At 38.7% G+C, this 113,580-nt stretch overlaps 1 protein-coding gene across 3 annotated transcripts; it reads left to right on the forward strand.

Annotated features, from left to right (window-relative positions):
* Positions 1-339: 339 nt before the first annotated feature.
* GAB1 (GRB2 associated binding protein 1) lies at positions 340-103,152 on the forward strand. Of its 3 annotated transcripts, none has more exons than XM_061993947.1 (11): positions 340-1,096; positions 58,358-58,652; positions 70,090-70,303; positions 79,660-80,264; positions 82,400-82,485; positions 82,705-83,008; positions 95,374-95,463; positions 97,467-97,560; positions 97,908-98,031; positions 100,935-101,057; positions 101,307-103,152. In XM_061993947.1, the coding sequence occupies exons 1-11, from the start codon at positions 1,025-1,027 to the stop codon at positions 101,463-101,465; spliced, it is 2,166 nt and encodes a 721-aa protein (XP_061849931.1). In that variant the 5' UTR covers positions 340-1,024; the 3' UTR covers positions 101,466-103,152. The 3 variants fall into 3 exon arrangements, with proteins under 3 accessions (XP_061849931.1, XP_061849933.1, XP_061849932.1); XM_061993949.1 differs by having other exon boundaries at positions 82,798-83,008; XM_061993948.1 differs by lacking the exon at positions 95,374-95,463.
* The last annotated feature ends 10,428 nt before the right edge of the window (positions 103,153-113,580 follow it).

The following is a 113,580-nucleotide window of genomic DNA, read 5'->3' on the forward strand; positions in this document are numbered from 1 at the left end:
TCAGAACCCAAAAGACACCAGCCCCGTCCAGGGTCCGTCCCTCGGCCCCTTTTCCCTTCCGCCGGCAAAGCGCCGAGCCCGTTCCCCGAGTGCCCCGCTCAGGGCCGCGCCGCCGCAGTCCCCGCCGGCCGCCGCCGCCCGCCGACTACAGCTCCCAAGATCCCTCTGGGAGCCGCCGTCTCCTCCCCTCTCCCTCCCGGCCCTTGTTGTTTGAAAAGGCTCTGGCGGAGTTTCGGGGGGAATCGTCGCCGCGCCGTGGCTCCTCCGCTCGGGGCGGCGCGGGGACCGGCGCTGGGGGCGGGGCGGGGAGGTGCCGCCGTTGGGCGGCCGGAGCTGTGGGGAAAAGTGGGATGGGGGTGGGACGGCGGGGGACACACGACGCCGCGAATACCAGGGCAAACTCCTCCCACGCTCGGCGGGAGGGAGAAGACCCAGCCCCAGTGCTAGAGGCAGCCGCGGCCACCCCCTCGCCCCGCCGCTCCCTCCGGAGGTGAAGGCGAAGGAGGCAGGAGCGCTGACCGATCCCCTCCTCCCGGAGCAGGGGGAGGAGGAAGGGGAAGGAGGGAGCCCAGGGAGCCGTAGCGTCCGGCGCTGAGCTCGGCCCGGCGAGGAGAGGGGAGGAGAAGCCCCCCGCGGCCCTTCCCCGGCGGGAGGGTCTCGGCGGCAGGGGGGGCGGTGCCACCGACGCGGGGCGGCGGCTGGATCCTGCCCTGGGACGCCGGAGCCGAAGTTGCGGCGGGGCGGCGGCCGCCCCTGTCGTCTTTCCCGATGTTCGTGTGACTCGGCGGCAGCGAGGAGGAGGAAGGGGGGAGCCTCCCACCTCAGCCCCGCTCTCCGCTCCTGCTTGTTGTTGTGCGTGAGAGACAGAGACACACACACGGCTCCCCCGTCCCTCCCCTTCCCTCGCCCCGCAGACCCGGGAGGCCGGAGCGGGGCTCCCTCGGCCCGGCCCAGCCCGGGCACCGCTGCTACTGCTGCCGGAGAAGAAGAAGAAGGACTGCCCCAGCGGGCAGGCGGCCCAGCCATGAGCGGCGGGGAGGTGGTCTGCTCGGGCTGGCTCCGAAAGTCCCCACCGGAGAAGAAGTTGAAACGCTACGTGAGTGTCCGCTCCCACTGGCGGTCCGCGCTCCCCCTCCCTTCCGCGCCTTTCCCGCGGCGGAGCTCCTCGCTCGCCTCGCGCCCGGCCCGGCCTCCCCGCGCGGTCCCTCCCGGCCGGGCCCGGCGGCGGCGCGGCGGACGAGCTGCCCTCTCGGCCGCCTCCCCGTTTCAGCCAGGACTGCTGTCTGGTACATCCCGCGGGGCTTCCCGACCCTTTTCATTTTCTTCCCTTTTCCCTCACCCCACTTCCCTCCTCCTTTTTTTTTTTTTCCTCTTTTACCATTTTTTTTAATCGCCTTCATAAAAAAGGGGCGCCGAGCCGTCAGATATTTCTGCCCTGCTTTTATCGCCTTTCTGAGTGAGTCGCGAGAGGGAAGGGGGCGGAGTTTTTTCCGTCTTCCCTTTAGATCCAGGCTTGGAATATATATATATATATATATATCTGTATTTTTAAACGTAAACACTTGCCGTCCCGGTGGTGGTGCCTGACAGAAGGTCGGGCAGGGGGCTCCCTGTAACGCCCAGAGCCGCTCCCGGCGGGACCGCAGCCTGAGCTGTTGGCCCGGAGACGGGGATGCCCCGGGAGCCCTCCCCGCTGGGGCCGGAGGCGGGGGGAGCTTTGCCCTTGGGACTAGAGCCCTCTACATCGGGAAAAAGCGGGGGGTGGGAGGAGTGGAGGAGGGAGTTGCAAGAAAAGTGCCTTTTTTTTCTCCCTTGAAGTTCAGCCTGGTGTTGCTCAGAAGTTAATACGTTAGCAGAGGCTGTAGCGGAGCTGACACCGAGTTCGCAGGAAAATGGAGCGCGTTTGCTGAGCGGGCAGTTTTCGTGACAGGGCAGCAGAGGGGCTGCTGGGCGCTGGAGCTCCCCGGTGCTGGTGGAGAGGCTGTCAAGTCACGTAGGAGGAATGGGTGATGCCAGGAGTCATCCCTGCTGAGCCCTTTTCCATTGGCACCCGTCTTGCTTCACGGCATCTGTGTTGGGCCTTTCCTTCTTTTAACTGTCGTTTAGCCAGTTAAGTGGTATCAAAATAGAAATGGCCTTTGCAATTATCGGTGATTTGTTGTGTTGCATATTTTTTTAAGTAGCCAAACATTCAGAATCGTTTGAGAAATCTGTGAATGTGAGTCCAACCATGTTATTTTCATCTGTTAGCAATTAACAATCACTTCTCAAAGAACTGTTGCTGTTCTGGATAACTTTTTAAATACCAGGAAATTGTTGAAATGAGACTTTCTTTAAATTAAAGAGTAACATTTGGGGTAGCCCATTCTTTGGTTCTCAGTTGCAAAAATCCTGTTTGTGCAAAGGACAGAAGATCAGACTTGCAAAGAGCACACCCTGATGGGTCATGAGAGAGCTGTGGAATTGGACTTGGACTTCTTTTTGGCCTGTTCTCCATGTGTAGTGTATGTCCACAAATGAAGCTTTACCGGTGTTTAGGAATTAAAAGCAGTATCAGTGTGTTAAAAGTTTGAATAAACTTCCTGCCTAAACTCTAAAATCATGTACGCTTTTGCTGTTAGTGGACAGAGTTGTAAGCAAGAGATTAGCCCTCCTGAATCAATACCATAAAGCAGCCCCTAAATATGCCAGGTTTTTTTGCATGTAACTGCCCTTTCACTGTATTTATAGCTCCACTGCTATACTGGAATAACATCAGAACCTTTGAGGGGAAAACCCTGACAACATTGTTGGTCAAGTGGCTCCCTGTCCTAAAGAGGTCATTCCTTAATTTTCACTTGAAAGGGAGATCTGCTTTTGAGGAGGCAGTTATGTGAGTGATAGTGAGGCATCCTTAAATGAGCACAACTTGGTTTAGCATTTGCAGGCACTGTAGGCTGTAAGGTCCTAAGTTTAAATATTACCTGTTGTTTTAGACTGTTTTCTGCTTGTATAGAAGAAAGGTACCATTGAAAGTATTTAAAGCAGAATTCCTCCTGCTTGTCTGTAGTGCCTGCTAAGCTGTAGGTTAAAGGTTCACGCTCACTTCAAAGACCTAAAAGTGACCTTGGCATCATGATCGCCATCTTCAAGCAAACAAAAAGTTGACGTACTCGAGACGATGAACTTTAACTGAGTGCCTTGATGGAAATCTTGGCTTATGCTCTCTGTAATTCTATACTTAGGCAAAGGCACAGCAGAGCTGTTTTTTTTAAAGCTGTATTTTATGCTAGTGATATTTCAAGAGGCTGCACCAGATGAAAAGATGGGAAAGTGATCTCAATAGGAAACTACTTTTCTGCAACACATACTTTTCACATATATATATGGAAAATTGTAACTTCACGCTTTGTTAGTTTTTGCATGCAAGTGTTGGGACAAAACCAGGTTACCATCTGGGAAGGGAGATAAAAAGTCTGAAATTGCAGTTAAATGTGGTTTCAGTTCTTAGGAGGGGTGAAAAGGAGCACTTTGAAGCTAGTACATAGACATATGTTTCACAGGGACTTCAGTTTTTAGTTTGAAACAGTTGGATGTGGTATTAAAGCTAGCTTACAATCATATTGAAGCTAAAAAAAGAAAAAAAACTCAACCAACCCTGTTCTGCAGGTGGAAATATCAGATTTTCTTGAATATATGTCTTAATGCCTTGAATTCCTTCCTTCCTTCCTTCCTTCCTTCCTTCCTTCCTTCCTTCCTTCCTTCCTTCCTTCCTTCCTTCCTTCCTTCCTTCCTTCCTTCCTTCCTTCCTTCCTTCCTTCCTTCCTTCCTTCCTTCCTTCCTTCCTTCCTTCCTTCCTTCCTTCCTTCCTTCCTTCCTTCCTTCCTCTCCCTTTAAAAAAGAATCTTGGTTTAATGTCTCATTCATACATTTTTGGTACAGAAGTAACTTTCTGATAACCACTGGCACCTGTTGTTGCTTCTGTTGAGCTGCTATTGAGAATGATTTGTTTGCAGAACCAGACTGATAATTTCCAGCAGCAGATCTCAGGAAAAGACAAGTAACTTTTGGTGTCAGCTGAGAGTCCCAGATGAGGACATGGATGTAGTAGATGAGCGGGGGAAGGGATCTGCAGCTCAGTCCTGCACAGTTCTTTACAACCTGTGCTGTAACTTGTTTGTGCACAGGGATGGAGGACTGCTAAATTTCACAGCTTCTGCTACCCTCTGTGTCATTTTCTTAACTCATTCTGTTGCCTTCAACTTTGCAAATGTTTATGTCCTCACCTTAACCTACTATACTTTTTTCACTGTAATCCCCTTAAAGATTTGAAAAGGTTCTTCCTCCCCATCTGTCCTTTAAAAAGTGATAGTAAACCTTGGCTTCATGTTTTTTCTGCTGTGCTGCAGTTCTGCTGTGCGCGTGCCAGTTAAAATAGCTGCTTCTCTGTGGTAGCAACGTAGAGGATTTTCTTTACTCCATTATGCTAAGAAACCACCAGATATTTGAACACAGCTGTCCTTGTTAAAGCAAGAGAGAAAAACTTGAGAGGATGGGAAAAGTCTTCTAAATGCTGTCCTAGAACCACTGTGTTTTCATCTGGGGGTTGGCTAGGGCTCAGCTTGACACATGGATGTGCTTAAAATAAGGATTTATGAAATTGGTTTGTCAAAAGTCTACTGGTGTAATATAATGACTATTCTACTGTGTCCCACTTAGAGTGAAATACATTTTATTTGATAAAAAGTAAAACTTCATCAAAAGCATCTCACGTAAACTATATTGGAAGAGGAGAAAACACTGTTTTGTGTGAGTTGGTTCATATCTTTCTGATAGACTTACCTGTACTTAGGGGAGTTCATAAGATGGCTTTAGAAGTAGGAAACCTTTGTTTTGATGTATTACTAAAAATCCTGTGGCTATTTTACTGTTCATATTTATTTTGCATTTAATTATTTAAACCCAAAGAGTTTAAAAATGACAAATAGGCTTGATCTCCCCAAGACATAAGGAGCACTGATATCATTCTGACAAGACTACGTGTAGCATCATCTTGCATATTCTAACGTTTTCAGCTGTAGACAGTGACTAAAGAAGTGCCAGATTGTTAAACTAGTTATTGAGACTTGGACTATAGGCTCAAACAGTGTTAAAGGTACGAAAGTAAAAGAAGTGGAATGTTTTACTGTGCTTTTGTTTGGCAGTTGATCTTTGGCACTAATCACATAGGTGCCTCTTCTGTCTTGAGTAATACTTAAGCGTGCTAAGATATGTAATGGTGTTAAGAAATGTTTTATTCAGCAGAATAGTTGTAATCTGGTAAAAGCCGCAGAGCCTGACAAAAGCCCTTTTTCTGGAAGCAACCTGTTCATGTTAAAGCTTTTTTTTTTTTTTTGGGATCTTGCATCAGCATCGTGAGCAAATTGAAGAAGCCATTTGGTTTACAGAAACAAAAAACCTCAAAACCAAGAGGAGCTTGTTTGACATTATTCAGTGCTGTCCCTGTGAACCTAGTTGAGTTAGCTCAAGATAAATGAGTGTAATCAAGTAATATTATGTAATGTCTTCATATTCTAGACTTGATTGTGCTTATGCTCCTCCAGGAGTTTCTGAAGATGTTGCAGGAATCGATGCTTGTGCAGAAACCTTTCCTTCTGGAAGGAAGTCTGTTCCTTCCCTTCTCCTATGCACTGTTTGGGAACCAGTATTTTGACTTTTGATATTTTTAAACTTGGGATAGTAAACACTAAACTATGAATTTGAAAGCATGACTAAATGTAATGCTTTTATTGATGATGAAAAGAAGTCGTGTTGTTTTCTGAGCCAACTGAAGATGCTGAAACAATCTCAGGTGTGACTTTGAGTGTATACCTACTTCCTAAGCTTGCTCTTTGGACATAGGTCTCGGTTGAGGTGCATGGAACTGATTGTATAAGTATTTATCATCTTTGACAGGACATTAGCAGCTGGTGTTGACTTGACTGCCAAAGCCACAGCACTGTTGGTCATTGACCTACCGTGTATGTTCTGAATTAACTGATTTCAGAGGGCGAGGGCAGGCAACGGTGTATAAAACAGATTAAGAAGTCTAACATACATACAATAAGTAAGACAAGTATGTTCTACTAGTTGCTCTAATTTTCATGTAGCATATACTACATGGGTGTACACTCTTAATTTAAGTGTTTGTGAGCTTGGATGCTCTTTTTCGTGGTGCACGTAGGAAAGCTGGAAACTCGAGTAACAAAAATTGTCCAGTTTCTCGTGAAGTTCAGGTGAACTACTGGGCATATTAAATGAGCCAGATATTACAGAGATATTTCTTGATATGAACTTTTTCCTTAACAGCCATTAAATAGTAACCCCTACTTTAGGACTGTAATAGCGGATAGATAGTCAAATTTTGGCTCCCTGTGGTTTCAAGATAATTCTCAATTGGATGTATAACATCTTGTGGATACTCTTTCACTTCTGATAGGTGTGTTAGTGGGATTTGTTGTAACTAGTTATAGCAGGTTACAAGTCTGTGAAGAACTAACAGGGAGCCAAGGGAAGGAAGTCAAGAGGCAAATTAATGCCTCCTGCTTTCCTGATGCTGCATAGTGGCTGCTCCTCCGTGTAGGCACCAGGTCTTACAGCATTGAACATTCAGTATAAGCAACATCTGTACTAACCAGAGGAAATAACGAAATACCATGAATTTAAATTACAATTATATGCGAATAACCTTATTTTTCATGTCTGTTTTAGTCAGTTGTAAAACTCAAAGCAGCTGTGTGAAATATGAATTGGTTTTATTGAGAAAATAATGTTTTTGTTGAGCAGTTTACCTTTAAAAAAGAAGAAAAAGTATAGGCTTCAACTTTCAAAATGAACATCAGTCTGGAGATGGCTGGTTGACCACATTAATTCTTTGAGATGAGAGATAATATTTTCTTTTTCATTTATCTTTTTTGGCATTTGACAATCCCTTCTTGAGAAAGAGTGGGAAGTGACAGCTAGAAAACTGTTTCCAGTGTCCTTTTCTCTCCTTTGAAGTTTTACAAGTCTTGAAATGATCATTTGGACACTTCTGAGGCATGGATTTTTTTTGTCTTTTTTTGATATGGCTTTTGGATCAGATTGTTGGAACCGAATGTAATCTTTTACAGACATCTAGAACACATTTATTTCTCATTAAATATGTCTCACAACATTGACAAAAGTCTTGGCAAAAAGTGAAAGGAACATCAGTGATTCAAAATGTAATGATTTTAAGGGAGAGAATTTTTTTGTGTGTTGTAGGTTGCTCTGGTTTAAGTATCCCATACATCTTTAATCTTGCTATCATATCTTTCTGATTGAAAAATAGATACCACCAAACTATATTCGGTTAAATATTTTCTTAAATCAAGGAGTACAACTGGAGAGCTGCTATTTTTGTATTTTGATATAGAACAAATGAACTTAGTGTAGTGCTTCAGTGATAGACTTTTTGAGACTTTTTCAAAAATGACCTTAACATTTTATTTGTTTCAATGACTAATCATTTTATTGCCAATAGAAGCAATTTCAACTGTTGCAATGTAATTGCAGAGTTTCATTAGGAGCTACAGACCTTATGTCATGCAAATTACTTGAGCAAGGCAGGCAGAAAGATCAGACAGAAAGGGATAATCTTGTCAAGGCAGGTGTGTGTTGAGTACAGGTGAGTATTACTAGTCCAGTGTATTTTGCTGCTGTTTTAGGGACGATTATGTGAATTCAGCACCTTTTGTGGATAAATACATATTTCCAAGGTAGTACTGCTTTCTTCTCTTTTTTTTTTTTTTTTTTTGGATTGGACACAGAACTTTGCCATCTCTGGACCAAAAAAGATAATATTTATTCTCAATTCCTCCTTTACCAACTCTTGATCGGGCTTTTGCAGTTCCTCTTTTATGAATACTCTGGCTTGTTTACTTTAGGAAAAGTGTTCATAGTTGTAGAAATAGTGTTAGCTTTGTGAATACTACTCAGTGCAATATGCTACTTTAATTTTTGAGCTCTTTTTTTTAAAAAAAAATCAAAACCCCGGTTTCCAGTAAAAGGCTATGTAGTCTCTTTTTTTTTTTTTCTACTTGTGTTGGTCTTGCTTCCAGCTATTGACAAAAGTTTTGTTTCCCATGATTAACTTTGGAGCTCTTGGAACATGTCAATCTGCTTTTAGTTGTAAAAAAACCAAATCTTGTCATGTAGTATCTGACTATCTCCTTAGCAGTATGCAGTAGGGAAATGTGTGTAAGGTACTTTTCTGTGATATCAAAGAGACTGAATTTACCATTGAACTGTGGAGAAGGAATATATTTGTGTTTTATGCACCAAAATTACAACTTCAAGACTAACTCCCTGAGGTTATAGTGACACATTTTTCTTTCTTTTGTTTTCTTTTTTTTTTTCATGTAAACAGCAGGTTTTCCAGTAAATGACAGCATGGTAGTTGTCACTTTTGGAACTGGTGATAGGACACTGTGTAATTAAAAATGTCAGGCAATTATATTCATATGGCTGGTGTACTAATATACATAACATCTGCACATTAATATAATTCCGTATATAAAAACATACACTGAAAAAGAGGTGATACTTATGCTAAGAGTCTGTGTCAAATTTAGTATACTAGCTTGTCTCTTCTGGACAGCTGAGTTTAGACCCCATGTCTAAATTAAATGAAAAGATTTTGCCTATTGTTACTTTGTACAGCAATTTATTGGTGCAGTGATTTTAAAATTTTCTTTATTTATTACAAAAATGTTTTTTGGGAGCTGGGCTGGTTCATTTCTCTGCAAATTTCTAGGAGGCATGAAGAAAGCTTTGCCTTCTCTGCTTTTAATAAAGAGGAGTTTTGGGTTTTTTAAATTCTGCCACATGCTGACTAGCTCAAATGAGGAACCTGAATGTGGAGCTATGTAAAGGCAAGGCCAGTGACTGTACCTGATGGCTGGGGATGGCGACAGCATATGGGGATGATGTTGCCTACTAGGAGAAAAGCAACCTTGTCTCTTCACCTCGTTCCCACATAAGAGTTTTCCAACAGGCTAGCTGGTCCTCCTGCTTTATAAGGCCAGATAAACCCCTCATTGGCAGGGGAGATAGTGGCTGTCACAAGCTCAATCTGCTTCCCCACCCACTTTCCAGCACAGCCAGCCTTGGGGCAGGGTGATGGCAGATCTGCTGCCTGCCTTCCTCTGGGGTAAGCCAGTCTCCACCCCGGGAGGAATGCGATGGGTTTCACTGGTGTGGGCCAGCACGTTCTTCTCTCTGTTACCTCCAGGCTCTTCAATATTTCTGCCTCAAAAGAAAAGGGGGGGGGGGGGGGAAAGTAAGAGAACAGAAAAATAAAACAGCTTTGATTTATTTTTCTGTATTCTCTGAGGCTTGCACTTTAAAAAAAAATAAACCTTCTGTAGATGTTTGTTGCTGACTGTAGGAATTCACAGGATTAGATTTAAGATATTGCATACGAATTCAGGAAGCTATTCAAACATGGTTAATACCCCTGCCTTCAAATGGACCTTTGATGCAATCAACACAAGATTGTCCATTTGGGAGAGTTATTAAAAGGGTCAACAAACTAAGAATACCAGATAGATTTTAAGTTTCAATATTAAATTATACCTGTTTATAAAAAAGCAGCAATTCTGCAAATAATGTCAGTTTGTCATTTTCCCTTTGTATGAAGAATAACTGCACTGAGTCATGTAATGTGCTAAACTAATGTTCCCATTCACACTTAATGCATGTTTCCTTTAAAGTTTTCTGACGTTTTTGTTTCCATGTAGATTCTTAAACAGGATCAGATGTAGCAGAAAAGCTGTGCCTGGCTTTAAGATCATGCAGAGGAGGATAGATGTTGCAGAAGAACAGCTTTTTGCGACCAAACAATGTAGAGCATGTGAGCAATTGTTACTGTTGATGAACTCTAAAGTTTGCATGCAGAATCTATCAAATAGTTGCGAATTTCACAAATATCTATATGGGTTTTTAAAAATTCTTAAAAATGCAGTGAAATACTGACAGCAAGTCTATCCCTTCCCAGCAAACGCTGAAAGGTAAGGAAGATGTTAAGGAAGAGATGATGGGGATAATTCATCTGCTGCTCCTAATGGTTATTGTAAGAGTTGGTGCTGTGTTCTTTTTCTCAAGAACTGCTGAGAGAGAGGATGGCAAAATAAAAAAAATCCTTTCCAGTTGCTAAGGAAAATAATTTTAAGAAGTTCAAGAGTAGGTATAAGGTAAAACAGTAAGCATTTCTTCCTGAATCTTGCATGTTCTTATGTGTTCCCATTTACTGTTTCTACATAATTATTGCTGAAATTATTTGCATCATGCTAGGTGGATAAATTTTGCAGTTTAATGACTTGTTACTCAGTGTGAAATAATGCCCTTAAAGCTCAAAACTGAGGTCATGTCACGCTCTTAGTTATGACCTATCTAATTCAGTTGTCTGTGTGCACAAAGTAAGTTTAATTGCATAAGCTTTGCAGCACTATGAAAAATAAGTTACTCTTCACAACTGAAGGTCTGTTGGGAGTCAGAACACAGATCTGTGCAATCAGGAGTCAGTCTTTACTAAGATAAAACCTTCTTCTTTTTTTTCTTTATTTCTGGAGTTTTTGGGAGGAGAAGGGAGAAATGGGGCAGGAGGAAGATGTCAAGTGAAGAGTGACATTCAAGTGACTCATTAGTGTAGATTGGGATAGTTAACCCTGGTTCCATTCCAGGGTAATTTTGTCCCAGGACAAGTAACACCAGAGTTTTCTGCTATGGTGTGTGCTTCAGTGCACCCACTCTGGCATTTTTCCTTGAAGTGATGACTTTGTCTGTGAATCTCTGCAGCTCTAGGAAAAAAAAAAAAAAAGTAGGAATTTATTGTCTGATTTATAAAGTGTGAGGAAAATTTTTTATTGATTACATAAGGGAGGCAGCATCATAATTACATAAATTTGATAAGTATTCTTTGATGGCATTTTCTTACAGTGCTGCCATAACAGACTGTGACTCAAATCTTGTTTGCTGTTTTAGCCTTGGTGGAATGGGCATGTAAATTACACAAACCTTTACTGCAGTTGAACAAACTTAAAACTTCTGTTAGATATGTGCTGCTGAGAGTCGATCTAACAAACTGTGAAGGGGAGGTACAAAGTCGTAAGCAATGCTGCTGAGATGCTCAGTTGCTTCCAACAACTGCTGGGAAGGCTGTTGCTGTTCCCATCGGAGTGCTGCTTCTGCTTTCTGCTTACGGGAAGAGGTTTTCCCATCAATCTCTGCAGCCAGCATCTGACAGAGCTGAAATATGTTCTTACGTCCCTTAGCTGGCTGGAAAATGAGCCTTCTTTCTGTTTGCCTTTTGATTCTTTGCTTCTGGTAGCTGTTTTTTTAGAGGGAGGGTAGATGGTGTGCTCCTCTATGAAATCTCTGTCTGGTTAGACAAAATAAGGAATAAGGAAGACCATGATCTGTCTTTTCCAACTGGGAGACTGAGCTGGACAGATGTTTCTTACTCAGTGCTAAGGAGGAAAGTCCCTGGCTAGGGGCTCTAGGATGGGAGTTAAAAGGTGAAGAAATCCTACAGGAGCCTTCTGCTGTGTTGATCACTTCAGCTCAGCACAAGTGAGAGAGATGATCCAGAACTTCAGTCTATTGTGTCCTTCCCTCCTTGCTGTCTTTTCTCTCGTTGCAGATATTTTGTGTTTATTTTCCTACTTTTGAATTGCATAGTTTAGTCCTTCCTGTCACTTCCTAATGTCTGAATCATAGGTAGCTCTTCCTCCCCACAGTAAACAAATATTATACTCCTTGGCACCTCTCCAAACATTGAAATTGTATTTATGGAGGTTGGGGGGTGTCCCTCTGGCAAGATGCTTGGGAAGCTAATTCACTTGAGTACAATTTGGATAAGCTGCCTACTGCATGCTGCTGTGGCCAACTGATTTCCTTGTCTCTCCAATCTTCTAAACTGATGTAGCTGCTTGGTAGATCAGGACAAGCAGGTGAATGGTAGCAGATCATAAAAACAGTATAAACAGTGGATTACAAGCTTCTGGAGTTAGTAATAATAGCAACTAGATTGCCTCAAGTTTTCCTGCTATTGGTGTTACCTCTTCACTGTGTCATACCTTGCATGAATGTACACTTGAAATAGAGCATTTGCTGTATAACCAGTTACTTGTGACAAGCACTGTCCAGTCTAATGTTGGGGCTTTGCCTGTTTTTTTTTTCGTTCTTTCTGTGCAAGCAAGAAGGTAACACAAGGTGCTTCGGGACACGCAGTCCATTTCCATCTGCCTTCTGGACCTCTTTTTTTTTTAAAAAAAAAGGCAGAAAGATATGAATGTGTTGTCCTCACTTTTTGTCTTAGTAGTCTTATTTTTAAGCTTTGAAAATCCTTTCTTTTTGACTTGACTGTGACTCCAGAAGGATGCAGAGAAGGAAAGATCCTGTCCTAGTTCTGGCAACTTTCCATTTATACCTTCCCATCTGTCTGCACATCCTCACTGCTCGCTCTGATTCCCTCTGCTAATATGAGAAGAAGGTGAGAATAAGTCAAATAAATGTAGGATGGACTTTGAGTTAAGAACACTCTGAATGTTATATTGACTTCTTAATTGTGCTTTCTTGTAAAAGAGACGAATGCCTCCTTCTCAACAGTTACAACTCTACCTTGATTTTTGGCTGTGGTATGTATAGCATGGGAAGGTTATTCTCCATGCAGATAATTTTAAAAAAAAATAATAATTGGCAGGCTGAGCCAGTAAAACAAAGCAACAGAATATTACTGTAGCCTAGTTTAATACCAACTACAGAAAAGACAGCTGAAGCAAAAGAACCCTGCTGCTACATGCCACAGGAATGTCTCATGTTCCAGTTTCTCCTGGCTGAGGTTGCATATGCACAAGGGCACGGGGTTTTCCCTTGTGCCATTTGTTCTCATCTGGTCAGTAAAGGAAAGGACGGAATTTCTCAGAGAAGTTTGAGAGATTTTGGACCTCATGGCTCATCATAGAAGTTATGAACAGATATCCTTTCTGTTGTCATTGCCTGTTTATGTTGAATTTACATTTCTTTCTGCAATAGTGGGAGGAGTTACTGATCTGTGTGGTTGGGGTTGAGTTTTCCGAATTTGGAGTAATTTTCTTGGGGATGCCATTTGGGTAATGAGCAATGCTATGGAATTGGAAAGAAAGAAGTTATGATAGAGACCAATGTCCTGTTTATAATATGCTGTAGTCTACAATGATGGTAACCTGTTTCTTAATACACTGTACAATATGGGAACTTTATGTGGAAACAACTGTATAAAAATATTTTTATTTTATGTATTTGTTATGTGCATTTTGGAATTCATGAAGCTAAATAGTAATTAATTAAATAAATGCTATATGAAATAACATAGAAAATAGTTTTGTGTCTTTTGTACACTGTATGGTGAAAGTTTTGCTGAATCAGAGGCAAAAATGTAAGGGTTTGATCCTGTAATACTATAATTACAGGACCTGTCTGCTATTGCCTTTTAATTTAAGCTTACAGAATTAAGTATTTCTGGTTAAAATAAAGATAACACTGATCAAAGTAAAATGAAACACGATTTTTCAATCATTTGCATTATTTTAAGTTTCCTTATGGTATTCCACAGTACTGTTTTATCAGCTCTAGTCAAGAAATACATTAGTGTGCAAATCTTTTAATTTTAACTTGAAGTTATTAAATTATACTCTTGCATTAAATTTCAGTGATTGCATTATTGTCATTTATCTAAGACAATGACAATTTTTATGCCTCAAGGGATGCTGGGCTTATTATTTCTTTAAGAAGACACAAGTTGTGTTGAAGTGAAATCTGGTGGAGGATTGTATGATTTTTAGCAGATAGTAAAGCTGTACTTTGGAGAGTTGCTTGTGAAATTCCAGTAAGTATAAATTAAAAGTGCAAATATTTCTCTAGGCAATTGAACTACACAGCCCTAAGTTGCTATAAAACACCTTTATGGTGTTATGGAAAAAGTCATGTTAAGCTTTATACCAAAACTTGTAATTCTGCAAGCAGACGTAAGCCAAGAAAATGGTTGAGACTATAATAGAAACATGCTTTCCCACGAAATAAAGTCCAGGGATGTAGCCACCATAATTGTGAAATAAGTTATCATAAATGTGATGTCATAGTCTCTGCAACTTTTGAAGGGGTAGTCTGATTTTGAAATCAACAGAGTAGTGAATAACAAGCCTCTGAATTGGCCCAGACAGCAGCAGACACGTCTGCATCATTTGGGGAAAGCAGTCATCTCCTTGGAGAATTAAACTATTTCAAAATAGAAGTTGTTGACTCAATGTGTTAATCTTGGCTTTTCATGAATAAGTGCAGCGTACCACACTGATTTTTTTTTTTTTTTACAGATCTCTAAACTATTGGCTCTGTGGGCAAAAAAGAGATTGATTGGAATAAAGTTCATTGAGGCCATTAAACGTAGTTCCTCTGAACTGCAATTATTCCCCAGTAGCATTCAAACACCTTATTCATCTGTGGGAAAAGGTCCTCACATGCAGATGCAATTGCAGGACTGTAGGTTTTGATTTACAAGGATAGCTTCACATCCTTTCCCAAGGGCATATTGTCGAGGTTAGGCAGAACCCAACCAATCTTTAAGGTTTCAGTACTATAATTCAGAAACTTTGTTTTGCATAATCCTTGTATGTGATAACAAGGACCTGTTTCTTGAACCTTATCTCTGATAGTCATGTCTTAACATAAAAAGATGAAATTAAAGAGGCTTCTAAGTTTGTTAGGGTCTGGATTAAAAATCAAGCATTGTTATCGAAGCTCAACATACTCTTTCAAATCTTCATTGAGTGTGGTAAAACTTACCTCAATGTCCAGCTAAGTATGTATTCTAAATACAATGAAGCACAATGTATATTTTTTCAGATGTTACCATGAAGTCTTGGTGGGTATATATAATAATTAAAACAATTTGAGTGACTTAGTGACATGCCAACAAAAGCTATTTCTCTGCCTTCGTACAAGGAAAATCTTCACAGTTGTCCCTGTATCCTTCAGGCAAAAACCTGGGTAAATAAATAAGCCTTGCAGTCTACCCAGAAGGTCATCTGTAAGAGTAGGTGGGAGCAAAATTCAGAGCCAAGAGTATTCCCAGAAGAATGTCTACTGCTGCATCTCTATGTTTGGGAGTCCTTGGCTTCTGCCTAGTTTAGTCTTTCCTCATGTCTGCAGAAGCCTACAGGTGACATTTCCTAGCTGATTCTTGTCAGTACTTTATTCATTTTTTATATTTTTCCCCCTTCATCTTTGTTCACTTTAGAAAAAATCAGTAAATCATCGTTTGAGCTCTTGTATTTAGCTTTGTGACATTATACTCTGCTACTCTGGTAACTTGATTCATGTCCCTACTAAAAGGTAATAGTCTCTTTTCTCCTTCCCTTTTCCTTTTGGTCTCACTTTCACTTGGCAACCTGCAGCTTCTATGTTAGCTTATATCTCTTAATCCATACTCTTTTTGACATTGACCTTTCCATGGATGACTTTCCATACTTATTTTAAGTAAGCTTTACATCAATGGTACATGCTTCAGTCTCTCTGCCCCTAAATGCTGCCTCTTCTCTGATACGTCTTCTGTCTACAGCTATCATTACATTACCAAATCAAGTCTGACTTCTGTTTCCTTGGAAGTTGCCTTTGCATTTCATGTTCTCGATTTCTTTAAAATATACACACGTTTTCTTAACACTTACCTCTTGATTGCTAGAGTTGCTTATTCCAGGAACATGTAGATGACATGGCCCACACTCGCCATTGGATGGGCATTTAGATTTGAACCAATTATAGCTGGTGTCATGGGGGGAATGGGGGTAGTTGTCAGGCTTTATAAATGTATATATCTGAATGCAACAACTATTTTCTTCATGAATTAATGAAATTCAGGCTTGTTGAAAGTCATATTTAAAGCATTTCATAACTGCAGTGTATCTCTATTAGAGACTTAAATCTTGGTGGTTTTTTGCCCGTCTGCTCGACATATTTATCTCTGTTCTTAAACTCTGTGCTAAGTGTGGTAAGAACTGATTAAACTTTCTCTTGAACTATCATCAGTTGAGTATTTTTTTATTCCATTCTTAAATGAGGCTAATTTATAACGTTTATGAAGGATTTGTAGGTTATTCTGTTTACTGGAGTATTTTTGTGAAATGCTCTTGTGTCTAGAGACTTGGTTTTAGACAAGTTGTATGTTAGCATTGAATATATTTGGAAATCTTATTTGTCCTGTTTAAAAATTATAATTATAATCCCTCCTGCTAAATGGACATGAACAGCTTATAGAGCAAAATAACTATTTTATCTGTTTTATTTCTGGTTTAGATCTTTCTGAGATTGTACATTACCAATAGAAGGAACTGTGGAGAAATGTTTTCAGGAGGGTTTCTACTGAAAAGCAGTACCATCTCTCTCTTTGCTTGGAAAGCATATTACAGGCTTCAAGTGTTACTGCTCTTTTTTTTAGTTTAATCTGTGCATAGTTATGGATTTCTTTCTAGCTAGGACTTTGCCCATATGGAGATCTATTAAGGCTGATATGGCTTGAATTTGTGCTTAGAAACAATTGACAGCATACAGACTGGAGAGCATGGGAATTATCTCTGCTCTGTTAGGAGTGCTGCCAAGATAAGCTGCTGTCTTCTGTATCAGCTGTAAAGTTTCTTTGTGGTCATCCCTCAGTAAAGCCTCAAATAGTGTACATAATTCAAATTCCACTGAGATATAAAAGCAAACACAAATATGAAAGCTGACCCCTGAAAGAATGCAGTTTAAACTATGAAGGTTTTTTTTCTTTTGATGAGCTCACTACTCTAATCATAAAATCTATTTATTTATTTATTTATCTATCCATTTATTTATTTATTATTTATTTATTTTAAAAAACCCTGAAACCTGAAGCCAACAGCACCTACCACATGCATTGCCTCATCTGAAGAGAGTGAAAGCTTTGGAGTCTTCAAGGGTTTCTTACAGTATCTGTCTTGTCTTCCCTGGACTAAGTCTATCTTTTCCCAGCTGGTGACAGGCATGTCTGAAGTAACTTGGAGCTGGGAAATACCTTTACAGTGACCACTGTACAGTGACCTGTACAATGACCACTGGGACTACTGCTTTTCTGTTTTCCCAGGTCTTTAAAAAATACTCTAAAAATGACATGTGACAAAATAGAATCAGTTACTCTCCATAGAAGGTAATCTCCATATCCCAAATGCCAAGTGGAACCCAAGCCTCTTGGTGTGCAAGAGGAAGAAGTGGTGATCCACCTTACCAAGGTCCTGCATATACTATTGTAGTTCAAGGTATCAAAGGCAGCTGCTGCTGGAGTTAAGATGGATAAGCCTGTATGTTTGAGTTTTGCAATGACTGTGCTTAGGGGAAAAAGAGAGCTGTCAGCGTGTGGATGTGAAAGTAACCTGGAAGTGGTTCAAAGCTGCTTGGGCACTCTCCCAGTTGTTCTGCTGCATCTCTCTGTGTAAGGTATTCATGTATCGGGGGATGGAGAAGATGATGACTTACTATTTTCTGATCTTGTTAACCTGCAGTGTTCTTAATGGGAATAACTGGAAATGAAGAGGCTACTCAGGTGTAATGAGGTTTAACTAATGTAACCAATGTTTCAACTTGTTCTACTGCATGTTTGCTCTAAGGCTTGTTTACGTATTGTATAAGCCAAACTTGCCTGTCTTGTTAGGTGAGTGTGGTTAAAGTCTGCAGAGCTAAGTGAATGTACTGTAATATCTTACATAGAATTAACAAAATATGCTGCTGTGTTGTGACACATTAATGGCATATGAAATCTATATGCTTTTTGAGACACACCTCATAAGGGTGATATCACTTTTTTTGTAGATTATGGGAAATCAGACATTCTCAAAAAAATACTGTAACAATCCTCACGTGTTTAAGAAATAAATTGGAAATGGGAGTGCAGAGAGGGACCTGAGTTACTAAGGAAGGTAAATAGAAGTTGAAGGTTTTCTTATTGATGGTCTTTTGTCTTGTTCTGGATTTAATTCAAAATAATTCATATTGATGGATGGTTTGTATTAAGTGAGGTGATTTTTTTTGACCATCCCCACCCCAGATGACTGCCGCCTTGGTTTTTGGTGAGTTTATCGAGTCCATTTTAGGAAGATCCTTGGTATTCCATACAATATGGCTACTGTCAGCAACTCTTTTTTCACTGAAAATATTTAATTTGAAAATATTGTAATAGTCATTCAGCTTAACACTTTTGAGGCTAAAAGAAAATTGTTCTGGTTACCTTTTTTTTTTATTTTATTTTTACCTTTTCCTCTTGGACTGAGCTTAATGACTTAATACTGAGCAAAACTTAGTAACGAACTTTTCAAGTAAGCCAGTTAATTTGAGCTACTGGAAGTTGGTCATATACTGTTAAAAAGATAAGTCTGCTTTTGAGTTATGTGCCTCTAAGAACATCAAGTTTCTTAAACAAGAACGCTGAAGTTTCCAACGAGTCATATTAGAGATTTTATCTAGATTAATTGGAATATTTTGTTGTAACCCATTGATTTAATGACTTTTTTTTTATAGGGAACTGTTTTGATGAAATAGAAATATTTAACATTTACTTATCTCACAGTAAAAAAACCCTTGGTATTTTCATTTTAACATGAAAACAATAATAAAATTTCTCTATAAGATTAAGAATGCAGCTTCACTGAAACAAAACATTCCCTGGTTATTTTTTCCCTTCTGCTCTTCCAGCTCTCCTGAAAGATTAGAAGGAAATGTGGCTTCATAATGATGAGGTTTCTTGAGTTTTTTCCTGTTTTGATAGCTTTGCTAATGTGCATGTCATGGTTTGAGTAGACTAGATCATCCAGAGTTGTTCAGGGTGACTTAAAGCAGAGACAGTAAGCATATACTTGTGTATAACTTACCTTGTGGCTTGTATCTCAGTTTTTTCCATGTAGTTATCTGAACTTCTTAATCTGTGTGACTGGAAGAAGGTTTGTGCAAAACGCTGGCTTTTGTAACAGGAGGCCATGACCCATAGTGATTTTTATCTAGATCTAATGGCTAGAAGGGAAGATCTTCTCTTGTTTGAAACTTCCCAGTAGTTTTGTGGATTCTTTTTTTCATTATTTTCATTTTCAGTCCAGTTCATATAAGTTGTTAATGTTACACATCCAGTGTTACGTAAGAAGCCAGAGTCTTCGTCTATACTGATATTAGCCCAGTGTGTGGGTACCTTAGTGATGAAAATCTGTCTTTCTTCTAGAGTCCTGAGGTGATGGTGCAGCTAGCAAGGACCTTGGAGCACTGTGAAGATGGTAGACTTCACACTTCTTTATTGCACTGTCTGACATTTCTGCCTGTCTTAGGTGGAGAAATCTGCAGAAAGAAGTTCAACCTTGAAGTAAAGGAGATTGTGACTAGAAAACTTTTCTTTGGAGTAGAATAGATTTGTTTATTGAGAAAAGCAGAGGTTGTAGAGGAATTCCTTGCTATTCTTATTGCCCTAAATTGAGGAGACGCAGACAAGAATTGAATAATGTGGGCTGAATGCACTACGGGTGATTGGATGGCCTTGTGTATTTACATTTAACTTATTATAGTATAGTCATTCTTCTTCGTCTTCTAAAATTAGCAAAGCACAGCACAATTATAATACTTTCATGCTTCAGGATAAACTTTGCATTTCATTAGTTCATTGGTTCTTATTTATGCTACATCAATTCAGGAAGAAAAAATGTTAAACTGGACTAACTTGTTTTGAAAGTTCAGTACAAGTGTGTGCTTTCTTCATCTCTAATTTTGAATCTCCCACTTCTTCTCTTAATGTGCAAGTCTGTTTGCCTCATCCTCTATGCTAAGTTACAGACTTCACTATGGAGTAGCATCAAAGTGGTTTATTTGCCTCCAAAAACATGTATGTATTTGATTAGAAGTTTTTAGTTGACACCCCACTAAATATTCTTTTTTTCTCCTCCCCCATGCTAATATTTTTAGGGCAAGATTTACTGGTAAAAATAGCAACAAGTTAGACACGCCTTGCTTTAGCTTAGTTTTGCTTTTCATTTGACATTGGTGTCAGTGCATCTCTGAGGTGCAGTGGGGTTTGTTGCCCAAAGTGCTGATGCCAGGCTCAGTGCTAAGGCCTCTGCAGAGCTCCGTCTTACCCTTCAGAGGAGACTGCTGCACAGTGACCAAGTGAAGCTGACTGTCTGGAGTCCCAGAGTGTTCACCTGCTTTGGGCTGGCACTGGCCATTTCTTTCTGCACCTTGTATCTCTCCCACTTTGTGCTCTGCTGGTGGGAATGGTGGATGTGGAAGATGTCTGCCTTCTCATAGGAAGGCAGACTATGGTTTTATCTTCCTTAAATGCTACTTGAAAGGTAGCTGGTGAAGAATGTATGCTCTGTAACGATCACAGTCTTGTAATATTTTTATTGATACTTCGAAAGGGAAACGAGTGTTCAACTGGGTTAGTGGGCAACTAAATCTTTGTGGCCCTGGGGCCTTTTGCTTTGTTTGAGGGTTATGCTAAAGTACCTTTCAGACAAACGCAGGAGGAGATTGTCAGTAGTTGCATTTCTCTTCCTTCTGTTACTTGTTGCAGAGACCAGAGTGAAAGATGAAACACGCATGCTTCAGACCACTCTTCAGAGGGTGGACACATACTTCATCTTAGTATATTTCCTTGCAGTTGATGTTAATGGAAGTAACCTTTTTTTTGCCACACATTTTTCATGTTCACAGGCTTCTACGTGACCTTGTAGTGAAGTCATAAAAGCTTGAATCTTTGCTATCGCAATCCTTGCCATAGCAACATGCGTCATAGCTGTATAATTATTTATTTAATGGGCTTAATTATGAAAACTGGGGAAGGCACTTACGAAAACTGGATCAGGTAGGAAAAAAGGACTAGTTATAAAAAAACAAACCCCAGAACAAACACCCAAACAAAAAAACCCCAACAAACCAACAATCAATTTCATGATAACCTGAAACAGGAATAAGTTAAGTACCTGAGCCTTTGTTTTAAACTACCTTACTTTCTTCCCTGTCTGCTTTTCCTCCTTTTTTTTAACTGTTCAGGGTTTTTTGTTCTCTGTGCAAGAACCATGCAGCTGCTTCAGTGATTCCTACTCCCGTTTACAGACCTATAAATACACTTCCTTTGTCATGCTGTTTCTGAAAATATTTTCTTCCAGATAATTTTACTATTTAAATTTTTTCATCTTTGAATTTCATACTACCATGTAAAAAAGAACTGGAAATTCTAAAAACAAATGTTCTTTATTAGTCTTTAATTTTCTTTCTACATCTTTCTCTCATGCTCAGAAATCAATTTTGCTATTGACAGGCCTTCCCAGAACTATCTACAGGAATAAAATTTAAGTATTTGAGCACATATACACACTAGTACAGTCCAAGAGTAGAGAGAGTATGTATTTTTTATAACTGTTGATACACGATGGTGGATTTCTTCATTTGCTAACATCAGTGTATACACCAAAAGCTATGTGATCTACAGCATCTTGTGTGCTGCTGGACTGATATCTGATTAATAGGTTTTCCTTTTCCTTAATTCATAAGGGAAGAATGAAATGAGACAAATAACTATTGATTCCACTTGAGACTTGCTGACATGTTGTGAATCTTTCAATTTAAATCAATAGGTACTTCAGTAGCCATAGCAGAATACCTGGACTCCTGGCAGAGATGCGCTTTCCTGTGTCTCTGCTATCAGGCTGCACTGAGCTTTTGAATGAGAGTGGGAGCATTGGAGCAGGTCTTGGCAGCCTAGGATTTTATAGATAGTGCTTGCTACTAGTACATTAAAGGCTGGTTGCAAAATATGACTTGGTGGCAGTGAATTGTTAATCCAGGATAGGGCTAGAATTTCAAATGTGTGATTTTTTGGCATGGAGGGAAGGGTGGGGTTTTGGAAGGAATTTCATTAGTTGGATCGTGATATAAAATGCAGAGACTTTTAACTGACTAGCTCCAAAACCAATTTGGAAGAGCTTTTCTGTTGAAGTCGTTACTTGACTCAGAAGCTGTCATTAGTGAATATTCTTGCTCGGGCCTGATGCATGGAAGCAGAATTTCCTTTTTTTGTTGTGTGTGTTTGGTTTTTTTTGCAATGCTGAAATGTGAAACCTTTCCCGTTGGCATGCTGTCTGACTTAACCACTTCTTTGGTAGTCTCTTTCTTGCTGTGTAGGAAGGGGAGACATCCACTCCTGCTGTCTGTAGACAGCTTTGTGGAGTATAATCTTTTTTCCTTGAAAATTACTTTTTTTGCATTTTATTCCACAGATGTGATGCAAGACTGTGTACATTATGTTGTGAAAACAATCTGCCTGTGAGATTCTGCATTTCAGAGTAGCAATGCATTATGGGAGAGTACCTTAGTCTTGGGAGGTGCCTTGTGGAATCACTCTTCCTAAGAAGAATCAGCAAAGTCCTTTTGGGTTAAAAACGGCAAGGGGGGCAAGTAATTCTAAAAGTAGACTGTGGGCTGGTGAATGCTTGCTGGTCCAAATGCCATGTGAGTGATGGATGTACTGTCTGACGTGTGGCTGCATACCACCTGAGGACGACTTCACTATCCCCCAGGCAACAATAGTGGAGCCTCAGAAGTGCTGTTCTGGAGGTTTGGTGGTGGTTCAACAAAGCGTGCTTTCAGATTCCTAATTAATCTTTACCCTGCCTTGAATCCAAGCATAGATTTAAAATTCACAATATTGCTCTCTAAGTTTCTCTAGGCCTTCAAAGAAAAAGCCATACCAAGTTAAAAGTACTGATACAAAGGGATGCAGCACTGTGCACAAACTTGAACTGTGTCTCTCTCTGCAGCTGGTTTGATTTAAATGAATACTGTCTCCCATACTCAACCATCCAAAACTTGGAGGAAACTTCAAGGGAAAAGTCTTCAATAAATAAAAAAAAAATAGAGCTCCTTCTTGAAATTACTACACAGTATTGTCGAATTGGATAAGCAAGAGCTGTCCAAGATCTTCCACAGAGTGTTGTGGGTATTGTCACTGTTGTGGAGGAAGTCAGTTGGCTGGTGTCTCCAGCAAATGCTTCTCTATTAAGCAGAACTTCCCAGGGCTCAAAAACTTGTTATTTGAGTCCAGTATAGCCTTTGTATTTTGAAAGGCAGGTGAAATTCTGAGTGTGTCCTTTCTTCATAAGCTTCTCCTCCTTTTTCTGGAGCAAATACGTCCTTCTGCAAGTCTGTGAATACCAGAGTTTGTAGTTACTACAGGAGTATGAATGTTTCTGTATTTTTTTTTTTCTGCAGCAGCAATGTAGCACATCCACAATGGAGCTGTGCTGTCTCATTGAATAGCATTTTAAGAAAATATGGTTGTGTAGAGTAAGATACACAGATGGACTTGTTTCTTTGCTGTTCCTTATCTCTGTTGGATTCCTCTTCTCTTGACTGGATGAACATTTTTCCTTCAGATGAAAGCTTTTGTTCTTATTCTGGACTCTTAAGTTTAGAAACTTGGAGAGTAGCTAGCCTGCAATTGCAAAAAGGCTGTGCTTGAGAGGAGAGGTGTTTACTAGGACCTTTGGAAGTGAACCTACACTTGGTGAGAAGAGTATGAGGAGTAACTTGCACCCGAGAAAACAAAGAAAAAAAACCCTCAAGAGGATAAGGAGAACTTTCTAACTTATAGCTTCTTCCCATCTGCTTAAGGCAAGGTCACTAGATTCATTTTTTGCCTCCATAAAGCTTTCACTTGATGTGGGAAGCTTTAGCTGTATAATCCAGAAGCTACTGAAGAAAAACTGTTTTTTCTATTGCAGTGGTTGGTTGGTTGGTTGTTTTTATTTTTTCTTGTCTGTGTCTTGACAATTCAATCGTATTTCTTCAGAGGAAGATGTTCTTTTAATGTTACAGCAAAACTGTACCACTTAACTATGTTTTGATGCATAATGTAATCAACTTGATTGCTTTTCAGTATATCATTCAGACCTACAGTTGCTGTCAGCTGTGCTAAATCTGTTCTCATGGGGAATGTCAGTAATACTTCTGGTGGATCACAGCACCTGATGGTAACAAGTTTTGGTGTTTTTTCAGGGCTAAATCTGTGTCCCAGGGGTAAATAGCAACTTTTGCGGGGAAAGCTGAAGCAGGTCCTGGAAATATTACTGGATTCCCGTCTTCCTCTACTTGTACAGTTGGGAGAGAAGGGCTGCATGACAGATGTGAATGATACGTATTACATACCTTGCAGCTTTTCTCAGGTGGAGAAGCTGAGTGTGATGGAGTGGCAGTCTGGAAACTGTGCTACTGAGAAGTCTTCCTTCTTGGATATTAGTTGTGCATCAGTCACTGTGGTTTGATCACTGCAGTACTAGTACTAGACTTTAAACATGGTTCTGTTCACTTGACAAATCACAGTGCCAGGTTGCATTAAGACACACTGTTTTCCTTTTTGAGTGTTGTGTTCTTGAAAGGCTTTATTGACAGTATGAGGTGTGGAAATAAGGCATGTACGTGACTGTTTTTTTAATTTTTTTCTTCCCCATCCGAGTGTGGTACCATATCAGCTTTTATGTGAATATAATCTCACTAAAATACCATCTGGTTGAATGTGGGATCTTTTAATGTTATGCCTTCTTGATTAATTGTGAACTATGCAGACTTTAGTAATCAAGATTTTCAGTTTTCTTATTGGTATGTGCTGGTGGTAGAAGACACAGGTGCTTCCATGTCTCCTTCATTAAAAGGAAATGTAAAAAAAAACCAACAAAACCCATGTGGGCTCATTAGAAATCTGCAAATGAGATTGGTAAGAAATTACATAGGGCATTTTCATGTGTTTGCTTGCTTAATCATACTGTTTCAACTTAAGCAATTCAGAGATCTTTCCCCTAACAGCAGTGTGCCTAGTTTTAAATTTCTGTGGCAAGATGCTTGGCTGCATGTTGAATGAGTTTAAAATGGTGAGTAGCTGCTTTATATATACTGGTGGGGGGGAGAAGGGGAAGAAATACTGACATAATAAAGTACTTGTGAAGTGTCCTTTAGGGAAAAAAAAGTTCTCTGTGTGGGAGTGTGAGGAAGGATTAAAACTGAGACAGTCAGTAGTCCCCCTCCTCTCTTTTTAAAAACAGATTTTCCAAGTAACACTGAAGAAAAGAATAAATAGTATTAATTAGAGTTAAAAGCAAGACTAACAATGTTGTTTAAAACAAGAGTAATAACTCACCTCTTCAGGCAGATGCTGCACTGCTTGTGACTTTATTCACTATAAAATACAGATACTGATTTCTTAATGTCATGCCTGCTTCTCTGGTCTTTCCTCCTCCCCTCTTTTCTCTGTAGGAAACTTCTTGGCGAGGCCATTGATGCAAATTTGACCTTTATGTTTTTGACTGAACAGCTCATGTACCAGGAAATAGCTCAGAAAGTGCAAGATAATTTATTGCAGGAATTTAGTGTGTTTTATCACTCTTTGAAAACTTTCAAGGCCTTTTAAAAAATCTGTCTGTCTATAATCTTACTCTTTACTGCAGAGTTCAGTTATCAAGTGTCCATGCAGAGTGCTTAATCAAGTGGCTGGTGTACCTTGATACGCTTACTGTGGTGAGGCTAAGGAGGCTGGATAAAGTGTTTGAACAGTGTCAGCTACCCAGCAGGGAGGAAGGATATCTGTCTGTCTGCCTATGTCTTTTGTTATGAACCAAATTGTGGTCTGTATTAGGTGGCACAGCAGGTGCCAGCATTGATAATGCTCCAGTGCTGGTTGGTTGTGAGACAGCAGGTTTCTTGCTCAGCTGCCTCCTCACCTGGGGAGGGGCTGAATGAAGGGTTCAGCCCCCTCCATTTTCTCTCTGTCCCCTGTCTGTTGCTTCTGTGGCCGTATTAATATGGAGCAGTTGAAGTCACTCAGTTGGCTGTGGGCCAGCCTGTGCTGTATGTGCGGCTTCTGTGAAAGACCACTCTAATGCGCGGAGTGGTGATGTGAGTCAGACAGGGGCAATGCTGAGGAAAAGGTATGTCTTGTCTTTCTGTCGTACTTCTTGGGTGTATCCAAATCCTGTTCATGCACTTGACGTTTCCTTTCTTCTCCTTGCTAGTCTCTCTTTCTATCCCACTGGGATAATTTTACTTTCTTTCTGGTTAGACAAACCGACGCTGTTTTGTGAGCTAATGGTCTGTCTCCATTAAGTCATTAAGCAACCGCGTTTCATTGTTGAAAGTCTCATTCAACAGACTTGGCGTTTAAGGTCAGTAGACTATCTCTATGTAACAAAAGGGCAGGTGTGCAGCTATAAGCTTATCATAAATGCCATTTTTAAAAAAAGATCATAAGAATGCCTTTGCATATCAAAGCTACTAGTACAATAAATATCAATAGCAGCTCAGTTAATCTTTAAAGTTTTTATATTTACTTTTTCCTTGGAAAAAGGTCAAGCTTTTGCTGTCAAGCTTTTTGCCTAAAATATTGTAGAGGTTAATAAACTATGGTGAAAAAAAAATCATGTGAATACTGAAGTTCTCTTGATAGAGATATTGTGTTATGACTGTTTAAACCCATTTAATGAGCCTAGAACGTGGTATTTTTCTTTGCTTGTTATCTTGGTGACTTTTTATTTGGATATAAAGAGACTTTAAACACTAAACACAGTTTAGTGGAAAAACACTAACTGAATTTACTGCATTGTGTAATATGCTTTTCCTTCAAACAATGTTAGTCAACCTTGAGAAAAAACAGTTCTTCAATCTTTTTATGAGCTCTTCTCAAGGACTAATAAAAAGGAGAATATTGGAAAACATATCTTAGAAAGTTAACAAAATACTCCAATGGATTATGCTTTTTTGGAACATTTAGCTCAGAGGGGAAAAAAAGGTCCTATTGAGGGGTATGCTATTAATCTAGGTTCTTGTAACTATCTGAAAAAGCCTAGTAAACAATTGAAGTACAGTCTTTGCTGTTAAAGTAACTCTGAAACTTCTGTGATGATGCAATGATTTGTGTTTGGGTTTAAATCTGTGGCTACTAGTTTACCAAGACTGTTGCAAAAACATTTTTTTTTTTTTCTTCCTAATGCATTAGATAGATGTATCTGGTAAGTGACTCTCTCTGTGCTTTAAAAAAAAAATCCTGTGATAGTCCAAGAGAAAAGAGGAAGGAAAGTGTATTTTGGACATGTCTTAGACATTTTGTCTCTCTCCCTGTCAAGAACAGACTTATTTTCCGTCTCTCAGGCAGCACCTGTGTTAAATAAACCACTGTGACATAATGTATTGTCCAGAGATACTCGGTGTTAACTTCTCAAGCGAGGAAGGGTAAAACTAACCTTGGCAGGTGTCATGTTCCAGGTACTGGTATTCTCATACTGAAAATCAACTATTGCACTATTTCTCCTTTTAAGAGTAATTAAACTGACTTTACTTTGAAGGAGGAACTATGTGCTGACTATGCCTTCAAATTCACCCAACAAATTACATAGCAGAAACACTCATGCAGAAGATTATGTGGGGTTTTCTTTTGTGTTTTTGTTTTGGGTGGGGTTTTCTGTTGTTCTTGTTTGTTTTTTAACTGTAGACTTCTGGATATGTAGCTGCCTCTTTTTCCTATAAAGTGTGAACAAACTTTCCTCTGAACTGCATTTCAACTATCCAATTAAGAGCATTGTAGAAAAAAACTGAGGTATGTTCTGAGTAGCAGTGCTCTATAGCAGCCCATGTGAAATATAACTAAGCTTTCTTATATGGGTGTTGGGATCTGATAGTAATGTAAAATGGGAATATTTATAGAGAGAAGTTAAATAGTTTCCAGTAATCTATTTCAGTGTGATTCTGTCTTGCTTAGTAAAAAGAAACACAGGGCATTAAATCGCAAAGAGAAGGGACTGGCAAAGATAGAAAGGCCTCACCTTCTCAATCTGTCAGATCAAAGCAGTTAGCATAAAAACTGTTTGAGCTCTCTTGTGATTTTAAGTATTTCCTGTGTGCATACTTCTTGTGTATAAATATTTTTATAACAGTTTGTAGGAGTACCAGGAGTATCCCATGTGCTTTATTACAAATAGTCTATGTACTCTTGGCACAAATACCAACCTCATTGCTTCACCCCAATATGGATTTGTCATCAACAAAAATTTGTGTTTATGCTCTGCTCTTACCTATATGTCTTACATTAATTATTCACAGCTCTCATTATAATTTCCTGTTAAAACACATAATTCTTATAGATGTATTTCTTCCCATTCTTTCATGATCTAAAGAGAAGGGATATGTGGTACATGGCAGGAGTGGGTAATTTGTTTAATACTGTGATAGCTGAGAAGTCTTACCCAGATGCAAGACTTGTTACAGTTTAGACTCTGTGTGTCACCTCTTGTGGTCACTGTTGGTATTCCACACGTGCGAACCCAAAGCCAAGAGGGCACCTTGGTTTTTGTGTGGTGGTTTTTATTTTTTGGTTCTGAAAAGCCCAGAGCTTAGTTGGTTCTTGGAGCTAATGCTGTTTGTGCTGGGCTATTGAATGTATAAAAACGGACCAAGTTTGTGGTAAAAGCAGTGGCCTATAACCAAGCTTTTGGAATTCACAGGTGTGGGCATAAGTTCTCTTTGAAATTGCCATGCTGTTTTTGAACCTGCAGGTAATAGCTAGAATAGTCCTGCATTCAGAGGATATTTCAGAAAAATTCCTTACATGTATTGCAAAAGGGAAAGAACAGTGTGTAAAAGTTGCTTGAATGTTTTTGCATATGTGCTGCGCAATGAAGAGCCATCTGTGCTTCACCAAATATACAGAACTTGTTCGAATTAGTAAAGCTCCTTTCTGGGTAATCCATTTGTGGAGCTGCTAGTTGTACTGTGCAGGAGAGGAAAGGGATTTTAAAAACTCAATACCAACAGACCCTGCCCAACCCCCCCCCTTTTTTTTTTTAATTAGGCAATTAATCCAACCACTTTTTCTCTTAACAAGAAATGTTTTCTATGCTTAACCAAAAAGAGGATCCTTAACTTTGTATGTGGCTTAATTTTTAACTCCTTGAACTGTTCTTGGTTTTATCAAGACCAAGAAAGTAAGTATAAAAAAGGAGTACTGTCACTAGTACATACTGTAGTAAGCCTGAGCAGCATTGAATCAGTCAGTGTAATTCTGATTGTTTTGATTAGCTCTTCATTTTTAGGGGACCCCTCATCCTTCATTTAAATTCTTTGCCTGTAATCATTAATCCAAGGAAAAGAGGCATCCTTATGAACATGAAACTTTGTAATTCTTCAGAAAAAAAATCAAATTTAATTCTAACAGGATATTACTGTGAAAATTTACTCCTTACTTTTTGGTTTTTTTTGCATCGCAGTTTCAGCTGGGCAATTCAGTTCAATCTACATTAGATTTAGTGTGTGGAATTTATTCTCTTTACTTTTTTTTCCCGAGTGGTTGGGACAGTGTGATCAATTTATCTGTGACTTAATATTCTAATATTAATGGTAGCAATGAGGGGATGATCAATTGAGGCAGCCATGTAAAGTAACAATCACTTTCTTCTCTAAATAAGAGTTGTGATGTTAAAATACACCAGGAGCAGACACAGTCCAAAAGAAACACATCAGTAATAGTTTAAAATCACAGCACCACATCTCTGTGCATCTTTTGTTTTTGTAATGGAAGAAGTGTCATCAGCCTCTTACAGGGCTAGTCTTATTCACCCATTCTTGCAAGTTGGTAGCAGAAGACTTAAAAGATTACTTTGTTGGATCTGAGATGTAGGACACAGCCGATTTGCAAACTCCTTCATTTGAAGCTTCTTCATTAGCGATAATGTGTAATCATGGTTAATTATAGTATTTATTATAATAGTGTATTGTCTGGAGCTGCATCAAATAGAGGTTTGTTACTCGAGTGTGCTGAATAATTAGGCTGTTCCAGTAATCAACCTGTCCATCGTCATTTCTTACAAGAACATCTTGTATTAGAATACTTCTGTCTGGCTTGTCATACGTGCACTGTTAGAGCTATAACTTGATCCTTTCTTGGACACGTGAAATGCATATATGATACAAACCATCACCCTGTTTCCTGACACCTGCTCAAAGCAGTTCAACTGTTGAATGTTTTCTTAACCATACCAGAAATAGGGCAATTCTTAAAGAATTCATCTGTTCTATCTTGCAGGATCTATCAACATTTTCCTCTTGATTTTTCTTTGAAAGATGTATGTTATCTCCAAGCCAGACTAATCTTAGGCTTGTGTTACTGTGTAATGGCAAAATATACCGTGCAGAATTTAGCCACTAACTTTTTCTATACACGCCCAACTATTACTACAGTTTTGTTCAGTTTACACAATTATCTTATGTAGATAAAACAAATTACTTTTTATAAGTATAATTTAATAAATGTTTGCACAATATAGTTTAGCTTAGATGACCCTTAATCACTTGTGATTCAATTTCTTGCGTGAGCAAATTTGACAGTACTTATTTTATGGAAAACACAGAAATGAAACTTCAAAATTAGAGCATATGTTAGCACGACTGCATAATTCAGACAACTGTGCGTCATATTGAGCAATGCTAGGAGGACAGTTGATTGCAGGAAGTCTAAAAATACTTTGTATAAGTTCGTTGCCTCATGCACACTTGAAGTGGCTGGAAACTCAAATGTATGCTCCTTAATGTTCTACAGCTTGCAAATCCGGGATTTGGAACAGAGAGCCCCCGTGGAAAAAGTAGCAAAGCTTTGAATTTGCATTTAGAATAATGTACTGAGGCAGTCAACTGTCTCTTCCTGTGCAGAGTTACTACAGTTTCTCTTTCCCCTTGTAAACATCTGGGATTGTGATAATTGTCTAGATCACCTAGGAAAAACAACAGGATGTTACACTTGCAGGAAATCAACTGTTGTTCTCCCTCTCCTTTCAAAATACATGTCCACTACTGTGTGTGCACCCCTGTGCAGCTGCTGGGAGCCTCTTGAAGGATGAGCAAGTGTTTACTTTATGATCTTAAGAGGTGCCTCTGATCATGTGTAAATAAATACAACTAGCTTTTCCTTTTGAAATAGAATCATGAAGACCAGGTATCAAAGACACAGCCATGTGTATAGAGGGAGCTTTCTTACAAATGGCCTCTGAAAACTGCAGCCTTAGAATTATGTTCAGTAGGTAGTGAGTTGTGTGCAGCAGCCCATCTCTCCAGGGCAGGGGAGGTCACAAAGCTGATCCTTTGTAGCCAGGGCTTTGCACAAGTAATCATGGTGTATTATTGTTTGCTAACACTAAGTTAACTTCTCAGGTCTCTCTCGGAGCTGATTCTCCCTCTTCTTGCAGGTCTGCTTCTGCGATGATATTTTGCACCTGGAACAGCTTACCAGTACACATGTCTTGTCTCTTGTTTCATGCATGCACTTTAATACTTCCCTCTATTCCCCAAAACACACTATACTTTGTGAAATATTTCAAGTGTGCGTTGAATCAAGTTAAATTAATGAGTCTGTTCTGTTTTGCTTCTTGGCTGTAAATTTATACCATAAAATCTTCCGTAGTTTCAATTCATATGGTAACGAGTAACTACTTGGTAGTTTTGGAACAATGGCTGAAATCACCGTCTTACCAAATGTCGGTGATTTATAATTGTAAAATCATGTTGTTTCTGATGTATGCATTCCATATCTCTGTATGTAATAATGTATCACAGAAATTAGGGGCAGGAGGCAGAGTCCAAAAAAAGATGTTATCCTTTTATTTTTCAGACCTGACTCTGCGCTAAATAGATTAGAAGATACCGCAGGTTGCTTATTAGCAGCATCTTAGGTCTAGGGTTCATTCTGCTAGAGCTCTGCTGCCTCTGAAGACTTGTCTAGGCCAGCTTTTTATTTTGCCTGTTTGTAAGGCAACGCCCTGGAGCTTGTTGCTCTTCAGATGGTCTGTCCCCTGATAATGGTTGTTCACTGCTTGCCTGGGAGAGTTGGTCAGGGAATAATATCAGTAGAAGTGATAAGACTTCCTTGCTCAGAGTTGTTCAAATACAATATCAGCCTATATATTCTCTGTGTGTTTGTATCTTGTCTAGTGCTGTTCATTTACGGTTTTCAATATACTAGACAGGAACTGCAAGGGCAGGCTGAGATATGCCTTTTTGCAGTCGTGGTCTTGGCGGTGCCATACAGCATCTATGTTGAGGTTTGTGGTTCTGAGCTATAACCATTGTAAATCCTGTAGGTGAGGTTTGAAAGCATGCTGGCCTAAGGAGCACCTGCACTTTCCCAGGACAGACTCTTTTAAATATGCAAAATTACAAAAACACACAAACAACCCCAATCCCATACGTAATGTGGTCAAATGTCCATCTCCAGAAGCATTTTCTCATCTTTAAAGTTTTCTGTGGGCGTTAGTTCCAGTGCAGCTTCACACTTTGCTTCATCATAATGGAGTCAGAAAGAAATTACTGTCAAGTGGGAAGATGTTTCTTAAAACTTTCTTTCAACATTGCTGCCTGCTGCAATGCCTAGGTTGAAAGCGTGGAGCAACCTGTAGGCCCTGACCAAAAAGAAATGTGCCAGAAATAGCAAGTTTTTGATGACCCAAAATTACTTTAGACATTGAGTATTTATTATGATTTTATATACCAAGCTTTAGATAACGATTTCTTTATATGTGTCAGTGATTGGAAAACTCGATTATTTTTAAATTGCAATTTCTGAATCCATATTTCCTGCTCACCATGTGCTGCAAATCAGTTTCTTCCTGTTTTTCACTCCTTCCCATTCCCTGGTTGCTTATGTGTTTGTGCAATTTTAGCATTCTTCTAGAATACTTTGCAGTAGGAAAAATATTTTAGGACCTAAGAGATCAATAAAAATAAGCCAATTCAGGAACTACATCAATCTGTTACTTAGTTTGTATCAAGAAGTCAATGTTCTTTGGTTTAAATCTGTTCTGAATGATAGACATGTATTACTCTTCCCTATATCTCTCCCTGCTCCATTCTATGTCCTCAGGAAAAATTAGCACAAAGAACAACAATGACTTGATATGTTCAGTACACTTTTTTTTTTTTTCCAAAGACAACATCTTTTCCTTTCTTATCCTCTGAGCACTCTTTGTGATTCACTAGTGTTTTACCATTATGAACAAGTACTTGGGTATCTGTATGATGCTCGGACTTAGTCAGCAACACAGTGTGCTTATTTGAGAGTGTGTGCCTTTCTGCTGTGAACAACAAAAATGATTGTGGGGAAAATAATGATACCACTGATAAATGAGTGACAGAAACCCGGTAAAGTCTGCACTCTACCATTAGAAATGAATTCTTGCATCCTAATGCAGCTTCCCTAGGCCCTTTGTGACTCTCCTGCATGGACTTAGAGTTACTTTAATGTAAATGACCTTTTCATAGAACATCAAACAGTGGCGTTAAGCAAAATTAGGATGTATGATAAACTTCATATGAAGTTGACCTCTTTTTGGTAACTTTTTTTTACACAGAGTGCAACTCACTTTTTTGACTCTTCATTTAATTAACATTTGGGATCCCTATGGAAACTAACGTAATGACATCAGGAGTCAGATAGACCAACCAATAAATTTAAAAGTTTAAGGTTGCCTAACATCCATTATAGTATTGTCTTAGTTAAATCATGTTTTGACTGGTTGTGCTAATGACTTTTTGTCCTGGATATCTGTTGTAAGCTGACTATGTGTGAGAAAAGTGAAAGTGAGATAATTAGTAAGGAAGGTGTCCTTCCCCATCTTCTGCCCTTTGTTGTATTAATTCACTAGCAAGTCTGTGACATGCTGAGAGACCTTTCAGTGTTTTTCAACGGGAACTTTCTGGTAGGAGGTGGGAAGGAACATCTTGGGTTCAGAAGGCTGTTAGAAGACTTTTAGAATATTGTTCAAATTTGAAAACAGTATTAAGTTAGGTAGGGCAGAATTAAATGTTTAGGTCTATTAAAGGTACAGAAGCTTAAAAACAGACACTTGTGCATTGCCAGTGTTCTACGCTTACAGAGACTAATGTTGCTTTAAGTGGACTTCAGTGCTGTGGTAGTGGCAGAATAATAATGCTGCTTTTAATGCCAATATTTGATATTTTAAATCTAATATAACATCAGCTTTTTTTTTTCTATCGTTATTTCTTTTTGAAGCTAATTCAAATGCATTTTTCCTTTTCTGTCCTATCTCCTTTCTATCAGCGTGGCCTTTTTTTATGAAATAGTAGAAGAAGCAGTGCTGATTTGTAGGGGGGGGTTGTGTATTTTTTAAAAAAACTGTATGATCAGTTTAAATGGGAGAGGTCAGGTTTTGTAGTAGCTTGTCTACTTGTCTTGGTGTTTCAGGTGTATTCACAGTTTGAGATGTCTCACAGACCGTTCAAAATTGCTTTGTGAACAGTAAGTGACTTTATTATTTCCAGAAAGCTCTTGCTCAGTAGATGGTATTTTAAGGGAGAAAGGATTTGAAGGTTATGCTTATGCAAACTGTCCTTTTATGTGTACTTTTATGACTTAAAAAAAAGTTTAAAACAGGCAACAAATATGATGATTGACAGTTGCTTGATTATTTATGTATTCACAGAATTACTGAGATTAGAAGGGATTTCTGGAGATGTGCTCCAGTTTCCTTGCTCAGAGCAACAGCGAGTTACTCAGGACCATGTCCAGTTGGGTTTTGACCATCTCCAAGGATGGAGACCTCTCTGGGCAACCTGCTCCAGTGTTCAGTCACCCTCACAATGAAAAGGCATTTCTTAGGTTTAAATTATATTTCTCATATTTCAGTTTATGCCCGTTGCCTCTTGTCTTACTGGGCACAAATGACAGAAGTCAGATTCCATTGTCTTTGCTTCCACACATCAGATGTTTATATGGGCGAATAAGATACTTTTCTTCTCTAGGCTAAACAGTTCCAGCCTCTCCTCATATGAAAGTTACTCTAGCCACTCTAATTATCTCTCCAGCCTTTCCCTAGACTTTCTCAAGCATGTCCATGTCTCTAGCATAGCCCAGAACTGGACTCAGAGTTCAAGATGTATCTTATCAAACTGAGTAGAGAGGAAGGATCACCTCTCTTGATGTGCTGGCAATGTTCTGCCTAATTCAACCCAGGAAGCTGTTGGCTGCAATGGCCATGAGGGTACACTGCTGGCTTATGGTCAGTTCATCTACCATGCCCTTCTCTACAAAACTACTGTCCAGCTGACTGTCCTTCAGTTTGCACTGAAGTCTGGTGTTTCTCCTTCCAGGTGTAGGACTTTGTATTGCTCTTTGTTGAACTTCATAAAGCTCTCAATAGCCCATTTGTCCAGCCTGTGATGGTCCCTCTGAGTGCCAACACAGCTGTTTGGTTTATCAATTGCTTCTCTGTTTTGTGTTGTCTGGAAACTTGCTGAGGATGCACTCTGTTCCATCATTAGCGAACTCAACAGTAGGAGCTCCAGTACTGGTGCCTGGGATATGCCACCAGTAACTGACCTTCACCTAGGCTTCATGCCGCTGATTACAAGCCTCAGAGTCTGGAAGTTCAGACATTCTTCAGTCTGCCTTTATCTAGCATATGTTTCGCTGGGTTTGTCTATGAGGTTGTCACAGGAGACAGTGGTGAAAGCCTTCCTGAAGGCGAGATAATAAAAATTTACTGCTTGCCCATAATCTCGTAAGGTAGTCATTTTGTCAGATTGATCAGGCATGATGCTGACTACTCATATTTGTAGTCTTGTCCTTTATTTGTTTTGGAGTTTGAGAAATCAAGTGTTAACTCAGTGTAAAAATAATCAAGTCTGGGCAAGAGAATCAGCATGACCCAGTTTTATATTTGTTCTGGAGAGTTAGTATGCATTTGAATACGAGGGGTAGATTATTTGTAAGTATTTTCTACTTGAAATGGAGAGCTAATTTGCCTTCACTTAGAACATGCAAAGGTGATATCCTATAAAAAACCTGGTTATTCAGCTGCTTGGGTTGAGTCTGCTTGTGCAAAAGCAGAGAAGAAAATATAGACGATTTATGAAAGATACGTTTTATCTGGAATGTCAGATGCCACAAGGTTACCTTTTGGTATCTGTTCCCTAAAAACGGGATTGCTCAGCAAATCAAGAGTACCGAGTCAGATTGTGCCTTCTGGGCCAACTGAGTCAGTCAAGGCAGTTAATTTTGGATGACAAGATTGAACTACTTACTTCCTGAGATTGCCTTGCTGATTTTCCCTTTTTACGTTCTCATTTGAAATTAATATCCTGGCAGCGCAATGAGATGGTTTCAAAAGAGGTTGGGCATACTTGGTCTAGCAAAAAGGGGCTGGTAATCAGCACCAGGGTTGTAAAGGCCTAAAACTGCTTCATTAGTGCATGTTTATTACTTGTGTGCATGTTTGGTTTCTGTTCTTCTATATTTTTGGTGGGCTTTTTTTATTTTGAGATGGTTTTTTACAGATTGTGCTAAGTTTTAAGTGGTTATGTATATATTATGTATATATGTGTATATTATGCATATATGTATATTACAACCTAAATATGACAAGATTATAGCCGTATGTACTCATCTGGCCTCCTTTATTTAATTTTCCTTCATGTTGTTGAAAGCAGGTAATGGTAAAAGAATACCCTAGAGAAGGTGTTTTGGGCTACAGAGACCTGTTTTAGAATGTCCAGTCTAGATGTGTGTGGCCTTTAAAAAAACAAATCCTATTGTTAACTCTTTGTTAATGTCTGTGCTTATGCTTGTGTGGTTTTTTTCTTGCATTGAATGAAGATGTGTTGAAATTCTGGTAGCACTAATATTTTCAAGTGCTTTGGGGAAAGTGTAAGAGGCAAAACAAAGTATGATATGGTATAGTAGTGTTAATATAACAGGTATGTCTTAGATTTTTGCCCATGGTTCTTGGCACTTCTTTGGACAAGCTGCTTCATCTCTCTTGTATAAAGTGCTGATACTAGAGGAACTTGTTTTGTTTGTGTTTCAAACTGTGTAATGGAGGTAGGTTTTTGCAACAGTGTGTACACCAACTGGATCCCTGTGTTACTTAGGAAGACAGCAGAACTCGCGTTATTTTTTTCCCTTGCAACCAAAGAAGAAAAAAAATACAGGCCAAGTTTAGTTTTAATATTAGATTTTCTCATTAACTTCATGTGTCAGAACAAGTCTCATTTTTACATGCCTTATGTTTCTTTGAGGTTGGATGCTTCTTGTTTTGGTAAATGAACAGCATTAATTACTGTAACACAATAAATATAAAAATATTAAGAAAATTAAAATCTTGGTAACAGTACAGCCTGCACTGTGTTGTGCTTTGTGAACTGTATTTGATAACTAGGGAAATTTGTCTTTCAGAAAAGGCAGTTACTTATGTTCTATGAAGTTTTATGATTTTCTACTTAACTGTAAACAAGTAAATTGTTATACGTGAACTTCATTTTCTCCATAAGGGAACTGTTGTATTTTATGATGACTGAATATAGAATTTATATCAAATTTTAAAATGGAGTGTGGCGCTATAACCTGTTAGGTAGAATTGACATTAATTTTTGGATTGAAACTAGCTATGTTTACTGTACTGTCATGGCAGTATTTAGTTTACTTTTTTTTTTTTTTTAACCCTTTGAGGTAAAAACTCCTCACGGTTTTGGTTTCTGTGCATGGCAGTGATTTAGCTGTAGGAGTGATAGCAGAGTAAGCCGATTAGTATGATTGATATTACATGTCAGGGGACTGGCATAATGGGCTGCCATTGAGACTGCATTGTGAAACCACACATGGATGAGGTAATCTCATTAGATGATTAAAACCTTCATTGAATCTACCAGATTGCAGAGCTTTCAGTTGTATTGCTGTTGGGAACTGATGCTAAGTAAGTATAGTGCTCTCCTTGGAGTGATGCTGAGATGGAGATGTGACTGGGTTTTTCTCCTGGATAATAGTTGCAGCAGCTGAAGGGTGATGAAGGTTTTTTCCATTTTTCTGTGTTTTTAAAGTAAGATTCTGGATGGTGGTGTCATTTTCTTTTGAAGTCGCTGTCAGACTTGTGCTAGATTCATTGTGCTTTGCTGGTTTGTTTAAAATTCTGTAGTATTAGTGTTAAACAGATACGTTTCTGCTTTGTGTAACTACTTATGTCCCTTCAGCAAAGGGGAATATCACAGTGCATAGTTGTTTTTTAATAAAGTAACAGGGGTTTTTTTCCTGAATGTCAGCTTTGTCTTTTCCTAGGATAAGGTGTAGTTTAAGCGGTTCTCTTTATCCTCTTGTTTGTAAACAGCGTGGCAGGCAGCACATGCTTGTACTAGAACGGGTGGTGTACAGAAATTCTGTCTGGCTTGGTCATATGCTACTAATTTTAAAGAGTTCATTGAAAAACATGCAATTTCGAATGAAATGTAGTTGACTTGACTAGTCCTATACTTGATCTTTGTGTTTGCTTGCAAGCTAAAATGGGAAGTAAGTGTTTTGCATTCTAGGACTCCAAAGTTACAGTATTTGTAATTGAAAGGTTACTAAACCAGAATTTTTGAAGATTGGGATGACTGTTCTCAGACCGGTGGCAACTACTGTTGCTGTATACTCGTGTTTTTCTCTATTAACAAATAATCCAGTTAATCTGTGGTGGGGGACATAGGACACAGGCAAACAGAAGAAACATTGATTATCCATTGTATTATTAGCAGTTGATCTGTTTCTGTTGCTTAGAGAAAGTACTATAGGACATAAATTAGCTCATATGCACATACAATGAGACAACACCACAGAAACTGTATTGTTTTAGCAAGGGAACCCCAGCAATTTAATATATTTTGAACTCTGTTGTCAAATGAGGTCTATATATTCAGCAGTTCTGCAAGGAAGTGATCTTTGTGTAAGAGCTATTTAGAATCTGGTGTCAAAAAACCTCACCAAAACCCAAAACCACCCAAAACAGAAACAAGAACAATAAAACAACAAAAAATAAACCAACAAAAAAAAACCAACCCAAAAACAAGAACCCACAACAACCTGTTCCAGCGTGTGAAGTGCAGAAATATGCACACTGCAAGGAGAATATTCTTTCATGTGTATTTGACCAAAAATATAAAATAGTAACTTGCACGAGTTACCTATGGGTTATAGACAACGGTATTCTGGGAACTGTGGTTGACAGAGCAATTATGGACTAAATTTTCATGTTAAATTTTCCTAATTTAGTAAAAATGGCATAACTTTATGATAGGAGATGTCACTTTGTGTGATGGATTTTAAAATTCAGGGTACACTGGGTATGAATGATATGCAAATAAGAGACAGGCCAATAACTTATATGCAAAATCAACTTGAGTTTCATTAAACACTAAATGCTTAAGAAAATAAATGAACTGACAAGCATGACAAATTCGTTTATTGCCTTTTTCCCCTTTAAAGTGTTTACAAAGTATTCTTTTTGTGTAGTTGAATAAACATTTCTGTATAGTAGACTAAAGTGAATTACTCAACTATTACAATATCTGTTATGTACAAGTATGGAAATGTTTTTCATTTCAGCTTTAAGTTGCTCTCCAAGTGTGCTGGCTGAGTTGAAATATTTCAGGATCTTCTCTTTGGAGACCTTGGTCAAGTCCAGACGTTGCCTGACATGTTTGAGGGTACTTCGTTAACAGCACTATTTGGCAGTTTTTTTCTACTAAAGGCAAAGCAAGGCCTTGGTATGCAGCTGTATTTTGCTGGTGAAAGACCTGTTACTCTGGAGAGGGTTTTAAATTATAGAGGATTTTCAGAGAAATAAGGCAAGTGTTTTAGTTACAAAAATAGTGATCTCCTTTGTTGTTGTGAGTGCAGCCCAGCTTTCCAGAGTATCTGCTGTGAACAGAGAAGGGCAAATAATACATGATAAATCACATATGGCCCTTTTAAAGGGAATAAGTTACCGATTTGACTTCTTTAGGCCAATTTTCTTCTTTCTGCATGTTGTGTCCACTTAGAAAATGTACTTGGGGGGGATGTTAACTCAGCCCTTTTGGCTGTTGGAATAGTGAGTGACTTCAGGTCCACCAAGACAGAGAGTCTAAATTGGGAATATTAATCTATAATTGTGTTTGTTATTCTGCCCTCGTTATTAAAAGCTGATAAGCTTTTTTTACTTTACATAGGCAGATTGTAGTATGTGAAAAATCTGTAATCTCTTTTGGCTAGTATATACGTGCTTTTAACTCTGTATCTGTAAACTAAATGGTAAATAACTGTCATGAAACACCTTTAATTGAAGTGAGAGGGAGAAAAATAGATTTTTTTTTTTTTTTGTTAGAGAAATGTTGGGTAAAATGTAGAATTGGAGTCAAGTGCCTGAGCTATTGCGAATGGGAAGGGAGCAGGACTGAGCCATTCTCATTAGAGACTAAATGAGTGATCTGAACTCCCCAGAAAGTGTATTTTATCTGTCTTCTTTGTTCATAGGGAAAACAAATAACTTTCCCTGTTGACTGAAATTTTGCTGATGGTGAGTGATGCTTTGAACATTAATTTTCCTTTCACTGTAAGGAATCTGTATTCAGTGTTCCTTTATTTCCAGTGCCTTAAGTTAAGCATGCTGATGGAAACTGCTTGATGTTTTGGAGTTATTTTGCTGAGTATGAACTCCTGAGCTGTTTTTTTTGTCTTTCCAGAAACTTTCCACACTTCTTGAAATAGAAGTGTTCACAACATATTTTGCTCCACTGTTGTTCTGTGCTGTTTTCTTCCTTCTTGATCCCCCCTGCCCTCCCCCCTCCTCCATAATAGCCCAGTGGGTGAACCCAAGCAGCAGCTTATGTTTTACCTCTTCACTGTTTCTTTTGTAATCTGTTTGTTGAGCTGACTGGCTTGCCTCCAAAAGTGCATGAGCATGTTTATACATCTAGTCTAACAATAGTATCATAACACCAATTTGTTTAACCTCGTCTAGAAATAACAATCTAAATATTGTGAATCAAAGAGAAAGCAGCTATTTGTAAATGGTTCTCTACCCTGTCAGCTCTTTACACTTGTGTCTGATAAAATCACTGAAACCTCTCTCTGCATTCTAGGGTAATTTCATCCATTCTGTCAGTATGCTGCAATAGCTCTTTTAAATGCTCAGATTAATTCAGTTGTAGCTTTTCCTAGAAGCGGCATCACATGCTGTCATCATGTTGCTCAGGAAGAAGATGTTTAATTTGCTAGTTCAGGCACACGTTATTGAAGGAAAATGATTTATCTCTGCCACTGTGGGGATGACATTCATAGAATAGCAAACTATTAAAACTGTCTATGCTTGTATTGTTGTATTTGAACACACAGGTGGAAAGCACACAATTAATACTTGTTATGCGTATTTGTTATTCACAAAGTGGCTAACAAATTGATTGAATGACATGTTTTGGTCAAGTTGGCAAGACTTAGGTATAAATGTTCTTGATTGTTACTTTGATTCAGTGACTTTGATCACTGAATTTTACCCTGGATTTAGAACAAAATTTGGATGGTGTTCATCAGTAGCTGATGTAAGCCATCCTAACGGTATTTAAAATCACCTTTTCGAGTTTACAGTTTATGAAGAAAAACAACATAAAGGCTTGTATTTGAACAAAAATGGATAATAAAATTTAAATGCTCTCTCTTCATCATCCCATCTTCAAAATTTTCTGATCTTCACTTTAGTAAAATCCCAGTTAACTTGCCTAGTCTGCTTATATCTGTCTTGTTTTTTCTGCAAAATTCTATAATGGAGAATAAGAACAGATGTTCCCACCACTCTGGCACATCAGCCTATTATCAACAGCAAGGATATATTTGTTTCCATATCACTCAGTCTTTGACCTCCCTGCCTATCAAGAAAAATGAGTGCTCTCAAATCATTTAGTAGCTTCAATGAAGTAGCACCTGCCTGATGAAGAGCTGACTGCAGCAGTACAAGTAACATGATGTTAGTAGGTGTCTTGTCTTTGCAATCGGTGGCACTGAAGATGCAATCATTCTACATCAGTGGTTTCTAAAATTATGATTTAACGCTGTTATTGGTCTTGCCAGTTCTTTTGTCACGATTCAGGCTGTAAAAAAGCAGCTTGACTTCTGCAGCTTTCTAGAGGGAAGAGACTTGCAACAGAATCAAAACCAATGTGTCCAAATGTGAAGGTTGTGTGAGCATTGCTTAAAGGAGCTATTTCAGTTTCTTTTCTGTATTTTTTTGTTAGCCTTACAGTTTTGGGAAGGTAGGGTAGATGATTGGCTGTGGAAATAGGTGAGCCATCCACTTTGAGATCTCAATATGTGCCTTCCATCTGTTTAGCAGTGAAGGTAAATGACAGCTTAGGAAACATGCATGAGACCTGATGTTGCATGTACAAGTCCACTCTTGACAAATCTCACCTATTCAGAACAGAACACTGTGCACTTTCTCAGGTCAGGACTGCTGGTGAGCAGGAGGGGAAGGTGTGCTCAGAGAACCTGGTCAGCGATGCCTGGCCAGGCTAGCAGCATTCCTCTTACCTTGCTGTAGCCCACAGGCAAGCGTATCCTTGGCATACAACCTAATATGGGTGACACTAGGATTTCCTAGAGGAGGAAAGACTTTAGATGCCACTGAGTGGTGAGGAAAAGGAGAAGCTTCCTTTTATTGCTTGAAGTCTAATCTGTTGGTACAGTGCTGTATCTTTTTTCTATCTGTTTTTAAAATCACATGAAATCAATTGTGAGTTTTACCTAGGTTCATGCAAATGACGTTGTGACACATTTTTAAGAGCTGGAAAATTTGTACAAAGTATTAAGGCTTCTTTCTACTTTCATGCTGTTGCCCCAAAGCTCTTCCTATTTTAAGGATTAAAAATTAGTATCTTTAGAAATAGAATGTACTTTTTCAATATCGTTATGATACAGATATTGAAAAACCTGAAAGTTATATAGCAAATCTGTCAGTCATTATTACTCATAAATAGCTCCAGAATGAAAATGGTTTAAGCTACAAGTTAAGACTAAGTACCTGCTAAGATAGGTTGTTTTGTCCATTTGAGATTACAAGCTAGTAAAAATATTTTCATTCTGGTGCATGTGTAGCTTATAATTCTGTTAGATGACAAACAAAATGGAGAAAAACATGTTTTTCTGTTTCCAGTTACATTGTTCCTGAAGTGCTGGCAGTAGTAAGAGCTTCCAGTAAGTAAACAAAGTAGATGCCTATAGAGAGCTGATGAAGAAAGTAACAAGGCATTCAGTTTTAGAGTTCCTTTGCTGCTTGTAAGTTAAAAATTAAATATTTTTGGAGTAACTGGAACTATCTGTGAAACTCTCACAAAATGTGTAAAAAACAGATGAATAATGCATTACTTGCTTTTTATGTCAAAGAGCAAAGCTTAAAAATGTGAAGTACTTTGCAAGGCAGATGAGGTAAAGGGACTGTAACACTTCAATCTGCTTAAAACCCCATAAATTTTTTATTATTAAGTTCTTACAGCAGTGTTGGTGGTTTAGTGGTAGATTTTCTTTGTTTAAGCTGTTTTTATTCTTTTTCTGTATTCCATAATGCGATCTGATATAAACAAAGAAATGAACAATCTCCCTGTACTGAGCAAACACCAGGCTAATTGTTCACTCTTTATCTAGTGCAGAGAGAGGAGGAGGGGAATAGTTTGTGATGAGATCAGAAATTCTAGGCACTTTTTGTTTTCCATGGTTCTCTTAGCCACTTGTGGAAAGGATGCTGTTATTAAAAAGAACAAGAAGAAAACATCAACTCCAAAATGATAAATGCTAATAAGAAGAAATCCTTGTTAGCACTAGAAGGTAGAGATAAATGGTGATATTTAAAATGTCTGGAGTTTCTGGGCATTTCCTAGATGACAAACGCAATGTTAAAGGACCTTTTACCTCATCTCATTTGTTAGCCAAAGAAATGGCTGGCATAAGAATTGCACTTGTAGTCCACTGTTGAAATGATGCCATTTAAAGTATTTATTCTTATACGTTTGTGTTCATCATCTGCCCAAAGTATAACTTCTCTTATACTTAGCTGAAGCCTTAAATGTGGGATGCTTTTAACTGAGCTAAATACGGAAACACTGGCCATTTGGTAAATTAAATGCCCTTTGTCTGTTAGGTGGTGAGATGTAAGGAGCTGTTCAGCTGAGAGCTCCAGCACAGCTGTGGTAGCTGGCCTTGGAACTGAGAGCTAAGAAACAAGTTCCTTCTTTTGTGATACAGATACATGATTTTTTTATTTTTCTGTGTTTACTTACTTTTTGTCCTATGATGCTTACAGCAAAAGAGTATTAGCCAAAATGACAAGCTCTGTGAAGTAAGATTACTCCCAGGCATTGTTGAAGGAAATGCTTAATTTCTAGAGAAAAATGACATAAAACTTCCTATCTTTTCACTTACTTAAACTAAGCATACAAGCTTAGTTCATGTTGGCTACCTTGTTGTTTGTTTTTCTTCTTTTCTCCCTCTCAAATACACTTTTTTTTCTCTCTATGAAGGTTTCATAGACCCTGGGGATTGGCCATTAATTTTAGGCCATTGTGTGAATGGGAACTACTTAAAAATAGTCATGGAGCCAACCTTGCTTCCTCTCAGGGTTTATCAGTTGGAAGCATCTTCTTTTTATCCTATGTGTAAGCAGAGACCTCTCTGGATTGATCTGTATAATGGAAAATCTAGGCAGGATATCCTTTCTCTGTTATTCCTTGGTGTGATGGCATCAGATTGTATCTTAAAATGGGGGAAGGGAAAAGCAGGATCCCATTAGCAGATGAAGTGTTTTCAAGGAACTTGTAAACTGCAGGCTTGCAGAGAACCTCATATTTACTCTCCTTGTTGAACCATTTGTGCTGCAGGTTACTGCGATAATGTCAGTGGTGGCTTCTGTTGCTATGCTCAAAAACTTCCACATGTGCAATATGGAGTCTTATATCTGGAAGTTGTTGTGGATACCGTTCTGAAGTATGTAATGAGGGGCTTCTCTGTAGTTATTTTCAGAGCTTACAGACCTTAATGAAATACTGCATTGACAAGCTAGATCCAGTCTTATCCTGCAGAAATGCAGTACCTGAGCTTCCACTGCCAAGAAAATAATATTTCTAGTGTAATTCTATTATTAAAATGCCTCTAAACCCGAGCAATGCCTAATGTGCAGTGGAAGCACAGTGAATACTTGATAAAGTGTATGCATGGGGTAGCAAATGTACTCAATTATATTGGAATGTTATTATGACTTTACATTTTGGTGTGGTTGTAACTATTCCATTATAATCTAGGCTGAAATTTTGCTTATTGTTCACAAAGCAGAGGACATTACAGGGTTTCATGATTGTGGAAAAACCTTTGATTTACTTATCTTGTGTTCAGCACAAGGAGTCAGTGTAAAAATGACACTGAATTTTATTCTCTTCCCCTCAGCCCTTCATCAGCAAAGACATTATAGCTCTTACACAAGAGGTGAGTCCCTCTCTGAATTTAGTTCATTCTGCTCTTATCATCATGACCCGTATATGTTGTGGTATAACCACGAAAGAGGAACCTGAGGGCTGACAGACCCAGAATATGATTGTGGGTTTGCAAAATCATAACCATCTGGTTCTTGGGGAGCAAGGAAAAAAACGTGAAAACTAATGAAAAGAAATGCTTTAATTCCCTACCTGGACTTTGGAATCTGTAATCCTCAAGTGTTTGTGCCAAGATGTTAGTACAATTTAAAGCACGTAAATTTTTTACTGGTAATGAAGATAAATCTGTGGGGTCACTGTTTGGACTTTAATGTGACGAGGAGATAACGATCCTTTCTTATATACCACAAAGTACACCTCAGCTACTTAGAACTAGCAGAGGTCTTTTCCATGTTAGCAAACCGTTCTGTGACTTTCCCTCACCACATTTTTAGTAGCAGTGTTTAAATGGACTGCTGGTTACATTTCTTACCAGAGTGTTATATTATTCTATGAGACGCAGAATTATACCTGTTACTGATCTGTAATAGCTCAGATAAATAAAAATGTTTGAGGAAAAAATGACAACATAATGCTGTAAGGAACTCCTACCATTGTTTACATTGTCAGAAAACTAAGTTAATTGTATATAATAGCGTAATGACTGTCACTTAAATGCAGAATTGCAACACAGGCAAGAATTAGTACCTCTGTGCTCTTAATAGTGTATTTCAGTTTTTAGCCTACATTTTTAGCCAATTTGGTATCTCTCACAAATGTTGTTAGTATATGCAGCTAACGTGTTTTAAGCAACTGTTGAAAAACCACAGCACAGGATTTTTTTTTTTTTCCAAATCTTAAGCCCACCCCTTGTATTAAATCATTTGAAATCTCACAATTGCTGTTATTTTCAGTCCATTGTGTCTGCTTCCTGTTGGTCAAAGGTTATGAGGATAGGGTGGTGTAGAGGGAGATGGAAGCCAGCAGGAAAAAGAAAGCTTTGCTTATTTTGGGGTAGACACAACTACAGAAGTGGCCAGGACATTGCTTAAGTTTTCTGAAGACTTAAGAGGTAAACTAGAAAAAAAACCCAAACAAACCTGTTCTTGGGGGTTTTTTAATTTTTATTTTTTTTTACTGTTCTGCTTTGTAACTCGGTTATATGGTGAATGAATTGAGAGTAAGTAAACAGGGGCTTCCTTAAAGAATGTTATTATCTTTTGACTTGAAAAATGTTCTGTGTTCAAAAAGAGATCTAGCTTTTGTTTTGGTTTACAACTTGGTAATTTCTGAAGCGAAGCGTGAGCATAAGCCTCCAGCTGTTTGTTCACTTGTATCACTAACTCAGGAAAAAAAAAAAAAGGAGAAATTTTATGCCACAGAGTGCAAATAGAAGCTCTGTGATGTATCACTTCAGTACTTTATGTAGGCATGCGTAGGTGTGTTTAATACAGCCCTTTTAAAACACTTAGTTTATCTTAATATTTGTATTGTTATTCAAGAATCATCTGTAACTTCTTGGCTGTTAAAACAGTAGTGCAAGTGCTTCAGTTTTGTCAACATGGAGGCTTTCAGGAGTGAGTTGCCCTGAGCAGACTAAGTTGGACTTGGTCCTGGCTCTCAGGTTCCTCTGGCGCAGCCTTTGTGGTAAGAAACTGCAGCATCACTGTTCGAAGGTTTGCTTTCAGAACAAATGATTTTGAAGATGACTCTGGAGTGGGAGAAAAAAGACAAATTAATTGGTTGTGGTGGTTACATTCTGCAAAGCTGTTGATCCATGAGGGTACTGTTACAAACCAGGAAATAGTAGAAAACTTCTTAATGCAAGTTGATGAGAGTAAGAGGAGTGTTTTGTAAAGTAATCAAAGTAATTGTACTGAAGCATCTTAATTTTCAAGTAAGCTGTTTGTAGTTAAATTTACTATTGCTATGTGGTGTTGCCAATTTCTAAATTTCTTAGCCATTTTGTTACTAGCAGTGAGGTATTTGAATCTCAAAGTATATTGTTTGCAGTGTTGGAAAAAAAATGTATTTTTGTCACAATAAAAACTTAATTTAGTTAGCAGAGTAAAAACAATGTATGTATCATTGTCTCACAAAGAATTTTGACTTTGTGCTTGTTAATTTCAAGATTAATTTTTCTCTGCAGTTCTGTTCAGAAAAAAACTACTGAGCTGAGTCAGTAAATATTCTCAGTCACATAAAGTGAGAACGAGTACTGAACAGAAGGCTGACTTTACATTAGCTTTTACTTTTCTTAGCAGCTCTTTCTGCCATATTCCAACCTTTAAGATTCTGTGATCTGCAGACTTGGCTTATGAGCATTGTAGATCTGATGTTTTGTAATGGAAAAGGTAATGATTTTGGTCGTAAAATGTAAACACTGAGCATGCTCTTCCTAATTCCTTCCTAATGTCTTCCTTTGCTAGACAGAATAAGGAATCCCTTGCAATGCTTCCCAGTATTTTAAAAGTACTGTGTTGATTCTCCCTATAATACCTTGTCAGAATTGTAGATTTATTGCAACTTTCCCTTTATTATGCCTGAGTAAAGTGACTTGAATAAGTATCAGTCTTTTCATTGCTGTAATTGTGACTGACTCATGTACAAAAGAGGCTTCTGCTTTGGTCTACAGATACTTGATTTGCAAAACCATCAGCTACTGTATAGTCTTGCTCTCAAAAGGAATGGGTAAGGATGGACTGCTAGCATGTCCTAAATTTTATTTGTAGGGATTGTTTAAAATGTCTGAAACTTCATTCAGAGACTTTTCCATGTGTGTTTAATGGATGTGTGGTAGCTTCTTCATTATATATATAACTAGTAGCTTATACCAAGCTAGTTAGTTGGGAAGCAGTTTGTAGAAATTATAGGGTGTATTTGCACCATCCTCTCAGTCATTGCTAAATCCCACTTAATTCATCATTCCCTATTGAAGCTGGGGAAACTGCTGCTTCTGTAGCTCAAATGCCCTTTCTTTTTTGAAGACTACAAAACACAATATTTAAGCCTATAAATATTTTGTTGAAGAGATGATTCCTGGGCTCTGTCATCTGTAGAAGTCTCTATTTTTTATGTAATGTGAGCATGCTTGAGTGATCCAAACACAAAGCAGTGAAGCATATGTTGTATGTTTAAACTGCAACGACCTTTAAGAGATTCAAAACAGTGTCAGGAATTGCATGTTTTTATATAGTTTTAGTTGGTTGCTTTTCCCTGTATGTAAGCCTTTCACAGAGGGTGAAGGTGATTATCTACACGGGCAAGTAAGAAAGAAACAAAACAAAACCACACCTGAAACCTATGAATCTATACAACAGAAAGCACTGTGCTTGTGGAATAATGAGGCATTTTTGATACTATTACAAACACCACTTCAAAATTACTGTCATGGTAGGAAATGAGAAATGAATGCACAAAAACACATGGTGAAATATTTCATCTGTGGCCATTAGTGTGTAAGCAGCTGTTGATATCAGTGGAGTGTAAGCTCTGCATTTCAGCTTTGGATTCATCATGTCTTTATGAATCCTAAATGTTTTGGTTTTATGTGTGGTGTTGTCATGCAACTTCACACAAGGTACACTCATGAGCTCCTAATAGTGGAACTGAAGTCAAACAGCACAACTGGTGTCTACTCTGGCTTTTCTGGGTAAGAGGGTCAGCCCTGTGGTAATCCTTGTGATAAGTAATGTATGCTTTTTTAAAAAAAAAAAAAGAAAAAAACAAACAAAAAAAAAACCTGCCAGAAGCTATCCTGAATGTTTTGCTTTCTTAGATGAACTTATGGGGGGAAGTGACATTTAATTAAGAGCCAATGAAAAGACTGAAGCAACTTTAAAAAAAATAAAAACAACAAACAAACCTTTGTCTGATGAATACACACTACTTCTAAAACAAATCCATTTGATGTGAAGCCAAACTGTAATTTGGTTGGGTGATTTAAGTACTATCAAAGTGGCTGATCTTTAGGAGGAATCTGGAGGAAGAATTCCTTGATTGTTGATTGGAACAGCCTTCAAAATCTCAAGAAAGATGAGAGATGCAGAAGAGAAGGAAAAATGAATCAGATCTGATATTGGTGTTAGAGTGATAATAGATGACTTGCAGTAGGAAGGGAGCCAAGTAAGTGTATTCACTTTCCAAAGAAGAACAAGCCTAAAAATACAATAAGAGGCTCAAAACTACAATATAGCAGGTTAATGAATAGAGAACTTTAAAGTAGAAGGTGATGTGACCAGAATAATAGAAGGGAGATTGTCCTATTTTAAATAGGAGGGATATGGGAAAGACTAGAGGGAAATGATCAGAATATACTTGTCATAGAATGGTAGGGGTTGGAAGGGACCTTTAGAGATCATCTAGTCCAACCCCCCTGCCAAAGCAGGTCCACCTAAATTGGGTCCCACAGGAATGTATCCAGGTAAGTTTTGAAGACCTCCAGAGAAGAAGACTCCTCTACTTCCTGGGGCAGCCTGTGCCAGGGCTCCCTCAGCCTCACAATAAAGAAGTTTTTCCTTATGTTTAAATGGAACTTTTTTGTTCCATCTTCTTTCCATTACTACTTCTTCAGTAACTAGATACAACAGAGAAAAGTGATGCCCCAACCTCTGACACCCACCATTTAGATATTTGTAAATATTTAATGAGATCCCCCCTCAGTGTCCTCCAGACTAAACAGCCCGAGTTCCCGCAGCCTTTCCTCATAAGGAAGATGTTCCAGTCCCCTGATCATTTTCATGGCCCAGCGCTGGACTCTCTCCAGGTGTGTTCTCTCCATCTTGAGCTGGGAAGCCCAAAACTGGACACAGTACTCCAGGTGAGGCCTCACCAGAACAGAGGGGAGAAGAACCTCCCTAGTCTTGCTGGCCACACTCTTCTTGATGCATCCCGGGATGCCATTGCTGGCTTGTGGTTAGTTTATTATCAACCAGGACTCTCACATCTCTCTCTGCAGAGCCGCTCTCCAGCAGGTCAATCCCCAGCCTGTACTGATGCATGGGGTTGTTCTTCCCCAGGTGCAGGACTCTGCACTTGCCCTTGTTGAACCTCATGAGGTTCCTCTCTGCCCAACTCTCAAGCCTGTCAAGATCCTGCTGAGTGGTAGCACAGCTTACTGGGGACTCAGCCAGTCCTCCAAGTTTGGTGTCATCAGGGAACGTGCTGAGGGTACACTCTGTCCCTTCATCCAGGTCATCCATGAAGATGTTGAACAAGACTGGCCCCAGAATCAATCCCTGTGGAACTCCCCTGGCCATAGGCCTCCAACTCAATTCTGTGCCATTGATCACCAGCCTCTGGGCTCTGTCATTCAGCCAGCTCTCAATCCACCTCACTGTCCGCTCATCCAGCCCACACTGTGTGAGCTTTCTGATGAGGATGTAATGGGAGATGGTGTTGAAAGCCTTGCTGAAGTCAAGGTAGATGACATCCACTGCTCTCCCCTCATCTAGCCAGTCGGTTATGTACTCATAGAAGGCTATCATGTTGGCCTAAGAGGATTTCCCTTTAGTGAAGCCATGTTGACTCACCCTAGTTAAAAAAAACCTCAAACATTGTAAATGTTCTGAGAAACAGCGTGACAAACCAAAGACCATGTAGATGGGCAGGTAAGGGACCTGCAACAGATAAACTTCTTATGCTGTGACAAGCATTGTGCTGACAAGTATTTTCATTGCTGACAAAGCAGTGAGAGGAGATGACAAATCTGATAATCTGTGGTAGGGAACAGTTTTCTGGCAAGACTGTGAAGGAGTTATTTCTTGGCTATGCAGGGTGGGTGCTATGTAGCAGAACAAGCTGAAGTGAAAAAGTAAGTTTGCAAGTGACCAGAAATGATAAGACTGCTAATAGGCACAAGAAGTAAGTGAAATGATTCTGGAAAATGGAGAGGTGATTTGGTCACTGGTCCTAGCTTGGAGACAGTGAAATGGGGGCTCAGGTCCTGGTGTTGCTGCAGATCTCAAGTATCAGTTTAACATGATTTAAGTGATACAGACCTGGCTGCACAATATGCATAAAGCTTTAAAAAAAAGGGAGGGGTGATGGTCATGGATTAAAAAAAACCAAAATCAAGTACCTCCATCCAAAATGGAAAGGACTATGAAAATATTCTATTAGTTTTATATTCACTAAATAAAGCAGCAGTTAGTGCTACATTGGCTCAGTTGTATTTTACGCCTCTTTTGATGCTTTAATCAGTGGCATAATGCTGAGAGACTAATTCACTTGCTGAAACATCAGTTATGAAACAGCGCTCACAGTATATCTGTTGGAAGTATTGTTCTTCTGTATTTTCAGTGTTTTGTTTATTTAACAAGCTAAAGTTAGAATCGACAGCACAAGACTAGAAAATGGTGACAATAGTTTGAAAACAGGAAATTTTGGCCTTGTGTGTATTCGGAACAGATGATCAGGATGATGGCCAGGAGAGTGGAAACTTCCACTGAGACTGTTTTTTCCTTATTTTGCTCAGTGAGAAAAGATGGTGCTTCCTGGAAAACAAGTCTTAAGTATTTAAAGTAAGTGGTAATATATTCAGTATTTTCCTCATATCACATGTGTCTATTTTGCAGCAATCTGTTTACACATTTTAGTATTTAATGCTGCTAAAAGTAGAATGTTTAGACTGTTGTCAAAACTTGGAAATGCAATTTTTGCTGTTAGAATTGAGACACTGAATGTGCTTTTTCTGTGCCCAGTTTAGTTGTTGTGTCTTATGTTTATTTGTTTGTTTTTAAAAAGGCATTTTTAGGGAAGAAGGTGACAGTTGTGAGTCAGTGTTACGACAATGCTTTTCAGAAGTAACTAGTAATGACATCGTCTTCAGGTCTGGTGCTTACGATAATGGTCTTTTTGGGGGGAGGAGGCAGGGCAAAGATTTTTAAAGATTTCCTGGAAATGCTTTCTGGAAAACACCTTAATTTATTTGCTTGTAGAAGTATACAAGTGTTCATTTCCTGGGGAGAATGTCAGCTGAAATTTAATAATTTCACCATGTTTGACTTAGTTCTGCAACCTGGAAGAGTAGCAAGTGAAAAAAGTCAAGTACTCTTAAGTATCCTTACCTCGTGTGACCTTTTTAGGCTACTTACCGGCAGTCTTCCCAAATATGTACCTAGTGGGATGAAGCTCATCAGCAACAGTTGTCACTGGTCTATGTCTGCCACAAACAGGATTTAAAGAGAAGCATAGCATGAAGGCAGACTTGTTTTGATTTAACATGAGCTTCTAATGAGATGCAGAGCACAGGTCTAATGCATGAGTCAGGAAGCTGTGCCAGGAGTTGTATGTGCCTCTTGCGATGAGCAGAACACTTAGACGCTAGAAACGTGGAGGCAAAAAGAAGAAAAGCTCAGCTTCTGATTTTGATCCTTCTTCCTCTTGTTTGTCAAAGATGTAGCATTTTCAGTACTACTTAACCTTTGCGTTGAAAGAAGGGAGAAGGATAGATGAAATAAACGGGAGTAACAAGCATAAAGGAAATGAAATCTTGATCCCATCAGACAACTGAAAAAACCTCAATGGTAGGCTCAGGACTTCAGTGATCCGGAGAGCATTCTGGAGTCTCCTTGAGCTGTCTTCCTCCCCTCTGACCCCTTACTTATTTCTGGTTCATACTCTGTGTATCATCTACTGACTTTATAAGTTATTTTGGAGCAAGGAAATTTTGTTATGTTATTGTAAAGCTTTCATGTGTTCTTTTGGAGCCTTCTCTGTTCCCCTGATTAAGTCACTTGTTTCTTTGAAATCTTAGTTGACTTCTCTGGGAAAGGAGGATGCCAGATACTGCCCTTTTCAAGTGCTCTGTGGCATATGGAGATGAAAACCTGAGCACAACTGTCTGCACATTTGAGAGATGAGGAGGGTCTGAGATGGGTGGCTTTATTTCTGTGTCTACTGGTCATACATGGAAGAAAGATTTATTAGCAGTATTACCGGAGCAGGATGTAAGTGATACCCTTTTTGACTTAGTCAATGCTCAACAGTTTTGGATATTTTTTTTTTTTTTTACTGGATGCTACTCAAGAGAAAAAAGTGGTAACTGTGCAAGAAGAGGAAAATCACCTTTAAATGCTATGATGAATGTAATACTTTGCAAACTTAGGAAGGACAATTGACCAGTTTATCAGTAAGCAGTTACTCAACCACATGAGAGGAAATGCTGTTGAAAAATTACTAGGAAAAAGTTGTCTTTGATTTATAATTTTCTAAGCTTTTATTTATATATTTCATCTAAATATTTCGGCCTCTCAAGAAACAGCTTGAGGGGATCCAAATGGAAGGTTAAATCTTTTCTAAAGTATGAATGTAAATTATCTACTCTTTCCTGCCCCTTCCTCCTTCCTTTCCCTCTCCATTTACACATACATCCCCTATTTACTACATGTTTGAACTACAGCCAGCAACTGAATGAGGTACATTTCAAATATGTATGACCGGGGGGGTGGGGGTGAATAATCCATAAATGCGAATGTGAAGGGAGATATAGCTACAGCTCCTTCAACAGAGATATCTCTTGTAAAGAGATGGTTGCAAATTGTGTACTACATACGTATTTAGCTACAGTCTCACAAAAAATCCCTAAACCAAACAAAAACCCCACCAAAAAAAGCCCCAGCCAAAAGTAATTTTCTGACAATTTCTTAGCTGATATACTTGCTTTTAAATCGAGTTTGTGTATATGTGAGTGGAAGAACTAATCACTGGAATTTTCTTGGTTTTCTTTGTAACCTACTTGAAATGCTGCATGAAAAATACAGAATTCCACTATGCCTTTGATCATTTGATGCACTGTGGGCGAGCAGCTTGTCACATTTTAGACTACCTCAAAAACAAGCAAACAAGCTTGTTTCTATAGTTATGATGGTCTCATGATACGATGGTCTCATGATACAAACAAGACAATGTTTGGCAAGAATGGTGATGTCCTATGTTAGGCCAGCTGATATGTTTTGCAGCTCAAAGGAGAAAACAAGCTGAGGCACACAAAGTCTTTCTTAGTCTGAAACAAAGGGAGCAAACCTCATTAAATCATGTTCTGTGGTAATTTACAAAGCCTACAGGGGCCTTTGGTGAACTTGATTCTCATGGTGTTTCCCATACTATGCTTTTAAAAGGAACAATTTCACTTGAATTGGGTACTTGATCTGCCTGCAGTGTTCCATAACTAGGTGTTAATGTAATTATAAAATATATTTTTACACCTTCTATTTATATTAATAACACATTTTATACAGAGAAAAAATATATACTTTAAAAAAATGTACCTTGTCTCTTTTTGCTCAAATATCTTTCTAAATGATATTGGTATTGTGACAAAATGTTTAAATCCCATGCTGACCTTTTTGTTTTGGGGTTTTTTGGTTTGGTTTGTTTTTTTTTGACCAACTTAGTTGACTTTTAGCACAGAAAGTCAGTGTTTGATAATGTATGGCTGATAACAGCAGTAATGTGACAGATAATTAATACTTGTCATTTTCCTGTGATTTAAACAAGTTGCATATCTTTTGGTGATTATGAGAAAGTCTGCAACATGCTCTGTAACAAAAACAATAAAAATAAAAACAAAACTTTCAAAGAATTCCAAGAGAGGTTGAAAAAAAAAGATGGAATTTGTGTCAATACATATTTGCACATGTGTGCGCGAAAAAGAGATTTCTTTTTCGAGAGCCATTGCTGAAGAAGCTCAGTTCTTTACACACATTAACATAGTATTCTGTGCTTGAGTGAGGCAGTGTGCAGCTTTTATTTCAACAACAAATTCTGAAATGTTAAAAATAGATCAGGCTTTAAGAATCCCAGATATTTTCAAATAACAAAGAGTGATTTATGTGGACTCATTTTGCACTTTGACAAAATATAGAGGCGCTTTTGTACTATGATTAGCAAGGGTGCTGATGTCAGTTCGCTTGTCTAGCTTTAAGCTTTATTCTGCTGCTAAATTGTGCTTTGTACTGTAATCCAGAGATCCTTTGTATCTGCCTTATTAGTGTGTAGTTTATGGAATTGCTTTTGTTTTTGAATATAATCTGTGCCAGTTTCAGTGAGTGTGACTCATTATATGACTGAAATAAATGTTCACATATGCACTATGTGAGAACTCTTCGAAAATAGTCGCAGGTGCTGGTGGGCTAAATTCAGTGTTTTAAGTACTTTATGGTTTCTATTTTGTAGCCTGAGGGGTTGAAAGCAAATTCTGTTTAGCTGGTTGATTTTTGGTTGGTTGGTTGGTTGGTTTTTTTGAGTCCTAATTATTCATTAATGCACAACAGAGATTGTCAGGATTGCGAAGAATTTTTTTCTCCTTAACATAGTACTAGAAATAGGCTTTTGGAAGAGGGAAAATCGGTTGATGGAGAGGTTTTGAGTTTGTTTTTTTAACACAAATTCTGAGACAAAATGCAGCACGCTTCTCAATTACTCTTGTCCCTTTCCTATCTCTGATCTCTTGAAAATGTCATTTGAGTGACTGAAGGCTGACGTTAAAGATAAAGCTGGTTTCTGAAGCAGCAAATTTTTGCAGTTTTGTTTGTAACAGCTATCTGTGATCAACCTTGTCCGGAGAGAAAGCCTCTGATAGTGAAGTTTCCTGTTATCCCTGCATCTAAGTTGTCACTTGATTTGGAAACAGGAAACAAACCAAACTTTGGGTTACTGTTAAACACTGCTTATCAGCTGTGCTTCTAGAAGTTGCTCACATTTGAAATCTAAATTGAAAGGATTTCATCTGATACATCTTCTACTTCTGTGTTTTACTGTTCACCCAGTTAAACTTACTGCTACTGTGAAATTAGTTGTTTGAGACATTGAGTTGATTCACACAGTTCAGCCTTTAAAGGCAGATGCTGAATTCATGTCTACAATAAATATACTTGTCTTATAAAGTGTTAAAGTTACTTAAATAACTTTTAGAGGCTTGGTAGTTGGAGAATGGATCACAAGCTTTAATTAAGCTGTCTGGCATTTCCCCTTTCTCCTGCTTGCTGTATTATCTTTTCATAATAGCTTCCCAAGCTTGATACCCAAAAAAAAGCACACTCGCTTGACAATGAGGGTTTTGTGAGTCTCTAGCGCAAAGCTGACGATGCTAGTTTGGAGCTAGGAGATGGTAGTGCAGTTCTCACTGTCAGGCCTTTACATCTTCCCTCCACTCCTTTGTTTGAAGGTTACAGCTACATAAAAGTGAAATGGCAACACTCTTGTGCCTCAAGGAAATGGATCTGAGTCTTTTACTAATACACAGTAAGAAAGTTATTTTCCAAGCCATGTGCCAGTGTGTAAAGGACATCTATAATGTCTTGACCATTTCTGGGACCATCCTTGCTGGTTTCATTCCTTACCTTGGTTAGCATGTGGCCATGGCTGGCTAAAGGGAGAATTCACTCACCTGTTTTACTTTTTAATTTCTTCTTGGTTTTACTATTTTGGTTTTTTGGGGTTTTTTGTTTGTTTGTTTGGGGTTTTTTTTGGCGGTTTTTATTTTTTTTTCAAGCTTGGTGACAGTGTTTGAACATCCTACAGAAGTTTTCAGTGGAGTGCCTTGGGGTATGGTGTGAGTGTGCGATGTAATGCACAGTGGCCTGACTCCTGCATTCATTTGCCTTGGTCTTCAATATTGCTGAAAAATGTAAAAGCATATTGTCAAAATAGTGATGGCTTCCCGCTCCGTGCAGGCTCTACTTTGAGATTTCTAACTGTGAATGCAGTGCAGCTCTTCTAGTGGGCAATGGCAGTATGTCCAGTTTCTTGTACTGTGCCTATTATCCTGGCATTTGTGTATATAAGGAAGCTTGTATAGAATGTGGTATTGTTGGTAGAGCCAAGGAACCAAAATGCAGCTAGGTGGGGCAATAAAGATGCTGTTGATTATGCCAGGACAGTTGTATGCAAACAACTTGGTTTCTTGATTTGAGTTAGCATCTTTGACAAGAATTATGCCAGGTAACAGATGCCCATGAACATGCAAGGCAGCTGAGGATTAGATGGAAGATGAGGCATTTTAGTTGTGCTTTTTTCCTGGGCCAGCTTTTTTCTCTCTGCAGCATCTTGAAGACTGATATAACAAGCAGTGTGTCAGATTGTGAAATGTACATTTCTTCTGCGGACAGACTTTCCACAAAGACTGGTTTTATGCAGAAAAACTATAACATTTGGTTATTTGTTCCAACCTCATCTCTCTAATGTTTTCCAAAATAATATGTAGCTCTTTTTTCTACTAGTGTAGAAATATTACGAGGCTCTGAGGGCAGAGTACCCCTAACATTGAAGTGAGTGTACAGTGTGAGCATTGTCTGTCTTATAAATGGAGGTCATTTTAGTTGAGTATCAGTGAAAAACTAAGAGTTAAATGCATCTGCCTGAAGGTGAAGCAAAACTTTAGATGATTAGTGAAATCATAGAATGGTAGGGGTTGGAAGGGACCTCCAGAAATCCTCCAGTCCAACCCCCCTGCAGAAGCAGATTCACCTAGATCAGGTCTCATAGGAACCTGTCCAGGCGAGTCTTGAAGACCTCCAAGAAAGGAGACTCCACAACCCTTCTGGGCAGCCTGTGCCAGTGCTCCGTCATCCTCACAGTGAAATAGTTTTTCTTTATGTTTAAGTGGAACATTCATCCCATTGCCCCTTGTCCTGTTGCTAGCTACTATAGAAAAAAGGGATGCCCCAACCTCCTGACGCTCACCATTTAGATATTTGTAAATGTTAATAAGATCTCCCCTCAGTCTCCTCTTTTCTAGATTAAAAAGCCCCAGTTCCCGCAGCCTTTCCCACTGCTCTAACAATACCGAAACAGGTGGCATTCAATGCAAGTGACTGGTGTGCGATCTCTTAGAATTGTAATTGAACTTTCTATTACTTGGTTCAACCCAGGTTGAAACCATACACAAAAAAGTAACATTCTTAAAGTATAATTTCTTCCTTCTAATTTTTCTGCCTTTTTTTCTCTTTCTAATTATCAGGCATGGAAGAGGAGATGGTTTGTGCTTCGCAGCGGCCGTTTAACAGGGGATCCAGATGTATTGGAATACTACAAAAATGACCATGCCAAGAAGCCTATCCGTATTATTGACTTAAATTTGTGTCAACAAGTGGATGCTGGATTAACGTTCAACAAAAAAGAGTTTGAAAACAGTTATATTTTTGATATCAACACTATAGACAGAGTTTTCTATTTGGTAGCAGACAGCGAGGAAGAGATGAATAAGTGGGTTCGATGTATCTGTGATATCTGTGGGTTCAACCCTACAGATGAGGGTAAGTTCTCATGGTTTTTCTGAGAAAGTTCAGTGCCTATATGAGAAGAGTATTTCAAAGATAAGATTACTATCTGTAGCTGGCATATGTTTTAAAACCTGTATGCATTTACTATGGAATTTTCTTGTCACTCACTACACAGAACGGAGGGAAGTATTAAGAATTTTTTACAAATTAAGTGCATGTAGAACTTGGATTATGCTCTTCTGTTTTGCATTATGTTAGGTCTTGAGAGTATAGGAAAAAACTTTAGGTAAAATCATGCAAAACAAGATCATCACAATCATCAAAGGAATCCCATTTGATATAAAAACATACATTACACAAGGAGGAATGAGTGCAAAATGTCAGGTTTCTAATATTACCATTTCTCCATCTGCTTTGGAACTTAAAAAATAAAAATCCACCCCTCACCAGCAGAAACCAACAAAAGTTAACTTGTAATTCTCCACTGTCCATCTCTAATCCTACCAAAACACACATTATGTGACAGCACCTTGTAGAAAACAGGATGGTGTGTTTCTTGAATCCATCCTTATTTATTTACTGATTCGTCCTCATTCCTTGCAGAGATTAGTGCATTGCATGACTTGCTGTAGTCATGGTCCTGAGAAACGACTAAGTAGAAGCAGAAAGAGGGTTATGAATAAAGCATGCCTGAGTAAAGGAGCTAGAATTAAATTCCTGGGTTTTTTTGTAGCATTGTGGATTGAGGGAAGTGTGCATGGGGGGGAAAAGGCTTGGATCTCTTCTTCTCCAACCAAATCTTCAAAAACAACTGGAATATGTTGTTTTCTGAAGAGGGGCTCTTTCCTTTCTACTTACTGCCATTTTGAACTAATATGTTGTCATGAAAACTTGCATCTATGAATTGCCACTCTAATAATAAATTCAGTGAAGGGTGCTTGTTTTGACAGTTCCAGCATGTTTTTATGACATCCTGAACATAACCAAGACTACCCACGGTATGTTTCTAAGGGTGATTGCTGTGTGATTCACTATTCAGTCTGCCAGGCATCCGTTACTTAACAGGAGAGAGGTAGGCAGGTGGTTGCTCTTCAGTGGGTTATACACTACTGCAGCCATGTGCAGGTCGTGCTCAGAAATTGTTGGTTCTTGGAAATAAGGAGGAAATGTGTTTATCTGGCAGCTCCTGTGTTTGTGAGACCACAAAGCACCTGTCCATTGCGTGTAACAGAAAGGCAAGGTCGTCTCAAAGCCATGAGGCCTTTTCTTGCTGGTAGCTGGTGTATTGCTAATTCATAATTTTCTATTGATGTTACGTGTGTTGAACTGAACTATGAATGTGGAGAGAACTAACTATGCTTTCACTGTCTGGACCAAAACTGGGTATTTCTCCAGTCAATTCTGTCAGTAACTTATCTCCATCGTACTGTCATTGCATATGTCGTCTTTTAGGTTTATCTGAATTATCCCAGCAGCTTTACTTCACATAAGTGAAAGTTGACAGTATTATCTGGTTTATGGGCTTAGTAATATCTTGCAATATGCTGAGAAAGATTTTTAAAAGGAAAATGCGAAACCTGCTTGTTAAGTGTCTGTCCATTGCCATATTCTTATTTTTACAAGATAAGTCTTCCTGCTAATGGAAGAACAAGTCATGAACATACTTTATGAAGTCTGTGTTAACCTACAGTTTATTTTGAGAAGTTAAAGAATAGGTGTAGTTCACTGCAGACCATAAAAAATTACTATTATTTTAAAACTAAACAAAAAGAGATTGTATGAGGCATAACCAACCTTCAGGCCCATCAGGGAACAAAAGACCACGATTAGCCTCAAGTACCAAAGACCTGAGGATTGCTAAAGGGCAGGGAGAGCTTAATTGCCACTTAAGATCCAGGACAAAACAGACCAGGCTACTCGGCTTGGGGAAGAAAACAGAAAATAATTTAATGCAACACCAACTAAAGCATAACCATAAAACCTCAAAACACAACCAACATAAAACAGAGTGGTACAGCAATGAAGAGTCCGACCAGCCCTTTAAGACCACCTTCCCCCCACTCTTCCCCTCTTCCCAGGCTGAGAGCCATGATCCCGGTGTTTTTACCACCTTCTCCCATCAATGGCCCAGGGGGGCAGGGAGTGAGAGTTTCAGTCAGTCTGTTCCTGATAGCTTCTGCCATTTATCTCTCCTCAGGGCAGGTGGGCTCCCTGCAAGTCCATGGGGTACCTCACACACACGGCAACCCTCCACAAGCTGCTCCGACGTGCATTCATCCCAAAAGCTGCAGCTCCTTTCTGCCTCTCACGTGGGTCTGCTCTGCAGCGCACAGGCTCTCCAGCACGGCCTGCATCATGGCCACCTCCTCACAAAGTCCCTCACCCATCTGGGTGCACTCACACAGAGCTACTGGTGGCTCTCAGTCCTGCCATTGCCCTGCATGGGTTGCAGGGGTACAGCCTGCATTCTCACCACGGCTTGCAGAGGGGTCTCTGGTCTGGTGCTCCTCCTTCCTTCCTTCTTCTCTGACTGTGGGGTCCGCGTGGTCGCCTCCATCTTGTATCACTCTTACACCTCCTACCAGCACTTCAAATTCGCGTCCCTCAATAGTCGTCGCAGAGGCACCAGATTGGCCCAGCTGAACCTAGGAGCCGGGGGAGAGTCCAAAAACTATTTATCGCGTCTTCACTGCAACCTCCTCCCCCTGTTACCAAGCAAAAGCTGCTCCTTGCTAAACCATGACATTTAGCCTCTGGAAGCAGAAGATAGTTTTCTTTGAAGCTGGCCAAAAATGTCTCTTGCCAGACTGGTTAAGGGTCTTGTGAGAGAAATGTCATGGGCATCCTTTGCTCTATCAAGGATACGGGGACACCACTGGAGACTATTGCTTCTGCTGCTGTTCACCTGGAAGCCCAGTTCGATTGCCTTCTTGGATTTACAAAGAAAGATTATGATGAGGTGATGGTTAGTGCTATTAGAAAACGAATATGAAGTTGTTTTGTTGCTAGGAGGAATGAGGGAGAAAGTTCACCATAACTGTGGAGAGACATTAAAAATAAGGATCACTTCAGACTAGCTCTGAGTTGCTCTTCTCATAATGAGTGAATACTCAGAAATGCCTATGATGTGACGTTACTATTTTCTTTTATTTAAAAAGAGTATTCACAGTAATTTCTAGCTATCTAATTCTTTTTGTGACCTTCCATCTAGAAATCAGTTTGTGCATATGAAATCTGTTAATTCTACAATGCTACAGTGGCATTTGGACTGAGTAAATAACGTTAGTCATGTTTACAGTCCATTGTGTCTCCAGCTTCCTGGTTGTGTCATGATATAGTGGAATCTGTAATGATTACGTCCCAGTTAGATTATATGGCTTTTTATAGGACTTTATTTTGAATGTTTACAGTGATTCATGTATTTTAAACTTTCAACCAGGCAGAAACAAAAAGAATTTTTTCTTAAAAAAGGCTAAATAATTCTTCCATAATTCTTTTATAAACAAATTTCTGTGTACTTTTTATGTTTTCTTCAGCTAATTCTTCTTGTTTTGAAATAGAAACTGTAAACAGTTTCTGTTGCATCTTGGTTTTTTAAAATGCATGTTTAAAGTTGAGGGGAGCCTCACATGAGCATGGACTTAGTTTTACCACCAAGTTTCATACCACACTTCTAAAATTCATGATTTCTCTGTAAGGTCATAATATAATAGATCATTTAGAGGTTAAAATGTAACTATGAGTAAAAATGTGGTGCCAGTGTTTTGTGCCCTTTGAACTCCAGTGAGAGACATTCTGGGATGGAAAGACACATGGGAAATTACAGTCCTCCTATGCCTGGTGCTGTTGAGACCTCAGCCAAAATACTGTGGCCTGAGCTTCCAGAATGAAGAGAATAAAGGTTTAAAGAACAGTAGAAACAGAAAATTATTTTAGATAGTCATTGATGGTGAGAGAAGTTTGAAGGATTTATTTTTTTCCCATGAAGAAAATACTGACAGTAGAGCTGACTTTCCAAATGTAAACAGCTGTGATAAGCAAGACATATATCAGTTACCTGAAGACACAAGTAATTTGTTTCTTTCACAGTGAGCAATGTAATTATAAAAACCTTCTAAGCTCATCCCTGGAATTCAGTAGACATACATGATTAATGTTTTCTACATAATCTAGCTCCATATTTCTGTAATTTAGTGGCTTGCGTGCTTGGCCAAGCAGGGGAAGGAGGAAGTAATCTTACTATATGCAAACTATATGTTGCTCGCATGTATTCATTTGAATAAAGGTAGCTACAACAAAGGAAACCAGAAGAAATAACCAAGTAAAACAGAAAAAAAAAAGAGAAGGGAAGACCAAGATGTTGAAATTAGATTTACACAAATAACTTAACTTGGTAAAACAAGTTTTTGTCATTACAAGGACCATACTTTTAGGAAGAGCTACAGCTTGCCTGACACACAACACTTTCAAAGTTTACAGGATTTCTGTTCAGGCAGCTGCTATCTAATATGTTTCTTATGCCTTCTGGGTTTTGAACAGTAGAATTATTTTGAGATCACGCTTTTTTTTTAATCATGTTCTGGCAATACATGCACTGGGAGTTGATCATAGCTTGGATACTGTATCAATGACTGGCAAGATGAACATAACTCCTCCCCCTTCTGATCCCAACTCCTTGTATTCTGTCTAATGCTGTGTGGCCAGGCATCACTGCTGTGATGCTGTGTTGAAGATGGCTGTATCAAGTCAGGATACACCTGTGCTGCCTGTAATGTAAGCGTGGAACAGAAAACAGGCTCTGCCACTAGGAACTTATCTGCAGCAAGAGAGATGAACATAGGCATGGCAAGAAGTGAAAGCAAATAAGGTGACGTTGACCATTGTGACAGCTACGTGGTCTTAGTGCTTCAGCTGCTTCCGGTATTGTTGAACTTGGGGATTTTGGGAATTAAATTTTCAGAGGGTCTCGGATAAATAAAAGGTATTAGAGATGTTTAGGGTGTTCTTCCTGCATGAAGGATCTGCCAGTAAGAAATAAGTAAATGTTCTCCTCTGACAGCTTTAACAAGAGTATGATAGAGGCTGGCATGCTTGGCAAATCAAAATCACCGTCTCAGAAACATATGGTGAGTGTTAGAGATGGTGGTTGTGAAAGGGATCAGAAGTGAGAAGCAGCAGCAGCACAAGCTTTTAGAAGTAAGACTCTGGAGGAGTACAAAGCCAAGTGCAATGACAGAGTAGTAAGCTTAAAAAAAAAAAAAGTCTTTGCAACCATGTTGCACCAAAGAGATGATGTACTTAATGAAGAGTTGAGATGGATTTGTATCTCTTGTATATGAGTAACTAGCAAGATGACATCAAACATGACATGCCAGGAGAATGGGTGACTGGAGGCTTTGGAGTACTGTAAAGAATAACAGGAGGGGAGGTAGTTAGGCATTAGAAGGACAGTGGATAAAGGTTGTGGGCCTGTTGTCTTAGAAGTCTGAGAACAGCAGCACAAGGGCATCTCTTCTCCTTGGTTTCTTTGAGTAAGTAAAAATAGGGGTTATGGCCACCAAGATACAAAAATGGGAGGGTGTTTGAGGGTGGAATTACTGAGAGGAAGGTGAGGATAGACTGTGAAGGAGGCTGTCAGTGTTGCAAGTTGTCTGGTGAAGAAGTGGGACCTGCGGAGGACCTGAGATTTGACATAGCAGGTTTGGTAGAGATGGTAGCTGGTGGCTAAAAGAGCTGAGTAAAGGGATTCACAGCTGAGATAATCGTAACTTCTTATCCAAAGGAGGACAAGACAGCAGAGAAGGTGAAAATGGCATTTATTTCAGATGATGTGGTTGAATAATGATGAGATGATGCATAGGGCCCCAATATACAACAGTAGGTCTTCTCTTAGAAGTACGTGACGAATAATTATATATATTAGAAAGGTATAATTTACTATCAGAGATGCAGTAGAATCTTAATCAGTGTTTGGGATTATCTTAATTTGCCAGCTGCATATTAGGAAAAAGAATCATATGGAAGGTGATTCTGTTCTTCCTTGAGGAAAAATAAACTGAATCTAATATGACTAGGTAATTAAATTAGTTTTCCCTGGTTCCTGCAGCACACGTTTTGTGGCATTAACATCACCTGATGAGTTGTTAAAAGGAGATTGGAAGAGATTAGGCTGGAAAACTGTTCTGCAGTTTGCTAGTTCTCAAGTCATGAGGTGCTGTGGGGCAGCTCATGGAGCTCTGAAGCACAGAGGTGCTAGACAATGTACTGCAGCCCCGGCTGGGTAAACTCACTGTGTGGTTAAAAGCAGCCTCTCTGGCAAGGAGAGCTCTGAGCCTTTTTAGTGAAGAAAAAAAAAGAAAAACAACCCAAGGTTTTTCTTGTGGTGGATTGCACTGTTTATCTTCACAAGCACCTACAGAAGTTCATCTGTAACATGACTCCGTGATGATTTTTTCCTGCCTCACCTGGCCTGTGTACCATCTGAATGTGGAGAGAACAGGCTGCAGATGATTGATTTTCTCCCCCATTTTGAATGAGCAGCCTTTTAAAATTGCAGGTGGAGAGGGAGAAGAAATTCTGAGTGGAAATGCTTTTGGTGTTTTTAATTTTGAAATAGATAGCCAAAAGTGCAGTTTAAGTTACATGTGAACTGCAGATAATAAGTACTAAGTTTTAGATATGAGCTCTGAAAGCCAGAAACCTGAGCATGTGATAAGGGCTTGGAACAGTCATGTTTGTGGTTTGGATGCAGGAGGCAGGGTTGTCCTGAGTGTAATGTACAACAAGTAACTGCTAAGTTGTTCTTTACTACTCTTTAAATAGGGTACTATGTTTAGAGAAGGAGATATGTTGGGTTTATCTTAAACTAAGAAAATAAATATATAGGGACTTCTAAAGCATTTGAAAGTCTTTTCTTTGGGAATAGCAGAAAAGGTTGAGAATCAAGGCTCACTGTATGGATTTCATATTGATTTTAAACTGATCAGTTATGCTGAAAACCAAACCCAGACTAAGATGTCCATGCATCTTCTGGGCTGGATCTGGCTTGCATCTGCTAAGTATGCAAACAGATCAAGTGCTTGCTTGTCTGTGCCAGTTAGCATACACATGCTTGTGTTCTGTGTGTACACATGAACACACGAGGCTCTTTCATTCCAGGATCCTTCACTTGAGACGCAGTGGAAGCTGACACTAGATGAAACTCCAGCAGTGTGTTTCAGGATGCTTAATCAGGATGCTTAAGCAGCACAGATAATTACTTAACAGACTTAAATTAAAAAAAAAGAAAAGAGAGGGAGAGGGAAGCCCTTTTAAGGATTGAAGTGAAGTTTGTTGGGGGTTATTGTAGTTCTGCTGTTGTAAGTGTAAACTTTTGTTCAAGGTTATTGCTGTAATACTTTGTTGGCCATTGATTTAATGATAACATCTGCATCATAGTAAATGGATTGAATGAAACACCTCAGAGGAATAGCAGAATCACATGACTGTAGATCTGTTTCTTATTCAGTGTTAAAATGGGAAGATCCCATTTCTATTTTAATCTTTCTACCTGCAGTCTGCAAATAATGCTTTTTTCATATATTGGTTATGATTGATGTTTAAAGAAATGCTTGCTTTAATGAAGCTTCGCTTTTGTTCACAATGTGAACAGTTCAAGTATTTACATAATTAGAATATTAAAACATTATGTATCATCATGTAGAAAACTATTTGTTTTGCTCTCAATAGAAACAAAACCAAAAACACAAAACCAGCCCTAAATGCGAACTCCCACACTCAGATCTTCTATACTGTTTGTAAAGCACAGATCTAGCAACCTGTGGAATTACAGAAGCTTTAAATAGATGAGAAGAAAGAGAGCAGAGCCCTTTACTGTTCTTGTTCAGAAAATGTTGGTATCTCCTCATTGTTTTTGTGATTGTTTTATTAGTGAAGCAAAACCAAAATATTATTATGGGGAAAAAAAATCTAGCAAAGATGTTGCTCGTAGCTACTCTTATCATATTAAAGGAGAGAAAATAGAACTCTGACCCTGTTTTGAGAAAGCTGCTTGTTATAGCTGTACTGAATGCAGGAATTACAAAAACAAAATAGGATTCCTATTGTGCTTGTTTGCATCTTAAATGTCCTGGGTGTTTTTCCAGCTCCCAGTTATTTCAAAGTGCTTTGAGTGTCTGAGCTCTGGGAACAAACCAAATAACTTACAACGCTCTTTGGTGTGCAGATGACCCCTTCCCTAAAAATCTGCTAGTCCAAAGTGAAGCAAGTTGATTGTACACTTTGAAATCGTAATAGGCTGCTGGGAGAAGCTCTTTCCTTCATATCAGTTTCTGAAGTATGTGGCAAAGAGTATTTCACAGGGTACAGATAGGCAAACAGCATTCATTTGCTCAGTGAAGAAAGTCGTTAACATTACTGTTTTCTTAGTAGTCAAATTTGAAATAGCTTGAATGTATAAAGCTATAAAGTAGCCCAGCAGTGAAGTGCTTTAGACAGAGTTCAGTTGCTCTTTGTATTAGGTATTAGCTTACAGCATTTACAGATCAGAAGGTTGGTATTTTAATAGTTTAGTGCTCTATCCACTGAAAAAAAAAAATCCAAACCAAACTACACAAAAACACCTCACAACAGATCTGTAGGAAGACTCATGGATTTTGTCAAATGGTATATGTCAAAATAAGTGAGGCAGCACATCACAAGGAAAGTATCCCTAATGATCTGTTAACAGTAATGGGCTCCAAATCCTTGCCCAGAGAAGAGATCATGAACCTTCTGGGTAGTTGGTGTCACCTTTAATACTCAGTAACAAAGGTTTATGAATTATTGTTATATCTTTGTAAATGAATCAGTGTGTTGCAGACTTGGTTTTGTGTGTTTTATGCAATGGATAATTTCCCTTCTCAGGAAGGAATTAGTAGAGCTAGGAAAGGTGAAGGTGAAAGGAAACCAGATCTATATTGAAATGGCTTCTGTACCAAGAAAAATTAAGCAGCACAAGCTAGGTCAAGCTGTGACAAAGTTGTGTAACGTTGGGAGTGGGGATTATGAATGGGAGGCAACTGACTGTTTCTCTGAATATGGGACCTGAAGGATATGATGTGAAATTATCAGACAGCTGGCTTAAAATAAAAGGAAGTGAGTTTTCATGCCACACATAAGGTGTGGAGCTCATTGCCAAAGCATGGTGGTAGAGGTCAAAATTATAAGTGTACTCAAAGGGGTAGGCAGTATATTTAGCGTAAGAGTCCTTACCACCTTGCCTCCTTTCACAAGTTACAAGTTTTAGCTAGCCTTTAACTTCTTTTTCTTATGCACACATTTTTTTTCTTGCTGACCCAAAAAAGTAACTGTCCAAACTTGGAGGATCCATTGGTTCTCTCTCAAGCTTCTTGATTTTATTTTTCCCCTGGAAAGATACCTTTGAGTCTTATTACTCATCCTGGGAATGCTAGTGCGTGGTTTGCTTAAGTGCATTGTCCTCACGTAGGCATGCATCTTGCTCTATACCTGTTGAGCCCTCCTGACTAGCTGTGGTCTAGCTGACACACCCATCTTCCTTGGAAGCTGCAGGGATGTCCTGTTTGATTTCTTTTTTCACCTTACATGAACTTGGCACCAAGCAAATCTAATGATGTGAAGGTCGTGTGTAGTCAGGGATGAGGAACAGGGGTGTGGACTGTGATATGCTGAACCCTAGATCATGTCTATGTGTGGCCAGATATTTTATCTGGCAGGAAATGGTTCTCTGTTCTTATTCATGCATAAGTTTACTTGTGTTCCTCAGTTCTGGAGGGGACAGGACAGAGAGCTACTTGTCCTTTCTCTCAACACCTCTTTTACGGGAGCAAGAAATACATGCTGGTGGGTCCATTCAGGCACTTCTCTGTTCCTGCTGTTGAACCCCAACGTTAGGAGAATGAAAAGTATCAGTAGGTACCTCAAATAGGTTCCTTCAAACTCTTAAAATTATTTAATTGTAGAAAATTGTTCATATTTTAATATTTTAGCATGCAGGAAAGCATTTTATTTTTGTGTGTGTGATCACTGGGTGCAGTCTGGTTTTGCCTTTGTTCTGCTGACTAGTTTGATGGATAGGTCAAGCACAACCTTTTTATGCAACTTTTTTTTTTAAGTTATCCTACCTTTTCAGGTAGGCTGAGTTGAAGAATTTTCATACACATAGACTTCTTCCACCCACATGGGTGTGGTGGGATTTAATTTCTCAGCCTGTGTTAAAGTGCCTTGAGAGTTCAAAGCAAATATTGCTGTTGCTATTTCTAGGTCTAAGTCACTTGTACCTGGTGTACACAGTACTGGAAACAGGAGGGGGCTATATTCTTATCTGCTTCTTCCCAGGATAGTGCTGGGAAGCAGAAGCTGGATGAAATGACTTTGTAGTGCATAGCTGGCCAGCAGGCCTAACAGGAGCAGTCTGCATTGGATAATAATAAGTTCAGTTCAACAATGCTAATAATCAGTGTCGATTCTTGGGATGTGTAAATTGGAATGTACAATGAGTTGCAAGTATAAGGGAGCCTTGATAATTCAGGAACAATTTGCTTAATTATGTTGTTCTTAGTCAATATAGCATTAGAGCAATGAAGAAGTTAAATGATTGTTTAATGTTTTACAGTGTCAATATTTTCCAGTCTCTCAGATAATTTCATAGTCATGATACATGTATTTAGAAGGAAATAAGTTATTCTAGAATCTGCATAAGAAGTGCATAAGAATTAAAAAGACAAAACCCCCACACTCCTTCCCCTCCTGCCCCCCAGAAAAAAAACGTGCCCAAAACCAACCAGCCAACCAACAACCACCACAACTACTTTGTTTATTGTACTAAAATAAAAAGTTGGGATATGTAACAAGGGAATTAAGTGGAACACAGTACCCATTGTACCTCTGACTTATTTTTCTAGTCATTGCAAAACCAGCATTTTTTTCAGTTGCTTCTCAGATATTGAGAGATGTCAGTTCTTGACTGGTGACTAATCTCAAGTGTTGAAGTGACCTTGGTCAGAAAGACATGAATACGTGCAAGTGTTGACTCGGGTTACCATATTAAACTAATAACCTATGTGCCTTCATCTGCTCTTGATTAAAACAATTGAATTATGTTCTGCAACTCTGAGCATCTCCATTCTTTTTGTGACCAGAGAACAGGTTAAAGAAGTCATTGAATAAAGGATGACTTCTCTTTCCAAGGCATACCTGGGAAATTGATTACAGTTAGGAAAAAAACAGAGATTGTAAAGATTAGGAAAGATTATTAAAAAATTATTGTAAATATTAAAATGGAAATACTCTGAAAGAGATGTTAATATACAGATGCTTTTGAGTCCACTGATTTTACAATTTTGAATCAAAACCCCTCACTTTTCTCTTCCTCCATATGATTTTGTTTTTTTGGTAGTACTGTAAAGACCATTCCTTCATTGTAAAAATAATGCTTTGCCTCTGTTTGCAGATGCTGTGAAGCCACCGGTCAGTTCTTTACAACCATCTGCTGAGTTACCCTTGCCCATCAACACTTCACCGCCTTCCATGCAAGCAGAATCTTTCTTACCTCCTCCTTATCAGCTTATTAACATCCCTCCACTGGAGCCTTCCTCTGGTCAAGAAGATCCTCAAGACTACCTATTGCTAATAAATTGTCAAAGTAAAAAACCTGAACCTATGAGGTAAGTGGCTTTTTTCTTTTAGCAAGTTATTTTTAGTACAGACCAAGAATGTTTGTGCTAAAAACACTTATTTATTGCCAAGTCATTGAACATTTGGATACACGTAATCCTATGGGGAGAAGCTGCCTGTAACTTCTGCTACTTTTCTTTCTGTGATTGAACTTTTTACAGCAATAGTAAGTTGTTTGATCAGCGCTAGGACCATATTGCGTTCTTCAAAAATGTGGACAGCAATTGCCAACATGAAATACCAGATAAAAGCAATGATACAAGCACTTCATTGTAACTTGGACTGATGAATGGCACGGAGCAGAGAAGTACCATTTCTTTGGCCACAATCTGGTGTGCTTAGTCTGGTCTAGAACTAGAAAAAGCTGGGGAAATTTAACCTGTCTCCCTTTGGCCTAGTTTTGCCAATTAAAGCTCTCATGGAAGGGATTCAGTAGAACATGCTGGTGTTTATTATCACCTGCCAGGTTACTGCATCGCTGGGTGTAACAATCCTCATATGGTATTTGTTGACTATTACTAACATGGTTCAGACTCTAAAGCAAGATTAAAATAAAATTACAGTAAGTAGGAGTGCAGGAGACTTAAACCAATCACTTTCCATGTCACAAATTTTAACTTTTTCCAGATAATAGATGTTTAAAAACAAGTTCAAATAAGCCTTATTTCTTACTGAATAAAGAGTACCCACACAGTCAGTTTTCCTGAGAAGTCTGCAATAGGAAATTTTAAGGAAAGCCTTTAGAACTTCTACAGAATTCAATATGTATTTATTTCTCCAGCTGCTACTTCTGACTTCAGTAGAGGTACATTACTTTTTCCATAGGAGGATATGATCTTTATGGTAGCTACCTGGCAAACACTGCAATGGTATTTCAGTTTGGATCATGGTGGCAATCCCTGGAGCAGTCTATCCAGGACTTTAGTTGTATATTGGTCCTCTGAGATTTGAAAAAAAAACCAACAACAAAACCCCAAAACTCAACCACAATTGAATGGGACTGGACAAGCTCCCAAGGAGCATCACCTGACTTTGAAGTTGACTTTTCTGAGAGGTATTGGAAGAGTTGGACCAAGTAATTTCCATAGATCCCTTTCAACCTTGAGTGTTCTGTGGAAGAACCTTATAAATGTCTGTGGTAAACTCCTTTTCTGCAGTAATTTAAAAAAAATGTGTTGAGGTATTTTCAGAAAAATAAACAAAACATCCGACTCTTTTTCTGATTGCTGACAAGTACATGGAATGCTGAGGAAAGCTTCCTTTGAAAGTGTTTTCATGAGTATTTCACATACTCCCTTAGGGCCATACCTTTTAGTGGCGGTGCCTTCTTCATCAACACCTTGATGCTCTGCCAGCTTTACCTTTGCCATGTGTGCTCTGCTCCCTTGGCATTTTTATCTTGCTCTGTAGTGCCTGAGGAGTTTCCTGCGCTGTTTGCTGATGACTACATGGTTGAAAAGTATCCACCCTTTACAGTCTAACTTATAAAATGGAAGAATGAACCTACAGTTCCCTCAGAGTATGGAGTGTGCAGATTGCAGGCAGCACAGTATGCCCCGAAGCTTCCTGTATGAAAAGGGGAAACCCAGTGTCTGCTTTCTCCATGTTAAAGGTTTCAGTGTTTAGTGATGTTTAGAAGCTGATGGTGCTCAAGAGGTATGTCACCTCTCCTGCCAAAAGCTAACAAAAAGTTTGGTATCATTTCCAGAACAGCTTGGCAGAGAAACCATGACTTTCCATTTCAGCACCTTGACTTACCAGTAATGCGCCTGAGTACCCATTTGTTTCTGCAAGGGATGGCCACAAAGTAGATTTCTACCACCACCACATGAAGCATGTTTTTGTAGGAACGAGTATTATTGACTTTTCCTGACTTACACAGTTATGTGACATGTAGGTTAAGTAGGGGGAGTGAAATCTTGAGGAGACAATAAAAGAGGGTACAAAACATGGCAAGGTATAGAGTCCATGAATAGCCTGCAAAATTTCTTGAAAACAACACTGGTGACACAGGAAAGAAGTATTTGAGTGTTTGGAAAGGCAGAAGGGGCAATGTAGATAAAATGCTGAAGGAACTGAGAAAGAACTAAACTTAAGTCTTTAGGATTGTAGAGGTTGTTTATTGTATTTCCTGTTTAAATAAATGTTGTCTTTCTAGGAGTATTTGAAGACACTGAAATGTTGGCATTGTGATTACTTAGAAATTATATGGACGACTTCTAGTATATTATATTTAACTCCATTCATTAAATAGCTATGTCCTTTCATTAAGAAGGCTGTAGTAATGAAAACTCAGAATAATAGTTCTGCAGGAGTTGCAGTTCCAGCTGAAAGGACTGTTTGTTTTTGATCTGGTGCATTAGATATTCTGCTGGATTTGGGCCAGAGTCCAGTGATACAGACCTATTCCTATGGAATTAGAGCTCTGTGTATCTATGTGACATGTTACTATGATGATCAGTTAGAGAGCACTCTGTGCCCTACCTCAATTAACATTTTTACAAGTGAAGAAAACTAAAACAACTGTATAATTTTTCTATTAATGTCCAGTGTTGGAACAATTTATCTCTGTATTTCATATGACCATTTTTCCTTTAATGTGAAGTGCAAAGCTTAATATATATAATTAAATAGACAGGTATTGTTACTTGAATGGTTTGTTTGTATTACTTTTTCCCTTTTAGACTTTAAAGTTGCTGATAGGCAGAGGCAACATTTTCTGTTCTAATATTCCATGTTACTTTTTAGATAATCTGAGAACCACTGAATATTATTTCAAGGCTTTAGGGTTCTTTTCTGGATGAGGTGGGTAACTGTGAAATGTAAAGGAAGTGTCTGAGCTGCCTCTTAGAAATTTTTTTTTTAGAACTATGGTGCTGAAGAACTAACAAGTAGTTCTGAAAATGCCTCATTATGGTGTCATGCCATGCACCACATGCTGTTGTGAAAATATCTTGGATGTAGCACTTGCAGCTGTAATAATCATGCTGTATTTTGTCTAAGATGGTTTTATGCTTTGATCAGTGTTGACTTGAGAGAAAGTGTTGTTTGACTGGTGTTCAGTGAGATTTTAAGGCTCATATTTGAATCCTAAATAAGAAAATGCAGCCAAAGACAGTTTTCGACACCATTTCTGTCATGGCTCATTCAAGAAGTATGTTGAATACTAAACACTGTCTTCCTCATCTTTCCTTTGTTTATGAACCAGCCAAGGGTCACCCTTTCTCTCAGAAGAAGGGCAGGAATACCTGCTATTAGAAGATTTTGAAAGTAAAAAGCTTCCACTGCAGTGAGTCAACAGTAGCCATTCTTGGAACGCGTGTGAGAAATTAATCACAGAGCCATTAACTTGCCTGAAAATACTGTGTGTTTGAGATGCATTTTGCATGGTGTTCTCTGATTTTTAACAGAAAATCTATGTAACTTTGGCGTCCATCTTGTGGAAACAGAAATGGTTTATCATTTATTTCTGTATCTATCTGAATTTTTACTATGCTTGCTGCTTCTGTCCTAGATGTCCCACAAGAGCAGTTTTGCTGCTGTTTTGTTCATAGTATTCTGTTCAGTTGGTCATTAATTCCTTCAGATGAGAAAAGAAAGGACGAGTGGTCAAGCCAGACCAAATACAGCATATTAAAAAATTAGATGATTACTCCACAAACTAAAACACTTTTAAACTTTTTTTCTTCTGTTTCTGTCAAAAACAGAAGATGTTTTGGAGATGTGAAGAAAGGCTTTTTATTGGATTCTTCCTACCTCAATACTCCACCTCTTCTCAGGGAATCTTAATGTCTAGTCCTTATAGATCAGCAGATTGTACAGTTATCTCTTCTTAATATGTGGAAAGAGTCTTAGCACTGAGTAAGGAACAATTTGACTGGCCACTTGGCGTAACTTACAGATATGTGATGTACACATGTGACAACACTGATTTCCCAGACATCCTCTGCTTATAAGCAGAGCAAGGAGTTCTCATTGCATTATATCCAGCTTTGCCTTTTTTTTAAAAAAAACTAAGATGTAAAATGACTATCAATGCATATCTTAATAACCATATTTGCTAATGTGGAGTATATTACCAAATACTCCATTTGATAATGGAGTATTTAAGTCAACTGATTTTTTTGTTGAGCTCTTCTTCTGTGTGTGTGGGAAAAATTAAAATTTTCTGGTAACTTCAAGTGCAGAAGGCATCAAGCATCCTGTATCTGAAATCTGACTTTTTTTTCTTGAAAAAGAAAAAAAATTAGGAGTAAAGTCTGTCCCTGAACTCTAGGCTTAACCTAAATCCTAACCTAAATTTCCTTAAGGTAGCCTGAATCAACTGTGCATTGTAGGTCTTCAAAATTGTACGTGGTGTTTTTATCATGATTAATACTGACTTCTGTAAAGTAGTTACACTTCAGAGACTGAATTCCCTAGCTTCGTTTTTGGCATAAACTGCTTTCTTGGCCCATGTTTCAGTCTGTCTTCAAACTTCTAGTCTTGCAAAATGAGATTTGTTACAACCCATTCATATTTTTTGTTTGTGAACCAGCCAAGGGTCACCCTTTCTCTCAGAAGAAGGGCAGATATTCCTTCAGTAGATTAAGAAGTTGATTCCAAAATATTACCTTTAAAAACATGAAGTAAATCAGAAATGCCCTCTTATCATAAAGAATGTAAATTGTTTTCATCAGTTAAACAAATGAAAGGCCTGGGTGTTTCATGTGTCATGTTCTTTTAAGTCTTCTGTTTTCCTAAGTGGTTGTGGTCAAGAAAGAAGCAGCAGCATTCAATGAGGCCCAGAAAAGCTCCTAAATTTAAAAGTGATAGCATTTGTTGCTGATGTGTGATAGTTAATCCTCAATCACTGGCATCATACATGTGCTGTTGTTGCATTTTGAGCTTTGCTGCATGTTTTTGTAAGGTAACTATAGTGTTTACATTTTATTTCTGTAGTTTTGTTAAGTTTTTCATTTGAAAATATGTCCTCTTGAACTGGAATTCATAATTTTGGTTCTACAGTTGATTGTCAGTGTCCAACTTTTCTAGACCGCCCACTTGCTTTTTATAGCATATAAAATACAGATCACAATCCATGCTATCCTTGGCCATGCAAAGCACACATGACTTTTGCTGGGACCTTATTCCAAATGAATACCACAGAACTTAGAGAGAATGTCTAGAAAGCAAGGAACTCTGAATCAGTCCTTCAAGTAAAAAAGCAAGGGCTGCAGCAGGGACTAAGCTCTAAATGTTACTAGTCACACAGTATGTTCACAATTTATTATGCACTCTGTAACCTCATGTTGTTCCTTCAGTCTGATGTGCTTTAGTTTTTGCAAATGTGTTAAAATTCCAGTGGTTTGTTACTGAATTTTTGAAGCTGTGAGGCAAAAGAATCAAACTGGTAGCAAACGAGAGATACGTTTTTGATGGACAACGTTATAAGGAATATAGGAAATTTTGCTTTCTTGGTTGTGCCAACAGTAAATACTTAATGAGAACGTTCTCTTCTTTTTTTTGGGTATCTGTTAAACTAAATGAAGATTAATGTTCAGAATCACCTAGAAACCAGTTCTGACCAATGAGACAGAACTTAAATCTATCATTAAATTAGTAACCAGAGCAAAAGTAGCGTACTTCTTCGAGTTAATAAGCCCCACACCAAAAAGAAACCTAAGGACAAACTATTAGGAAGAGCTAATATAATTAAGCTGGAGAAGAACTCTCAGAAGCCACTTGGACTGATTAAAGATTGTATCTCTGCTATTAAAGAGAACAAAAACCATTTGGTTAGGTGAATGACATTTTTCTTGACTACAAATGTCCAGTCTAAGTTAATCCCATTGGTTCCCTTGATGGTTTGCAGAGAGACACTTTGGGAGTGATTCATCGGTTTTAGATTGATATCTAAGAAGAACTGATTATGTTTCACATAGTCTCCATTTCTCCAATGAGGAAACCTAAATTAATAGCTACACTGGATTCCTTTCTCCTCAGGTTACCAAAGCCCCAGGAGATAAATCCAGCTGTCCCATAAGAAAGAAGTTTTTGTGTGATCTTATCAGCCTATTGAAATTTGAATAATAAATTCTGCTTGTGATCACTTTAAGGTAGAGAGTCTCTTAAAGTGCAGGGGAAAAGTGCTTGTTGTGGTAGTCATGCAGTTAATTTTTAAGTATTTTATTCCTCAGAAGTTTTGGAAACTGCATACATAGTCCATTTGCTTAATAGTGGGAGTAGTGTAGCAGCTATTCATTGATACACACGCATGCTGAAGTATTTACATATGTATGTATAAATTAACACAATGATGTGGTGCTGTGGTAGTGAAAATAGGAAATATCCATGGTATGATTGATCAAAAAGTGTATGGACTGCATTAACTCCACCTGTGTTAGTATTTTGCCACTGTTTTGACTTTTATTTAAGCAAGGAGTCAGATGGATAACAGAATTTCTCTGACTGGAGCAAGGTAACGGGAGAGGATCACCAAAAAAAACCACAAACAAAACCAAATTGCAATGTGTTTACTTTCCATGTAAGTTTACTGGTACTGGTTAGTAGCTTTGTTAATGAGTGCTATTCTCATAGAAGATGGAATTTCCAAAGAAATCAAAGGTCAAGTGCTGTGCAGCTTTATGTAACAGCATTGCCTTAACTTGCGTTCAAGGCAAAAGCGCACTGTTGCAGAATCACAGAATCGTTACAGTTGGAAAAGAACGTTGAAATCATTAAGTCCAACCACTAACCTCACACTGCCAGGCCCATCACTAAACTAAACCATATCTCTCAGCACCTCATCTATGCATCTTTTGAATATCTCTAGTGACGGTGACTCCAACACCTCCCTGGGCAGCCCATTCCAATGCTTGATAAACTTCTCCAGTGAAAAAGTTCTTCCTAATGTACAATCTAAACCTTCCCTGGTGCAACATGAGCCCATTTCCTCATGTCTTATTATTCATTACTGGAGTAAAGAGATCATATCGCCTCTCAGCCTCCTCTTCTCCAGGCTAAACATCCCCACCTCCCTCAACTGCTCCTCATCAGACTTGTTCTCCAGAACATTCACCAGCTTCATTGGCCACCTCTGGACAAACTGCAGCACCAAAATGTCCTCCTTGCAGTAAGGGGCCCAGAACTGAACACAGTATTTGAGGGTTGCAGCCTCACCAGCACCGAGTACGGGGGCATAATCACTTCCTCATCTCTGCTGGTCACACTATTTCTGGTACTGGCCAGGATGCCGATGGCCTTCTGGGCCATCTGGGCACACTGCTGGCTCATGTTCAGCTGGCTGTCAATTAACACCCCCAGGTCCTTTTCCACAGGACAGCTCTCAAGCCACTCTGCCCCAAGCCTGTAGCATTGCCTGAGGTTGTTGTGATGCAAGTGCAGGACGTGACACTTGGCCTTGTTGAACCTCATGCCTCAGCCCATCTATCCAGCCTGTCCAGGTCCCTCTGAAGAGCCTTCCTGCCCTCAAGCAGGCCTGTGCACCCACCTAGCTTCATGTCATCTGCAAATTTACTGAGGGTGCACGCAATCTCCACATCGAGGTCATTGATAAAGATGTTAAACAAAACAGGCCCCAACACCAAGCTCTGGGGAACACCACTGGTGACTGGCCGCCAACTGGATTGAATGAACTCCATTCATTAAATCTCTCTGGGCCCAGCCATCCAGCCAGCTTTTCACCCATCACAGAGTAGATCCATTCAAGCCATGGGCAGTCAGTTTGTTCAGGAGGATGCTCTGGGAGACTGTGTCAAATATCTTACTAGAGTCCAGGAAGATCACATCCACAGCCTTACCCTCATTCACTAAGCAGATCATCTTGTCATAGAAGGAGATCAGATTGGCCAAACAGGGCCTGCCCTTCATAAAGCCATGTTGGCTGGGCCTGAACCCTTGGTTATCCTTTATGTGCCATGTGATGGCTCTCAGGATAACCTGTTCCATAACCTTTCCTGGCACCAAGGTCAGGCTGACAGGTCTGTATCTCCCAGGATCCTCCTTTTGGCCCTTCTTGTAGATGGGTGTCACATTTGTCATTCTCCAGTCCTCTGGAACCTCCTCGGTTAGCCAGGAGTGCTGGTAGATGATGGAGAGTGGCTTGATGAGTGCTTCTGCCAGCTCCCTCAAATCCCTTGGGTAGAGCCCATCCAGCCCCATCGATTTGTGTGCATCAAGTGGAGCAGCAGGTCACACACCCATTTCCAGTTGCACTAAGGGGGCCTCATTCTGTCCCTCATCTCTGTCTTCCATTTCAGGTGGACGGATGCTCAGAGAAGAGCTGGTATTACTATTGAAGACTGAGGCAAAGAAGGCATTAAGTACCTCTACCTCTTCCTCATCCTTGTTCACTAAGTTTCCCCTTCATCCATTACAGGGGGAAGGTTCCCTTTAAGCTCTCCTTTTGTTACTCATAGATTTGTAGAAACTTTTCTTACTGTTGTTTAAAGTAGTGACAGCTTAAGTTCAAGTTGAGCCTTGACCCTTCTAATTTTCTCCCTAGTTGATCTCACAACATCCTTGTAGTTCTCTTTTTCCTCTTGAGCTTCAGCAGAAGCCCCCTGTTCAGACAGGACAAGCTTCTACTCCACTAACTCATCATCTTGCATGTGGTAACAGCTTGATCCTTTGCCTTTAAAACTTCCTTCTTGAATAATGTCCAGCCTTCCTAGACTCCTTTGCCCTTGAGGACTGTCTCCCAAGGGACACTTGGCATATCCTATGGGGTGTTTTTGTATTCCCCAAAAGAGCAGAGTATCTTCCATCTACTACATCTTATCTACTATTTCTTTCTCCTTTATGTATTTCAAACCAGTTTTATGTGGTCAGTAAATAATTTTAGGTAGGTTCTTCAGGGTGTTACAAGCAGTCTTATTTTTTCCTTTGATATCTCTTTCATACTGATTAGAACTAGGAAGTACTGTAAATCTAACGGTTGTGTGTGTTACTTTTATCTTTACCAGTGCTGTTAAAGTGCTGCTAGTTTACAGCATGGGTTAAAAGAAAATAGTAAAAATATTCCCCCAAACAAACTCTGCTCCAGATTAGTGGCATGGAAATCTCTTGAGTTATGAAATATCAACCTGTTGCTTAGCTGATGCTAAAGCTCTGTGCTTGTGTTATCCATCTCACATGCATGGATTTGTATGTATGTACTTAGGATCCTTCTTAAGTATTACTGTTTGTTTAATAATTCAGTGCCTTATTTTTATTTAAAAAAATGAAAAAGGATGAAACCAATAGACTTTTTAGCTGTTTACATTTTAGATGTGTTTATTATTTATAATGTTTGCTTTTTCTTCATATGTTTGTCAACGTTTTAATTTTACAATCTTACCTGTAGATCTCATGCTGACTCAGCAAAATCCAGCTCTTCTGAAACAGACTGCAATGATAACGTGCCCTCCCACAAAAATCCTGCTCCGTCAGTGGGCAAGCATGCTGTGAATGGCTTCTTTCAGCAGCAAGGTGTCTATGACTCTCCGCCTTCTCGTAGTGGACTGACACTGGCAGACTGCAGCCTTTATAACTTGCCTAGGAGTTACTCACAGGATGTTTTACCGAAGGCAGCGTCTCCATCTGGGACTGATGCAGAAGGAGAGCAACATGTTTTCAATACCCCGTCAGCAACATCTTCCTTAGACGCACAGATGAGACACATCTCTCTTAGCTATGACATTCCCCCCACCCCCGGAGGTACTTACCAGATTCCTCGAACTTTTCCAGAAGGAACGTTGTCTCAGACTTCAAAACTGGAGACTATTCCAGATATTCCTCCACCTCGGCCACCAAAACCTCACCACGCTGCAGATCGATCTCCTGTGGAAACATGTAGCATTAGTCGCACTGCTTCAGACACTGACAGTAGTTATTGCATCCCTACAGCAGGAATGCCACCCTCACGCAGTAATACAATTTCAACTGTAGATTTGAATATCTTCCGTAAAGGTCAGTATGCTACAGTTTATCCGGCTCTTCCGCAACGTTTGTGTTAAAAGATGTCATCTTGTAATAAATGGTGTGATATGAACGGGCTGAATGATAGTAGGGGCATTTCTAGCCTTCAAAAACAAGCATGTAGCCCATCACAAAATAGTCTGTGGTCGTAGTCCTTAAAATATATATGAAAGAGGAAAAAAAAGAGATTAAAGGCAACAATCGAAGCAGTGAAACACAGAATGTTGGTAAGTTTGGTGTATTGCACTGGGGCATTCAGCCATAGCAAAAAATATTGTTAGACCTAGATGTATTTATGGTGTTACTCATCTTTAGAAAGCAGCAGTGAAGAACTAATCATCTTTATCTCTTTGCTCATAAGCTCATTTAGCAGAGTTCAATACTGCTGTTACCCTTCTCTCACAATGACAGAAGTAAGTTTAGCCTGTAGTGGTCCAAATCTACAGAAGCCAAAAGTGTTTCATGAAGGTCAGTGAGACTTGTTTTATACGCAGAGCTTTGAGAACATCCCTGATCTGATGATTGTTGCCACCAACCTTTATTTCTTTCCTTATAACAGAGAGACATATTGCAATTGTTAAGTAAAATTAAAATTGGTTCTTATAGTCACCTAAACGTTGATATTCCAGGTGTGCTAGTGAATTTTTTGTACTGCTTTTACTTTAACAGCTGCATGTATTTCAAGTCCTATCAAATCTGGTATCTGCTACTTGATGAATTTGCTGTTTCTAAGGGGTTTTTTTCCTATCTGTGTTTGTTTTTTTTTTTGTTCTCATTCTCTCAGACGTAAGTTGAGAAATGTAATGAGAGGTAGAGATTAGGAAGCTGATATTTATTGTTACAGAGAGCAGTTGTTCTAGTCTTTCTCACCACTCTTGGATTAAGAGTTTAATTTTCTTTCAGGTTCCTGAGGTAGGTGAGCATTGCACTGGTATTCAAGTGAAATTTTAAACTGGTTAGAGGAAATTTTAAAGGAGAATTGGACTTGTACTAGATACAGGGTGGGAGGCTGAAATGAGGATGGGGACCTGAACCAGACTTTTAAAGGAGGGAATATACAGAATGGATGTGATTGTACTGGTGCTCAGATAGTAGTACTCTGCCTTTCATTCATTATATAGGTCAAGTACCATAATATTGGTGGTTATTAGTGTTTTAAAATGACAAAGTAGCACCTTGAAGACCCTTTTGCTTCCCTTAGCTTCTCTCGTTTTGTTGACTTGATAAGCAAATACTCCTACGCTAAAGCAGAGATTGTAAGCCTCAGGAAAAGGAGCCTTTCTGAAAATACTGGTTTAACTTGGCACTTAGTGGCAGATCTGTTTGCTTCCTCTGAGGTGGAAATACAAAAAAACATCGAGATTTTTTCAGGGCAAGGCAGGGATAAAACTCAGTTTGCCCACAGTTTCTGTTGTGGCATCTGCAGAAGGGGCATACTTATTGCAAAGTAAGGCGGCCTGTCACCTAATGGGCGACCAGGACCTAGGAGCCAGATGTGTTTACCCCAGTCTACCAGAGAAGCAACCAGAAAGCCGAGGACCTTCTTAATGTGCACTGCCAAGTTACAAGACACTGAAAATGGAGAAGTCTTTGGTTCTGTAGCAGTTGGTTCAAACTGAAAGCCTCTGGAGTCTGCACTGGGTAGCTCAGAGAATGAATTATTCATCTGTTCTAGCAAAAGGTTGAATCTTGTTCAATCAATGCTTTGCAAGGGAAGAGTGTTCAGTCAGAAAACCTTTTCGAGACCCTAAATTATATCTCCTGTTTATTTCAAAATAGGTTTTTCATGAGGGCCTAGTATCTCAGAATCTACACGTTCACTAAATCCTTACAGCTATTTGTAAGGAAGATTTTGCTGCTTCCTTAAAAGGAAAAATAGTATTTTTATTTTATTTCTTGCCATGGAAAAATACTGTCAGAGCTTCCAGTTGTGACTGATAAGTGCTGAGTTTGTTTGTGAACACAGTCCTCTCAAGTATGTAGATAAAAATCTTTGACTTACAGCTTCAGGAGGTGTGTTTGTATGTTCTCAGAAGCAGACAGTAAATAACAACAGACTAGATGCCTGGTGCCAAGTGACAAGAAGAGGGATGATAAATAGCTGCTTTCTCTTCTTGTTTCTTTAGAAATTAGTTCTCAAGACTGTTATGATATTCCACGGACGTTTCCGAATGACAGATCTAATTCATTGGAGGGCTTCCATAACCACTTTGTAAGTATGACTTGATCTGATGAGAGGCAACAGTGACACTGCTTGAATGTTCTTTGTTCCTCTGTAAAAAAACCCAAAAAAATCCCAAGCTGTATGGTTCATATGATTTTTCAGTTTCAGTGGAATGTATTAATCTGAGTAGATTAGGTTAAAAATCTCATGTGATTCACAGCTGATTGCATAACTTATTTTGTTAAAGGAAATATATGTTAATTCTAGAAAAACAGAAGCATGTTGACAGTGGGAAGTGTTTCAAGTGAAGAACTAGATGAAAATTATGTCCCAATGAATCCCAACTCTCCTCCACGACAGCATTCCAGCAGCTTCACTGAACCCATCCAGGAAACAAACTATGTACCAATGACACCAGGCACGTTTGATTTTCCATTATTTGGAAAGCAAGTCCCTCCTCCTGCTCACATGGGTTTCAGGTCCAGCCCAAAGACCCCTCCCAGACGGTCAGTACCTGCTGCAGAATGTGAGCCACCACCAGTGGATCGGAACCTCAAACCAGACAGAAAAGGTGAGAAAAATGTACAATAAAACTTTGAGTTCATCGTTTATTAAAAAAATATGGCTATCTCAACTTCTGATTAGTGGAAGATTATCACATTTTTATACATTTTAACAAAATAATTTTTATCCTGTGAGATAGCCCTAACATAAAAGAACCCTAGGTTTATGTTTAACCATATTAAAACATCACAATAACAATGCCAAATACAGGCATAGGTTTACATTTTAGTACTGTAGTTACTGATGAAAACAATGACACAGCATTACTGACACAAGTATGAGTTTTAGTCATACTATGAAGACAGCTAGCTGACTTGTGATAGAGAGAGAGTACACGAGGCATTGGATAGAATATAAATTTATAGCCATAGCAGCGCTTGGTACAGGATCAGTACATAATTTCATTGTATGAAGTAAAAGTTCAAAATAACTTACTTAACTATTTCAGGTATTTGGTTTTGATGTAAAATTGTTACAAGAAATTATTACGTGAAGAATGAGTTGTATATTTTGCTGCTTTTTAGTTCTTCTCAAAGTATGCAATTATATAAATTCTTACATAGAATAATTCTTTGAAACGTGTTCAAATGAAGTAAGAATTAGATTGAAGAAATAGTGTTTGCTACTAAGGAGATAATGTTAAGTCCTCATTTCAGTCTGTAAAAGCAAGGAAAATCTCTTGATGTTGGAGCTGCTTAATGCTTAAGTGTTAGTGGCCACGTGGGGCAGCCATGGTAAGATGTTTGACAGGTGAACTGTGAGGTTACCATAGATATTATCTTCCAAACAAAGGTAGGGAACTGCTAATTCAAGCCATCTCTTAAGATATGTTTGCTTTATCAGAGGAGCTGGATGCCTTGCTTATATTCAAGTTTTTATAAACTGTAATAGGTGAGAATTCACTATATAGAGTGAAGTAGATTTAACATAGCCATAAAGCAAGAAGAAAGCTAGCTTTACATGAATATATTTTAAACTGATGAATGTATGGAAGATCACTGTTACGAGTCTGAGGAAGCTGCAACAACTTCAGTAACTAAATTTAAAATAAAAAACCAAACAAAACAAAAACAAAAAACCCCAGCACATTTTAGAGGGCCCCTTCAAAGCTGTCCTAAATTCTCTGGAATCTGGTGTGTGCTGGGTTGACTTTTCCTTAAAGCAAGGATTATTTAGGTGACCAGCATTCTTAAGAAACAAAGACAACACCATTCTGCTGTGTCTATAAGAGATACTTTTATAGAAAATCACTAATAAATGGCTTAGATTTTCCGTTTAAACCAAAATATTTAAGCAGACAACCTATCAGGTAAATGCTTAAGGAACTTATTTCCCTGCTAAGCAGTTTTTCAGATAAGATAACTAACTTCCTTGTAGAAGTGAAAACTGAAGAACATTATATCAAACATCTGCACTATTCTGTATTTGACTAAGTGCCATTTTTAACATTTTGTGCTTGAAAAATTAGCATTTATGTTGAAAATGAGTGTTCCCCAAAATTAAGTTAGCCAATGGCAAATATTTAAATGATCCAGAACACTAACTTGGTAACTAAACATTTAAAATAGCACCACTAAGTGAAAACAGTTTGAAATTAAGTCGAACAGATAATGTCATTATGATATAGATGATCTCAGTATGACATGGGAAACAACGTGTCTTATTTTGACTGTCTGTCTTTGGAAAATGAGGCATGACCTTTTTCAAGACCTTGGCTCTCTGCTTCTGTCTATTTGTTTCCATGTTAGCAGACAGTAGTTGTGTTTAGTTTAAGAAATACTGGACAGTATCAGATTGATGAAAGCTGATACTGGAAAATATTCTCAAAATAAGCACTGAACTGCTTTAAAATATTTTTCCTGGCTGTCAGGTTTGTGTATTTTACTGATAAAATGCTTGACCTTCAAAAGCAGTAAACTTCTATGTTGAAAAGCTTCTCACTTTGCTATCAGCAGTGGAAAGCAGTTGCATAGATGTCTGCTGGGACGGCATTGCTGCTCTCATGTCTCTTCTTGAAACTGAATTAGCGTTTTGCATTCTAAAAGTGGCAGGCAAGGTTCCTCCTTTGCTGCCATCCTCAGATGCTTTAGGGTTAGAAAGACCCAGCTAACATCAGGGAAAAGATATTTAGATGTACTAACACACTTCTTAATGAGTGCAGAGTGACTAGGTGTATTTTTTGCCTTTTAGAAACTGTTACCACTGTAAAGTAATATGGTTGTTTAATATCATCTAGAAGAACAACTAATTTTCAAGTAAAACTGCCCCCAAAAGTGTAAGTATTGTATAATAAATGCTTAGGATCTGAAAAAACCTTTGTGAAGATACTGAGCTACCAAGAATGGTGATGATTCTGAGTTGTCACTGACTGTTTCATCTTAGTAACACATTGACTCACTCAAATTTTATCAAGTGTACTATTGTGAGTCTTCCATTGTTGTGAACTGCAGATAAGATGGCATATCAAGATGGTAATATATTTCCTATTTCAGTAATTGAGTCCTCCATACAAATAACTCCTTCCAGAAATACCTTTGGGAAAAGAAAAATGCAGTTCCTTTTGAATGAAAGTGGAATCAAGCTATTGTGTCAGTGGATGCTTACCTAACTAAAACAAGTGTGTGCTTTATATCCTGTTGTGTTGCTTTTCCAGCTTTTAAGTTCTAGCAACTTCTGTTATCAGGTAGTTTCTGTTTAGATAAATGTACTGCAGTGGTCTTGTGCTACACATTAGTGCATGGAAGGTATCAGGTTGACTAGTATGTTCAAAAAAACTATGTTAGAAAGGGAGGAAAGAGTACATAAAATCCTTACCTTCTGAGTACCACTTCTTCAAATGTTAGTGGGGTTTTTAATATGCCATTGGTCCAAAAAATTCTATTGAAGACCACTGCTGCTTCTCTGAGAGGTGGTATTGCTGCAGAGATGAGGCATATCGATGAGAAGGTCTCCAGGTATATGAGGGGCCATCTCATGTACTGAAGAAGAGGCTGCCATTTCTTTTTTTATTGGTTACAAATTTCTGCAAAACCGGTGTTTACTAGCTATCATTGTTACTGAGAAATTACTGTCATCAGCTTTCAGGTGAGCATTAGCTCTAGCTTAGCAACGTTTGTGCGGGCCAAGGGACGTCCAGTGCCAGAAGTCCATTTGACAAATAGGTAATGCAGTGAAACTAGCACAGAAAGAAAGAACGCACAGCTTTTTGTTGTTAAATGTATATACTTACCAGTTCCCCTATTTTTCTTCAGTTGAAGGGCATATTGCTTACAGGCAGTGTAGCTTGACAGGTAGAAACGTAGCACTCAGTGATGGCAGTAGCCATTCTGTTGCGTATAGCCTACTCTCACCTATTGCTGTTTCTGTTTTGTAAACCTGGGATGAAACACTTAGTTCTGCTTCTGCTGTCTTTGAAGAATACTCTGTCAGGCAACAACGATCTGGCCATCTATCAGCAGCAGCGACTATAATGTGTATGTCTTCACAGCTCTGATACAAGCAGCTGACGTTATGGGTAATTTAATAAATTGTTAATATTCTCCAGATTTTTAAGAAGAGGCACAGATATAGAGAAGTAGCACCAGTGACATAAGACTGAGTTACGAAAAAGCAATGAGTAGACTAAATGTAGGTAATAAGTAGGCCTAAAATTTACTATTCAGAAGAACCCACATTGTTCTGAGGAGCATACTTGCACACCTTTGCTGTGAAAGCCAAAGGCTTCTCAGTCTTCCCACCCATAAACGAGTAGCCTGTGCCAGAAGCTATGGTGGGCTGTGAGATACTCTTTTTCCCCTGCTTTCTAGAAGAGCTCTGTTTTATAAAGTGGGTTAAAAATAATAACCATTTTACTAAAAACACATATAGCTACACTGTTACACTACATTTTCATGTAGTTTCATTTTTCTAGCTCACAGCTGCTTCTGTACATGCAGGCAGCTTCCAATACTTTCTGGAAGTTTTGAAAGCAATTTCAAAACATGGTGTTGGTTTCCTGCCCCAATAACTTGATTCAAAGTGCTTTACTATTTAGAGAAACATACTGAAAGGTAAGTGATATATTGCTTGGGACAAAATGGAGAGTATTTTTCCAGGTGCTTCTCTGCATTCACCTCTAATTAAATGACAAAAATAATCTCTTAATTTGTTGTTTCCAAGGTGCTATTTTTTGTTATAGTGAACCACTGGCTACATTGATTTTATATTTCTGCTCTTTGACTGCTTTAGCTTACCACTGTTGCATGTAGTTGTGATGCTAAATTGGAATCATTGTTGCTAGCAAAAGGCTTCAAGCAGAAGAAATATTTCATCCTTCCATATGGTTGAGTCTTATTCCCTGAATTGTTCAAAGCTTGTGACTAGTTCTGCCACAGGGCGGTTATGTGACAAGTACCATCCTCAAAATACTATTTATCCAAGAAGGAGCAGTAGAATTAAAGGTGCCTAAATGCACTGAGATGAAGACTCCTTAGCTAAGGCAGCAATGAACAGCCAGGTTCTCTTTTGGTCTACGTCATACTTTCCGTGGGGCTCTTCAAAACGTCTGAGAAGTGTTGTGAGGCAATGGATCCTGTGATCTCCATCCTGCTGACAGCTTGCAGGACTGGAGTGAACATTTTGCCACTCCACAGGGAAGCGCTGTGTGCAGCGAGGCGGGTCCCAGGTGACTGTGCTGGCAGGCCACAAGAAGGTTTGAAGGCCTGACAGAGGTCTGAGTCTAGACGATCGTAATCTGCAGTACAAATGTGACGTAAGCCAGAGATCAAGGAAAGTGCATAGTCGAAAATAAAAGGGATAGGGTGTGAATTGGCTTTTATAGGTCATGAGACAGCGTTTGAGTGAGGCAACATTTCAGAGATGTGACCTCTGTCTATGAGCCTCTGGGCATGATAACGATCCCCTCCTGCCCAATAATTTATTTCTGGGCGTAGTGGGGTTGGGGTTTTTTATTTTAAAGCAAGACTTTAAGACCAAAGAACTACAAATAAGATTAGAAAAAAAACAAAACCAAAACTTGTTCAGGAGTTGTCCAGAAGGACTACTTACAGCTATGTAACACTCTGTGTGTGTGTGTGTACATCTATCTGTATAGTTCAGAGCTTTTCAGAAATACATGCTTTTGACTGACAAAGTGTAGTTTTTCAACATCTGAATCGGTGATTAGTGATGGAAGTGGTGATGGTGGAGTTGAGGTCAGTCTCGATGTGTTGCTCTGCTTACTGTAACTTGGTAACTTCTTTCTGAGGAGCAGCATGTGTCTGTACTAAAGTGGGATTTTTAAGGTTCTGAAAAGAAACATGTGAACCATGGGCATATGACTGAATTAACAATTCATGACCATGATGGAATAAAAATCAAAAGTTAAATCTCATTCATTTGAATGTAGCGTAACACTGCCAGTTGTAATGTTTTTGACCCATGTTATTGAAAAGGACTTGATGAGAGTTTAGTTCTGCACAGATAACTAGTTCAGGGTCATGGGGAGTTGTGATAGAACGATGCACTCCAGATGACGAAGCAGGTTGCTGACAGAGCTTGGGATTCCCAGCCTACAACGTGATACTGGACTTTCCTCCATTTGTCTTGAATAGCAATTTTATTTGCCCAAATATTGTTACAGTTTAACTGCATTTAAGATTATTTTAAACAGGATTTTTCAGTCCTAGCTTTGGATTGTATTACACAGATTGTTTTGCTAATGGCAAAAATAAACTATAGCTATTGTAGTGCATTTTCACCTTTTATTTTTTCACAAAAGGTTTGTCTTCCCACTGAAACCAGTCAGCACTTAGGCTGAAATGCTTGCTGCACATTGACTCTGTGTGATTGCAGTTAAAAGCACTTGCTGCTTGACTGTGGCAATTTTCAGCCCAGAAAGTGGTAAGCTAAGGCTTAGACAGCAAGTGATGCAACCTTTTTTTTTTTTCATGCCAACAAAATACCCACTTGCACCTTGAAAACAAGGAAACAAACAGATAAACTAGGGGAGAGAGGAAAAAAATTCTCACAGAGTTAGGACTTGGGATTGTTTTAAAAATATAAAAAAAATTATCTGGTTGTTTTTCTTCTAGTTGTTTCACATTTAAAATGTTACAAGACATAATTTGTGTGCTTAAGCCACAAATATGTGGATTGCTTATAAAAATGTTTCTGTATCTTTGCCATTGCTATTCATGAGTAGCTCCTAAACAGATAAACTTCATAGAAAATTCTATTTTATTTATTTAACTGCATAGGCCCATTTTGAAGAGGTAATTGGGTACAGAGCTTTCACATGGAAGGAAGCACGTGCCATATTTTGGACCCCACAGGACCCACTGTGATGCTTCTGGATGAATGGCATAGTCGTACATTGTTGTAGAGTAGTGTGGTGATCTAAAAATCCCAGGCCAAGTAGGTAGTTGTTTAGGAAATTAGGAACCCTCATTAATCATGAAGTTAGTTATAAATAGCTTAGTGAACAGTTTCCTTGTTAAATATTTACATCTTTGAGTGTCCAAGTTGGACAATGTGAATATATTGCACATCCTGATAGAGCAGGAGCCACTCCACCATCCTGAAATAAAACTTCATATAAACAGTTAAGGTTTTTATGACAATGGGAGCTGACATTTCTTTTATAATAATAATAATTAGAAGTTGGCAACACTGCAGTGTTCTATGCTGTCATGATTATCTTGCATATTCTTAAATGAAGGATCACTCATTTTCTCAGGCTCTGTAGGCACTGAAAATTTGTGAATTTTAATCATCAGCAGGGACTGAAGCGAAGATTTGTTGAAAAAGAAATTAATTTTCATGATGACTTTTCTGAGCAGAAGTGCTGTTCACTTTGCTTCTAAGAAATATATGCATTAAATCTTTCCATTTACTCTTGGAAGCTGTACCTCCTGTTCTTTCCATTTGGGATTCAAAAAAATAAAGGTTCGAGGGGATGTTTTGGTGCTTCCTAAAGCAGATTGAATACAAAATTACTGATTCATTTATTTACCCACGCAAGCCCCAAAACTTCCCTTTAGCTGAAAATTACACTTCCTCCATTGCCATACTAAATTACTTCAAGGCTAGTTTTTCCTTAACAGCTTTAACTGAAATTTGTATAGCTCCTTGCTACGGTACAGCAGTCCTGAACTTCTAGCTGTAGCTGTGATCTTATTTTGATGGCTGCATCACAGCTCCAAAGGAAGCCATAGTTCACTGGATATAATGGCTTTCAAAAAATTAAGCATACAGATTTTCTGAAGACAAAGTGCAAGACTTGCTCTTGTAGTGGTGGGATGAACTTCAAAGATGCCAGGGAAAGCAAGAACAAGAGAACACAGATGATAACACCTTTTCTTTTTTCTTCCTTCCATACATCTCTTTTTTTTCTTCCCTGTGTGCTTAATGCCTTTTTAAGGAAATGTAGTTTTTTATATATATTTTGTCATTCTGTTCCATTCTGTTCCATTCTGTTGAGGAGATTATCCATAGTTATTCGAGCTTTGGGGGCTTTTTAAATACAGACATTTAGAGTTAACTCACAAATTAGAGCAGTCAAATAGTATTTGGATGATGAATAGCTTTGGCATTCTCTGAATAGTTTTTATAGCATTTGGCAAAAATTTTATGACTACCAGTGAACTGTAATGGTCAGATGCAGTTGGACTTCTTTAGAATCAGATATTTTTTTTCCCAATTGATTCTTAACTTCTGGAGCGTTCAAAGTACCAGTGCTCTCATAGAGGTTTATTTTGAGAAACCTAGAGAGCCTCTCTTTAGATGACTGTTTTTTATATTTCATGATATTGAAGGAGTAAGTAGATTTCAGCTGATTTTTTCTGTCCTAAAGAGGCTGTAGTTAACACCATCCATGGTGGTATCCCTGACCAGAACTAGGCACATTATTGAAATTCCTGTTTGTTGCTGGATACTAGTATGGAAGTGGATGTTAATGTTGCATAACTAAATAAATTAGAAGTAGCTTGGGAGGAAATAGTCTTAATAAAAACAGAGATGAAAAAGCAAATTCAGGATATTTGTAGAGCTGTGTGCTGAAGACCGTGTATTCGGAAATCAGAGTTCAGTGGGGTGAGGAAGAAAAGGAAAAGGGGGAGGTTCTTCTGCAGTACTGAAAACCAAATAATAAACCCTGTGGGAGTAAGACTGTGAGCTTTGGTCTTGTTTTTAAGGAAAAATCTGCAGTGGTTCTAAGTACCGGAATTCTTGGATTTCAGTGCAAGTTTTGATTTCCTCTAATTACAGAGAAAAGGGGGAAAGATACATGATTTTTTTAAATGGAAACAAGAAACTGCTGGTAGTGTTGTCTCTTTGAAAGCACTTCAGTGGATTCAGGATACTTATGTGTCTGGGTTTGCCTTTTGCTCTCCCCCTCCTATTTTATGCAAAGCACTGCTCTAGCACTCCTACATCTAATCTCCTTGTGTCATGAGGATTAGTTCTGTTATCCAGAAAACAGCATTAACAGATAATGTAGTTTTAAAATTTTAAGTCACGTTAGTAAATTTACCTTAAAATTTAAAGCCCCAAATAGCTGATGTTTAAATGAAGTGTTGGCCTTTTTCATGAGCATGTTTGCAATTTCCTCATGTAAAAATCCTGTGCCAGCAAGTCATGGAGCAAGCAGCCAGTCAAAAAAGAAGCGTTCTTTACAGAAGAACAGTTCTTGTTTGGTGCTAATGCTTCAAGGCAATAGCCTGAAAACAAATGAGACTCTTCAGTGAGTGCCTTCTATCCTCAAGACAAAATATGTATCTATCTACTCTGATGCAGGGATTCTCGATGGTGGGACTCCTTTTTGTTCCCACCCCACATAATGTTCCAAGTGTTTTAGGAAAAACAAAAGGTAAAGAATACATTAGCCGATAGAAGAAGCAAAAGATTTTTCAGTTTATACCATTACTTGAAGCAAAATCAAAAATGTAATAGGACTCTTCTCCTGAGGACTTCTCAGACAAAGACAGCATTGACAGGCACCAAAATGCTAGGAGCAGAATTCATGCCATCTGAGTGCACTCTAATGCTAGATCCATAATCACTTGTTCTGCTTGGCAGTTTTTACAAGTAGCCATTTGTTAGAAAAATAGACTTCATTAGTGATTTTTCAGCTCAGAGTGCCCTTGCAAAGTATTCATCTGACAGAACATACGGAAGCTGAGCTTCTCTATCCTTACTGTAGCACTTTGCATTTCACAGGTGGTGACTTGGCTGAGCAGTGAAAACATCTAATTTTCACTTCTTGTTTGGTTGGTTTCACTTGCCATAAATTATTTAGGGTTTTTTTCTCCCATGTTGGTTTGCATCCAGTGCTGTTGCAGCGCAATTTATTTCCTCGTCAGGTAAAAAAATAAAATTCTGTAAAACCTGTATTTTTAATCCAGATTCATCTTTCCTGGAATAGCTGTGTAAGTTACAAGAGTTGCCTTATGTGAGTGCCTAAACGTTAGATGAGGTAAAATTGAGTCTGTGGGCCTAAACCACAGGAGATGTGTTCCATCATGTTACTGGCACTGGAGTGCTGTATGGAGCCGGGCTTTCCGTATAGACCCAGCACCACCAGGAATTTCAGTCATGATACTTGAGTTACAAAGTTCTAAAAAACTTGTGTGTTTTTGTTTGTGGATCTAGCTTAAGATAGTGACACACCTGTCAATTTTTAGGTAAATACTTAGGTAAATATTTAGGTAATTTTTAGAAATTCTGATGGATTTATTAAAAATACATCTCTTGAGGTAGCTAAGGGATATTATTAAGGGTTTTCTGGGCCCTAGCTCGTGTTACTTAACCTTCTTAAATGGGCAAAAACAGAGTGGAGGAATTCTGCACTTAGACACAAATACGTAACCTCAGTTTTGTCATTGTGGTCCCTCCTCCCCTTTTCCTTTGCCTGGGGCCAGATCTTTTCTGTTGCACAGTATAAGCTCCTCAACAGAGATTAGGCCTTTTGGTGTTTGTTTTGTAGGGGGGGCTGGGGGGTTGGAATCCCCAGATCCTGCAGAAAATTCTCTGTGACATGCTAAACTAGGGGAATTGTATTCTCCTGAATGGCTGGTAGCAGCAAGCTGTTTTGCCACCAAGTTTAAACTAAACGGTCTTTCAGCAGCAAGAGATGAAAGCTCAGTGGGTTTATTTTTTTTATGCTAGAACATTTTGTTTGTTCTTGTCTGATGTAGAAGAGGAATATTATAGGGACCTGTACTTACTTATATAGCTCTTTTGAAAGTCTCAGAATGGTTTATAAGTGCTAAATTAAGTGTGAGGCAGGCAGTTACATAATATACATGTTTCACAAATGAGGATAACCATAGGTCAGGAAGGTTAGCTGCACAAGTCCGTGTAGCATCATTAACAGGAGCAGAAATGAGTCATAGCCCCGAGTTCCTTGCATTTATCTTCTGCATTATGGGTTTCAGGCACTTCAGCCTATGTTTTGGGTATAAGAGCAGAGAGTTATCAAGTAAATGCTGGTTAAATAATTTTATTAACCCAGTTACCTCTGCTACACATTTTTCATTGCACTTAAAATCCCTGCTCTTCTGTCATTGACTGTCATTTTAAATTGAGTTGAATTTGGCCACATTTATTTTAAATCAGATTATAAAACCGTGGAATGCAAAATTAATATGATTAGGTAGTGACATTCAGCATCAAATTGTTCTTAATAAAAGATGTTTGAACTTCTACATCTGTTCAATTGTTCCTAAGAAGCTGGCCTTTTTATATAGGCAAGCTTTTATCATAGAGTCATAGGCATGGTACTTACAAATATCGAATCGGCTCAGAATGAACTGTGCCAGCATCTTCGGTCATGCTTTCGACTTAGCTCCAGTCAACAGCATACTTTACAGCAATACTTTGTGCCCTACTTTACAATCCGTGTCTTTGGTCATCATTGCCTAACTGCTTGGCCTTTTCATCAGCACTTTAGGCTATTTAAGGGAGCATCTAATTTTGAAATCATTTAATGTCCTCTTCTTTTTAAGGAACTTGCTATGCAGCACTACACCTGCATGGTATCTCAGAAGCACCCTGTAGAAGTTAAGATACAGTACAGAATCTTTCTGTTTACCTTTGTTCTTGTTACTTGATTGTTTCCAATACTTCAGTGATAACAGTAATAGAGCACTTCATATGCAAAACCCTTGGGGTAGAGATTTGCAAACTTCTGGTGTTTGTTGCCAAGTTGATTTTTTTTTATAAAGCATTCTCCCTCGTTGCTGGCAGTAGCAGCTCACAACTGTCTCTAACAGTTCTTTTCCATTTTCTGCTTAGAGCAACTTTCTAGCATAATCAAACTTTAACTTTCCATTTGGTTTATTTTAAAGATGTATCTTTCATACGGCTTCTTGACTGTACCACTTGAAGGCACTCATCTTCTCTAATATTAATACTTTCTCGGACTTTCATGAAAGGTTAGGGTTATGCATTATTAGTCAAAACAGACAACATGACTTGAAACACCTGCAGAGTTTGGTCAAGGTGGCTGAGAATTTCTTTGTTGGGACAAGGGATTGTTTTACTGCCTCTGGGGAGCTTATTGACTATGATGTTCTCTTCATTTGTACTCTTCCTCTTGTAACCAGATATATCTGAATTGTTACATTGTGTGGTAGCATAATGTATGGGAATGTTATATTAATAATGTGATAGATATAATAACAGGGAGTGGTTAGTGCATCTACTGTAGTTCTATATAGGTGTATACAATTGAAAAATATAGAGAGAGTATAATTGTATGACAGGGTCATTTGTGTCAGAGGTGGGGTTGTGCTGCAGTGGAGGGACATTCCCCCTGCTTCTGCAAGATCAGAGAGGTGGTTTTGGTACAGACAGATGTAGACCTCTGGGGAAAAGATTTGACGAATACAGTGTGGAAAAAGATTCTTGAAGCTTCTCAAGTGGGATATGCACAGTGGCTAGAAGACCTCCCAAGAGCATCACTATTTCCAAAGTAATATTGTGACTAAAAAAGATTTAATTTCTTTGACGATACCTCAGCTTGGATCTGAAATGTGACTAGTCTCCGGTCATGCTAGATATTCCTCAAATACAGCATTTTTTTACGTGATGCAACTTGAAACTGGTTAATGGTAATGACTAGTTAGAATATGTGTTGATGCGCTTTTTAGCCTTTTTGTACACCTTTTATGCATGCCTCCAACAAATTACTTGCATGCAGTGTTCTTTGCTTTTGGTTTGGTGCTTAAGCTCTTAGTGTGAGACCTAGCTAGACTGTCAAACTCTCTCCCTTGGCAGCTTGCTTATGCTTGTGGCGTTAACCTTTCTGCAGGGGATTGTGCTGTTTATTTTTAAAAATCCATTTTCCATTTAAAAATAGAATATTATTAAGAGAGTCTTCTTTTTACCAATTAGGTCAAAGTCCTAAAATTTTAAGACCTAAACCACATGGTTTAGAGCGAACTGATTCACAAACCATAGGTGACTTTACTACAAGAAGAAAGGGTATGTACTTTAGCACTGTATGTATATGGAGCTTTATAAAAATAAATAAAATGAGAATTAAGAAAAATTTTATTATATTATAGTAACCTTAACTATTGTATAGTCTTTTTACTTGTATTATAATCTTAAGATCATGGGTGCCAAGCAAAAAAAAATCCTATATAAGGAGTTAGTTAAAGTCTTTCTGGCCTACAGAGTGCATGGAAACATTTCCTTGACATTAACCATGGTGTTCTGATATCTTAAGTTGTAGCTGTTCACATTTTGGATTTACTTTTGTCTGTTTGTTTAGAAACAAGTATGTATGACTTACTGTAAGTTTCTTGAAACAAACTTTGTTAGGCGATAACCTGAAATCACAGCTTACCTGGATCTCCTACTGTTGGCTAAACACTGATATAAAGCAAAATATGATCCTCTGCCCATTTACTATGAGAGAAGTATTTATGCATCTTAATGATGATGTTGTCAGTGGGCTTTGGCCAAAGTCCTGACTGTCTGCAGCAGCACCTTGGCTGCCATTTATAACCTTCCAGCTGGTCTTAGACCTTTACAGAGGTCTTGAGCCAAGCTGATAATTTTTGTGTAACTCATGCTTTAGTACCATCTTGCCTACATGACATTCAATTCTGCCACTCTTACCTCATATGATCTCTTATATCTTGAGATAGATGAGTTGTAGTTCTCCTGAGTCTGTGGTGACAGTTTTTTATGTGCGAGTTAAAGTGACAGAATTACTGGAGTAGGCTTGATGCTCTTTGAGTGCATAATTATGACTTGTTAATAGAGAAAAAGAGAAAACTGGGATACAAAAGACCGATACTTACCCAGACAATTTGAATCGGGAGTCCTTATGTTCAATATACACTGAGTTTTCAATAAACTCCATCTGAAAAGTGAGTATAATAAAAATATGAGTACAGTTCCGCCTTTTCCTTGTGAGACAACCACAGTGATTAAGCAACTGATTTCTGTCAGTTCCTCACATGGTCACCTATCTCTTATTCAACATTAACTATTGCTATATGACTGACATTTGATCTGGATGAATCTGCTAATAGGCAGCAAACTGATGGAATGGGGGATGAGGAGAGGAAGGTGTGTTATTATAATGACATTGCATTTTATTTTCTAAAAACCATTTTAGGGAAGATGAAGTTGAGATTGAAACTTATCAGCAGTCAGTATGTTTAGTTTTTTTGGTTTTTTGGTTTTTTTAATTATGTTTTTTCTCCGTAAGTCCTTTTATATTCTTTTTTTTTTTTCCCTAACATTTAGGAGAGGTAAAACAAGCAAGCTGGAGGGGAGGGATAATGCTTTTCTCACTAATACTCTATTTGTGGTTCTGTTATGAAAATGGAAATTTAAAATGGCACCTTTTCTGGAAAAATGTTAACGTCAGTAATGACACAAACACACTGCTCCTTTGCTCATCTGTGGATAAGCACTGAAGCAAGCCAAAGGCCTCTTCAAATTGAAGCTGAATGTACGTTCATCTCTCACTTTCGCAAACTTAGCCTTAGCTGCAGATTCTGCCCTCGTTTTGAGCTGTGAGACCTTATCAGTAAGGCCTTGTGTATGCAGTGAAGGCAGAGTTTGTATAGTAATAATTGTACATGAGCCAAGAGAAGTACTCAGAGGTGGCTCTGCTGAAACCATCCACCAACCCTGTCCTGGGCCTGTCAGACAGTTCATGGCGGAGTAAAAACAGAACACCATGCTGCCATTTTCAGAGCCTCTTTTCAAAACAGAATTGCTACTTAAAAGTGTATCTTGCAGAATCCTTGAACTATAGTCTTCTGTCTAATTGATGCTGTTTTTTTGTACCTGGAAAGATTAAAAATAGAAGTTACTATATCATGGCTGGCCGAGCACTATAGTCTTTCCTTTCTGAACTTGCATTCACTACTTACAAAAAAATAATTTTAGACTTTGAAAAGCTATTAAATTTTAAGTTTGTTTAGGAATGTTCTGTGCTTTAAGATTGTCTGCTTCTTATATAGCAAAACCAGCTCCACTAGAAATAAAACCTCTGCCTGAGTGGGAAGAATTACAAGCCCCGGTTAGATCTCCGATCACCAGAAGCTTTGCACGAGAGTAAGTTCCTTAGCTTTTCCTCATTCGGATTGTTTTCACTGACTAGAGTGTTCATAAATGTGGGTACCTCTGAATTATATTTTTAGCCTGTGTAATAGAAATTGAAGTTTCTTTGGAAGTATGTTTGTGTATGTGTGTGTCTGTGTGTATGTGCTCATGTGCAAAGTGTGTCCACGTGAATTTTGATTTCATAATGTTAAATATAAGGGACTGTGTATAACCAAAAAAATATGCACTCTAGTAAACCTGAATGAAAATTTCAGCTCTAATATGCTTATTTTTGTTGTTTACCAGGAGGTTTAAGATACTCAAGATGTATTGTTTGTAAAATAATTCCTGGTAATTAGCTCCTCCAGGTTTCCCATGTCTCCCAGACCGGATTCAGTTCATAGCACAACTTCCAGCAGTGACTCGCACGACAGTGAAGAGAATTATGTATCCATGAATCCAAATCAGTCCACTGAAGACCCAGTATGTAAAACCTACATCTTAACTACTCTCTTCCTGTGCAGTCCTTACTTTTAAATCATGCAAACACAGATCTTTCCACACAACATCACTCCCTTTATCCTTCTAGATCGAAATAATAATTAAAAAAAGTATCTGTAGAAACCTGTAGTTTTTGTAAGATTTCATGGAAGAAGTTTAGAGCATAATCATATATAAAGAGAATGGTTATTATTACATCTCTGCTATGCAAAACAGATCAATACATTATCTTTTCTTTCCTCTTCCCTAGAAACTCTCTCCACTTTGTAATTGTTTGTCCTGGGCTATACACTAGTTCAGTATTATGACATCAAGGGAAATAAATGGTCTTAGGACCTCTGAGACATGCTTAAAAACCTTTATTAAAAGGCCATCTTCCAAGAAATGTGGAAGGAACAGGGTAGACAAAAAGATTGGTATTTGTTGTTTCTGTTCTATGAAAACTGAGCTATGTATACTTTTATTAGGCTTCTATCAAAATAAGAGGATAGAAGGATTCTTTACATATATAATATTGTATTTTTTTCCCCTTTGGAAGAAAATTTTCCCAGATAATAATAAAATTTCAGATATTCAGCTTGCAGTGAAGTAAGTGAAAAGCTAGTTAGGAAAGGTTAATGATGCTTGCAGTGGTTTGGAGTGGGAGTGGAGCAGAGAAAAAGAACCACCGATAATGGTATTTTAGACGGCAGCAGTAGACCTTGGCCTAAACTGAAATGTGGTCCAAAATACCTCTAAAGCATTGAAGGAAAACCTGTATCTCAAGCTCAGCTTCTTGCTCAGTATAGTTCAATGCATTCAACATATACAGCAGCATTTTCTCGTCTTCATAGCATTATGAGACACCTTGTTTGAGGAGGACCTATCTTAGCACCCTTTTTGTTCTGTTTGTCTGCCTTCTTACATGGCCTATGCTAGCCCATTTTGCTACGCCCTGGACTCTTCCTCTTGCAGTGCTGCTTGCTTCCCCATCCCCTGCTGCTCTGGATACCCTCCCCAGTTTCCTCCAGTCTCGCTCCTCTCCAGCTCACAATTGCTCCCTCTGGATGTTGCCTCTTGGCCCACCCTAAGCAAACACCTCCTGTTGACTTCTCTGCAGCAGCTCTGACTTGTGTGAGCTCACAAGCCCACAGAGCATCCCAGCCCCTGCATTTGTACTATGTCTGACCTGCCAGCAGTGCAGGCACACTTCCCAGCTGCAGTGCACTTCAGCACTGGGGACCTGATGATGTAAAAACTTAGCCCCTGGGCCCTTGCAAGAGGCATTGGTAAGTAATCGGTTGTGTCCTGTTTCATAGATGCAAAAAGCATCCCATTTTACACAAAGGTTTAGAATCGCCTGTGGCCACGATTCTCCCTGCAGCAGAACTGCTGTTCATGTGGGGGAATTCTATTGATGCTTACAATGCCATTCCAGGGGTTTAACTGCTTTAGTGGGGGGTTGGATTAGATGATCTCTAGAGGTTCCTTCCAACCCCTACTGTGCTGTGATTCTGATATCACAGCTCAGCGGGCTTGTCATTAATATCTTCTGTTTGCTTTCGCTGTTCGTTCTTAAGGCCATCCTATGGATTTTCCTCCATTTATGTACATTTAAAGTTCCTGTTTTCTAATGTGTATGTTCTGCCTGTCTAATTTGTTTTAAATAACAGATTATTTTTTGTTTAAAGAGTAACAACTTTTTTATTTACACTGGAAACATTGATACAGAACCTGATTTTTGTATATACAGAAATTGATCTAGAAAGTTTGGCAACAGAAGAGAACTTTGTCTTAAGTGTTTGTGTTTGTTACTGCTTAATAATCAATGAGTTGAATGATACAGATATAATGGGTAGCTTCAGTTTTAAAGGCCCAGCCTGTTAAGCTTTAACCCATAAAATATTTTACTTCTTAGAGAACCGGAACGTATCCAGATATCTCAAAGCCTTTGTTTTAAAATGTGGCAGTTACATAGACGTTTTGGGAATTTTAATTTGCACCAACTGCATCTCTGAGAGGAGTCTGAACTTTTTCTTCTTTTTCTGTCACCAGCTTCAAAGCATCTCGTTTGGATGTGTCATGCTTCTGTTTTATTTAATAAGATCAGCAATATTCTGCTTTTTCTTTCAAGTTGCTGTCAGCTGTATCCTTCTGTCTTTCCTTCTGCCTTCCTCTTCATTTTTTGCTGACTGCTGCCCTCTGTCTTCCTTTTTTTTTTCTTTATCTTTTAGAGAAGAGTCCTTCTATTGTACTGTTCCTATAACACCTGTTAAGAGGGAGGGATCAGGCTGGGAGAGGACAGAGGAGGTGAGGTGGTAAAAATCTGGGCTAATTGAAATTTAGGCATATACAATGCAACTTCAGTTCAGGCATCCCTACATGATTTTTCCAAAGATTTAAGCTTTTGGTCTTATGAAGGAATAGTACCTTTTGATTTTCAAGTTAATCATGATGGCTTCTGAATGAAATGTCAAAGCTTCACTTGAAGTTTTGCCACTATTGTAAGGCTGAAATTTCTGTAAGCTATTTAACAGTAAGCAATGTAAGGAAATTTAAGTTTGTGATTAAAAGTAATGCTAAGTTTGAGATGTAATAACTTCATTTAAAAAGAACGAACCACAATTTGTTCTTTTCTCGTGAGATGAAAGGGACATTAGGTGGAAGGCACAGGTGGGTTTGGTGGCAACCTTTAATTTGAGGGGTTGGTTTGAGGGTTTTCCCCTCCCGTTGGCTTTCGACTCTGTCCCAGTTTTGACTTAGAGTATACCCCCTTGTTATATAGTGTCCATAAGATTTGCATGGTTTAGCCAATTGCAAGAGCTCTCAGTTGGTTCTTTAATATTTTGGCTGTTTACAATAACCATGTATGTTTGTAGCTGAAGTTATTTATGTTATAATTTCAGAATTTGTTTGGAAGCAACAGTCTTGACGGAGGAAGCAGCCCTATGGTAAAACCTAAAGGAGATAAACAAGTAGAATATTTAGATTTGGACCTAGATTCGGGAAAATCTACCCCACCTCGTAAGGTGAGCGGATCTTCAACTCTTGTGTTTCTACCATCGAGTGTTTCTTCATAAGTATTTAGTGGGAAGGAGGGAGCCTCCAGCAAAATCATCTTGACTAATTTGTCAAACTTGTCGGAGGGTTTGCGTTGGACCTTTTAGAGAAGCTTTTCAGAGAACAAGAAAGCTTGTTCTAGATCTGTTTGGGACATCATCTTACTTGCTGTTAATTTGTTCTAGTGAACGTTTTTCACTTTCCCTTGTCTCTCCCAGAAAAAGAGCAGTGGTTCAGGCAGCAGCGTGGCAGATGAAAGAGTTGATTACGTTGTGGTTGACCAGCAGAAAACACTAGCACTGAAGAGCACACGGGAAGCATGGACTGATGGGAGACAGTCTACAGAATCCGAAACACCTACAAAAAGCGTGAAATGAAAATACTGCTTTTTCTTCCAAGAACAGAAAGAAGTGAATTTTGAAGAACTACAGAACCACAATGGCTGTGTTGTTCGACTGTACAGTACCCGATTCACTGACATGTGAATAGATTCTTGAGCTAATAGGGTGGAAGCAAAGGACGTTTATAATATATCCAAGGAACTTTAAGATCGTAAATTGGCTCTGTGGTCTCTGGAAAAACAACCTGTAAATAACATGTAAAATAGAATCGCTTAGCTTTCATAAAACCTTTTGTTCTGTAGTTAACACATTTGTAGTATTATTATGTTTATGCACTTTTTCAGTTACAATGTTGGTTCAGGTATTCCCAGTTAGTGTACCTTAATGCCTAATTCATCTGGACAATTCCCCCCCCGCCCCTTACACTACTATTCCTTACAATTTAGGTTAATTAAGCTACATGTAGATACACAAATTAATATTTGAACTTCACTTTAACAATTTCAAATTGATTTTAGGGAACTACTTTCATAACTGAATAATCTACTTGAAATGCCAAGAGAGGGCCGTTAGTTACATACTTGTTTATATTTAATACATGCAAGATTATCTGGAAGTCTACAGGTTACCTTCCTAACAAAAATTGCTGTGAGTTAATAATAATGAACTGTACTGGATTTAGACCTACAATCCTGGCTTATATGTTAGTTGTTAGTGGTGGAACTTCTGTTGTATTTTATTAATGACAGTGTTGTGTTCAATGGGTGAAGATTCTGCAGGGTGGGATCTTACACTTTCAAAGACTGAATAATTAAATATCAAGTAAGCCTGCAAACCACTGATGGCATGCAGTAATATTGTGATCTCACACTTATTAACAAGAAATAACCTTTATATTATTTACAGAAGGTAGAATATATAAATCAGGTACGTACCAAGCACTGTTGTGCTAATACACTGATCAGGTTTAGACAATGAGCTTTAGTTTTGTACTATTTAGAAGTTCTAATGTCAGTTTTCAGTTTGAGATTAATGGGACAGTTTGACATTCACTGTTTGTAGTACTAGCAAAATACTGTGATTTTGAATTAGACATTAATTCAAATGAAAATACTATGTTTTGACACCATAGTGCCCTTCTTATGATCTCTATTTTACTTTAATCTCCTGCTTGGCCTTATATTTAAATCCCTATGCAACTGATATTTTATATCTCTTTTTTTAAAAATTAGATCATACACTTAAATGATCCCCTTGTAAACCACTTGTTGCTCTTTCCTGGTACAGGATTTTAAGCTCTATATACTGTGATCCTTTATTTTACTATGCCAGTTTCGAATAACAATCTGCCTTGGTTTAGAAGCATTTTTTGTTATTTGGAAGACGACAGAATTCTTTAAATACGTGAATGAGTTAGGTCTAGATAGAAAACTTACTAACACCTTTTTTTCCCCCACACAGACACCCTCAAGTAAGCGGTTGGTTTTATTCTCCCATCCAATTGTTTTATTTTGTCTACATCATTTTAAAGTTGAGTGTAGAGCTGTGTCATTTTCTGGCATGTTGGCCTTAGTATTGTGCCTAATCTACCATTGGTTGTTTCTCTCCCCTCGCAGCCACAATCTACAGTATGTAAATTATCTTATTCTTAACAAAGGTTCTTTTTAAATTAGTAATATTTTGATGCTTTGAATGTTCATTTAAAAAAAAATGAAACTAAACATGATGCTTTTTGAAGTGAATTTTAAATAAATGAAATTGTTCAGTTTTGATGTGTAAACCTCTGTCCTGTGAAACAGCAAATCAATGTTAATGTGTCTGTGACAGTGCCTAGGTATGAACCATGCTTCTTCAAAATTGTACATTACCTTTACTAAGAGGTAGGTTTTTTTCCTCTCAAAAACCATACAGCTAAAACCATTTTCAAAATTAATCTCTGATGTAGAACCCTACAAGAAATAGGTAAATAATCTGAATTCCCAGTCTTCCAGGAGCCAGAGTAAGTGATGTGAGCCAGGAGATAATGACTCAATGACAGGTGCCTCAAATCCATAAAGCCTGTGGAGCTATTGCTCGACTCTACTTTGCCAGTCTTCCTATCCAATAATAAACTGTTGTTCACTGATGGTCCAGTCAAAGCATGCATTTGGAGTGCCTGGCCACTAACATAACGATAGTTTTGGTTTAGGACACTAGCTTTGAGCATTTTACTAGTGCCATGACAGCAGAGCATCTCCACTACTGAGCCATCTGTAATTCATGAACAGATGTGGTTAGGTAATCACTTGACAGTTTATCCTGGGTAACTGCTTTGGTGCTTGCCACTGGAGAGAAGAATCCATACTGTGGACTCCCACGCTCTTGCATTGCACTCGAGTAAGATGATCTTGGAATGTTTCAAATTTGTGTTTATTCTCTCAATAGATGGGAGAATTTGAGGGAGAAAAATTGGAAGGACTGTTTGTCTTTTACCTGTCCCTAATCCATTTGTCCTTGAAGCACTTAGCAGTTACATAGCTATGTATTATTTTTAAAATTCTTTAGTTTTTGTAATGGAACACTGATACTTAGATATACCTATTTTTTCAAGTGACATGAGCATCTCTGAGAGTGAAGTATAAATTCTTAAAAGAATTGAGTTTCCTAGGGTGACTTCTCCTGTTGACCTGGTAATACAAGGTGGTTTTACTCTAAGTTTGCTGATATCAGTCCTTGGTTTACAGATTGCACTTGCTTACTCTTTGTTTTAGATTTGACAGCGTCCTCTATGTTAATTGTTATTATGATTGAGACTCGACTTTTAATCTCTAGGCTTTTCTCTTTCCTCTTGTTGAGGAAAACGGCAGTTTTCAGGCTATACAGACAGTACAATGCTTTCTAAGTAATAGTCTAAAATTTCTTTTTTTATCAGATTTCTAAGCAGTTTTCTCTTCCTAATTGCAGTAATACTTTTTCTCTGCTTACATACCGTCCAAACTATATTCAGCATCAGAGCCGTGATACTAACTGGATGATACATCTCTTTCACATAAAAAGCTAGTGGGACTTCATGCTACATGTCTGACTGAGCTTTTGGATAGTCCAAGGATGTCAATATTCAATGGAAAATGTGAATCCTAAAATAATAGGTGGCAGAAAGTGAGCTAGGCTGATGTTAGCCTTGTGTAACTTCCAGTTACTAGTTTTGTTAGGGCACTCTGGTTAGAGGGATGGCTGCTGGTGGAAACTCCAGTAGATATCTTTGTAGAAGTATGTTGTGAGTGTTGTTTCTCAAGTGTTCTTTTTCAAACAGGTAAGTCATTTCTTATTTCACTAAAACAATATGTTACCAGTTGTGGATGTAGTTTTTATTGCTGTATGTCATAAATGAGTCATTTTAAACTACAAATACATGTGTGTAATAGGTCTTTTATAAATACACAACATGTTGCCCGCAAAAATCGAAAGCAAAACTACTAGTGCACCAAGATTGACTCTCAAAATGGTTTGGTATCACTTCATGCTATAACATGAACAACATGTTATCTGGTAAGTACTAATACCATCCACACTGTGACAGAATCACTGTTACCTCAACCAAGTGTGAGTGCAAACACAGCTGTTCTGCTGAAAATCGTAAAGTGCCATTGAAAACGATGAGACGATAAAGTGATCGTTAATCTTTTTTACTGTAATTTGGACTTACATAAAGAAGAAACATGAGCAGCCCATCCGTTTATGGCAATTGTGACGTAGTGGCACACATAGGGCACAGACAAATTACAGTCTAGCTAGTTTAATTAAATAACGTGCTCCATGTAGCTAAACAGGGACTGATGAGCAGCTCTACAGCTTTCACGCTGCACTATGAGCTAAGCAAGATTTTTTTCTTTAATTGCAGTGAAGTTTCAGCTATTACTGACTTCAGCAGTCGATTTAGATAAATTGTAGTCCTGCAAAACTACTTTGGAAACTTAGCAACCTTCCATTCCCTCCTTTGCAATAGTTTTATGTCATGAAAAACCAAAGGATATTTATTTGCTCGAGAAAACGGTATTGTCATACGATATCAGTGTAAGATTTTAGAAAGTTGTAATATCACTTAATCTGTTTGAATATTTTACACCCATAGCTCTTAAGAAGCTGAGTGCTCTTCACAGGCAAACTTAAATTTGGAGATTATCCTCCACATTTATTGCATCTCTTCTTGGTGTACTGCACCAAACACTGCTTCTTAAGGTTCATTTATTGTTTTCTGTAATACTACATGGGAATACTAATGTGGTCTATGGCCTCCCAAGAAAGTGCTTTTCTAGCAATTAGTGTAATAAATGTTCCACAAACATGTTAATTGGGTGTAGGTGAACCAAATACTGAGTTGAGAGCTTTTTGTTTGGCTTTTTGTCTTAACAAGAAATTCGGGTCTGGATCTCAACCTGATGAGGTGCAGATTGGGACAAAATAAAAGATGCATAAGATGATTATGAACAATGTATTTGACACTGAAAGTTTCCCAGTATATGTTTATGGTTCAGCATCGTTGATGTTACTTCTCAGTAACAAATGTGGGAGAATTAGGAAGTACTAGATGCATGACTAATTGAAAGGCTTTTGCCATCTTGTTAGAGAAAGAGATAGACTGTTCTGATGGTTTTCTTTTTAGTAAGCCAATAGTTATTTTTTGGTTTCTAAACCACAAGGTCTTTCACTTCTCTGTTTAAGAACAAAAAGGATATGTGATACAAATACTCAGTCATTCTGAAATACTTTAGTTTACTATGGTAAAAAGGGAATCATAATTAAAAAAAACCCATACCATTTAGAACATGAAATACTAACTTGTTAAAATTGAGACTCTGAAAATTCACTTGTAGGTAAAACAGCATTTGTAGTAATCATTGTGATTCACTCTTCAAGATCAGTCATTGTTGCCAAGCTTTTTCCTGGTAAGTTATTTCTGCAAATGAAACAATACAAAACTGTGTCACATGAATTTTTTTTTTAAAGGCTGTCGTGGTTTTGTGTGGATAAAGGCCAATGCTACTATTATAATAATATTTTACTAAATACTGTTTGAGGTTCTTTTAGCTGGTGCTGGGTGCTAGTGTGCGTATGTGGGGCTTGCACTTTGGGACACGATATGGAAGCCTAGTCTTACGAAGATATTTAAAAGGTGTGATACAAAACAGAACCAGGCTTAGTGTTACTTTTAGAACCTACTGAGCACTTCTAAGTATGAAATAAAGTGCCTTTCATTTGGAAAAATAAAAGGCTCGCAGTAAGGCATCCGTGTTTTGTCCAAGTTCAACTGTAGACATTGCAGGAGAGTTCATCTGTTCTCAAGCTAGCTGTTGACTAGCTGTATAATCTAACAGTGTCACTAGGTGCCCAAGGAACAACACTTAAAGCTACAGGTAAAGCACAAATTTCTATTCTAAAACTTAGTGTACAGAAAATATGTTGGTATTGGAAAAGCTGATTGTTGGTACTAAATGCAAGCAAAATACAACTAAAAATTGCTTTTACTCTTTTTAATTAGGTGGCCAAAATAGGAGGAAAGTATGTCTTTTTCCTGAATTCCTACCAGACTTTATTATATAAAATACCGTAAAAAATAAGGAATCTTCAGGGACTGGCATTTAGAGGAAGGAATCACTACTTATTTCTTTGCCCTTACGCTGTAAATTTATACACTTGTAATGTACACACTAATTGAAATGCTTGGTTAGGATTTTTTACCTTTCCTGTTAGTGGTCAAGGATGCTGGCCTGGGAGTTTTGGAGTTGCCTTGAAGTAGCCTGCTGGAGTACCTCAGTTTGAGTCCGGAGTTAATTGCATCCAAATGGTGATTCAGCCCTCTGCTGAGGTTGTCTTCATAGTAATATGGAAAACTAAATATGTGCACCATGATTTATTATTTTAAAATTAATCATAGTTGAGACCAAAGTGTTGAAACAAGTGGCATTCAGCATTAGGCACCATAAACTCTAGTTAGGCACAGAGCAGCATTTTTAAACAGCATTAACTATATCAGGTTCTCCAGACACACAAATCCATTGTATGTTTTTTTTGATGGGCAGACTTTAATATTCAGGGCACCAGGATATCCTGTTTAGATGAGTGAAAGTTCCAAGAACTTGTTCAAAGTAATGTCATACTCAGGTGTATAAATAATCAGTTGAGGAACCAAATGCTAAAAATACTATTTGTACTTTAATTGTATTTTGTCCTGTGTGATGATCCTGAAGACATTTTTACCATTAGCTCTGCTCACTGACTTCTATCCCTGAAGCAGGTCTACACACCTGCCCAGCTTGGTGTAATGGACATAGGCTGGAATGCACAAAGTTCCACCTAAACACAAGGAAAAACTTTACTGTGAGGGTGAGGGAGCCCTGGAACAGGCTGCCCAAGAAGGCTGTGGAGTCTCCTCTGGAGGTTTTCAAAACCCACCTGAACGTGTTGTGTGACCTGATCTAGGCAGCTCTCCTGTAGCGGGGTTGGACCTAGACGATCTCTAGAGATCCCTTCCAACCCCTACCATTCTGTGATTCCAGGAAGAAACAAAGCAACATAAAAAAGGCAAGAAAAACATGGGAATCATTACAATGCTCTGGTAGATGCCTTGATGTAGCAAATTTGGGTGTGCAGGTAAATACCTGTGTATATGTGTATTCCCACCAGGGATAAAGTTGCAGATGTAGTTTAAGTATCAAGTTTTACTTAAACTTTTTCAGATTTATTCCTGTCTTTCAGTGAAGTCCAGGTTTATACCTGACTTCTCAAAATCCTTTTTTTTCTTCCCTCTAAGAATGACATTCCTATGAGGAAGTCATGTGCCAAGAGACAGAGGAAGTGAGTCCCTGCCATATGGTGAGAAGCCAAGTTCATGGGTGCAAGGAAACACCGTCAGGGGAACATCTGAACACCGAGAGGCAGGAGAAGCTGGAGTTTAAAAAAGGGAAGGATCTGTGTGTAATGAAGTGTATGCTATTTTATACAAAAAAATGTATTTTACATTATAAAAACACCCCAAACATGTTTTTGCATTTTGGTTGAGCCTTTTCAGTCACAGCAGCATGCAAATAAAAACTAAAAGCATGTTGTTTAATCTGGGTTTTAATGCTTGTTAGAAAATCTCCATTCTTCAAGGATTTCAAGTATCCTCGACTGATAACAAATATCAGCAGTTAACACTTTATGGTGGTAGTTTTTTGCATGGGTACATTTTTTTTATCAAGGAGTTTGTTTTAAACTGGATGCAGAGTCTGATACACTGTGTGAATGTGTTGCTGTTAGCAAATTTTCACTGGTCTGTGGCTGTGCAAAATGGGAAGGATTTTTGGTCTTCCTGTGTGAATGTTTTTCTAGTCATCTTTTTGAAGAGATACCTGAAGTGTAGTCAGCTTACAAACATTCACTACAGATTAAGCAATACAGATTAACCCAGTGCTGAGGGTCTTTAATAAAACAGAAATTTTTCTAGGATAGTTATACTGTCATTTGAATAACTCGAACGTCATCTTCACAGTACTCAATTTCAAGAGCACATGGATAGAAATTTATACACTTACATGTGGTAAACTCTAATTAAAACATTGTTTCCATTGCATCAAGGAATCTATGCAAATTGTAATATCTTTTGTATGTGTTGATATTTTTTGTGTTGTGGGTTTTCTTTACAGTGTAAATCAAAGTATTATCAGTAATGATGAAGCTGTACCTTTCCTGATGGAAAGAGAGGTGGTTTTGTTTTGAGGCTTTTTTAATTTAACACATACGGCATGATTTTGATGTCTTATTTGATTCTGCATGTGTATGTATCACCTGTGGCCTGCAGCACCATTAATCTAAGACTGGAAGAAAACTGGTGGTAACCAAAAAGTAATGGCTTTGAATTAGGCCTAGTTATATTTAGCTTTGCATGGGACAGTCCGGCTCAACATCAGTGTTGAGAGAAGCTAGAAAAACAGGCTGTATATAATCTCATTTGTGGGATACTTCTGTATTTTAAACTAAATTGTAAAAACAATAACAAAACCTGCCACGACGTGAATGCACACCAGGCTCTCCCCCCTCTTCTACCTTCCTGAGTCAAATGACTGTGGTATGTCTGACGGTGTGGCCACGAACAACTCTATTTCATTCCTTTTATTTCCCAAACTTTGGGAAGATTTAGAGTCTTGATACATGTGCAGCAATGCCTATTAGCATAATTGCAGCACAGCTAATAGTATCATTTAGAGTTGCTCTTACTTGTGGTGCTTCAATTTCTTGTTTAGCAAGAAGTCAGCTAAAGAATATTAATTAAAGTTATAATAACACAACTGAGCAACAAAATTGAAAGACATGTTGCCCTCAGTGCTGGCTGAGGGAGGATTTTTTGCTTTATTGTGTATTTTGCCGTATGTTGGTCTTTAGCACATTAGTAACTGTTGTCATGAGCTTCTCTATGCCACTGGCTGCCTTTATTTCAGACATCTCCATATTTATACTGTTAACAATTTTGTGTGTTCATAAGCATCTTGATATTAACTTGAAAAGTTCTCTTTCCTGTTTTGGTTGGGTTTTTTTTTGTTTTGTTTTGGGTTTGGAGGTTTTGCATAGTCTATTGCTCTGTTTTAAGGACTTGAAGACATTTACAACACTTAGTCTCACTTTCCACTTTTTACAAGAGGTTGTTTTTTTAAAAAAAATATTATGCCTGTTCCTCTGTACTTGCTAGAAGTCTACTGGTTTGCTTTATTTTTGCTTCTAGTTAAGCCTTTTCCTTCTGCTGATTCACAGCATGGTTCATTTCACTTGGAACTAGCTTGTCCAAAATTCTGATGTGGGAGTTGACTCTTAATGATCTTGCTCTCCTTGCAGTAATATAGGGTCCACGGCCACTTCAAGTGAATAATACTGGATAGTGACATAATGGATGGATTAGAGCTAGACTTAGAATTTTTGTTGGGAAGTGAATCCTCTGAGTCTATCAAACTGTATTTCATTACTACTCTGTTAAGGTTATCAAAAAATACTCATATGATATTGCAAGTTGTATACAATTGCAAGACTAGAGGGGTTTTGTTTGTTTGTTTTCCCTATCTCTGATGTAGAGAGAACAAAAAAGATTCTTGTTTTGCTTGACGAATTCATGTTGTAGATAATGTCACGAGTTTGTGTGGAGCTGCTTTTTGCTTGGTAAACAAGAGGGGTGCTGTGCTGCTCTCATTAACTTTCCCCGAACTCTAAGGTGGACCCACATTCAGCCTGACTGGGCCAATCTGGTGCCTCTGCAATCACTGTTTAAGAAGAGAAATTTGCAGTGTAAGAAGAGGTAGAGGAGTGGTACAAGATGGAGGTGACTATGTGGACCCTATAGTCAGAGAAGGAGGAAAATAGGAGACACTCCCTACAACCTGTGTTGAGAACACAGGCTGTGCCCCTGCAACCCATAGAGGACAATGGCAGGACTGAAAGCCACCAGCAGCTCTGGGTGAGTGCGCCCGGATGGACGAGAGACTGTGTGAGGAGATGGCCATGTCACAGGCCGTGCTGGAGAGCCTGCATGCTGCAGAGACCCACACAGGAGACGGAGAGGAGCTGCAGCCCTCGGGATGAATGCATGTCGGAGCAGCCCATGCAGGGCTGTCCGGCCTGTGAGGGACTCTGTGTTGGATCAGGGAGGGCCAGTGAGGAGGCTGCCCGCCTTGAGGAGAGACAAATGGCAGAAGCCATCATGAAAGGGCTGACTGAAACCCGCATTCCCTGTCCCTCTGAGTCGTTAATGGGGGGAGCAGATAAAGATATAGGGATCGAGTGCCTGAGCCCAGGAAGAGGGGAGGGGTGGGGGGAAGGTGGTCTTAAAGGGCTGGTTGTGCCTCTTCATTATGGTACCACTCTGTGTTGTTTTCTATTTGTTATGGTTTTGATTGTTGGTGGATTAAATTAAACTTTGTTTTCTTCCCCAAGTTGAATAGTCCTGTCTGTATTGCCCACGACAATAAGTGGCAACTGAGGCCTCCTTATACTTGGGGAGTTCCAAAGGCCCTAGCTGGTCCTGGTCCTTTGTTCCTAGATGGGCCTAAACCCAGTCCTTTTGGGTGCTCAAGGTGTGGCAGGAAGCACTGGAGATTGGAATTTGAGATAAGGAAAGTAATTAGGGGAGGTAATGAGCAAAACAGACTACTGGGGCTATGTTTCAGGAGAGGTGAATTTTATCTATTTTGTCCATCTCCTATTTGAGTGTGTGTATTTAGTTTATGTGTATGTATGTATTTATATGGGGAAATGTTTTGCTCTGTTTCCAAGTTATTGTATGGAAGGTTGCGAAAATTGTGTAGATTTCCTTGATAGTTCTTGAATAAGTGATTTTCTTGCATATTAACTTTGAAATTTCAGCAAAAGTTAATCTATTTCAGTGGTAGAGTTTCTCAGACGTAAGGGAGATGGAGAAGCTAAAGGAGTAGCCAGGAAGATAAGAGAACCAATTTTGAAGTAGAGATGAATGATATATTGTTTTCTGATACCAGGCATACAAGTATCTCAACCTCACCCACTGATATGGTGCTGTTTTATTTTGCCAGATGGCCATGGATCAATGAGATTGTCATGGAGATGGTTCTTTTCCCCCTTCTCCCCTCACCTTCTCCACCAAACTAGATCTTACCTGGTGACTTGAGTCAGATTATAAAAGATGATGTTGAAGTTGCTGAAACATCCCCACCTCTCATCCCAAGGACCTTTTACCCCACTTCTCTTCAGCAGTGAACCTCTGCATGTGTTTTGTTGGTGTGCTTTGCATGGGAGACAAAAGAGTGCAAAATGGGAAAAGGATTGTAGCTTGCTCCCCACCATTACCTTCACTTCAAAGAATGCAGACAGCACTGCATTATCTGAAGCAACTCTAGGAGAGGGGACAGAAGTTGAGGCAGCTCAGATTAAAACTGGGCTCAAGGTTATGCTGGAATAGTAGAGGTGCCTAAATTAATACAATTTAGTACAATTTTCTGCTGCATATATTTAAAAGCAGTTTCCCTGAAGGCAGAAAAACAACTAAGGCTCAGGGACAAGGTTTTCATCTGATAAGAGATGACAACAAGCTATAGGAAAATATGTCATTGAATTTGTTACTAGTTGAGAAATCCTATTATAGGAAAATTGAGATTCTCTGGGAAGATAGTCTTCTGAGTTGTTTTGGCAGAAATGAAGTGACATAATCTTTTGGAAATGTCAAAGCTAATTTAACTTCAGAAAAAGCAGAGGATGTCTGTAACGAAAAAAAACCAATGTAATAAAGAGTTGTAACAGTCATTGCAGGGATGGTGTCTATTTAGGTGCTGCCTTCATGGTTACTATAGTTTCTCAGCAGGTGGGAGACAGAGTTGCACAAAACTGTGGAGTATGCTCACTGGCTGCATCTGCATTAACACTACTTGTGAGTGCAGACATACCTACAAACGTAACACATCTCCAACAGATATGTAGAGTTATTTAGTTGGTGTGGAATACCTAACTGTAGTCACACTGTACCATTCCAGGCACTTTTGCTCCAGGTCAGGTTGGCCCTTTAGAGTCAGCGTGTGTTAGCAGAGGTGTTCTGAAATTTACCTTCCTGTTTGGTTTCATCCATTTTGTGCACTTCAGAGTTTGTGCACTTCTTCAGTGCACACGCTGGTAGGTGGCACCTGGCATCGTAAATGGGGGTGATCAGTGAGGAGCATTTCTTGCCTGAGCAAAAGCAGTATAAGTGTAGATGTGCTCAAGTCCTGAAGCAGGGCTCTGCAGCACATGATGGCTTCAAGCCATAAGCAGACACACTGTTTTATGCAGTGGTCTATAAAAATATACTTTTATACCTACAACTTTTTTTCCTGGCTCCTTCAACCAGATGGAGGTGAGCTGAGCAGTTATCTCTGGGGTATGGTTTGGTGAATCTTCAAGTCCTGTCCAAAGGCCCTCTCCTGCTGGAGAGATGTTCTGTTAGATGACCTGAAAATGTTTATTTCACAGCAGTGCTGTTCTTGTACTTGATTTTGAAAAGCACAGGGCGAGAATACGAATTGCCTTTTAGTAACAAGACTTCGTGCTCTTGTCAGGACAGTGGTGTTATGATGTTGCTTAATTTGAGCTCATCTCTTGCTATAACAGTTCAAAGGAACTTAAGCCGTCACTGACCGATTTCCAA

Source organism: Colius striatus, chromosome 3 (assembly GCF_028858725.1).
Source record: "Colius striatus isolate bColStr4 chromosome 3, bColStr4.1.hap1, whole genome shotgun sequence".
NCBI lineage: Eukaryota > Metazoa > Chordata > Aves > Coliiformes > Coliidae > Colius > Colius striatus.

What these genes read in the sequence shown, in the direction of transcription:
- GAB1 (XM_061993947.1), top strand. Translation starts at nt 1,025, where the DNA reads ATGAGCGGCGGGGAGGTGGTCTGCTCGGGCTGGCTCCGAAAGTCCCCA. An exon ending in AGGGCTTCCATAACCACTTT is followed by an intron (nt 82,486 to 82,704) that starts GTAAGTATGACT and finishes TGTTAATTCTAG; the next exon opens with AAAAACAGAAGCATGTTGAC. An exon ending in CTTTACTACAAGAAGAAAGG is followed by an intron (nt 95,464 to 97,466) that starts GTATGTACTTTA and finishes CTTCTTATATAG; the next exon opens with CAAAACCAGCTCCACTAGAA.